Source organism: Equus asinus, chromosome 7 (genome assembly GCF_041296235.1).
Source record: "Equus asinus isolate D_3611 breed Donkey chromosome 7, EquAss-T2T_v2, whole genome shotgun sequence".
In the NCBI taxonomy this organism is placed as follows: Eukaryota; Metazoa; Chordata; class Mammalia; order Perissodactyla; family Equidae; genus Equus; species Equus asinus.
Window position 1 is genome coordinate 104,085,473 of NC_091796.1, and position 143,293 is coordinate 104,228,765.

Below are 143,293 nucleotides of genomic sequence, written 5' to 3' on the forward strand. Positions count from 1 at the left end.
CATCCGAACATCTTCTATTCTTTTAAAAGTTAACGTTATCTCACACACAGTTTTCCTACTGTCACCCAAGCCTTCAAGCCCTCACTCTAGAAGGACGTACCTATTCCATAATGAACAAACTCTTCTTCACTCTTCCATTCCCTTCACGTTGAGCACGGGGCTGCTTCCAAAATTTTACTATCATGTGAATCATTCCCTGAAGTGTTTCTCCTCACGAATAACACACAGTGTGTCTTCTTTCTCTGTGGCTACCAAGAAGCTTAGACTCCAATTTATGATTTCAGTGTAGCAATGTATAGCCTGCTGCTCCAGGCTCTATTTTTACAGAGGTGTATACATTTCACTCCATCTTCTCATCTCTCTGGTCCTGATGTTTTATTACCTATTTATATTTTATTATGTTTCCTATTGGCCTCCTCAGAGCCTTGTGGAATGAGGAAGGTTGCAAATCATTAATAAAAAATTTAATGAAATGCTAAGTGACCATCTATAGGCATATGGCTTTTCCTTTCTCTAGGAATTGCTAACTAGTATATTTAGCATAATTTCTGAGAACGACATGACCAGATCCAATAGCCAGAATATCATTAGGGTCCTTAATGTACACTACCTAGAGCTTTCCAAAGGTGAAAAAGAGAACTTGGTAGAAACATGATATAGGTAACAAAACTGAAGCCTCAATTACCCCTCCAAACACAGCTGAAATGGCCAGGTGGTGCTGAGTGCCGAAGATGGCTGGGAGCCTGGGGGCGTCACCTATCGTCTACTCCTTAACTCTTTGGTTGGGCACAAGTGCTTCCACACTATCCCGTAGGACATGGAGTAGATGCTTGGTACAACCTTGTTGATGGAAGGGAAAAGAAAGGCTGGGAAGAAAGAAGAGAGAAGTAGCCGCCATCTTTGACCCTCAGTAGCTCCTTGCTTTGCTGGAAGGCTGGCCTCCTCTTTGGAAACCATAGCCTGTGGTCCATGAGGGACATGCCAGCATCACTGTCCTTTCTTGGGACTTGGACGGGGAAAGTGACTACCCATTTCCTCTAGACAGGACATCCTGGAATGTGTCCTAAATTGGACATTTCTTATTTTAAAAGATTTTGACCATAAAAGATCACAGAAACACAACTATATGCTCATTATGGCCTGTGAGGAATAGACCTTAGTAACACAGCGTGGGGAGGCTGGTTTTCCTCATCTGTGAGAAAGGACATGAACACTTCCTCCAGCCTCCTGCTGGATCCTGTGCTCCCATCCAAAAGACTGAACCCTGATTGTCCATTCACCCTTTGTCTCTCCAGCTGATACAGACTCAATCTGGGGTATAGACTGCATCCTCAGGGCCTATGAGTGTGCGGCACTCTAGGCGCTCCAAGAGAGTTAAGGGAACAAATAACTGAATAGATGGATGGATGTTCTATCCTTCCTACTGAAAGGTAAACCCTTAAGGCAGGGGAGAGTCTTATTGATCTGTAACTTCCCAGTAGAGTTTGTGACATGGCATAGGCCTTTGATGAATGTTTATTAGATGAAAAAAACATGGATGGATGGATGGGTGGATGGATGGACAGATGCATGGATGCATAGATGGATGCATGGATGGATAGATAGATGGATGAATGGCTAAATGGCTGGATGGATGGATGAATTGATAAGTTAATGGATGGATGAATAAACTGATGAATGGATGGATGGGTAAATGGATGGATATACCATACTTTAGAGTTTGGGAGAGTGCTCCTATGTTAGATGGGGTTGTACTAAACGACTTAGGCTCCTCTCACTGACCACATTACCCTGTCCTACAGTCTTGTTTCCTGATGAATTTTTCCCACTGAACAAGGCACTCCTTGAGGGCAAAGACCAGACCCAAGATCGTGTGTGCCAAGGCCTGACATCCAGCTCAGTCTTTCTTTGGGAATTAAGTAGATTTCCAAGCGCAGCCTATTTTGACTTCTTTAGAGCATCTAGATGGTCTGTAACCAGAATCCTATAAACCTGTTTTGAAGGTCATGCAGGGCAGTCAATTAGTGACTAAGACCTCACCTGCACACAAGAAAGTCAGAATTTTCATCCTTTCTGGTTTGAAAGTACCTGAGCTTCATTATATATTTCATCATATTAACATTTTTTTAAAGTTCTATTCATCTAGTTTTATCTCCAAAGCAGAAGATGCTTTCTAGCTTTAACTGCTGGACCTACAGCTCGAGCGAGGTGTTCAGCAGCCTGCACCGATGCTCCAGTCATGCCTGGGAATACGTGGAAAATGTGGAGCCCCTGTGACCTGCAAGGTGGCTGAAGACTCCATCGTGACCAACAACAACATGAGATTTTCTGTTCTTGAGAACCCAGTGTCACCCTGATTTTTGTAATCTTAACAGGGGACATTTCTGACATTGACATTCCCATCAAATTTTGTGACTCTGTGCACGCACACCACTCTCATCAGGGCCCGAGTATCTGAAGGTAGAATAGGTCCTTCCAGATAACCTAGCTCTCCATTTTACAGATGGGGAAACTGAGGCCCAGAAAAGGGAGAGGACTGACCCAAGCTCACAGAGCTGCTGAGGGACAATGACAAGAACTGAACTGAGCCTCTCCTTTGACCCACTGGCAATCCCCAAATTTGGCCTTCTGATGAGGGCTGAGGGAAGACACAGGCTGTCAGTGTGAATGACAGGCATTCATGCGTGTTAACACACTCATCTCAAGCAATTTTTGGTACTCAGGCTAGGTGTTTGTTCCCCAACCCTAAGATGGAGAGTCTTCCCAAAATGAGCATGTCTGTGTCCAATCAGAAAGCAACTGAGCACTCCAATTCTGCTATTTACTGTTTTCTGGGCAGGAAAAAACACAAAGTCTGGGACTCTTGTGTTTTGAAGCCAGCTGGGGAAATATTTGGAGCCCAGCACCAAGGGAAAAGAAGAAAATTCCTGGAGGCCGGCCCGGTGGCGCAGCGGTTAAGTGCACACGTTCTGCTTTGGCGGCCCGGGGTTCACTGGTTCGGATCCCGGGTGCGGACATGGCACCGCTTGGCAAGCCATGCTGTGGCAGGCGTCCCACAAATAAAGTAGAGGAAGATGGGTATGGATGTTAGCTCAGGGCCAGTCTTCCTCAGCAAAAAGAGGAGGATTGGCAGCAGTTAGCTAGCTCAGGGCTAATCTTCCTCAAAATAAAAAAAAAGGAAGAAAATTCCTCCCTGGGAATTCTTATTCTTTAAGTCCCTGGAAAGCATAGCAGGTCCTCTCCTGAATGGCTACCAACTCCATTTTTGGTGCCGAAATTCAAATCCCACTTCTTTCCTTTGGTGGTTAGACGTGGCCTTAGGAGAATGGTGACTGTTTGGGGTGAAGACAGAACACAGAGGAACACACCGCCCTTGTTTCTCCTATCACCTCTGCGGGCAGAACCCACAAAGCATCTTAGCAAGCATGGCTTGATGATTTAATTTTTTGCAAAGCCTCCTTGCAAAGATTCTCAGGCTGCCTAGCTTGGACCTGGTTCACGGTTGATGGTGGATGAGTTTGCAGAAATTGGCTCGAGTGCAATGTTCTTTGTGACTTTAGGAGCAGGAAACATAAGCTAAGAGTGGTCAAGAGCCCAGTGGGTCTTTGGCCCTTTTTCTCTCAGGGATGGGCTCTGACTCGCACTTACAAGGAGGAAGCCAAAGGTTCCTTTGTGCCAGAGTGGCTGAAACCCAGCAGAACACTGCCTTCCTCCATCTCTGTCTTGTCTGCTGCTCCTGGCCCGGCACTGGGAAAAGCCAACCTAAAGGCTATTTCCTCCTGAAAGACCTTGCTTCCTTCTCTGGATCTATGAGATTAGCCCCAAAGAACGTTTCCTCAAATCTGTTGACATCTAACACAAGGGAAGGAGAGGTGGCCATCCTGTGTGATTTTGTTACAACTCACGATGGTCAGAGAGGCTCCCTGGTCCAAGGACCTCACTTCACGGATGGGCAACCCAAGAGGACTTGCCCAAGGGCACAGAGCCCTTCAGACGCGGTGGTTCTGATCCCTCGGTGCCTCACCCAACGACTCTCACAGGGTATTCAGGAAATGTCAGCTGAATTAAACTACACTCGAGTCTTGCCGTTACCAGACAAGTACTTTTACTTCTAAATCACTTATTCTCAAACTTGGCTGTATATAAGAATCACCTGCATCACTTTGAAAAATACTGATGCCCGGATCCCACCTCCAAAGATTCTGAAAGAGCTGGGACGGGGTGAGGCCTGGGCCCTGGGATTTTTAAAAGCTCCCAGGTGAGTCCAATCTGCAACCAGGACTGAGAACCCCTGTTCTAAATCACACTGCTTCCCAGGAGTAAATGAAGAGAATGACCGGTCTCTCGTGCCCTTATTTCCTGCCTTCTCAGATACGGGCGCAAGGGTTTGGGTCAGGTGGAAAATGGAGAAAGACCTTCAATTCACCCTTGGAAATAAGCTGTCCATCCCCCACCCTTAAGAGACACAGCAAAGGACAAGGTTTGGAGATCAAGTTAAATGTCCAATTTATTTTTATAACTTGAAACCAGAACAAACTTGGTTTTGAACAAGCGTACAAATGAAATGGCAGACACATGCTGAACTCAACATTGTGACATTAAGGGAAAAAAGAGGCCCAAAAATCTTGTACAGAGAATAAAAGGAACAATAAATATTTTACTAAGCCATATTGAAATGACCTCCTGTCATCTCAACATTTTATCCATAATAAAAAAAAAAGTGCCTGTTTTTTAAACGAGCACAAATACCAAGCAATAATAAATAGTTCCAAACTTGTAGTAAAGACAGAACTTCCAAGTAAACAACAAAAGCCCATACAATAAGTAATAGAAAAGGTAATAAAAATATTTCTCCTTGCCAGTACAAATGCAAACAACTGGAATCCATGTAACTTTGCTTTGCAGGGCTAAGATACAAAGAGCACCAAAGTCTCGGGTTTGCCTGTGTTCAACGAAACCTTCGACTGACTGTCACTGAGGGCTGGGATGAAAGGCTGACTTCCTTTTCACATTTTGCTTAGAGTAATTCAGCCTCCTCCTCTCCCCGTGAAAGACCCTCTAATGGCAAGTGGCAGGTTCCAATTTGGGGCAACTTTGAACAAAGTTGTGGCAGTGTGGAACCCGGCCTGAGGTCGGCTGGGTCACCCATGTGCGGGGGCCTCTCTCACTGGGTCATCTGCTTCAGTGTTGGCTTTTTAAACATGAAAGAGAAGCAAAATTCTCTTTTCTCTGCAGTCGACAGAGACACAATCTTTGTGCTTTAGGATGGCTTAGTCCTGGCGTTCTGGTGACTTTGTGGAAGCTGGTGAGAGCTGGCTCACTGTCGTAACCACAGGAGGACCACCTCGACAGCTCTCGAGTGCCTTAACAGGGCAGCCCAGGTCGAGCGGGTGGAAAACTATCTCAGCTTAATCTCTCACTCCCTCCCTCTTTCTTTTCACTTTGCAAAGACAAGTGGCAAGGAGGAAAGAGCGTGTTAAACAAAAAAGCTCCCAGAAGAAAGATTTCTGCATTTGGTAAAGAATTGCCCAAAAGGATGCTCGGTTATACTTTCATAACCTTAAATAATGGTATCTTATAGTTCCTGAAATAAAAAATGGCTTCCTGATATAGGTATTTTTTAAAAAATGTATTATTCCCTCATCCAAAAAACCACCACTTTATTATCTTAAAGCTACTTGGCTTTACAAAAAAAAAAAAGAAGAGCGGAGGGAGAAAGAGGGAGAAAGAAGTAAAAATGAAAACAAATAAAGAACCGACAGAAGCTGGAGGACAGAAAGGAGACGCAGAGGAAGGAGAGAGAGAGATGAAAAGGCACCGAATCCATCCCAGGGCCTAGGCATTCGGAAACTGACGGAATGTAAGTTTCGGAGAGAAAAGCAGCAAAGCAGGTAAGAAAGACAAGAGGCCAACACTCTCCATGGAATGAAAGGTTGTGGTTGTGATGGGAACTCCTTCCTGAAATGCGATTTGTGCCGGTCTCAGGAGCAGATCGCGTCACCTGTGCCTAGCTGATACGCCAGCTCCTTTTATTACATTTTTTGTTTAATGTTTTCTCAAGGACTAAAGAAAGCTCGGTTTGCATTTCTCTCTGCTCTTAAGGGTGGGAGCGGTGGCAGTGTTGACCGCCACAGTGGCGACAGCAGAGGAGGAAGAGGCTCTCTGGCTCTCTCTCCTCTACACCTGACATCTTACAGATGGCCTCTTAGAGACAGGGAGGACTCTGTGAAACGTTACTGACATCTTTACAAAAACAGATTCTTCCACTCAACACGAATAAAAGAATTTCCCATCTGGTCTGCTGGGGCCATACCAGGGAGCCTTGATGCAAGGTTCGGGGCATTCCAAGCGAAGCCCTCCTCCGACGGTCCTTTGTAGAGGCCAATTCCGACAAAAATATATACAACTAAAATGATTTGTGAACCAAAGCATTTAACTACTTCCTTTTGTTTCTCTTCCTCAAAGGTTGTCAAACAACCTTTTTTTCTCCTGTACAATAGGACTTAACATACAAATTTTTTTTTTGCAATATTTTATCCTGCCAAATTAAAAAAATATATTATGGCAGCCTGTTTGTTTTTGTTTTTTTTTTCTTTTTATTTCCAAATTCACTAACAAAAAGGTACATTAAATCCCTTTAAAAGGACAAGCTTACAGTTAAAAAATTACAAGCTCCAGTAAAAATACAGCAAGTGCCTACATCATATGAACCAACCAATATATCCATTCCAGAGGGAGGTGGGAAGAGAAAAATAAGTACAGGTCAGAAATGTGATTTTTTTTTTCTGCAAAGCAATAACAATATTAAGCACTTTTTTTCTACATACTTTTTCTACATGGTGTAGCAATCCCCTTTGAATCCCCAAATACAAGTTTCTATACATTTTTTTTGAAATAAAAATTCAACACCCAAGGCAGAAAAAAATTTACTAAAACTCCGACTTTACAGTTACTGTGACAAGAACAAATTTATAGACCCACCATTTAAATTTTACTGCAACATTTTCAAAAAGAAAAGGTTTTTTTTCTTGTTTTGTAAAATGCCCAGGCATTCTCGATTATTACAAATACTGGTCCACTTTTACAGTAATCAAGAAATTTTAATATATATAATATATACTAAAACCCCATCACCAAAAGAAAACAATATACACGCAGCCACTGTGGCATTTTTTTTATAACCTATTAAGCAACCTTTGAAAAAAAAATGATCGCTCCAACACACATACACACAATTTTTTTTAACCCTTGTATGTATCCAATACTGTAAACGTATTTTTAAGACAGAGTGCACTAAATTTAATTTTAGAAAAAATTAGCCGTTGTTCCTGAATTGTTTTGTTTTTCATTCAACAATATCAACTTGTAACTTGTGTCACTTGAGTTTAATTCAGCAGTAAATTGCCTCCACTCCATATCTAAGCAGCGTTGTCCCAGACAAAAGGGGCTGAGGATAATTCAGCTAATGGATGTCCACGGTTGTGCTGGGTTTATTTCTTCATTTGATTGGGTCTTATGGCATTTTCATGTCCTCTATCTTCAACCAGAATTTTTTAAAATTTATTTAAAGTAAATGTGGCTTTGTTTGTTGCTAAAGAATGTACTTTTCTTGTTTTACTTTTTAAAAAAGTCTTTTCGTGTCAAAAAAAAAAAGTTTTGCATTTGTCTCAAGAGACTCAAATAGGAAGATCAGTTTTCAAGGCACTCACATCAAATTGAATGGCAGTAGAAAAACTGTCCAATAAATTATTATTTTCTTTTGCTCTTTATAGTGCCAGTATTGTGAATGCCACGCTTAGCAACACTGACACTCAATCTCAGCCGTCCCTTACAGTTTAACCCACCTCTGGGCCAAAGAGAAGAATATGCTGCAATTTCTTGTTTAGAAGCCATTTAATTTAAATGCAAACAAAAGCTTTAAAGTGCGGGTCAACAGAATTCAAATGTCTAATCTTAACAGTCCAATGTTTAGTACCTTCCAACCTAATGGGATAGAAAAAAAATTGGGAAGTAGCTCTGGGCACCCTCAGATGGAACTCATCCCCCCTGCTTTTCCAGTAAAAGGGAACAGAAATTTGCAAGCTTCCCACCCCCTCCCTCACCCCCGCCCCGGTCCGTACAATGTCATCAGTGTGCATTAAATGAGAGACCACTCACTTCCCTTGATTCTCCATCAGGGCACTTGCCTGCTTGAGACATGATCAGCTATCATATGTATCACTTGTAGCAACATATGACTGGGGATTTCTGTGGTGGGGGTGATGAAGAGAGAGAGAGAAGCTGCCAAGCCAGAAGAAGCCTAAAGAACCCCGCTGGTTTCTGTGTCACTGCAGGCCATCACCATCTACCCCCAAAAAAGTACCCTCAGCCCACTGTATTTAGCCTCATCTACAGCAAATCACAAAGATGGCATCCCAGGGCACAGCAACATTCCAAGAAAAGGACAGTACCTGCTAGGAATGCACAATTTTAGAATGCTCTCGGGCCATGTCCAGGGGCAGCCCTCAAAAACTCCTGTTTCTCTGGCAGTGCTGAGTTTTTGGGGGGCCTCTCCCCCACCACTGAGAGTTTCCTCATATAATGTAAAGGTTGAAGTCAACACAGAAAAGGCCTCTGTTACTCAGGATATGGTCAGTGCTACACCTCCATTCCAATTCTGAAACAAAGTGCTACAACTTTAAAGATTGTTATCCGCTGTACACCCACCCTTACCCCCCCAAAAAAACCATGCATGCCACTTTTTATTTCAGGACCAAACAAAAAAGAAGGAATAAAAAAGTAAACAACTTTAAAAGTCATTTAAGTGTTGGCTTCTTCACAAGAAATTACACATGCTTAGCTTAAATTTCAAAAAAGCAGCGCCCTCCCCCCCAAATTATAATTTAAAAGATATGCTGCCCTCTACATTGCTCGGGAGTCATTGCTCAGGCTACTACTGGGTTTAAAAAAAAACAAAAAAAACTGAAGGGATGGATACCCAACAAAATCTTTTAAAGGAATTTAAACAGAAAGAATAATAATAAAAAGTACCTGCACATGCCAAAAAAATTACAAAACCCAATAAATACAGAAATTATTGCACAGTTAAAAGGCTCCACAATTTTTACTGCCTTAATCAACCCTCGGGTTTCCATAGGACTTCGCAGACACAGGTTAGGTTGGAGTGCTGCCTCCCCTGGGCCCCGGGGACACGCGGGGTGCTAAGTGGCGGTGACACGGAGGCAAGCGTCAGGTCAGCATTCTCTCGGTTGGCAACGGTTCCACTGTACAGGTGCGGGGTGCCCGGGCCCGCGCACGCACGCGGGCGCGCGCTTAGCTCCGCTCAGCCTGCTCGATTTTGACGTCGTTAGTCAGCAAGTGCTCGCCGTGCCACTTTTTCATGTGTTTCTCCAGGGTGCTGTAGACGCTGAAGGGCATCTGGCAGATGTCGCAGCGGTACACCTCCTTGCCGATCTGCCCGTGCGTCTTCATGTGGCGCGTGAGCTTGCTGCTCTGCGCGCACGCGTAGTTGCACAGCTCGCACTTGTAAGGCCGCTCGCCGGTGTGGCTCCGCCGGTGCACCGTCAGGTTGCTACAGTTCTTGAACACCTTGCCGCAGTACTCGCACGTGTCGCTGCGGCGGCCCTCCTTGGAGCTCGGCCGCCCGGGGCCCGGGCCGCCCAGGTGCGGCGTGCTGCCGCCACTGGCCGTGCCGCTGCGCCCCGACAGGCCGCCGTCCAGCAGGTCCCCGGGCGGCGTGGAGAAGCGCAGGCTGCCGTTCTCGGACGAGTGCTCGGACGACGTGGCGAAGGGCGACTGGCGCGCGTCCGTGAAGCCCAGGAAGGGGTCCTTCATGAAGTGCCGCGACGCCGCGTAGCCCACGAGCCACTGCGAGTACACGTTCTCGGACGGGATGAGCGCGGCGGGCGGCAGCTCCAGGTCCTTCTCCACCTTGATGCGCTTGGCCGCGCTGTTGAGCCCGGGGCTGGGCAGCGGCGCCGGCTTGCGCGGGAAGAGGCCCGGGAAGGGCTCGGCGCCCGGCGCGAAGCCCCCGCCGCGCCCGTTGACCGCGCCCCCCGGGCCCGCGTCCCCGCAGCCGCCCGCGTCGTCGTCGTCGCCCGCGTCGCCGCCGCCCGCCGCGCGCTTCAGGAAGGCGCCGCGCTTCTGCTTGTCGGCCAGCAGCTCGCCGTACTGCGGCAGCGCGCCCAGGCCCACGTTCTCCATCACCTTGCCCAGCACCAGCGCCTTCTCGTCGGCCAGCGCCTTGGCCGCGCCGCCCACGCCGCCCGCGCCCGGGACCCCGGGCACCCCGCCGCCGCCGTTCTCGCGGTTGCGGCTGAGCTCCGAGTCCATGCTGAAGCTCGACTCGGGCCGGCTCTCGTTCTCCAGCAGCAGCTCCTCTTCCTCCTCCTCCTCCTCCTCGTCCTCCTCCTCGGGCTCGTGGCCCAGCGACGGGTCGCTCTCGTGGTGGCGGAAGTCGCCGTCGGCCGCCTTGAGGCCCTCGCCGGCCAGCTCGCTGGTGCCGGGCTCCGGGGAGCTGGCGGCCGAGAGGCCGTCGTCCGAGCGGCCGGCCAGCGAGCCGGCCTTGTGCATGTGCGTCTTCATGTGGCGCTTGAGCTTGCTCGCCTGCGAGCACGCGTGGTCGCACAGCTGGCACTTGTAGGGCTTCTCGCCCGTGTGGCTGCGCCGGTGCACGATGAGATTGCTCTGGAACTTGAAGGTCTTGCCGCAGAACTCGCACGACTTGCTCTTGGCGGGCGGCTGCGGCGGCGGCGTGCCACCGGGGGGCATGGGCGGCAGCGGCGGCGTGCTCAGGAACGGGGACTTGGGGCTGGGCTGGAAGGGGTTCAGGAGCCGGTGCATAGGGTTCCCGCGGCCCGGCGACACGGGCGGCGGCGTGGAGCTGTTGCCCGCCAGCTCGCGGAGCCGCCGCGAGAAGTCCATGGCGGGTGAGTCGATGGCCATGGGGTTCAGGCGCATGACTCGGTCAAAGGCACTGGGGTGCTGGGCGACGAGCCCCATCTCCTCGGCACTGAGGCGGTGCGGGTCCAGGTGGTGGCGCGGCGGCGGGCTGAAGAGGGGCGGCGTGCCGGGCAGGCGGCCCTCGCCGAAGCCCGGGTGGTCCCGCAGGATGGGGCCCGTCATGCGCAGCAGGTTGAAGGGGTTGCTGTCGCCCAGGAAATTCATGAGCGGGGACTGGGCCACGGCCTCGGGCCCGAGCGGCGGCGGGATGGTGAGCCGCGGCGTGAGCGAGCTGCTGGCCGGCCCGGGCTCCAGGTAGATGCGGAAGCCGTGCGTGTTCTGCGCGTGCTGCAGCAGGAACCACGCGCTGTTGAAGGGCTGCTTGCATGTTGTGCAAATGTAGCTGGAAGGCTCATCTTTACCTGGGGAGACACACGGACAGAAAGGCAGAGAGAGCGTGAGAAGCGGACAGGGCGCACGCACCGCGGGGCCACTGACCTGGAGGCGGGCGGGCCGGGAGCGCATCCCAGGATCCAGGGTTCTGAAAGGCGGCTGCGGGGCCACTTCCGAGCAGGCCCACGCCTGCGACGCGGCAGACCCTCCGGCAGCGACTCCACGGGGCTGGAGGGCCGAAGAAGCCAGCTCTGTGGGCAGGCGGCCCCAGCAACGCCCAGATCAGCCACACACCCTCAGCACGTTGCTCCAACTCCGGAGGCCTCGGTTTGCTCCCCTAAAGAAAAGGGGTTCCTATCCCCGTTATATTAGAGGCCAAATGCGATCGCGTTTGTGAGAATGCCTGACTCCAACAATAGGACAGCTGGGACACCCGCAACCCTCTAAACCAAGGTTTGTCAACCAAGGCACCACTGACATTTAGACCCAGATAATTCTTGGGGGTGGGGGTGGCGCCCTGTGCATCATAGGATGTTCAGCAGCATTTCTGGCCCCTACCCACTAGAAGCTAGCGTCACTCCCTCCCAGTCCTGAGAACCAAAAATCTCTCAAGCGTTGCCAGATGTCCTGTCCCGGTCCCCTCCTACTCCTCCCCCCCCCGCCCCCACTCCGCCCCGGCCGGATGACGACGACGACACACGACTGCCCCTCCCCCTCCCCTTGAGAACCACTAATGGGCAACATTTGATCCAAGGAAGTTCTAAAAAACACGAGTCAAACCGAATCGCCTAGCAGACTTTTTTTTTTTTAAGAGAAATGGCTGATACCTCAGCATCATTTGGGATTTTGGTTATAGGAAATTCTAGGGTTTCATACACCAGCATCTATGCAGAAAGGACTGTCAAATTTGAACATGGATATGTAGGAGCAGAGGGCATTTAGCATGTTACGAAGATGACTACTGTGTGAGAGCTGCCCCCCTCCGGGCCACCATGGCCGCACACACACCCCCCTAACCATGTGTGGAATATGGGGAGACCCCGGGGGAGGCGCAGGGCAGGGGGCCACTGGGCTTCATGAAGCCCTTTGCCAGAATACTAACTGAAGGAAAGAACGTCACACGTGACAGGGCGGTCAGGATGAACAGCCACAAGTGTGGATTTGTTACAGAGTGGCTCTGGTGACATCAGAAACCATCTTAGTGGACACTGGTGGCACTGAGCCAAAACGTGACGGTCCCTGTCCATCATCGGGGCAGTCACAAAATGGAGGCTGAAGGTTTCATCCAGAACCTGTCTTGGGGCGCCCTCCTACAGCTGTGGGCGACGCTCATTGCTCTTCCAGTCTGAGCCTCTCCCCATGCTTTACATAAACGGGACAGGTGTGGGCAGGCCCTGCCTTCCACCATCAGCTTCGCCCACTGGCTGGGGAAGGAAAAGGGAAGAAGGCATCACAGCCTCGATCTTGAAAAACCTCTTTTGTTTTTTCCACACTTTGGTGTACCTGGAAGATTTCAACGCTGATAAAGGACAGTAGCCACCAACTCGCCGGAGAAGCCGAACGTGCAACGGCATTTCCGTACCCAGTCACAGTATGGCGACGGGAGAGGACGCGGGGGCAATCCCCCCATCCCAGCCTCTCCCCAGAAGACTTAAGGACTCCTGAAATCCTGGGCAGAGATTTATTTTCCACCCACGAATTATGTTTTGGGGGGGGCCTCACCCTTAGCAGTAAATACCAAATGCCCTGAGTTCTGTACAGGCGAGACTCGACACCTTCCAAGGGGCCATGCATGTGTGCGATGTCACAGAAAGGCGCTGTGTGTCTGGGGGCCAGGGCAGAGAGTCTTCCAGAACACAGAAGCAACTGGGCCAGAACACCCCCCCACCAGAAGCCAAGACAGGCTTCACGCATTTGGTGTTCCAGGGGGGTCCTCTCATTCTCGTCTCCTATTTTGTCTGCATGCGTGGTGGTGAGGTGTCCAGCGGGTAGGGGGAGGACAGAAAGAAACAAAGAATTTTGAAGTTCAGCCTCTCCTCGCTTTGAAAAACCCATCAAGGAGAGCTGAGGCGATTTTCTTTCTCCAGGGTATCTGGGTAATTTCCTTCTCCAGGGATGTCTGGGTGATGCTGCTGCCCACACTGGAGCCCCTGAGAATCTTTCCCACCCGGAAAACGGCAGGGAGGGCTCCCACAGCCCTGGGCGCCCTGTTTCTCACCATGGGAGCCCTGGGGCCACAGCGACACCCCAGCCTTCCCCCCCTGCTCCCCACTCAGCTGGCATAGAAAGCCCCAGCTTCTTTGGAGGCACTGTCTCCTGTCCTAGCTTATTAGTAACGTCCGTGGGGAACAGAACTCTGTACCTCAGACACCCTCTCAGGAGGGCTGGCCAGAAGCCACAGATGCCTCCTCAAACCCTTTTCTGGAGCAAGCCAAAATAAATAAGTAATAAATAAGTAGATGATAAATAAAAAACCTTTTCTGACACAAGCTAATAACACAAATGAAGTGCCACATCCCACAAGGTCATAGATCTTCCAATTAAAGAGTGTTTCTGTACCCTTCACCTCAGCTTCAGCCACTCTAATTAATGGATTTATGGCACACAGCTGTTCTGGTTCCTCATGTTTTTAAGTCGGATGGTCAGACCACCTCCCTTCCCCCAATCTGTTTTTTTCATCCTCTTCATTTCCTTGGGTATCTCCAGAGCACTTCTAGTCCCTTGTTTTGCCGACCGTACATTTTCTAGAAAGTTCTGTGGCCAGTGAGGAATGCAGATATCAGAAGAAAATGCAAGAACTCCCAGGCAGGCCAGGAGTGAAGACTGCTCTGCAGCTGAAATGGCCGATTAAAACATTTTTTTTTTTAAATCTCAAAATGGCAGCCGCCAGGAAGCGTGTAGCTACCTGTTCTAAAGAGCTCAGGTGTTGCCACTTCTTGTTTTAGAAAAAAAGGAAAAAAAGACACTTCTAAAACTCTAACTTGGACCAGCCTGGGGAGGAAGTTACCTGTCCTTCAGGTGGGGAAGGGCTATGTGTATCCATCAAGTCAGATTTCAGGGCCCACTGGTCAGGCCAGGGGAAGGCCTTTCTTTTTGTTTCCCAGACTTCCCTCCGCGCGCAGGCAGGATTCATTGCGGGCGACGGTCTTCCCGGGATCTGACAGCTTCTGATTTTTAAAAAATCTCTCAGCCCCCAAAGGCCCTCCCTAGACAACTCTCTTTTCACTCCCCACACCCATCTTTAAAAAAAAAACAAAAGTTCATTTCCATATTACCACTTCACGGTTATCTGTTGCTTAAAAGTAGCCTTGAGCACTTGGGGCTGCTCACTTTCAAGAACCGAACAATGTCAGAAAGTCTTTGAAGAGCCACTCGGAACATTTTTCTATTCAAAAATTCGCTAAATATTTTAAACTCGCCCCTTGCGCAGTCACCGAAGGCTCGTTTTTAAATGCGTTGGAAGACCCTCGGCGAGCGAGCTGCTTCCAACTCAGGGCTGGCTCTCTCCCCTTCCTGGGACCAGAGGTTTCCTCCCCGTCACCTTCTCCTGGAGCTCAGGGCCACCTGCCCAGACGTGAGCTGGAGGCCTGCGAGGGGACAACTTTGCCAGTGGCCCGCAGAGGATCCACTTCCCGCCACACCACTACTGCGGCTGCTAAGGTTCTGACGGATACATTGATGCCTAGATTATTTTGAAGCTGCTGACCCAGCAACCTCAAACCTGGCCTACAGACCTAGAAATGTCAGGTGCACTTCGATCGCAAAATCAGGCTTGCGACTCAGAACGTGGGCCCGTGTCTTTCCTTGCTTGCTTCCTTTCTCAGACGCTTAGTATCAGCTGGCAGAAACCCACACTGGATCTCCTTTGCCTACTGGCTCCAAAGGGAGCCTCTCATGTTTTTCTCAAATGCAGAAGATTCCCTGTGATCCTTGGGTTACAAGATCCCAGGATGGTGGGGCGGGTTCACAACTCTGCTTTGACATTCCCAGCAAAGTGAAGTCGATCAAGTCACTTAACCTCTCCGAGCCCCGATTTCCTCATCAGCAGAATGGGAATAATATTCCTGCCACCCAGGAGGGCTGGGGGGACCACATGAGATCCTGCATGTGGACACACCGGATAAAAGCACACGTCACTGTGCAGACGTTGCCGATGGGCTTTATATGACTCGGTTTTTTATTATCCATCCGTGTATCTGGCTGTGGATGTTTCAAGGATGCCTTTCTGTGTGACTCTGGCAGTAATAAAACCCTGGAGGAATTTTAATACAGCCTGCCTAATGCACTAGAGGTTCCAGGGAAGTAGAAACTTGCAAACGTTGAGAAAACATCATTTTTTATTGTGACGCTTGGGAACCAACATGCTACTGGACTCCTGCAATGAAATGTTGCTCGTCTTCTGCTATTAGATGGTGTTTTTGGGGTTTTTTTTTTAATGAGCACTTAAATAATTGGTCCTCCTTATTATGCCGGTTACTCTAATAATACCAATAAAGGTATCAGTGATGTTTAATAAAAAATGCACCTTTAATTGAGTTATTATTCAATGAAAAGGCCATAATTGAGAGCGCTAGTTTAACAGGTCTCCTCCTAAAGCTGCGTGATACCAAATGGAAGGGCATTCCTGCCGGGAGAGAGCTAGCGGTTCATTGCTGCTCAGAAGGGAGCAGCAAGGAGACCCCACCTCCCCGCTCAACAGGACCTAGGGTGATATTCTCCCCGGGCTGTTCTCTAAAAGCTAGAGGCCAAAATGAGAGTCCTCACACTTGGAAGCTAAAGTAAGAACCGGGTGTTGGCTTCACATGGCACTCTACAGTTTGCAGAGCACTTTACAGTTGGCTTGGCATTTTCATATGCATTAGTGGGTTTCATTGTTACTCACACGGCCTCTGAGGGAGGCCAGGTAAGGACCACATCCCTGCCAGCATGTGATGAAGCTGGAGCTCATGAAGCCAAATCCCACAGCCACGCGCGGAAGGCGACCCCCAGGCTCCCAGCTGACTCCCCGGCACACAGCACCACCTGAGGGATCCATCCTTCTCTTTATTCTTGTTGGGGCCTGTTTCACAATGAAAACAGCCAAGAAAGAGGTTCTCCTGCCACACTGTGTGTCTCCTCCCAGTGAAGGGCATCAGTTACCCTTTGATGGAACCCAATCAGGTCCCCCATGGGCCTGGCCCCTGGAGGGAAGCCGTTTCACAGAGCGAGTGAGCCCACTGGGGACAACACATCACTCAGCACCTGGTGACGGGGTCTTGAGATGCCAGGCAGCTGGATCCAGGGGCAGGAAGCTGGATCCCGGGTCCCCTGGGGTATGTCCCTTCCTGTCTCTGGACTTCAAGGTGCCCAGTGCCCCAGGGGAGAGCTGACCTCCCTGGCCAACCACCCAGTGCTCCTCCAGAACCTCTGACCGCTAATGATGCTGTGTCCACAGTCCCAAAATGATGCTAATTATCTCGATTAACCCTTAGACGTGTATTAGTTTAAAAACTGTCTCCCCTTTCATGATCTCAGAAAGAAAGTGTCAACTGGCCACCTCGGGGGGGGGGGGGAGGGGGGGGTCTTTGCAAGTTTCGTGTTTCTATTATTTCTGAGCTCGGTCATCTAGGAATTCTATAACCCTCCCTGCTTGTTCTGAGCATTCTACCAGAACTCAGCCTCTCCCAGAGAGAAGGCAGAGCCAGAGAATAAAAGCAGCAGCAACAATAAGCCATTATTAAATCCTTCCAGGAGCCGGCCCACAGCTAAGCGGAATTGACCTCAGGGGAGGCTCCCAACAAGCCCCGGGGAAGACGCATCATCAGCACCGGGTTACAGATGAGGAAACTGAGGGGTGGAAGAGATGATGCGGTCCGCTCGAGGCCACACAGCTGGCTGTGCTCTTGAGCCCTTTACTGACTGATAAAAGCCTGGTCCAAAGAGAAAAGTGCACAGACCTGGGGCCCCCCAAGCCAAGGGAGCCTGGGGAGGGGACGGGGTAGCCCATGCACTAACTCAAATGTGGAGATGGATTGCTTCTGGCTAGAATTGCAATAACTCAGTGAGATCATGCTGATTATCTCAGGGAAAAGGAACAGATGCGCTTTGTTGGGTGTTGGTGCTGGTGGTGGTTGCGGGGGGCAGAGAACGCAGTGGTGCTGGTACTCCTTATAAATGGTCTCCTGGGTGATGAGGTGCTGAGCCAGCCTCTTCTAATAGAGCCCATGCACCTCCACCCATGCCTGTGGCAGACATTGCCAGTCCATCCCCGCACTCTCTCTCCAGACCCAGAATCCTCTTTAACCCTGTGCTCCAGGCAGCCATTGCCATACACTGTGGCTCTAAGAGGCCTCTTTGATGTCCCTGCATCCCAGTGTGCTTCAGCCCAGTAAATGGGGGACCAGGAGAGACAGCGCTGGATAGACTCGGGAGCAGTTTACATCCTGCTGAGAGCGATGACCACCCTTGTCCTTCATTCGTTAACCACAAGCAGGAGCTGGGCATCCTTTATCCCCTCGGTCCTCTGCTAGCAGCTAAGGAAACAGCTTGCTCTCGGTAGACGGGAACATCTAACAAGCCTCTCAATTATTTAAGGAAAAGTATCAGTATCCCTTGGGAGAAGTTCAGGGTGCTGGGGGAGAGAAGGCAAGGGCTGAGCTGAATTTGGGGGTTCAGAACCCACATGGTGTGACCTCTCACCTGTATCTCCCCACTTAGTGCTCACAATCACTCTGTGCCCCGTGACCATTTACAGGAGCAATAAAGGAGGCTTGGAGAGCTGACGGAAATTGCTCAAGGCCACATTATTGGCCTGGAGTTATTCATTTAAAATTCATCACCTGGGCTGGATTCCAAGCTCCCTGAGGACAGGGACCCAGCCGGTCTTGTCCACTGCTGTGACTGGCTGCCGGCACTTAATGCATCTGGGCTTCAGAACTGTCGGTGGCCTGGGTGAGTGCTGTGTTCTGTCTGTCTGCTTCCCTGTGGTCGGCGTCGCTGAGGTCATCACCACCAGGACAAGGGTGTCTGCCCAGGTCTGGGTGAACCCGTCTGGCTCTACAATCTGCCCTCCAGGCCGGACCGCCTCCGGAGCTGGGCTCGGTTCAGCAACAAACGGCCCCACTTCCCAGGCGCGCCGGCCAGAGGCCCCACCCAGCACACCCACGCCCTCGCCAGCTGCATTCCAACCGCCTGGGCAGGCCGGGATCCGGGTGACTCCGAACAGAACCGAGACACTGCGCCCCCCGCCCCGCCCACCTGCAAGCTGCCGTCTGCAGAGGGGGCAAGCAGGCCAGCGAGCCCCCCAAATCACAGAGCTGATGACCCCTGCTGCCCTGGGGGAAGCTCCAGGCACTCAGCCTGCGGGATCTGGCCGAACTCACTGCCCACCCACGCCCTGGCCACTCACCCTCCCTGTCCTCTCCTTGGGGCCGCGAATTTTCACACCTCCATCTCTAGCACGGCCTTCCGGGGCCTGGAATTCCTGCCTTTCCTTCTCTACCTGCAAAACCCCTTTTCAGACACAGTCCAAGGAGAGGCCCCCTCTGTCCTCCCCCAGCATTTGGGGAACGCTGATGGATACTGACCACCATACATGTGGTCATCATTTGCCCTCGACTTTGGTGTGTGTTCAACGTGCAAACAACCTACACGTGCCAAGGTTGGATTTGTGCTCTCAGATGGATGCTCACAGTGACTTTGGAGTGGGTTTTAATTCAGATTTTTCATAAAAAGGAAACTAAGTCTCATCTTAGATCATTGAGGGGCCCAAGGGCACACAGCTCATGGGTCACAGAGCCCAGAGTCATACCCTGGTCTAAGCCCAGGGCCGGTGCTGAGCTGGACACACACCTGGTTGCCTCCCCCCTCCACAGGGATGACAGACTCTGCCCTAACTGGCTCTGAGGAGGGGCCCCAACCAGCCATGTCAAATCCTCCCACCTGCCCCATGAACACCCCCGTGCGGGCCAGCGCCGGCAAGCTGCAGGCTTTGAGCAGGAAATGCCACAGGTACCTCCGCCGAGAATAAAGGGGCCTCACACTGAGAAAACCTCGCTCGGCCTCAAAGTGTCCGGGGACAGTCCAACTACCCCATTTGTGTCCGGGCAGCAGAGGTAAAGTTTGTGCTTCAGAGGCCTGGAGTCACCTCCGGCTGGAAGAAAGGACCTCTGGCCTTCACCACAGCCTTAGCCGAGAGCCCCAGCATTCCCCTGGACAGCTAGGTGTGCACAGAACACCGGTGCATCTTGCTTCAAGCAAAAGAGGCATTCCTAGGAAGTTACTGAGCCCAATGAAATCCAATCTTGTCCCGATTGCTCTGGGGACACGCAATTCTCATTCATTCCTTCCCTCCCTCATCCATCCAGTCACCATGTACCAGGTGCTGGCCACAGGAGGGACCACTCAGAGGAGCAGGTCATGACCCCTCCCCTCCAGAAGGCCGCAGGTCAAGGTTGGGGAGTGAGAGTGGGTTAAGCTGTGCACACAAAGGACTCTAAGGCAGAGCAGAAGCTGCTGAGTGACTTTGAGCGCCTCGGAGGAGGCAGGCAGGAAGCAGTGCACGGACATGAGTTCCAGCCCGACACGGGGAGAATCAGACGGGCCCAGAGCAAGGAGGGAAAGGCGTGCAGGGTGGGGGGCACTGCAGGAGCACACTCAGGGGGCCTGGGCTGCACCAAAGAGAAAGTCGTTCTGTTGCTACAGAATGAGGCAGGTGAGGAGAAATGGGAGGTGCAGCTGGAGAGGCAAATATCTATGGAGAATCCCACAGGGCCCCTGCTGGTTCTGTCCTCACTCACCCACACTCGCCATCCAACCCCGGGGTTAAATACTGAATGGTAAGAAGATGCCCCACCCTCGGGTGTCCTTATTCTTCTCCTAAGAAAGCCAGGAAGTGCAACAAGACAAGACCCAAGGTCGCACTACGTCTGGTGCCCCAGAAACTGTGCTGTTATAGCAAAAGGGGAAGCGATCTTCTCAACACCACGTATTCACCCGCTCCTTGCCCCCTTCCTTCCTTTACTCCACAAATGCACAAAGTGTCTGCTCTGAGCCTGGCCCTGTGCTGAGCGGAGGAACACAGAAATGAGCGTCTGCCGTCAGGGAGCCTGCAGTCTAGTGCAAGAGGCTAAAGATTCCACAAACACCTAGTAAGGGTTCAGGCCGCTGGTCACTAATAAAGGGTGTGACACACAGCTTAGGACCCAGAGGAGGGAGACACCAACAGCCTGGGAGGATCAGGAAGACTACTCCTCCTCCAAGAGCCTGGAGCTGAGTTCAGAAGGCAGAATGAGTCTGTCGTGCAGAGAAAGGGTGCGCCTGGCAGAGAACACTGCAGGCTCAAAGGCAAGAGGTGGGACCCTAGATTCACAGAGGGGAGGAACTGGAGGCAGAACTGAGAAGGGGCTTAGGGATCAGTCTGAGGAGGCTCTGACAACATGCAGGCAAACTTAGCTGGATAGCGATCAAATTCCACTGCTCTAAATTCCATCACAGTGAAAACTTTCATATTAAAAAAAAAAAATGAAGATTTTTAAGCCCACACTCAAGGCCTACCTGAGTCACGAACTGTTCGGTATAACAAAATCTCAGTACAACAAAAGGATGTAGGTGAACCCCTCGGAGAGCTTTGTTTCAGACCAGATCCACCCTTCCCAAACTATGAAATCACAAGCTATAAAGAAATAAAACCAGGGGGCGACTGACAATCCAGGCTATGAGGATCACGACCCTACAAAGTGGCTTCTAAATCACCCTCTCCAGCAGGAATTCAATTATTACATCAAGCCTTTCATCTGAACACCCTAGGCCTGTGGAGCCACCTTCAGGAATAGGGCAGTCCAGGCTCTCAGTGGAACAGGGAAGTATTGAAACTGAACTACAGCTGCAGTGTAGTGCACCATGCACCCCAGATTTCCCGAAACGGTCTCGATTTCAACTGCTCGATTCTGTGGTCAGACCAGGTGTGCAGTTCAGGCTCAGGAAACAGCCACCAGCCCTGAAACAAAGCGACATCACTGACCGCGGGGGCATTTCGGGGCGGGGTGAGAATAGTGGTGTTTGCGAGTAAGATGGAAGAGCCGGAGGCAGGACACACAGAGTCATTTTATATGTGCCAACTCATTTATGGCATTCTCAAAAAACTACGGCACCGTCCTCAAGATCATCTTTCTAGAGCTTCCTTCCTTTGCATTAGGCACTCACATCCGCTGGGAATAATGTCTTCCCCAAAACAGATGAATGCATCGTCGGGTTCCCTTGAGATCTGCTCTGGAGACTTCTCTGAAAAGGGACCACCCTTTTCCAGGGGGTTCTGGTGGGCTGACAGAGGAACTGTTTTGGAGGTTTTGTTCCCTTCACCCAATCCCCCCAAATATGAGGTTCTCGGAAAGGATCCTAGAACGCTGGGGACAGGAATTTAGCCAAGTACATGAAGGGGCAGCAACGAGCAAACCATCCTCATCACTTAACGGAAAAATAAAGAGTGAATTAAGAAATAGGCAAGAAAAGCAAAAAGAGGGCTGCCAGTGCGTGCCAGCCGCGGCGTGTGCACACGTGTGCACACCTCACAAGTATCTCACACACACGTTCCCGCTGAGCCCCCTCCCAAGCCCGCGGGAGGGCCAGCCCCCCTCCTGACGAGACACAGGAAGTCTCCTTTCTCCATATTTCAACTTTCTTCACGAGGCAGGCCTCCATCCTCCCTTTCCTTAAATCCACGAAAATCGGCCACATTCCACCCCAAGAAGTATGGCAGGGGCGGTAAATCTCGTTTTAATGGAGTGTACGTTTAGCTCCGAGGAGATAATTGACGTTACGGAGAGCCTGAACGCCGAGTTATACAGGTTAGCTAATGCAGAGGGGACTCATTACCCACACCCTGCAAACAAGTAGTAATATATGTATATTGTTCTGAGTGGCGTTACAGCCAAAGTGTTCCGGTCCGCGGGGATTGATAAAGCACAAGGAAACAGCAGACATGCAATTGTAAATTTGTCTCATTTGTCTCTGAAGTTAAAGGTTATTCCCTTGTTCTGAATTTGTAATAAAAACATGCTAGCCCAAGGTTTGTGGAGAATGTTTGAATATTTAAATTGTGTATAATGATAGGCAATTATAGGGTAAAAACTGGACCTCATGAATGGGAGAGCGCAGTCTGGATCGCCAAGTGTCTTCCCACTGATGGCTCATTTATCTTTAAAGCGTTGCACAAGCAGACGCCCCCCCACCCACAAAAGGCTGCAGGGACCATGACCAGGCCCCCACGCCACTAACCAGTAACCAACCGAGCTTGGGTTTGCCTGGGTGCATGCGTTCTTTTCCTTTTCCCTTTCATTTTTTAGTTTTGTTTTCTTAAATATGCATAGTACATCTCTCCAACCGAGAGCTGAGACTGAGGCCAGGGCCCCTCAAGGGCAGCCCCCTACACACCGTCCTTCCCCTCTGGTCAGTGTTTCTGTGTGCTGGGGAGAGGAGGCCAGGCACCAGCAGGGGCCTGGGGGCAGAGGGTGAATTTCCTCTGCCCCTCAATGGGGTGCCCTTTTCCCCAGCGCCCTCCCCGAGGAGGGCAGGAAGGCTGGCCGGGAGCTCCAGCTGTGCCGCGCCCGCCCGGGTGGCACCACAGCTCCCTGGCTGGAGCCGAGGTGCGCGGCTGGCCCCATCCAGGTTAACCAACTGCAGTGTTAGAGTAACTCCAGCCAGCTTGTCACCGAGCACAAAAGTCATCAGCGAGTGAATGTTCTTTTCTGCACCACAATTAAGACGAATCAATACGACGTGCCACAAATGGTATTTTACTCTCAATAAGAACTCGAGCTGAGTTTATTCAGAATATTTTAGCGCTTCCCCGGGGGATTTTGGGCCGACGCAGATGGCAAATAAAGTACTCAGCCTAAGGCTACAGCACATTATGGTAATTCTAATGTCAGATGTACTTTAATATACAGCTCTATTTAATCACCCCATTATTTCACATTTCCATATGAAAAACCGGCGGCACTTCTACAGTGCTCTGCCTGCCTCTGCCACGGTGCCAGCTCCCTCCGACCCGCCAGCAGCCAAGCCGGGGAGGTGGTCATCCTCTCCAGGCACGGCTGATGGTGCCCAAGGATCCAGTTGCCCCGATGCGTGGCCGGGCAGCCTGGCATGGTTAGAAAACCAGAGGCTTTGGAGATGTGATAAGCACCCCGGAAGTGATGGGAAAGAGCAACCTGGCGCCCCCACCCCACAGACACAGGTTCACACAAAAATGCAGGGGGGTGTGTGTACACGCACACACCAAGTGGGGGGTGGGAATCACACCCATACTCACAATACAGCCCCTCTCCAAACCCCAGCAGCCCCAGCATGGTGGCTGGGTAGCCGAGAGGCTAGATCTGGCCATGGCACTGGGTCAGGCAAGATGTGGCTCCTGCCCGTGGCCCACAGAGGCCGTGCCAGCTGGTTCTCATGGCACTGTCCACCCACTCCACGAGAGCAGAGGAAAGCAGCAGTGACACCAAGGGCAGGAGGAAATGTGTTGGGGGGCCACAGAGGCGTGCTGGTGACAAAGGAGGTGGCGACAGCACGAGGTGAAGCAAGGCATGAAGGGGGAGGGCAGCTGCGGCCCACGCTGACCGGACAATCTGCAGCCAGGCGGCCCCCAGGACGGTGCTGCGGGGTTTGCACTGGAGAACCTGAAGCCGAGAAGCCCAGGCCCCAGGGGAGGTGGAGTCCTGTGAACTCCAAATGGTTCTAGCACCTCAAGGCTGGCGCAGCCGGCCAGCTGGCCGAGAGAAGCCAGCGGAAGCACGGGTTTTGGCTGAGCCCAGAAAATCACTCTCACGCTGTCACACACACAGTTGGCCACATGGTGATCCTAGGCAGCCCAGCACCAAACCTGCCAGCCACCCAATTCTAGACTTCTTAAAGATGGCTCTGCTGATGGGTGAAATGACACCTGGCCCCTGGCGCTATTGGGTACCCCAGGAAGGAGTCAACATTTAAAGCCACAGAACACAATTCTTGTAAATGACTACAGCGTATGTCATCAAAATGAGGGGCTTGCCTCCGAGCAGGCCAGGTCCAATTCTCTACGAGAAGGAGGGAGATAAGAGATAGAGAGGGAGGAAAGGAGGAAAGAAGGGCAATGAAATTGAGAAAGTCGTAGCGTACATCGCCAAAAACACTGGCAAATTCCTCAAAATCGTCCATTCACCATTATTAGTCACCTAATTCTAGCATAGTTGTCTTATAAGCTTAGCATGGGAAAGTTTTTAGAGAAAAACCGCTTGATTATTGAAGATACAGCCTCCGGCCTGCCTGGCCGTTCCAACTCCTGCAGGTGCGACTATGACAGACAGCTCACTACCCCACATCAACCACAGCGGGGTTGCCCCTCAAACGAGGATTATCCTGTGACTTCTTTTTAAAATACACTTTGGGGGTAAAATTCAACAGTGGAAATTGAATCTCAACGTCCACGGCCTTTGATCCCACCTTATTATTATTGGATATTTGTAAACCTAAAAATAGATACTCATATTCTCCAGGTTTTTTTCTGGTTGTAAGTTTGGGGGGAAAAAAGGGTAGACCAGTGGTTCTCTGCTGAGGACTGTTTTGCCTTCCTCGGGGACTTCTGGCAATGTTTTGAGACGCGTTTGATGGCCACGACCGAGGGCAGGGGGTCGCTACTGGCATCTAGTGGGTGGAGAAGGGATGCTGTTCAACATCCTGCAGCAAAGAGCGATCCAGCCCCCAGCGTCAGCGATGCCAGGGCTGCACAATCCTGCCCACCCTTCAATCTAAGGACTGGCTTTCCTGTAGGCCCTGCAGCTGAAGCCAGCAAAACAGACTGTCTGCTAGAGAACAGCGGGGAACAGAGGGGAAGGCGCAGAGCGAGGAGGGGAGGAGACTGAGCGTGGGGAGAAACTCCGAGAGAGGAGGAGGGGCCCACAGCATTTACTTTTGGCAATAAACGGGACTTGTGGAATCCCAGTCAATTTCATCATTCTAGAAATCCTCTGAATTCCAGAGTTGCCTGGAGCTGCGGATCGGGGGCTCCTAGGGAGCCCCGTGCCTCGTAAAGGGGAATGCCAGCCTGAACAGGCAGAGGGGGCAGGGGCATTAAGTGTGTCAAGCATCCCCTTCCCCCAGCCCAACGCCAAAAGCTGGTCCTCGAGACGACCCACGGCCTCCCTCCAGAACCGGGCTGGCCCCCCCGTGCAGGGATGTCAGGCTGCCCTAGATTCAGCTGCTCAGATGTGAGCCTTGCAACAGCGGCTGCAGGAGATTAAAACCCAAATATACTTCCTGAAGTCAAAGAGATAAAAATACAATTTCTGCTGCGTCCGCCACTCTCACGCTGCCGCAATACTAATGCGAGGGGGGGGAGGGGGGCGGGGAGGATGACCACGCAAGCTTAAATACCTTTTTTTTAAAAAAAAAAAACACGATCCAGAGAGATTACATAAAAAGTACAATTAAGGACCGCTCAGAATCCCGAGGCCTTGGAGAACGCGCTGCCTGTGGAATATTTTTAGAACAATCACTGGAGTGGTTCTTCGCAGTTGTAGAAACACTCCCCGCTGGAAAGTCAGTTTTTCCCCTCTCTGCAGCAGCGAGCGGGCTCCGCTGGACGGCCGCGCGTGTTTTGCTTGGCGGCGGCGCACACGCCGGCTCGGCAGCTCTGCCCGGAGCGCGCGCACTCGGGGACCGGGCGCCGCAGGCAGCAGCGCTCCAGCGCCCCAGCCACGCTTCCCTAATAACAGCCTGGGAACCGCAAAACCCCCTGAACCCAGCCCTGCAGATGGGGAACAGAGCCCGGCTTTCGGGGGCCTCTCGCCACAAGACGGATGGCGCTTTCCATAAAGCGGTTGAAAGGTGGAAAATAAAAGGATGCCAGTGCGTTCTGGGGACGGTGGCGTGCCACCTTTCACCTCGCCCTCTGCCACATACACACACACCCCGGCCCACACCCGGCTGGCTCCTCCTTCCCTCCTGCGCCTCCGCAGGTACCAGGTCGCCTCCAGGACTGGCTAAGGTTTGGATGGGAAGGGACCCACCCGGGGACTGCAGAGCCACACAGGGGCAGACTCCTGGGCCTGACAGATCTGCTTCTCCTGCTTCCTAGCCTTGGCTGAGCATGAATGAGTGAACCCACGCTGAGCTCCAGTTCCCTTACCCACAAATGGGGTTAACACCTGTACTGAGGATCCAGAGCATCATGGAAAGAAGCTTGGCTCTGGTCAGTGCCCAACAGAGGAAGCGATGTACTGGTAAGAGTGAGAATGAGTGAATGAATGAGTGGATGAGTGAATTAATGAATGAGTGTGTGAACGAACGAATGAATGAATGACAGCAGGATGGGGCTAGGAGGGACAAAGAAGAGACAGATCACGCAGGAGCCCACCCTTCTCCTCACTGATCACGGTCCCGCCCTCCTCATCAGGGGAGTCATCACTCAGAAAAGGGACTTCCAGGTACGATTCCCGCCCCTCCCTGGCATCAAGAAATGCAGTTATTTCAGCCTCTTGGAACTGGCTTATCACCACTGTCTCTGCTTCACACGTTCCTCTTTCTTTCTCTCTGTGTTGTTTACAAAGGTTTCATTATGTTTTCAACTAATCAGAAAGGCCCCGCTAATACACAATTAACATGTGATTATAAAAAAAAAAATTAAAATAGCTTCCAGAAGAAGGAAATGTAATTAAGTAGAGAACGCTTTTTCAGTAAGTGCTTGCTTTAACCCATTGTCAGAACGCAGTCTACGCTCGTCCACAGTGCCTGGAACAGATGCCAAGGGCAGAATGTTAACAGCAAGTAAGAAAAGGACATTATTTTCTGGGGGAATAATAACCATCAACTTGCCACAACACGGGGGAGAACTCCGATTCCGGCTGCAGAGGGGTGACCTGCCCCCGATCCTCTTACCACGCCGCTCTGTAAAAATGCTGCCCTTCTAAAAAAAACAAAGTAAATGACTAAACTCAAGCCTAAGATAATACTGTAACTGACTGGAGAACAATTGGCCAACACACACGTCTCTAAACTGGAGAGACCATGATGGCCCCACTTTGTAATCAAGTCTGGGATCACCTGGTTTCAGATCCTTTCGGCCAAATCTCAGAGAGGATCTGTCTTTAAAAACCCCAAACATAAAATGGCTTTTCAACCTCATGTTCAAGAAGCAAGCTGACGAATCGAAGGATTCTGTCATTTCCCCTGCTCCCTGCAGCACCCCAGATCAATTCTTCATGCCAAGGAGATGCACCCATTTTATGGGCCCCAATGCTTGTCAACGTGAATGAAGGCACTGTGATTTTGATGGTTTCTGCCAATCGACATGGCCCCACAGCACCTTGCCAATTCAAGGAGTTCCCAAGGAAATGGTAGTTCTGCAGGAAACATTTGTGTCTCCACACACGAAGAATCTGGTCTTCACCATAATTCTCCCAGACATGATGGAGAAGAAACACGATTGGGAAGCTCAGGGCTCCTGTCGTCCCTCCTCCAACCTGAGTGCCAAGCAAATGCTCCCGGCCCCAGACAGTCCCCACAGAGGAGGCAACAGTCAGTGAATGGCCAAAACCCCAGTCGGCCTGCACTGGCTCAGAAAACACACCAGAGTCTGATGGGATGGGCCCGCCAAGGAGCTGGGCCCCTGGACGGACGTCCCAGAGAGGGGCAGGGCCCAAGGCCTGGCAGGCACGGCTGTCCCATGTGCCTTGAGCAATAGACGCCACGCCAGCCTCGGTGGTTACGAGGAGGGTGCTTGACTTCTCTGAATCCGTCATTCAGTGTGACATTCCTCGTCCATAAAACAGGCCTGAGGGGAAGCGAATTTCTGTCTTACGGGGAGAAAACCGAGATTCAAAGAGCTCCCACAGCTGGCCCGAGGTCCTGTGGGAAGTGAAGGAGCCGAGACCCCAGACCTGGACGATTAGGCTCAAGAGCCCGTCTTTGTACCCACAGAGCCACCTGCCCTCCATGGCAGCAATCCCCAGGAAGCCGACGGGCCCGTACCACGGACAGCGGGCCAGCAGGCTCTCACCTCATCCTTATGGCAACCCCATGAGGTGCGAGGTACGTACTTTCACTGCAGCTCACGGATGCAACCTGAGCCTGAGGACACACTCACGTCCGCCTAAGGCGACCCAAAGGGTAAAATGAAGGGCAGGAGGCAAGCAAGGTCATCCAGCCCTTTCCACAGCACCAGATGGGGAAACTGAGGCTGCCCAGCCTGGAGAAAGGACGTCCGAAGGTCGCACATGTGTTGAGGGAGCCGAGCCCTGGTTCCTAACCTGGCCATCTGAGTCCCCTCGCCAAACCCACCTCAGGAACTAACAAGGCTGGTCCACTCTGACCCAGGGCTCCTTCTGGAAGAAAAGGAAGAGAAGCCACCAGTGGCCAGTGGCTCCCCCGACATTTCCCATGCCTCCTTCGTGTGGCTCCTCCAGAAGCCCCATTTCAAAAATGAGACCAGAACGCAAATGGCACAGCCATGGCCTACAATTCGGTCGGCGTCCTGTCCTTGCTCCACCCCATCCCATACACTTTGAGACCTGAGACACAGCACCCCAAAAACAATGGCCTGCATGTCTCAGCATCTCCAGATGGAGAATCCAAGGTTCAGAGAGGTAAAGCAACCTGCCTGAGGCCACACAGCTGAAACTCATCCTGGGACCTGCAGCCCAGCCCAGGTAGTGCTCAAAACTGAATGTAAATAAGTTCCCATGTGATAGCACCCCGCCCCCAGGGACCACAGGCCTCTCCAGAATGGGAGCCTTGTCCCATCCATCTCGGTGTGCCACACCACGAGGCACTGTCTGACACATAGTAGGTGCCCTACCAACACCTGCTGGACTGAAACGCGCCCCTGGCGCCTGCCGCCCGGAAGAGCCGTTAAAATTGTGCAGTCAGTGCCTGCCCCACGCGTCTGCACGGCGCAGCAAGAACTGACAATCCTTCCTAGATAAATATCTGGAAAGAAGTCGGGAAACAATTAAAACTAGAAGCTAATAAATGATGAAGCAGCCCAGGAGCCAAGTCCTGGCCCATTTCCCAGTCTTCATTCATGCATCAAGAAAACCCCAGTGGTCCGAGGCTCCGAGAGGGCAGCTGGGCAGTGGGGCTGTCCGGCGTAATATAAATGGGAATTAGATAGGATCGAATGTACTCATTGCATTCCCAACAGCAGACACTATCTCCCGACTCCCCCTCCCGTGTCGCCCCAGCCAAGCCCCCTTCTCGGGAACTCTTGACAGATGATCTGGTAACCAGGCAACCAGGCGGAGGAAGGGTTCCAAAGTTCCTCCACAGGAGCACGGACGGCTGTGTTCTGCTCGGGGTGGCTACTGGGACACAGCCCCGTGACACCTTCTTCTGGACCTTAAAAAAATGGGGCTGGGGTGCTGGGTGTTCCCCCTTCCCCTCCCAAGCCAGGCGGGCAGCCAGCTTCGCAGGGGGACAGCTCCATGTCCTCTCCCACAACAACCATGCCTATCACTGGGCGTGCGACACCAGGTCCCAGCCACAGCCTTTCCAAAGAGGCTTTCGCCCATCCCCCTTGGCCGGTCGCCATCTGCAGCTGTTTTGACAAATGCTCCCAAGATTCCAGGGGACCAAAGCCTCAGAGGGTCCAGCGGGTCAGCTGCACTTTGGGGGAGTATGTGCCTCCAGTCAAAGAGAATGCCCTGTATCCATGGGAGTGGGAGAAATGAGAAGTGGGTCTCGGGGTTCTTGACCGATGAAACGGAAGCTGCGTGCGGCGAGCATGTGCCCCCATCCGCTCTGAAAATCAGATGCTTTTGAGGCCGTACTAGCCAGCTCGAAAGCCGAGCTCTGTCATTGGCCATTTGGCATAAGAGGTCTTTTGACATCCAAGCTTACACCAGATGCTCAGTGGTGAGGTGGGTGTGTGATTGTCACCCTGATCATGGTAACAGTGACGCTTGTGGCTGGAGGGAGAGAAGGAACGTTTACCAAGCGCCTACTATGTGCTAGGAACTTGGCCCGAAGGTTTCGCATACACAACCTCGTGACATTTATTCTCACACCTGGGAGTCCACCTGGACCCCAGATCCAGAGCCAGAAGCCAGTTGCGTGTCTTTCTGCCTCCCTACCCTGTGCCCTTCTTAGGGTACATGACACAGCCTTTTGCTAACAGTCCTCTCATTTTGGGGCACTGGATAGGATGACAGTTGGTGGAGGCAGTTGGACGCAATGAGCAGATGAGTGAGAAGAGGCCCACAGGCAGATGAGCCCATCTGCAGAGGGCCCAGCGTGCCAGGCACCACCCCAGGCCTAAGGAACCCCCGGGCCCTTCTACCCAACCGGCTGAAGTCGGTGGGCAAAGGAGGGCCCACACACTCCGAATTCAGGACAGAGCTGTCTTTTCCTTTCTTTCTCTCCAATAACCATAGTGCACTTAGTAAAGAAAATGAGTGAAGTTGGAAAATTGAAAATTGGAAAGAGAATAATGTTTTTTCCAGGAGGCAAGCTCCCAGGAGGTTCCTGTGGGTATGAGAGGGTGAGCGAGGGGCACTTGGGGAGGAAATGAAGACCTGGTTGGGGGGAGGGGGGATTTCATTCAAGTATCTAATAAGGTTCTTCTGACAACACCAAGATACACACACTGCACACTTGCCTTCTACCTGCTTGCATAGAATACGATTCTTTCTAATGTCTCTATCTGAATGGAAATGACCACAGCTAGAGACTGGCTGGACAGCAGGAATGGAGGAGATGCAGCGACCGGGGCCATCAACTCAACCAATGTCCTCACCAAGTGCCCCACTTCTGGACCATGCACCCCCAGCCCCAGAGGAGGAGAGCCTCTGACTCTCAATTTGGAGCCACAAGCAGGGGAAGGAAATCATGCCAGTAAAGAGAAGACACCTCCTAAACGCACAGGGAGACTGGGCTCTCCGCGTTGGGAAGCCATCCATCACCGCCGGCTGACGCGGGGTTTTCAGCTGTATCCCCCTGCTACAGCTAAGGGCTGAACGGTTTTCTGGGAAGCAGAAGGAGGAGCTAATGAAACCACAAGCTTGGCAGAGCCCGAGGCAGGGTGCCCAGCTAGAAACTTCTCTTTCCAATCAGAAGCCACCACAACTTCTGAAATCAATGTTACTGCATCTTCAAATTTTTAAAGGAACACTTCCTTCTTAGAAAACTTTAGATCCAGACCAGGATACGGAAGAAAATGCAGACCACCAAAGCAACTCCTGTCAAAATTTTGGTGTTTCTTTTCTGTCACTTTCCAACAGACTCAGACACACATGCACATCTACCAATTGAGCTCTTACGGCATACCGTTTTGGTTTGTGCTTTTTTCTCTTGATACTACATTGGGAGCATTTTCCCACATCACCAGAAACAGTGAAATCATAATCTTTCATTGATATGTGACATTCCATCCTACATCTGGGACACTGTCCGTTTAACCATTCTCCTCCTATTGGGATCTACTTGCTTCCCAAACTTTCCACTCTCACAAGGACACCGCAAGGTGTGTGCCCACGTTTTATGCCTGTCCCCAGTTAGTCTTCAGGATGGTGTCCCAGAAGTAGAATTCCTGGGCCCAAGGGCATGAAGGATCTCTCTCTGTACAAGTCACCCTAGTGTCCCATCGAGGGGGCACCAGGATACTGTGTCACCTCATCCTGAGTCAGCACACGCCAAGAAAGCTTTCCATTTGATCAATAATTTTGGAAAAACCTTCCCCAGCGCGGCTGGCAGGCATGCAGCTCGGCTGGTCCCTGCCAGGCTGGCACCTACTGCGTCTGGACAGCCATCTCCCCTGGTGCTCCCCGGAAGCATGACCAGCCTCCCAGCACCACCTCTGTCAGACTCCCCGGATGCCACCTCCCTCCCCACGGAAAGATGCTGTGCAGGGGCCACTGTCCACAAACAATCATTTTTAAAAAAACAAACAGAAAGAGCACGTCGCCAATACTTTTGCGAGATAGTCGTCCGCTTCCTGAAAATGCGAGATAGTGAATAAAAATGTTCATTACAGAATTATTCACTTTCCTCCCCGATTCACGTCCTGGTAATTACCGTGACCAGCCTAATAAAAACTGCTACAAACCGAAGGTCAACTGGCAGTTAGAAGTGTTCATTTTCATTTCAATGTATTCATCTCTGGCTCCTAATGGCCTCATTTTCTCCCATGCTCCTTAATAAATACCACTGAATTACAGGTTAAATAGCTAAATTAAATTATTGCAATTACAGCGTGCAGAGCCCTGAATCTGGGTTTACCTCTCCCAGTTCAATTAGAGGCGAAGTTTCAACAGCCGCGGAATTCTGATTGCTGTCAATATTCTCGATTGCTGAGAATCCGCACGGATGCCCGGATATTTGGTGACGGGGGTTTTTTTCACCCCTGCTCGTTGCTGAGGGGCTGACTAGAGCACTCTGAACGGAAACAAAATCACATTATCAAAAGTGGTTTTTGGAAAGCGACCACAAGGCATAATTGATTCTTTTCGACTGAAAAGGGAAAAGACTTAGCAGGGTTCTGGCGAAATGCTCTGTGTGTGCTTATGCGTGCATGCATTTGTGTGTGTGTGTGTGCATGCGGGTGTGTGTGGACACAAACGGAAAACCCCCATCTTCTGAAGGGGAAAAGTACATTTCAATAAACCCAGATCCTCTCTCCTTCATGCCACCGGCCCACAACTATTTCACGGGTCCACATTAAAGATCTTCTTCATTATTTAAATATATTTGAACGCTTGTTGCTATTGCTTCACCGCAGGATTAATTACCCGGCGTCCCTTGTAAGACAGAGTGTCTTAATAATACGGAGCGCCTAGGAAGGAAAAAAACCTCGCCTGTTCTGTTTCCCCAAATCCTAAGATGTGAGAGTCTATTTCTTGTGAAAGAGCTCCCCCTTACTTCTCCATCCCTCTGCTTCCAAAGGCACCAAATTCCACCACTGACGGGGACTCGCTTGTCTTTTGCAACAATCTTATAAACTCACAGCACGGGCGAGCGGTGAAACCCCATCAGGCCCACCCGTGAGTGTTAGAAATCGGGGATGCTGCAGGGGTCCACATCATGGAGAAGAGAGCCCGTCGCTTCTCTGGCCCCCAAGTCCAGCCCTGGTCAGACTTGAGGGGAGGGTCCATTCTACCCCGGTGGGCAGGGGAGGGGGCCCGGCTGAAATCCCATTTGGAGCTTTGTCTTTCCTGCTCCGAAAGTCCACAGCTGAGCCGGTGCCAAGCACAGAAAGGCTGGTACCCACGAGCCGGAGCCAGTGGACTCGGCGGTGACTGAGGTCCTGGGCACATCAGCCATCAGGGAGGGCAAGGGGTCTGTGCTGTGCAGTCCCCTCGGGAGCCTACATCTGGAAGCCCTCCAACCAGGACAGGCCTCCTTCTGGGGGCCTGGACGCCACATCTGTTCCCCAAAGAGGTGGGGGAATCTCAGCCTGGGCCCAGGGAAGTACCATGCCCATGACACTCGGGAGTGGGCAGCTGTGTTCACATCACATGGCCCTCACCTCCAGCCAGGGTCACAGCCAGGGCCCTGGACTCTCCTGCAAATGCCTGCTCTAGGGCCTGGGCCACAGCCTGCCAGGGTCACACGCTCCTGGCACAGGGCAGGAGGCTGGCACGGCCACTCCCGGGCCAACCCAGAACAGAATCAGAATCAGGCAATCCCGGACTGGGAGCTCCTCGAGGACAGGGCCCGCATGCAGTTGCCCTCCGGGGCCCTCCCCAGGCCTGGCACAGAGCGGCTCTTGGTCGATATAGCTGAGCCAAACTGAACGTGAGGCAGCTGGCCAGTGGGAGCCTGGCCCCCCATTCACGCCAGCTGCCTCAGGGAGCCCTCGGGCCTTTCCCTCGCAGACCAGACTCTGCTGACACTGGGAAGTGGGCCCGGCCAGGCCCCGTGTAGTGAGGAGAGGCTGGGCATCGGAGCACGCCAGAGAGTGGACACACATCACCCCAACTTTCCAGGCCTCCAGCGTTTTCCTAAGGGCAGGATGAAAGCTGCAGAGCATTGCACTTCCCCAGGAGAAGTGGCCAGTGGCCCGTGGAAATATTTCTACAGAGGAAAAAGCAGCTCGAGCCAGGGATTTCTGTCCCTGAAGGCCAAACCAAGACTCATTTCAAGAAAGCCTGAAAAACAAATTGACCATCAGCGGCTTCAAACTGATCAGTAGTTGAAATGCTGTCACACACAGTCAACACAAAATACTGGGGGCTTGTTCGATGAAGGGGACACAAATAGTGATAGAGCAACCCCACCATGTACTAGGTGTGCTCACATCCAGACCCTTATTTAAGCCTTGCGGCAACCTCACGAGACATCATCATCATCATCATCATCATCAGCCCTCTGGGGTGCTTCCTCCAGTTTATAGATAAGAACCTAAGGTTCAGAGAGGTGAAGCGACTTATCCAAGGTCACACAGCTGGGAGCCCTCAGTCTCCCATTACAGGGTTGCCCCCTGGGGAAAGCCCCCTCAAACCTGTCACCTGTGCTTACCTTGATCTGCTGCCAGCGGCCTGCTCCACCTTCCCGGCACCCTCTCCTAGGCACCCTGACATGGAGCCCTCGCTAGCTACTCACAGGTCCCAGAGGCGTCTTCTCCCTCACACTCCCTTCGCACCGGCGTCCCCTCTGCCCCACATGGCCCCACATCCTCCACGCCCATTGGGGAATGTCTTTATCTCTTTCACGTCCCAGTCAGACCCCCTTCTAGAGCGCCCAGCCTCCCTCGGCTGTCCCTGGATGCATCGCACTGGTCCCTGGCTCTCGACCTGGTGTCCTCCAGGGCCTGCACCCCTTGTCTCTTGGTGCCTGGGACGGCACTGGGCTCCAAGGCTCCTCAAGCACTTCCCCAGCAGGAATGCGCCCACAGCACCGGTCAGACGCTCCGGCCTCTTTACAGGAAACCGCAGTCACTTGTTCTTTCTTGTGAAACCTTTGTACCTGCTGGGAGCCCAGGAGGATCCTCTTACCGTCCAACCCAGGAGGAGAAACAGACACTGCCCCCTCCGCTCACCAAGTCAGCTGGCATTTTGATCAGAGAAGGGGCTGGGTAGCAATTTGGTGATGAGCTGGAAACGTGCCTTGGAGCAGCAGAGGAAGGCCCTGCAGCCCCTGCCGAAGCCGGGTCTCAGTCTGCTCCGGCTAGGAGGAGACACCGTCGACCGGGGGCTGATAATACAACATTTATTTCTCACAGTTGCAGAGGCTGAAAGTCCAGGATCAAGGATCCCGGAAATTCGGTGTCTGGTGAGAGCCTGCTTCCTAGTTCACAGACGGTCGACTTCTTGCTGGGTTCTCACGTGGCAGAAGGGGCCAGGGAGCTCTCTGGGGTCTCCTTTATGAGGGCACTAATCCTCATGACGGCTCCCTAAGGCCCCGTCTCCTAACACCATCACCTAGGGAGTTAAGACTGAACATCTGAATTTGGGGGGGACGCAAATATTCAGACCATAGCACCATGTGACAACTCAAGGGGTGGAGCTAAGGACCCACAGGGCCTGAGGGAAAGCAGCAGCCCCCTCCCCCAGGCCCCCCCTGGCCCAGGCAGGGCCCACACCCTTCTAGAGCCCTTGGGAGACAGGAGAGGCTGCTTCTTATCCATTGGAGCGCATGTCCCACAGCCCTCGTGGCTGCAGGGCAATGTGACCTCCCGGCCCCTGCCTCGCTCAGGCCAGCTCACGATGGGGACAGCGAGACAGCTGGGTGGGACAAGCCTGGGGTCTAATGCAGCTGCAGCCCTGCTCAGCAATCCAAACAAAACCCTTTGCTTCTCTGGGCCTGGGTCTCTGGTCGGGGAGGGAGTCAGGCCAGACAGCTCGCCGCCCTCCACCCAGGATCCAGGGCCTCCCAGCCCAAGCGCTCTGGGGAAGGGGCGGCCACTGTCACGGAGATTTGCACCAGGTCCCCTCGGCCCCGTCCTCGGCCATTCAATACGCAGAGCCACTTGGACAGAGTAAATGACAGCTGCCTTCTCCAAGCCCCCAGCATGCCCAGGCACCAGGTTACCTCAGCTTCTGCCCGCTTCCCGGAGGGGGAAACTGAGGCTGGGAGACGGGAAGCAGATTTTCCCAGCCACAGAGCAGGAAGGCAGCGGCCACTCCACTGTCCACCAGCCTGGTCTCGTGCCCTGCGGCCTCGGGGGGCAGAACAGGCCTCGATGGCAAGCACCAAATAGAGGGTCCCCGCCAGCTCAGGACCATGCCCCTACCGTCAAGGGCGGATCAAACAAACATCCTCAGGATACAGAGATGCTGCCCCGATGAAAAGACCTCACTGGACCACGGAGACCTTTCAAGTAGCAGGGACGCTGAGCTGCGTGTCCGGGACGGACAGAGCAGAGTGCTGTATCCGTGGCTTTAATTTGTTAAAGGTGGGTCCACAGTGGGTTCTTCATGTGCTCGTTCATAGAACAAGCACCTACCATGTGCCAGCGCTGTGGGCATCCTGGCAAGGTCCCCTGCCTTCAAGGAGCTCATGCATTCACTCGTTCACTCCTTCATTCATTCACTCATCCTTTGTTCTTTCAGTTCACGAATGGGTCTACCATGTGGGTCTTCTGTGCCACGCTCTGTGCTGGGTGAGGGGACGCAATTATGTAACCCTCCACACACACCTGAGGGCATCATTACAGCCCAGCGCAGCAGGAAGCAACCACCTCTGCCTCTTGGGGCCTAATAAATCCCTTTGCAGCACCCCCATGCCAGCCCCCCCCCCAACTTCAAGCCCCCAGTGGACATCGCAGAGAGGTCCCGGGTGCTGAGCGAAGGCTTCCTCCTCGTGGTCTTGTGGCCACTCCCCTGCCCTGGACTTCCAGGCTCTGCCCAGAGGGACAGTCACTGTCCTGGGCAGTTGTTGCAGGGGACCAGCCATGTCCCAGGGTCTGAAGTGAAGGCGTCTCTGTCCCAGGCGTGGGCACAGAGGCTGAGGCACCTGTGAACCCCCACTGGCCTCCCCTGAGCACCCTGAGCTCCTCCTGTCTGCAGTGACCAAAGGCATTTCACCCGACAGCACGGGGCCGGGGGGGCGTTGGCCTGGGGTAGGGAGGACTCAGGACTTTCTTCCCCCGGCCCCAGCATTTCACCCCAACATGCACACACAGATAGGCAGGAGGGGGTCTCAGCAACCCCTCCCCCAGGCACTGCTCCACAGAAGTCCTGCGCACTCCCAACAGACAGTCACCGAGCGCATCCTCAGTGCAGGGCCAGTGCTGCGCAGCTGGGAGCTGGGCACAGACACGTGCCCGACAAGAGTCTAGAACCTTCTCCTTCGCCCGTAACTTCCCTCTTTCCCCGCACCCAGGCGGAGCGGGAGCTTGAGCCTAAGAGGTGGAAGGAATATTTCAGACAAACAGAGCACCAGATCGGAGTTCCATCCTCAGATCCGTGGAGGTCATCTGAAGGACGTGCCTTGCTCAAAAATATGAAAAACCTAAGGACATTCGTGAACTTATCCACAACAAGGCCACATAGGCAAAGTAAAACACAGTTGCTCGGCTTCAGTGGGGCCTAAATTAAATCCACTTGGTGTGATACCACCATCAGTGCCACTGCCTCACTGAGGGGTACCTGGGAGGGGACGGGTGGGCCAGGTCCCAGATCACCTGTGGTCACCTTTAAAGGGAGGAGGAAAGGATCGTTACTCAATGGAAACGTGATCTTCCACAGCAGCAGGAAGGAGGGATGAAAATGAAACAGGTCCCTGGAGGGATGGTAGGACCATCCTGGGCAGTGGAGAGAGAATTCTGGGATTGGTAGAGACAGTGCCTCTATTCTTGTCCATTGCTTCATGGTGGTGTGGCCAGACCCTAAAAATGGGTGTCCAGGGACAACCTAACTAAGACACTGGGGCCAGCTGGGCCTGCAGTAAACTCCCGTTCACTCTGGTGCCCTCATCCATGTTTTATACAGTTTGGGAAAATTCAAGGATTTTCCCAAAGGCTGCACTGCCCACCTCTGACAGTTGTCAGCTAAATGCAGCCATAGTCCAGGGCGCCGGCCACACCAGCATCTAAGGAAAGGGGAACCTGGGGGCCCGGCACCTCCTGTGAGCCAGGCCCCGCCCGGCATGCTTTTCTGACCTCCACCTTCCAGAGGAGGGAAACAAAGTCAAACGCACATCTCTGCGGTGCTCGCCCCTTGCCCAGCCTTTGTGGAATGAGGTCAGGTGTAAATAAAGCAACAAAGTGAAAGTACATGGTAATGAGCTGAATTCACAGAAATTTCTTATTCCCATAATTTGCCTCCAACAATTAAAAGAAAATGTCAGCACAACTGTCTGTTACCCTAAGTAGTTCATTTCTTAACCATCGCGGAGCCACAAAGCCAGCCCCCAGGTCTTCCTGCAATACCTTTCCTTTGCAGAACAAGTTGATGAAGAAAGAACAAGGCAGCCCTTTACAGTGAGGCCTCACAGGAGGGGAGCCTGCAGGCTGAGGCTTTGGGGAGGGGACACCAAGCTGGCGAAGGTCATCTGGCCAAAGCTGGGGCCAGGGGTCCCCTTGAGTAGATTTTCTCTCTCTCCAGGGACAGAGGCAGAATGAGGCCTGGGGGGTGCAGAATGAGAGGACCAGACCCTCCACTTCATGCGTGGTCTCAACCTTTACCAGGGTCCAGCTGCATTTTTGTGTGCTGAGGCCATAGTGATGTGTCAGGGTGATATTCACTATTCCTCATCTCAAAGATCCACAAACTCGGCCAGGGACTGGCCGCCTGTTTTTGTAAATAAAGTTTTATTGAAACCACAGCCACACCCATTCGGTAAGCACTGTCCATGGATGCTCTTGGTCTGCAATGGCAGAACTGAGTAGTTGCAATAGAGACTACTGGGCCCACAGAGCCTAAAATATTTACTCTCTGGACCTTCATCTTAGACACAGGCCCTATCTTATCTAAAAACCATGGGAGGAAGTCTTCCAGGCTTGAGATTGATGCATAAATCTCTCCATCCTGAACTATTATGCTTTCTTTCATAAGCAAATCAAAATTTACCATGTTTCTCTTTTCGCCTAGGCTACCAGGAAGCTCAGAGCTAAATTCTGTGCTCCACTGCAGTGCAGGTTACTGGAACAACCTTTCCCATCCCCTCATTGTATTCACTATCATTTTAATGCTTCTGTTACTGGTTGACTTAAAGTAAGAGACTTCAAATTCCCTTATTATTATAGTAGCTATGGTACAAATAATAAAGAAAGAAAAAGAGCACAACGATAGGATGACACTCCAGCTCAGGGGTCCCTCTGCCTCATGATAAGCTTTTGCAGACCCTGCTCTCAGAATTCGCCTGGGCAAGGGCCCCCTATTCCTTCCTCTCCAGTCTAAACTCCCTCCAGCTGAGTCCTCTGGACTGGGGATTCCTGCATGCAGCTGGGCAACCTTCAGGCACTCACTCTGGCTACTTCCAGTGCCCTACCTACTGCTGGTGGGCAAGAGGGCTCCAAAGATGCCCCTCACTCACTCAGACTCTCCTGGGCGCCAAGGCCTGCGCTGGGCGCTGAGGCCCCGAGACAGATGTGTAAAGCACAACCCGTGCCCTGGGGGACCTCCCGGTCCACAGGAGAAGGATGCACCACGATGGGCTCAGCCCAGGGCTGTGTGCTGAGGGCCACCTCAGGGAGCTCCTCCTGGAGATGCACAGACAGCTGGCTCTTTGAGAGTAAACAAGATCCCGGCTGCCGGGAGACACCAGGGGCTTGCTGGGCTGAGTGTGGGCAGGCCCAAGGGCAGAGGTACCCAGGGCCCCACAAGGAGCCAGGAGGCCAAGCTCAGCTGCCCGACAACAACAACCAGCCCTGAGCGACGGGGTTCTGGCCGAGCAGGGTCCCACAGCTCCACCTGGAAATGAGCCGCAGAGGAGCCGGTGACCCTGAGCGAGTTACCAAGCCTCCGTCTGCACCTCCCAACATGGCAGCAGCAGCCTTGGGAGGACCCAAGAGGACAGGTGCGCCAGGCCCGGCACACAGCGGTATTTTGTAAATGGAAGCTGCGACAGGTGGCCTGGCTAGGGTGGTGGGGCTCAAGGGGCAGCCCTGGGAGAAGAGTCCAGAAGGCCCCCGAGGCCGCGAAGGCAGCAGGGAGGAGCTTCCTCTCCCGTGGGGTCCCTGAGAGCCCAGGCATTTCACAGTACGTTCTGAAGGATCTTGTCCCTCGTTATTCTGAGCAGAGCAGTCTGAACTTGAGCTCTCCCGGGCCTGCATCCCTTCCCTGCTACGGAAAAGCCAAGGGTGTCAGCCCAGGCCTCAGCCACTGGCCCTGGGACTTCCCTGAGCCCTGGGTTCCAGGTGAGGACCAGGGATCTGCGTCCCCAGGGCTGCCACCGGCTAATCGCCACACTGTTTACTCAGAGTTGATCAGCAGTTGCTGCCACCGGCTGTTGGCAGGCTCTCCTGTTTGCACCCAGCCTTCCCGAGGTGTCCTGAAGCGCAGAAGGAAAGGGCCACTCCTTCACGCTGTAGACGGGCAGACCAACCCAAGCAAGACCAAGTGCGGCATTGCGTTTAACAAGAGCAAGGGGGCTTTCAAGTTCCCTGTGGCTCCAGACTTCACGATTCCGGTTAATAAGGCCCGTCTGAGAAGCGACTCGCCCAGCTGCCTCCACTCTGTCCAGGGAGACCCAGGGCAGAGACCCTCCCCAGAATCCGGCTGGGCCCCTTTTTGGAGGCAGTCTTGCCCAAGGCACAATGGGGCAGTGTGAGGTGTCAGGAGAATCAGCCTGGTACCCCCCCGTCCATCCCCCAGACATCATCAGGCCCCTTCAGTGGGCTGGGCAGGATGCTCATGTCAGAGATACAGAGGTCAGGAGACAGGGTCCCTGCCTCAGCCAAGGTCCAGGCTAAAGGGGGCAGGCAGACAGACACATACACTGCAGCCTGGGCAAGGAAGGAGGGAGCGGCTCCACGCTGGGAGTCAGGACACATCCCTAGGGGTGGGCAGGCCAGAGCACGGGGACAGCAGAGGGGGCTCTGACAAGCCGCGCAGGAGGGAGGCAGGGTGCTTCACACCACAGCTGGAGAGAGGAAAAGAAGGACAGGGGTCTCAGAGACCTGGGTACAGTGCTCCTCTGTGCCGCTCTACAGCTATGCCATCCTGCAGGACAGCCTTGACCTTTCTGAGCCTCAGCTTCCTCTGTAAGAGGACAGTGGCCATCCCGCCTCGGGGAGCCGTCACGAGGAGTCAGGAGGTAAAGGGGGAAGACCAGGTCCACGGGGTGGCGGGGAGGGCAAGCTCCCACCCCAATCTCTCTCAGCTCACATTCCTACCGGACCCAACACTCCACTTCTTGTTGATCAAAACACGCAGCTTCCACTGACATCAGCAGGGATTCTCAGGTGACCGGAGAGCAGGCCGTGGCCCTAGGGTGGAAACCCATGGAGACCACAGAGGCCACGTGACGGAACAAGCCAAGCCCCAGGCCAGGACGAGGTCAGTGCGCAGGCTCCCCAGCCCAGAGATGCAAGGGACCAGAGAGCTGCCTGTGGCACCCGGGACAAGCAAGGAAGAGAAGCAGGGGCCACAGTCCCACGCTCACCCTTCACAGCTCACAGTGGGATCTACAAGATGCCAGAAGACACACGTCCCTGGGGAGCCTGGGTCGGGGAACCTCAGCTTCAGGCTGGGCCAGGGCCCACCACTACGCCAGGCAGCCAAGCCAGAGGAAACCTGGGAGGGGGAGTCTGGGGCAGGACCCCATAGAGCGATGCTCGGATGCGAGGTGAGATCTGGGGGTCGAACTGGCCGGGTCAACCATCCTCTCTGCCTGTTTCTAAGTCTGTGACCTCAGGCTAGAGCATCACCTTCTCTGCATCTCAACTGCAAAACTTTGCAAATGCGGCCTGTCCCAGAAGGTCAGGCTGACCCCAGTACACACTAGCCCTCCGAGGGTCAGCCATCATCTTACAACTGCCACCCTTAAGCCAAGGCCTCCCAACTCATTCCCCTCAGTGGTCCAATGACCAGAAAGATCCACAAGCCCCCAGACGCTCTCCTCAAGGGCTGAGGAAAGGGTGTCACGTGGTGTCCCCTCTCCTACCATTTCCTCCAAGGAAAGTCATGCCAGGATGGAAATGAAATTTCAACTTCCGGGCCAACATAATTGATTAGTGGTGCCTGCCTCGTCCATCAATTTGAAGTGTCCAGGCCAGGGCCCAGAGGGAAGAGGTGCCATGATGGACTGGTTATGTCTGCCACAGGTGTAGGAGGGAACAATGGAGGTGCACACGCTACACCCACGGTCAGAACCTAACACATCTCTAGACAACAGCATCCCATTCCTTCTAGGAGAAAGAAACAAAAATAGAACAAGGATTGTGGAAAATAGGAAAGCTGGGACAGCTAGTCGAAAAGAATGACCAAAACAAGGGAGGGGAGGAAAAAGCGATGCCTAGAATTTCCATAAATCTCAGGGCTTTACCAGCGACAATAAACACAAGGCCACACGTTTGCCCGTCCATCTTGCCTGCAGATGTGTTTACTGCAAAGGTTTCCTCCAGGGAGGAATAACTGAGAACAGGTCTCTCTACCCAGCTAGCCAGCTCCCTGGCCCCAGCCCTTTGCTCTGGGTCTCAAACAGACTCCCAGAGGAGCCCAAGCAGCTCACGCCTGAGAACCAAGAAACCGACGTCCTGAGGCTTGAGTCCATGGCAGACTGTGGAGGCCACTTGAGAAAGAAAGACAGAGCCCAGGAAAACAGGGAGGGCAGCACAGGGCAGGGGCGCCAGGTGGCCCAAGCAGAGGGACTGAGGGCAGGGGCTTCCCACTGGGGACAAGGATGTCCCCAAGGCCAGACCCAGGCAAGCACTGCAGCCCCACAGAGCAGCTCACACTGGTCCAAGAGGGGTGACCTAGACACTCCCAAGCCTGGGGTCTCCACATCCAGGACAGGGGAGCCCGAGGTGGGAGCCAGCCCTCACCAGCGCCCCTCAGCTCAGTTGCACATGGCGCTGTGGACCCCCTGGGTCACCATTGTGGGGAAGACGCTTCCCGCTACCTACAATGACAACTACTATCATCCGAACATCAGTAAAAGGCCCCTTGCTGGGGCGTTCCACGTGGCAGGCCCTGTACTACATGGCAGGCACACACTGGCATCTAAACGACAGCATCATCTCCTTTCAGGAAGTGAGAAGCCCAGGCTCCAAGAGGGAGGTGGAGGGCCGAGGTCACCCAGTTAGGAAGAGACGGAGCCAGGGCAGACTGAGACCTGGCAGCTTCCCGACAGGGCTCTGTGCCCACCCAGCTCTGCCGCTGAAAGCGCCATCAGGGGGGCCAGTGCGCACCCAGGAGGGGAAGGGCCGGGGTCCTCAGGAGAGGTGCCATCACCTGGGGGCCATCTTGCACCTCGCTCCCTCCTGGTTCTGTGCACCTGTCACTGCTCCCTGGCCCTTCACAAAGCATCAGAGCAGGAGCCACGGAGCCTGGTCCTCAGGATGGACAAGCACTGTTCATGCATATACCTGCACGTGCATGCACATGACGTAGACACATGCCTGCAAACACGCACACACATGCACACACGCGCAGATACACTCTTACACGCACATGTATGCCCACACAGGCGCACACACATGCCTCCTTCCGACACTCGAGTCTGTTGCCCTCACTCCCAGGGAGACACGCGACCTCCTTAACATGATGTAGGGGTCCCACGGCTCTGCCATGCTGGCCTGGCTTCCCCCGAGAGGTTCTCTTCAAACTCCTCCCCACCCTCCAGAGCCCCCACTGCTGGTGCCTCTGTTCTAAACCCTTGTTTATTTTCCGGGAAATTTAATGAGAAAACAAACTCTGCTTTTCCAGTCTGTGTTTCGCATCGTCCACAGGGGCTTTTTCTTCTTGCTCATAAAAAAGAGGAAACTTTAACTTAACAGAAGTAAACGAACTTGAACCCCTGCCCACTCCCCCACACACACCCCAAAAAAGACGTGACGGTTCCAAACTCAGAAACCACGCTTTCTATCAGATTCCAAACCCAGAGGCTTCTCCCATCCTGGATGCCGACTTTCACCTGTTCTGATTCCCCACATCTCCTGTCTTTCTCGGACGCACCCCTAGGCACTCCTCCACCTACCACAGGATCCACCTGCGGGTGGGCGGGCTGGAGCATCTTGCTGAATAAAGAGAAACAAAAGCACAATGGACCCCTCAAAAGGCTAAATTTCCAAAACTCAGGTGGCGCACCCAAGACCAGAGAGACAGAACTCCGGGCTGGTCTGGCGGCCACATCTTGCGGAGCCTCAAGTCTCATGTTTCTTACATACGCAGAGCAGTAGCTTCCCCCGCCTGAGAGTAGTCTGCCCAGGGGACACGCCCTCCCTCCCTGCCCCCTGCAAGCTGCACCAGGGGCCAAAGGTCAGCTCACCTGTGGCCCAGGCCCCGTGAGAGGTGAGAGGTGTAGGAAAGGACAGCCACGCGGACTGACCCCACCTCACTGCGCTTGGCTCCCTCCTCGGCCTGTCTGGCTGCTTTCCCCCAAAGCAGGACGCACAGCCATCAAGTCTCTGGGTCTACCCACCCCCTCCAGTGACATCTCCCTGCCTTGGTCCCCAATTTGGTCATCGGAGGCTTCTGGGAAGGATACAGTAACTCCAAATCTACAGACCAGTTTCTTTGAGGGAGCAAAACCTAGCCCGTCTGCACACTCACCGGAGCAGGAAACCCACCAGAAAGAGGGGACCCCAGATTCCGTGCCAGGGCCAGGCACAGAGTGGGAAACCCACTCCACCCCACTCCCATCTGCTTCCAATTCACGCAAACAGACAGACATGGAACCTTTTCAACTGGACATTAATCATTCGCAGCAATTAGACACCCGAGACCTGGCCGAGGGGACCCGGTCAGCCCCAGGAACGAAGGACGCCCCGGAGCACCTGACGGCCTGCCTCTGCCAGCCTAGGTGTGCCGACACCCAGAAACTCAAGGCCCTGTGCGTGCTCCCTTCGCGGGGGCTGCATCAAAGCCCCAGCTGTAAGCAGACTGCACCGGGCTGCGATGCGAAACGCCTGGCGGATTATTCAGCAATAAGGTATAATTGAAAGGATTAACATGAATGCGATGTTTCCCTTCCAAAAATTCGAGGAACGCCAAAACGACTCTCATCTGGGCTGGTATGACTCATGTTTTTAATAGAGGAACTTAATTTTCACTTCTGAGGAATCTGGGCTCAGGGAAACATTGTCTAAGAAACACTCATTTTACTCCACCGACAACAAGTACCACCACCCTGAAAGTAAAAATAAAGGTCGCCCAGCCTGTCCTTTGTGGCTCAGAATCCACTGTGAGCCACAGGACAAGTCCTCCACCAGCCTGGACAGAGCATGAGGTCTCAGGGGACAGCGTGTGGTCTGAGGTCAACCAGGCAGGTCCTAACTCAGCAAGGTGGCCTGGGGCCAGTTCCTCCCCATCTTTGGGGCATGGCTCAGGGCTGTGCCCATTCAAAGAGCATATGGCAGTGCTGCACAGGGGCCCAGGCAGGGTGTGCTATGTGGCAGGACATGAGCCTGTCCACCAGCATGAAGGGCACAAAGGCACAGCTGGGCCGGGCATCTTCCTCCTGATCCCAGAAGGCTCCAGATGACGCAGCTCCTGGCGCCTGTGAGAGAGGGACAGCCTCCCCATCACAGGCCTATGGCGTCCTCCTCTCAGCAGAGCTGGCTCCTGGGAGACTGAGCCCCAGGACACTGACTCCTCCCTCTGTCCAGAGCCCAGTCCGCACATGGGCGGGGGTGAACGGAACCCAGGATCACAGGTCAGAACAACCTATCGCCACTGACCAGCTGCCTAGTTAGTGAAAGTAACGTTCCCCACCTCCGTGATGAGGCAGCACAGAACTTCCAGAAACACCTGTCCCTTCCCAGACCCCTCCCTCCTGGCACAGTCATGCCCACGTCCACATCCCTGTCCTGAGTCCCCACAGAGACCCTGCCTCCCGGGGACTTCCTGGCCCGCCCCACTCCACTCTGGATTCCGATGAGTGTCAAGTTTTATATAAAAACTGAACCCAGAATGAGCATCTGGGGTGCAGACCTCTTGCAGGCGGCAGTACCTGGCAAGCCGCTGTTTTTCTGTCTCTGTACCTTCCCGGCTATGTCTCCTTATTAACACAGCCCCCAGCAGGTCCCCAGTGCCCACAGGCTTCTGGCTGATGGTGGTTTCCTAAAGGGGAGGAGAGATCATGGGGGCCAAGAAGCAAGTGCTGGCTTGAGGCAGCGGCACCTGGGTACCACCATCATGCCACTGAAGAGCCCTGCGGGCGAGAATTTCCCTTCAAGCATCTTGGGATGAGGATGCTCCAAGATACCACCATTCCTTGGATGCTCATCGCCGCATCCTGGTGGCTCTGTCACCCGGCCGGCCGCCACAGCATGTCCCTTCTCCGTGCTGCACACCATTCACCAAGGCTTCCACAGGACCCTGCTGTGCCCAGGATGGCACCCACCACCCCCACCCCCCACCCCGCAAGGAGGAATAGATAGGCAGATCCCCTCCCCAACTTGTCCCCACCTCTGCTCCGGCCAAGGGAGAGGCACTCATTTCTAAGTTGCAGATAATGTCACCCACCATTCATCCAAATGTGTCACTAACATCCCATTAGGCTATAATTATTTTTTAATTAAAACTAAGAAAACTGGCATGCCTGTGCCGACTTTATGCATCTGTTATGGGTTAAAATAGCTTTTAAAAAATGTTTCGGAGACCGCAGTCTATTGTGGCCGCGGCCTCTGCCAAAGAAAACGCAAGCTTGCTTATTTTCTCCATGGGGCGCAACAGCGCCTGTGTGTGCCGGAACAGAATCGGCTGGCCGTGAAAAGAATTCTAAATAAAACACAAACATGGAATTTGGCAACGCCACAGAAGCGAGCTTAAGACTAATTCCAGCATGCGGACGGCTCTCACATAGTAAGTCTGGCTCCAGCATAAATGAAACCAGGCACTGTAAAATACCAAGCAAGTTGGAGTCTCGACTTAAAGGGACAGAACGCTGGTTCCAGGTATAAAAGCTTATTAAGCCAGCTCGCACTGGCTCCATAAATCCATAGGTTATGAGCTGTTTGCTTTCAGCCAATCCCCTCCTTAAAGAGATGCATATTAAAAGAGAGAGAAAGAGAGAGAACAACAAATGAAAACCATCACTTTGCACTTGACTTTTAGTGTAGCGGTTCTGGAAATGCTGTGTTCATTATCGCAATTAGAAGAGAAAGACGATCTGAGACCTCAAACACACACGAACCCAAAAGGGAGGTGGGCAGATGAAGGAGGGGGCGGAACAAGGCAAGGCAGCACGCCCAGGCCCTCGGAAGCATGGAAACAGCCCCGGAAACCAGACACGTCAGGAGGCGGGACCGGCCACGTGGGAAAGAGCCACATGGAGGCTGGAATACCTCCACCCAGGGACACGGCAAGGATAATGATTGTGATAATAATAATTATAGTTATAACAACAAGAAAAATATTACAGGAATACCTGCTCCTCTTCGCCACCTTTCACATAGCAGCTGCCGCAGAAGGCAGGATAGGGTAACAGTGACAGCTTTTAAGGTGTAATAAAGCAGTAAGGGCTCTGAAGTCAGACTGCCTCGGTTTCCACATCTGTAAAATGGGGATAACAGCAGTGCCTTCCTCACAGAGCTGGAGTGATGGGTGTTGAGCATGAAGCCCACAGTGAACGTTTAGCAAAGCACCCCATTATCCCTGCTGCCCGTCCCACTAAGTCACTGCCATCCCCATTTTACAGAAGAGGAAACTGAGGCTCCTAAAGGCGAGGTCACTCGCCAAGGTCAAAGACCTCATAAATGCCAGAGCGGGAATCTGAACCTGGCCGTCCGACTCCAAAGCCGGCGCTCCCCCCACACACACTCCTGGGTGGGTCACACATGGGACCGGCCACGTTTTCCAGGGCTGTGGACTGTGGGCTCCTGCTGAGGTTGGAGCGGGCTGGGGGACACGGTCTCCCCCAGAAGATACTGAGAAGGCGGATTCATGCCCAGAGAGAGGCTCAGCCTCCGAGGCCTCAGCAGGCCCCAGTGCTGAAATGCGATCACACACACCGCAAGCCAGGAAGAATTACAACGTTCGGGGAGGAAAAATAATCAAAAGTGCCTCCACCATAAACGCCTGGCATCAGGCAGCGGGGGTGACCCGCTCTGTGCTGAGAGTTCCCCCACGCCACCACACACGTGTGCATGCACACAAGCACATGTATACACATATATCCTACACACGGATACTCACATACAGACCCACACATACATACATTACATACACACACACGCATATGCTCATACCCACATGCCCACTCACATAGACACAGACACCCTCACATACACACACACACGTAGACACATATGTACACACACACGAATATGCACATACACACTTGTGCACACACACATAAATGCACAAACACACAGGGCCTTTCATTATGGGGTCTGTGCCAGGCCCAAGGACTCTGGCAGAAGCAATGGGAAAACCAGGGAGAAAATTACATGAGGCAATGTTTGGCTCCAAATGAAAAAGCCATGGAATGTTTCCCTCCAGCCTTGGTTATTTCTTGTAGGTCTGCTCAGACCTGGATCATCACGAGATGGTGGGTCAGGACAGCCTCACCAAGGGGGAACCCCAGCTCCTCCTGGCTCCCCAAGCTGAATGAGCTACAGTCCTCCCAGTGCTACCAGCCACCTGACTAGGTATGGCCGGGATGTCCCAGGCGGCCAGCACCCGGGAAGTCACAGTCAGGCTGCTCATGGACTATCCTCCCTTCAGCCAGATGCTCAGCAGAATACAGAATGGGGCCCAGGACTGGGCTCCTGACCTCTGACCCCATCCCGCACCCCCACCCCATCCCCGATCTGGAGCCTGACTTGGTGACATCACACTCCAGTGGGCTCCGAGCTGCTCTTCCTGAAAAGATGCACAACATCTTAGAAGATGCAGACTAAAAATACTCCTGGCTTCTCAGAGCTGGTTTACAAAAATAATTATATTTTCTTTAAAAAAAAAAATAGATTATAGGCAAGTACGTGTCCAGCTATTTTTAGCTCCTATTCAACTCTGCTAATTTTTTCTCATAATAATCATTGCAGACTTTTTAAAAAGCACCCCCTTCTCTGTTAATAACTGTGTTCTGACGTGGCACGGGGGCAGGATTAGGGAGGGCCATACGTCCTTCCATAAACCATGGGGGTCTGAGCGCCGCCCAGAGGGGGCAGCATCTGCGAATCATCGAATGCCCTGGGGAAGAACATGTGGACAGCATCTCCAGGTTCACCCGGCACACGTGGGGAGGACCCGCATGTGCCTGAACCTGTCCCAGACCGTGGAGTTCACACAGGACACCAAACTGGGGTTCCTGCCCTGGAGGGGCCTACAATCCAGCGAGGTGTATGTCGTGGGTTGAATGGTGGTCCCCGAAATGAAATGTCGGTAACCAAATCCCTAAATGTGTGAAGGTGACCTTATTTGGAATGACGATTGTCCTTTTAATGTTAATTGTTCAGGAGAGGAGAAGACAGGCCCCCAGGAGGGGCCATGTGACCACGGACCAGAGACAGGAGGGATGAGGCCACAAGCCAAGGAACACCTGGAGACACCAGAAGCCAGAAGGGGCAGGACTAGATTCTCCCTGAGCCTTCAGAGGGAGCGCAGCCCGCCAACACCTGGAGTTTGGACTCACGGCCTCCAGATCCGTGAGATGATAAATTTCTGTTGTTTGAAGCCACGCAACCTGTGGTCATTTGCTATGGCAGCTCTAGGTAACGAACACAGGGCAACAGAGAGAAATCACAGCCCCACACAATAATCCTCACTCAGCCCCACGATTGTGTCCACTATCAACAAAGGCCCGGTGGCCACTGGTCAGAGCAGCAGCCCCAGGAAGTCGCTCTTTGGTCCAACTCAGGATGGCCCTCTCTAATCCCTCCCAGCCCAGCATGGAAGCAAGGCCGGCACGATGATCCTAGGAGACAGGCAGACCCCAAGAGGCCGAGAGAGGGGCAGGCCGGGCCCCAGGACACCAGCTCCACCTGGCTCCCTCTACATACAGTACATGGCTCTTTCTGCTAAACCGAACCCAAATCAACACCCTGAGGACACAGCAGAAAGGAAAGTGGAAATTGTCCACGTGCAGAATTTTCTTCCCCAAACTCTCAAGCTAGCGAAACGTTTAGCTGACTGCTAAAAACCAGCCAGCCTGGGAGAAGGGCCGTAGTGGGGAAGCATTTAAAGAGAACCAGGTTAGAGACCCTCAGAGGACATGTACTGAAGAAACTGGCCCGTGATCAGGGCGACGGGCACCGAGCCTGGAGTCAGCGGGAGCTGGATCCACTCCAGACTCCCAGGTTTATTAACCACACAACTTGGGCCAGTTGTTGTCCACATCCCTGAGACGCGGGGTCCTTAACTATAAACTCCAACGGGCAGGGGAGGATGTGAGAAACTGGGACCCCTGAACGCTGCTGGTTGGAAAGTAAAATGGTGTGGTCACCATGGGAAACAGGTGGGCAATTCCTCACTAAGGTTAACATAGAGTTACCATATGATCCAGCAACTCCAGTTCTGGGTATAAACCCAAAGAACTGAAAGCAGGGACTCAAACCATTATGTGTACACCCAGGTTCACAGCAGCGTTATTCACAATAGCCCAAAGGCGGACACAACCAAGCGTCCATTGCTAGATGAATGATGGACAAGATGTGGTCCATCCACACAACGGAGTATTACTCGGCCTTGAACAGGAGGACAACTCTGACAAAGGCCACCACGTGGACGAACCTTGAGGATATTATGTTAAATGAAATGTCAGTCACAAAAGGACACACACTGTATGATTCCACTTCTGTGAGATGCCCAGAGTAGTCAGACTCATAGAGACAGAGCAGAATGGAGGAGGCCAGGGGCTGGGGCAGGAGGGGACGGGGAGTTAGTGTTCAATGGGGACAGAGTTTCTGTTTGAGACGACAAAGAAGTTCTCGAGATGGATGGTGGTGATGGTAGCACGACAATGTGAATGTATTTAATGCCACGGAACCGTCCACCTAAAAAAGGTTAAAACGGTAAATTTTATGCTTTGTATAGTTTACCACATTAAGAAAAGAAATTCAACAGACATATTCTCGTCCTACTGTGAGAAAGAATCAGTGGAGACGATGCGTACAGAGCCCATGCACACAGTGGGCCCTCAAGCAATGGTTCCTTTTACTAATAAACCAAGAAGGAAATGAGATGCCTGTTAATAAAACACAAGGAGATTCGAGACGAGGGAGCTGGCATGAGGAAGGACTGGCTAAATACAGCTCCAAGGAATGACTCGTGCGCCCGTGGGCCTCATCCCACCAGCCATTCTTCACCTCTTATTAACAAAGGCAATAATTAAAAATGTCTGGATTTATGAAAAGATTCCAACCGCCCCTGCCTCTGCAGCTAGCGACTCCGTTTTCGCATTAACCTCCTTCGAGAAGTCCCAAGCCCTCTGATCCTTTCCTCTGAAATCATAAAATACAAGCGTTCTTATTATCCAGGGCTCGCGCCAGCCCTGTGGCAGCTCGGTGATTCATGAGCTCGCTCTTCTCCCTCGGCTGCTCCCACTCACACCTGCCAGGTGGAAGGCCAGTGGGAGGGCAGCCTGGGGGCCAGAAAGCAAGGAGAGGAGCAGTCTGTGGCACCCAGGCCCAAGGAGACCAGGGTTCAAATCCCACCTCTGCCATTTACCAGCTGTGCAGTTTCGGGCAAGTCACATCACCTCTCTGGTCTCAGTCTCCTCACTTGTGAACTACAGAATAGGTTACCTTCCTAAGAGAGAGGTGGCCGGGAAGCTTAAAGGTCTCGGAAGGCCCCTGCCAAGGGCCTGACGCACAGTGGGGGCACAGAAATGGTGACCTGACCATGACCTGGTGGCCCCATTGCTGAGTGTAAGAAAGACCCTGATGGGAGAGGAAACCACGGTTGATGCTTCTTCCCTCACTGACCACACACCGTGGTCACATGCCACCCCCCGGCTGCTGGTTCTTATTAAATAACGCCCAAGGAGGGGACTGAAGCGAGTGGCAGGCTGCAATTCCCCTCAGGTGTCATGCCTGGTGGCGGAACCCCACACAGAGGGACCCCTGCCCACCACGGATTTCTTCCCACTGCTTTTTGGATTAAATTGGCCAGCCTTGATTATGTTTGGATAAACTATATTTCATGGTTTCGACTATTTGGGTTTGATTGTGAAATATGCACAGCACACAGCCCCTCCACCCCACCCGGCCCTTGGGTTTGAAAAGTCAAGTACATTTTCTTCCCTCCACCGAAAAAAACGACCGAGAACACCTCAAGCCTTAAGAAGGACAAAAGTCGGTTTTCCTCCACGAAGAGAAATTGCTTTTAGGGGACTGTGTGTAAAAATGAGAAGCTATGAACAGCTTTCTCTGTGTTTCTTCTGCTTCCTCTCAAGGATGTGAACCCGGCCTTCTGTGGGGCTTCATGGTCCACCAGCGTTCCCTGAGGACCTGGCGGGCCAGCACCACTCGGGGCACTGGGAAGAGCGAGACCGGGACATAAGCTGACCGGGTACAGGCGGGAGTGAGGCCAGTTGCCGAGTCCCTGACTCCCAGCCAGACCCCAGAAATCCAATTTGAGGGCAATGTGATGAGAAAGTCTTTCCCCATGCCCCAGGCTGCTTCTTCAACGTCAAAACTTCTCTCTGGTGATCTGAAGGTCGGTTAATCTGTGTCCCCATAAGCCGCTAACTTGGACTCCTCGGGGGCCAGTGAGGGCCAGAGGAGGCTCGCTGGGTCAGCACGACCCCTCCGGGAAGACACCCACATCCACATCTGTCACTGACCCATGCATTCAAAGAAGCTTGTCCCCACCTCTGGCCTCGCCTTCCCCATCGGGAGACCCTGGCACATCTCCAGGTGCCCCCAGCTCCCACAAGCGCAGCCCTTTCCCTTTCCTTAAGCAGAGAAGGGCATCACGGGGTGTACATTTCACCCTCACTGTGCAGCCTCCCCACTGTGAGCTCCTCTAGGGCAAGAAGCCCACCGAGCTCATGTCTGGACCCCAGCACCTAGCAGAGAATCAGGCATCAGCATGGCTAGCGAATGGAGGAAGCACGAGGAGACCCTCCCAGGATGATGAGCAAATGTGGTCTGGTTTCCCACGGTGAACTGCATTTCTGTTGCCTGCATTGGAGCCACCACTGCAGCCCAATGAGAAGCAGGATGGGAGAGCCACGAGCTCGACTTCAGGGCCAGTCACACCCGAGCCTCAATTTCAGTTCTGCTGCCTGTGTGCTGTTTGACTCCGGGTGTGTTGTTGGGCCTCTCTGAGCTCCAGTATCCTCATGAGCAAAAGGAGGGGGCTGCCTCTCTAAGGGGTGTTATGAGGATACGGTGCCTGAGCAAAGTGTACAAAGTGCCTAGGACAGTGCTGGCACATAGTAGGTCCTTTAGACTACAGCAGCAAGTCATAGGAGCAGTGATGGCAGTCAGTGGGCCTTCCTCCTCTTTCAGTCACACTAAGAAAATCTCCCAGGCAGGAGGTTTTCAAAGAGATAGAGGCCAAGTCACCATCGCGACACAGGGTACTTGAGGCTTTTCACGAGCCCGGCTTCCTCCTTCCACCCCATACACTACACCTCTGTTTGCTTCCCCACATGCTGGTGATGGGCTATGGCCACCCCAAGATGGCAGCCAATCAGCGTAGCTTCCAACACAGGGATGATGAGTGGGGACTTCTAGTGTCCCCATTACACAGGTGAAGAAACTGGGGCTTGGAGAGAGGAAGTGGTTGGCCCTAGGTCACACATTCACATCCACGCTCCTTAAGAACAAGGACCGACATGGTCCCATCTCTGGAGCTTCCCACAATGCCTGCAGCTCTTCCTGTAATAAGTGTCCATAATGTCATTTACTTTCAGACACAAATTCATGCCCCAGAGCCCCAGGAAGAGATGGGGTGGCCTGCAATCAAAGCACAACCACAGAAAGTCTCCCACCTGGGACGCACAGAGGCGTGTCCAACCACAGACGGCAAAACTGAGGGTCCTAGAGACTCAACGTGCGGGGATCCTCAAAGCAAAAACTCTATCTGCTGCCAAATCGAACCGCGCATTTCATGTCGCCTCAGCTAGATGAATCTTCTTTGCCAGTTTTCAATTTGAACTCAGGAGGGGCAGTATGGTCTAGTGGGCAGAGCCTGAGGGACGCAGTCTGAGTGAGCTCTGCTACACACATCTCCTGGCCTCTGCCTCAGTTTTTCCACCTAGATAATGAAGGGGTTAGATGAGATGACCTCTTGGGACCCCTCGATCCTCGATGACTGAAGATTAACCCGAGCCTTGAGGTCACGCAAGGTGAACCCACTTCTGGACCTCTCTTGCTCCACGTGCAGGGCGTCCAGCCACTTTCAGATTCCCTTTAAAGCTGCAGAACGTGGCCGCCTTGCTCCAAGAGCTCTGATGTCGGTGGCCAGTGCTGGTTCCTCACATCCACTAACTGCTTTAAAGCCTGCAACCAGCGCTGCATTAAAAATTAATTACACATGGTATTTTATTGCCAGTGCATAATGTAATGAGCACCAGCTGTGCTAAACAGCCAAACTCCTTTTTAAGACAGCTATAAAAAAAAAAAGAAAGACAGAAAGAAAACTGCACTTCCAAATGCCCCTCCTGTCAGAGCAGAAAAAGAGCAACATCTTGTACGGATTTGAACAGAATTCTTTGATTTAGCTCTCCCTTCAGAACGTCTGAAGGGCCGGCTCAGAGAGTGAAATGGAATCTGGCGCGGCTGCAGCGGTCTCTGCTCCGGGACGTTGCTGGGACCCCTTTTATCTAAGGACAGTCACGCGGGTAGGTACCCCTGCCCCCCACTAGGCAGCACTGCGCCCCCTCTTCTGGCGCCTGCTCCCCAGCTCCTTCGGACCCCTTGGTGCTGGAGGAGATGTGACTTTCCTGAAGTCCACCCACACCCTGTGCCCTCGGCCACTCCACCAGCCTGGAGCGTCGGCTTCTTCCGTCCGGAGGGCCTTGTACCTCTCCCTGGCTTCTCCTGGCACTTCCTCCAGTTACAGAAGGAGGCGTCTGGGTTCTAAATGCAGGTGGGCGAGGGGAGCCTCTGCAACTGTGTGATCCCAAGAAGCAGGCAGACACCAGAGTAGAACCCATGGAACCAGCTGGCAGGAGTTGCCAATGGGCTGGCAACGCTGGACCACCAGCCCCACTGGGGAGGCAGACATCGCAAGGTGTGCAGATGACTTTAAATTTTTAGTAACTACAGTGAGCCACCCCCATGGACACTGGGACCTGGTTAGCCCAGAAAGACCCTACAACAAACGCACCTTTGCAAAGGGGATCGCAAGAGCATGTCTCAAACCTTCCCCCGACGGAGCCCTTCTGTCCGCACACGCTGGCCCCCACTCTCTTCTCTTCTTCCCACCCCCGTACTCACCCCTCCCTCCAGTCTCAGTGGAGGCTCTCACGCCCTACTGTGCGCCTCTGGACCCCCTGCACCAGTCGAGGCGGTGCGCCAGCCGGGGCCTGGCAGGCGCTGCCATCTCGGTCCGGATCGCCCTTTGGCTTCCCATTGATCCTCCGGTGTTAATCAAACCCAGTTCAGAATGGAGCTACAGCTCGCTTCTTGTTCTGCTATGAAATGTGCAAAGCACAGACCATATCATTAACATAAAACTTCCAGAAATAAGGCCACTTTCCAGACAGACTGTATTAATTGCATCAAGCTTCCACAGCTCGGGTGGTCTAATCGACGGTGTCCCATTGGACGGCTCTGGTTATAAAAACCGACACAAAATGAACACTGGGATATAATTGAAGGAGGGGAAAACGATAGATTCTACTGTTAAACCTACTATTTACTTACAGGTATTCTTTTATCTTAACTGTCCCTTTAACCCATGCCAAGAAACCCCAGACTAGTTAAATAACACAGCAAGCACCATTGCAGGAGAAAAGTAAATTGAATTTAACTTTACAAGATTGCCCTGTGATTTCGGCATATACTAATGACTACAACTGACTCTTTCTATTAAATCCGAACTCTTCCACCTTCCTGAGCTGGGACCCCGTGTGCTCTTGGGTGGGACCTTGAACTTCACCAAGCACATGTATTAATCACTGTGGCTGATGACCATTTGCAGCTTTTAAATATGCAATGAAGTTTCTCGGTTCCCTTTCCACCTCCCAGGGCTGGTACATGATCTGAGCCAGCCAAGAGGCTAAATGCCTTTAAGAATGGAGACCGAGGATCCGCTTGAAGTCAGATTCCATACGACGCCGGACACGTAACAAGGTGATCTTGTGAAACCCCTTCTGCTCCCGCATGAATCATAGCTCCTGAAGGGCTTGCTCAGCATGAGGCATTATTCTCAGCACCTGGCGTCCAAGGCCTCATTCGATCCTCAAAACAATCCTCCGAAGCATGTACTATGGTTCCCCCCATTTTATAGGTGGGGAAACTGAGGAAGAGGGAAGAAAAGGACTCGTCCAAGGTCACATGGCCACCCAGGACAGAGCGGCCTTCGCTCCAGCAGCGTGATCCACTCTAATGACTGCCTCGCAATTATGGAAACCTCAGAATTGGGATGGGTGTGGGGGGGCCAAAGTCCAATGGTTTTTAAACTGTTCTCTGAACACCCCATGCCCGACCTGGGATCCCAGCCAAGCCCCATGCCCAGCCATCCATAGCATCTCAGTAATTGAAAAGATCAACAGGATCTGTTTCAGAGATCAATATGAGGAGCCTTGTTTCTAAATGTTACATATATATCAGATATATATGTGTGTGTGTGTGTATGTGTGTATGAATATATATTTTTTACAGAAGGGGAAACTGAGGCCCAGAGCGGGGGAATGACTTATTAAAGGTCACCAGCCAGTTGGGAGTAAGGGCCAGGACGACAGCCTGAGGCTCTTGACTCCATAGGCGCCTTGGAGAAATTCCTACGTGGAACTTCTCAGGGAAGACACTTCAGTTTCCAGGAATGCCCAGACTCAAAGCCCCTCATCATTTCAGCAGAGTCAAAAAGCAACAGGGACCCCAAGTCCCTCCTCCCGCCGTGACCATCAGAAGGTCCGGGGTTGGGGTCCTGGGAGGCGGGGCTGTTTGGGACACCACCAGCCCGCGAGGTCCACAAACACACGTACCTGTGCGGTTTTCTCCCCCCATAAAATCACATCCATCTATAAATAACTGCGAACGCTTTCACGGGCATGCAATTAACCTGTGCGAAACACGGTTACACCGGGGTTTTCCGTATTAATTTGAAGAGGTGGGTTCGGTGCATCCTGATCGGAAAAGGGACAGTACAGGGTAAGGACGGCAGCCCCTTTCCATGTTTATAGCAGACTGCTTCTTCCTAACGGGTTACTGGGAATTTAATGACTCCATTCCAACTGCTAATTAAACAGGCACTAAAAACACTTAAGCAAACAGCCCAGTGCCAGGGACAGAAGCCACAAAGGGACAAAAACCACTGGAATAGGATATTTTCAGGTATTGAAATTGATCAGAAAATATGGCGGCGCAGGCTAATTAACGGGAACCAAAGCCAACGATGAAAGGGAAAGGTGCTGGAAATCCAGGTAGCACGCTGGAGGCTGAGAGCAGGCCCCTGAGGAGGGTCTGGAGGAGAAGTCCCGGGGACCGCAGGAACAGATACCACCCCACCCCACTGCCCTCCCCAGCCCTGCCATCAAATGTAGGGGCTGCTCACAGGCGCTGAGCCCTCGCAGCATCAAGTTCTAGAATGCAACAAGGCCCCTAAACCAGCTGAACCAACGCCCAAGATGAAGCAGGTGCTGGATGACCGCCCCGGATCAAATCCCACCTCTGCTCTTCGGTCCCTTTTGAAGCATCCTCTCTGCAGGTCCCCATTCCCGCTCCTCGCCACCGCCCCCCACCAGGCTGCAGGCTGCAGGAGGACAGGGAGCCGCCGTGCCTGCCTCCGCCTTGGTTTGCACCGTGCATGTGAAGCGGGTGCCCAAGAAATGGTTTTTAGTGGAAAAATGAATGAATGAATGAGTCAACGAATGAAACTGCACTGTGAGTCCTCAATGTCTCTGAGCCTCACTTTCTCATCTGTAAAGTGGGGAGAGTAAACCTACCTCCGAAGGCTGCTGTGAGGATGAAGTTCAAGAATGCACAGAAATGCCAAGTGCGAGGCAGCCCACAGTAGGCCCTATGAGGTCCCCACCAGGAAGTGGGCGGCACTGTGGCTGAGAGCGGGTGTGTGAGGACACAGGGCTGCTGAGCCGACGCGATAGGAACGTCCCCCCGCGTGTAGGCAGAGGCGTGCGGCTCAGCGGGAAGAGGGCTGGCCTTGTCAGAGGCATCCTGATGACAAATCCCAGTTCTGCAGTCTTGGCTGGGCCACTCACCCTCCCCGAGCCTTTACTTCCCCATCTGCAAAATGGGGGTGTAACAGCTCCCATTTAGCCCGGCGGCTTCTGAGGAGAGCCAGAGCCCACAGAGGGTTAAGCCATCTCCCTCTGCCAGGAAGATCATGTTTCCACAGCGCAGAACTTGACCGAGTCCAGTCATAAACACTCAGGCTGATCTTTGATAGTGCGGCCCCCCGAGTGGCTGCAGCACTAATTACAGGAAGCCATGAGAGCAGGGCAGCCGCCCAGACGGAGCAGGCATCCCTCAGTCAGCCAGCAGGGATCACCTACAGAGCCGGGACGTGAGCCCCAATCCCCCTGGGCACTGGGCCGGCCTGGGGCAGGCAGCCGGCTTCTTTCCAGGTGGTGCCAACTCCTGCCCCGGCAATTTCAGTCTTTGCTTTGTACATTCGAGGCATAAGCCCAGTACCTATGATGTCACCATCTGTCCTAGTGGGGGTGCTGAAGGCTGCAGGGCAGGCCACCCCACCAGCAGGAAGGCCGGGGGGGCTCCTGACTCTGGAGCTGGGGCTGCCTGTGGCCCTGTGCAGAACTGTGGCCCTAACAGGGACCATCCCTTGGGACAGCTTCAATTAAAAGCAAAGCCTGCCCAATAAAAAGTTTCCTTTCACCACCCAAGTAAAGAGAAAGCGTGGTGACCAAGCTGGGACAAGCTGAATCTGCCCGGCTCTGCACCCACCCTCTCTTTTCCTGGCCCCTACCTGGAAATCAGACCACAGGGCACTCACCGCCGCCTGTGTCTGCGTCAGCATCCCGGCTCCTGTGGCCTCAGTGCATTTCGCACCGGGCCCTGCTGAGATACTGGGCAGGAGAGGCTGAGATGGGAGGCCCCTGCCTGCAAATTCCAGGAACCCCAGGCGAGAGCAGGAGTTTGGGTTTTGTTTGGGGACAGAGGAGGGACATAAGGGAGGACAGGCTGTGTCACTGCACTGCCCGTGTCTGCCCATCTGTATAATGGGCAGCCACACCCGACCCGGAACCAGGAGCACAGCAGGCACGCAGCCCCACGGCTAGGCACACGGCCTCGCCCCCTGCCCCTACCCCGACACACCCACCACAAGGTTTCACTCCCACCCAGAGCTGCAGCTCAAAAGCTCCTTTAGAGTGACTTTTTTTCCTCAAAGTTAATGGGCAACACATTCTCACAAAGAGAAACTCAGCATCTTGGATGGCTCCAGCAGTGCACACAGACAACCAAGGAATCTCTTAGCCGTGTCTTCGGGGTGGGGGGTGGTGGCTAGGGCGGGGTGAGGGGGTGGCAGTGGCGAGGACAGAAGGAAACCTCAGATGTTAAGTGTTATCCAATTCAGCTTTAGCTAAAAAGCCCGAAGAGATGAAATTTGGGGGCTGGGGGAACGCATCCTGGGAGTGAGACTCAGAATGGGCGGAGGCGTGGGGGCACCTCTGGACTGACGGGGACCTGGGCACTGGTGTCCAGTTCTGTTGACATCTTTCACCACTTCCCCCGGCGCCCCCCAAAAATGCCTTTTGGGGTGGGGGTTACACGTCCTCCCTGGGTCCCCACCTTACCCCAGCCCACCTGGGAGAGGCAGCCGCCAGCTCTGCCCAGGGCACACCCACCATCCCCGGGAGCCCACCCCCCACCGCGGCCGTCTGTTACCTGACAACTGACACTGGCATCCAAAGGGAGCCTCCGTCTGACCCTCACCCTGAGTCCCGTCACCCGAGACAGGGCGCGCGCTGCAGCACGGCAGGGGGAAGCAGGGCGGCAGAGCGCCCAGGGTGCGCAGAGGTGAAGTAATCACGGATGTGTGAGGGTGGGAGGAGGAGGCAGCTATGGGGGCCATCGCTGGCAGCTGGGCAGGCCTGCACGGCCCTGGAGAAAAAACAATAGAAAAGACTGGTCAGTCGGACCCTGGACTGTACAAGGGGCTCAGGGTGCAGAACAGGGGCCCGGGGCAGAGGCTGCAGGCCACCCTTCCAGGGTGGAAGGCCCAGGGGTGCCAGGCCCTGCAGGGAATGCAACCCAAGCACAGACAGGGACCGGGGTGAGGGAAGTGGGCAGGAGCCTGAGGGGGTCCTACTTCCACAGCTGCCAGGTGGGGCTGTCTTGGGGCCAGACTCCCGTCCCTGGGGGGCCTAATGCAGGGGGCTGGGGCAAACAGGGGCTGTCAGGGGACGCGTTCCCACGAAGGCCTCCCCAAGGGGGGTTTTCTGGAGTGATCTGGAGTGGGCTCCATTTGGGGATTTGTTCCCAAATATCTGGACCACCCCCCTCTGGAAGAGCCGAGAAACCCCCAACCATCACTGTCTGCTACATCAGGCTGGGATGTCTGCACAGGCCCCGGACACCTCCACGTCCAATCGCCAAGCACTGGTTAACCTCCGGCCTGGCTGACGGCCAGCTGGTGCCACTCTCCAGCCCACAGTCCACCTCGGCAACCTGAGCACCGAGCACGCAGCACCCAAGCCCCACGGCCTTTCAGAAGGCTCTGAACAACACTCCCTCCCCCAAGAAAATCATGGCACCCTCTGGGCGCCTCCCCAGGTCTGACAGCCACGATACAGGGCCAGGGGCCTGCCTGGCCTCCGCCCAGCCCCACGGCTCGCCTCGGCTCCCCGGCAAGGCCTGCGTTTGATTTGGCCGTTTATCTTAAATGGCTAAGAGACCACCAGGGCAAAACATTTATGTGAAGCCCTTGCCAAAACCACAAGTGAAGAAGCCCAAATTCCCTGAGTAAATAATTGAGCGGGGAAGCATCGGAGACAAAAGGAAAACATCAACAAGATGACGGGCAGCTGGGCCCCGGGCCGGCTCTGCCAGGGAGGCCACCCGACGCCGCCCATCAACCCACACAGGTCTGCAGGGGAGGGATCTGCCCACTCAGGACCCCCACGCGGGATTCCCCCATCCACTGAGAGCCAGGAGCCTGTCAGTCTTCATCCAGAGTGAGTTTTCCAGCATGCCCATTGCACAGACCAGGAAACTGACGACGCGACCACAGAGGGCTGCAGACAGCAGCAGCCAGTTCCACCAAAACCCCGCCTGCGGGGCCCCAGAACCAGGGTTCCTTCTCTGTGCCCTTGCCTCTCCCAAACATGTGTTATCCAGGGTTGGGGGCATCGGCACATTTGGGGAAGACCTGCAAATGTCCTGCCAAGAGGCCAAAGCTAATAGCAACACCACTGGGGCCCCTCTGGGCCAACGAAGACCCCCTACCAGGCTAAGCCCAGAGCCTGTGGCATTTCTGGGCCTCAGAAGGGCGTGGCCAAGGACCCCGTGAGCAGTTCCAGCCACTGACGATGGGCAGAAGGCAACGCTCCAGACTCAGTACAGGCCCGCAAGGAAGGTCAGCACGTGAGGTCCCTGTCACCTGCCTCTTCCTGGAAGCCTGCCCTGGCCAGTCCTTGCCTGAAACCCCCCAGCACTGGACACTGCCCACTTGACCCTGTGCACACGCCAGCCCTGCCTTCAGACCACTTCAGAGCGGAAGGCTCCAGATCATCCTAACTGTGCCAGTGGCTTTGTGCTGAGTGCCTATGGGAGGGAGCCGGGCACAGTTCACCACAAACACTGTGCTCGGCAGGGAAGACCATCCCCACTCTACAGGGGGAACTGAGGCTAGGGAGGCCTGGGACTTCAACCAAACTGTGTGCCCAAAGCCTGGACATGCCCTGCTTCCCTCTGGGGCTGCAGCCTAGGCAGAGGGACCACGGTGCCCCAGGATCCTGAGAGGAAGGGCCGTGCAGGGTCGGGGGGAGCCTGAGGGTCCTTGGACTCAGTCAGGCACTGGAAGCTGCAAAAGACCAAATCGGGTCCCCAGGTTCTGGGTGAGGCCCAGACACAGCTGCCATCATGTACCAAGGCTGAAAAAGCCAGCAGGAGGACCAGGGCCTAGAAAGGGTTGTCCCGAGCTGGAAGGGAACAGAACCTCACTCCTCTCCTTCTGGAAAGGCCAGGCTTGGGCCACAGTCTGTCAAGCAAAGTTATCCCCTAACTCCAGTAGGGGTGGGGGGCCAGGCCGCCCCCTGGAGGGGCTTCCATGTGCCTCAGTAGGAACTGTGACCTGCCTGAAGTCCGCCTGCTCCAGGGGCCGGCTCAATAGAGGCAGGGGTGGAGGCAGCAAGGGGGAGGGGCTTCCAGTCCAAAGCTGCCTGCAGAGGCCCCTCAGGGTGCTCTCAGAGAACCCTCCGCCCTAGGGAGCACCCCCTGTCCCCTGCAGCAGCTTAAACCCAGAGCTCCGCCCAAGAGTGGACCTCCAGGACAACTCTTCCAAAACTGGTGCAAAAGCCGAAGGTAGTGAAAGAAGCCACCTACTGTGTGATTCCACGTGAGGAAGTGTCCAGAAGAGGCAAACCCAGAGGACGAGCACACAGACTAGTGGCTGCCAGGGGCTGGGGGACAAGGGGTGAGGGCTGATGGGGACGGGGTTTTTTTAGGGGTGATAAAAAGGTTCTGGCATTAGGTAGTGGTGATGGCTGCACAACATTGTGAATATACTCAAAACCGTTAACTGGACACCTTAAAAATGGTTAAAATGGTGGGGGCAGCCCAGTGGCGCACAGGTAAAGTTCACACGTTCTGCTTCGGTGGCCTGGGGTCCTGGTTCGGATCCCGGGTGTGGACATGGCACCAATCGTTAAGCCATGCTGTGGTAGGCATCCCACATATAAAGTAGAGGAAGATGGGCATGGATGTCAGCTCAGGGCCAGTCTTCCTCAGCAAAAAGAAGAGGATTGGCAGCAGATGTTAGTTCAGGGCTGATCTTCCTCAAAAAAAACAAAAATTAAAAAATAAAAATTAAAAAAAAGGTTAAAATCGTGAATTTTACATTATGTGTATCTTATCACATTTTTTTTTGAAAAAGCCCAAAGTGAAGGCTATCCCAGGCCGCCTCTCAGCCCTTGCTCCTCCTCAAGAAAGGGGTGTCCATCTTCCAAAGTGCAGCCAGGGAATCCAGACCACACCTGACAGACCAGCTGAGGCTCTGTGACAAGAAACTGACATACAGGAAGTCCGGAGCTCAGACGCAGTCTTGCAGCCAGAGGCCTGGGTTCGAATTTTTCCTCCGCCACTTCCTGGCCGCGTGACCTGAGTGAGTCAATTTCTCAGAGCCTCACCTTTAAAGGAAGATCAGGACAAGCCTGGCTTCTAGTAAACACCCAATGAGGGGTCACCGTCATTCATTTACTTTCCATTCTGGAACTTCTATTCCCTGTGGGTGCTCCCCAGGGCATCGCAGCCTGACAGGGAACGTCTGTCAGGGGCTCTGAGCTCGGGAAGCCACCCTACAAAGTCCCACAGGGCACTCCTTTAAAAATGCTTTCTTTTGAGGTCTAGGCAGGTTCCCCTCTGGAATCGGAACAGACATATATGCACCGAGGTATGTGGCAGTGGGACTCCAAGACGCCATCTCAGCTTTATGCGGGATCCAGGTAGCTTAAAAAGAAAACCCTGGCTGGCTTGATTCCTTATCGTGGAAATTCACTTTCATTAGGGAAAAAGAAATAAACAATAAATACACAGATCATCTCACTTAAGCCCAGGACCCTTCCCAAAAGGCAGGTAATATGACTCCCCTCGCACAAACAAGGAAACTGAGGCTCCGTGCCCAGGACCATGTGGCTCATAGGGGTCAGAATCTCGCTCTATGCGTCTCGTACAAAGAGGTACAAAAAAGTGCAAAAATAAGACCACTAAAATGTTTCTTAAGCTCCAGATCAGGGGATAAGGTAATTTTTAATGCATGGGTTCCGAGGGGGTCTGTAACCTGTCTCTCTTCTGGCGGGGCCCTGCAGATGTGTCTGCTCCATTCCACACACATGCGCACTAGCCGGCGAACACGCCCACACCAACCGGCGTATAAACACAAAAACGCGCCTGGAAAAGCCCCAGCCTGGTTTTGAGGGGAACACAAGCCTCTCCCGACGCTGGATCCTCGGGCGTCCCCTCCCACATGGGAGGGTTACAGACTCCTAGCTAGAGACAGGAGCCCCCAAACACACCCAGCAAGAGATGTATATTTTTCTCCCTACTGGTGTCTTTCAATTGATACATTTTTTTAAGCCAAGAACTCCTACTGATAGTGCAAAAATGAGTCATAGATCAAGGAGGGAGACAGACAGGGAGTGAGAGCCTGTGAGCGAGGGCCACTGGCAAGGAATTCTGACAATCCCCGCGCCCCCTCCCCCCATGCCAAGACATTAATTCTCACAAGTCGGAGAAAATTACTATGCATGAATGCAAAAAGCATGATCAGGAGTAATTAACATGGCTTCATATGCAAATTTTATTAATGCAGAAGTACAAAGTCATTATGCAAATGAAACTTACGTCAACTCTCTTGACAAATATTCATCTCTGAGGCTCAAGTTTCTCCCTTTTTATTTATTTATTTAATTTTTTCTCTCCCCCCGCCCTTTTTATTTTTTCCCTGGGTTGTTGTTTTTTTTTTTTTGAAGGGGGGCAGGTAGCGCTGGTGGCCAGCTTTGGCGGCCGCGAGCCACGAGACTGTTTGACAAGTTTGCAAAGTTGTTTTTCAAGCAGAGAAATTTATTCTTGCATTGTTGATTTTTTTTTTTTTTTTGGTTGTTGGCAGGTACAAGACAGCTCATAGGAGAAGAGGAAAAAATAAAAATAAAAAAAATAAAAAAGCTCTGGGCAGCAGGCAGCCAATCAAAACGCCAGAGCCTGTAATGAGGGCGATTGATGGCTGTTTGGCTTTTACTGCGGGGTAATGAACTAGAATCCAGTCTGAGGGGGGGGGAAAATATGAATATTCATGAGACTGTGCTCCTGCCTTTGATGATTAAAGAAATTTTTAATATTCAAATAAGCGCTTGCCAAGTGATTAACAAAGAACATGCACGCAGAAATATGGAAATGGGAGCCGGGAAAGATTTGAGATGAGAACAGACTGCAGGAGAGGCAGCCCCAAATTTCATAAACAAGATAGGCAGATAACCCAATTCGCATGCGGGCAAATAAAAACATTTCTTTCGGATCGCTTAAATATTTTGCCAGCTACTTTGTCTTAAGGATGATAAAAATGCTATGTATTAAGGGGGGGGCATGGAGAGAGAGAGAGAGAAAGAGAGAGAAATGCATTGCTCACATTTAAGAATCATTATCCAGATTCTAGCCCACCTCCCCCCACCCCGACGGGAAATCAGGATGCTTTTTCCGGCTTGCTAGAGAGAGAAGATGGAGGGAAGCCAGCTCAGCCTTGAAACCCCAATGCTTGAGGATCAGGCCTGACTGTTTGGGGCTCCAAGTGGCGGTGAGGAGGGCCTGGGTCGGCACATACACAGGGCGTGGTCATTGTGGCTTCTAGGCTGGTCCAGAGGCCCAAAGACCTGGGGACTGTGACTGCTGGGGTGGGGGTATGATTCTTGGGGTCCCCGGCCTGGAGAGCTCCGTGCCTCCTCTGCACTCAGGCCCTGGTCAAAACACATAAAGAAGGTGGTCATCGGGAAAGAAGGGGGAGCATCTTGAGACGGTGAAAGGACTTAGACTTCCGCATGGGGCCTGGCCTGCGCATCTTCAAAGCCAACCACACGGGGACCAGCTGCCACGGAGGGAAGAGGTCCCCCGATCCCGCAGGCTTCATTAGCTGTCGGCTAGGGCCGCGTGCTCATATTTTCACAGCTCCACCATGGCTTCACGTTGAAGCACATAATAACAGTATTAGCTGGTAAAATGATCCTGCAGTTAAAATGCATCTAATTAGCAGCCGATGACATCCATTTTGGCAATTTCCTATCGGAAAGAAGTGAACTGCTACCTTAAATGAGACAGGCAGTGGGTACTCACCCAACAAGACCTAGACTTCCCATCATTTGTCTCTCTCTCTCTGTCTCTCCGTTTTTTGGGGGGAGGGGGATAGGCAGGAGGGAGTGGCTGAGACAGCAGGAATAAAGAAGAAGAATTCTAAGGAGACTTCTTTGTTAAATTTCAGAGCTACACGGGTCTTGGGGGGAGGGGCGTACTCAAAAAATAAATTCCTTCACTCCACAGGTATTATTTCATGTCTTTTTCTTAGTGTTTAATTACTAAGATCTAGGAACCAGCAAAGACTAGAACTTGTTTTTCATTTCATTATAAAAATATATGTAATGATAAAACAAAGCAGAAAGGGAATCCAAGTCTTTAAGAGAACGCCGTAAGTCCCCATGAAACCCTGCAACCCAGGACGGGTCCCCAAGGCAGGCGCAGAGAGCGAGCAGGGGTGCGGTGCGGCTCGGCTCATGACACCAGAGCGTTTGCGGGACCTAGAAATTCTCTGCGGGGAGTTGGGACTCCCTAAGTCCCACTTCCCACTTCTGGATTCTCATTCTAAGCCAGGCAAGTCTGAGCGCCCATCACAGATCTTAGGGTCCCTTGCTAGGTTTGAGTTTTGGGGTGCCTGTGTTAAGTGCCCTTTAAAAGAGGAGCAAGAAAAGGGGAAATGAGGTCTCCCAGGGGTTTGCACAACTGTGTTTAGGGAGTTTCTTCAGGGTCATTACACGGGAGACATAAAACACAGCTCCAATCCATGTCCGGCCTTTCCTGGAGCTGACTGCTAAAAGCAGCAGCCCTTTCAGGCGGGTGCGAGGGTGGGGATTCCCAGGCAGGTGAAAGAGCCTGCTTGGCTTCCCTCATCACCTCCTGGGCCTGGCTGGACTCAGAGAGGACCACTGCGGGGCACCGGGCAGCAGGGACGAGGGGCGGTGAGAGGTGGGCTTCCCAGGAGCTCCAACTCTGGGCTTGAGACTGGCTCTACTGCCCCATCCCCGGTGACCATCCAGGGAGCCCCACAGGCCACCCACAGCCTTGTGTGGACACCAGGCCACCTTCCCACGCCTTCTCGAGAAGGCTTAGCCACACAGAGGAGGCAAGAAGCACATCCCTTCTGGCCCCCTGTGCCAAGCCGCCTTTCTCCTCGCGCCTCCCTCCTCGCACACTCCTGAGATCCATCACGGTGAATCACTGCTCCAACTATTTTTGCTCCCCAGCATGCTGCACACTTAATGCATCCTCGAAAAGGGAGAGGCGAGGCAGAGAAACAACCGTGCCCCCCAACAACGCTACCAAAACCTGTTTTCCTCTTCCACCAGGCCTTGGAAACGGAACATCCTCCCCGGCAGCTGCGTCTTGCAATTAGAAGCAGACATGAAGGCACACCCCTTCGCCAGGTCCAAAAGCACCTGTTTCAATGGCTGCCAACCCCAATTTCCTCAAGATGCAAGCAGATGAAATACTCCAGGGCAACAGAACCCCTTTCTGCACCCTGAGCCAAAGATCGGCGAGGTTACGACACCAATTCCAAAACCTACTATGGCCCTTCCAGAAGGCCCAGGGAGGCGGCAGAGGACATTTCAGGCTGCTGGGGAGGAAAGATGTGTCTGAACCATATTCTGTTAACTATTCAGGGTAAGGTGGAGGGAGCTGACCAACTGCTCAGGGCCGACCATCCCAACCCCTAATGGGCATCTTCAGGGGAAAACACAAAACTTCGACTCTTTTTTTGCTCCTCTCTCAGGGAAATCTCTGGAGCTCTCAGAATTGCTGGAATGCAAATAAACACAACCACTTGTCCTCCAGCTGGGACGTGGTGGCCTATGCACCATGGCTTCCGGGTGCACACAACAGATATGAGTCCTCTGGGGTGACCTCAGCAGGCAGGGTCCACCAAACTAGGGCCCACAATCCTGGAATGGGCAGGCCTGGGGACAAGAGAAGGTGAAACCATGTGTTTCACTAGCTAGAAAATTGTGTGCATGCACATCTACTATACAGAGATTATACATATACGCACACACACATACACACGCACAAATATCAACAACGTGCACACGTGGAAATGTCTGCATGCATGTCCCGGAATGTACAGAGACTAAGTACAAACTGGAGTTGACAGATTCTCTGAATCTCACTAGCAAAAACAGCTGGCCAATACCTAGTGGAGAAATTCCCCCTTTGTCCCCTGATTCAAGCCTTCTGATTTAAGCTGGGTAGCTGCTTCAATCTTTAGCAGTTTCTGCCCTAAAATATAACATATCCAAGATGCGCCAGTAATTTTCTCTTAGGTTGCATCAGGAGTCACAAACAGTATCTTACAGATACCTTCACAGAGCACCCCTGGATGAAAAGCGCCATCTGTAAGCCGAAGTGAAGGGCTGGCTAAGTCACTTGGATTCCAAGTATGAAGAACTTGGGACTTGAGGTCAGGACCTGTGGCCCTTTCCCAGATGGAACTTAGTGGCCAGACTCCAATGAGCAGCTTGGCCAGGCATCCCTTAGACAGGTCCTCATGGACGCTCCCCATGGGTGCGTTAGTTTAGAGCTGGGGCAGGACCACAGTCAAGACAGAAGTCACACGTCACCTGAGGGAAACAAACTGGGAGATGACTCTTGAATTGGGTGCCTACAGTGAGTTTTAAACTACCAACACATTCTTCTTTCCCCAGCATCTACTATGCCTGACATCTGAGGAATGATCTAGAAACACCGGATCCTGACACTTGTTAAAAATCTGGTCCTCTATAGGCCATGTTTAAAAACTGATGAGTTGAGGAAGTTGTTGGGGTTCACAGGTCCCACAAACTCCAGCACTGGCTTTGGCTCCCCGGCCATGCCCAGAGGGCACAAGGAAATAGACAGAAGGGGGAAGTCCAAACTTGGAGAGTCCCAGAGAATTAAGAATGGAGGTGATGCAGCACAGCCCATCAAAAGAACATCAAGCAAACGGAGCGCCCAGCAAGGAGGTCATTTGGATGACTCAGGCCCCGGGAGCAGCCAGGTTGAGAGAGGCTGAAACCCCAGGTGCAGATGGAGCTGTGGATTTGAGGAATGCAGGCATCATCAACCTGAAGATCAGACCGTAAAATTCTACCTGGGCAGTAAGGGAAGGTCCCTTATTTTAGATGGAATAGAAACTTAACTTGGTTCGTAAACGGTAAAAAAAGAAAAAAAAAAATCAAATTGTAAAAAGGGACCCTGCTAAAGTTTAAATACGTTTTTTGCTTTTAGTTGCCTTTATTAGAGTTATGTGCAATTGATTTCTACTACTGTAATAAAAAAATCCAGCTCTCCCTGGATTTGGTTGTTGATTGAATCTTTTTTTTCTTTTCACCTCTTTTTACCTTTTACTAATGGACATATAGAATATTAAGGCTCTATGCTTCGCATCACAGAAGAACAAATCTTTCTGTGGCCTCTTTATGTGTCTATGCCAAGTCTGAAATGTCACTGACTAAAACACGGAACAGGCCTGCAATTACTTTCAACAAAGTAGTTCCTGGAACTGAGCTTTCTGTATGTAGATGGCATTTAATATACATATTGTGAGCCTTCCATTCAGCCCAGGTAGCATTTGATGCTGGAAATCACAAATTTTCTTCTAAGGCAGCAGTCTGACAGCCGCCTCCTTACATGTTTTTTGACGTGAAACCCATTTTCATCTCCTAACACACCCACAGTGAGGTACGGTGTGTGCACAACAAAATTTGTAAAAATTAACACTTCGCGGGATTAATTTAATAAAAGATTGTTAGCACATTAACACTGGTAACAGTGCTCCTTGCGATTCAATCTAGCCTCGTTCCTGACGCCGCTGTAACAGGGGCTTACGTTCAACTGAGGTTTATACCGCTGTTTAATGTAATTAAAGAAACCGGGAGCACGGTCCTCAATGGAAAGAGCATTTCTATTGCAGAGTATTCCCCTTAGAAACGGGGGGAACTCAGAGCACAAGGACTTTGATTTTGTTGCAGTGGTTTTTTTTCCTTGGCTGTCTTTGAGACAGAGCTGATGTCCTGGACCTCAGGCTGCCTTCACCGCGGACGCCCTGCAAAGGTTCCCTCGTAAGACGAACCCAGCCCCCCGCCAGAAGCACCCAAGGCTGATTTGCCATCTATTTATTTCTGATACTGTTAAAAAAATTTTTTTCTCTTAATCTGCAGTCTACGTTCAGCTGTACTTCTCTGCCCAGCAAACAACACCCCATCGTGAAAATGACTTTTCAGACATCCCCGAACAACACCGTGGAGCAGAACGCAGAGGCAAGGAGGCCTCCGCGGCTGTTCTTCTCTATAAACAATGATAACGCGTCTGGGATCCCAACACACTTCAAACCCCTCGGACTAGAATCTCACTGGAACCTCAGAGGAGAAACCAGCAAGCACTGTTCAGCAGGCTTCCGAAATTAAACAGACACCAAACCAACCAGAAAAAAGAAAAAAAGAAAAAAAAAAACCTTTGCACAGCATCATCCAAGATGGCAGAGACAAATAAGTCTCGGGCTGACAGGAAGGGAGCCTGACTCAAGTTCTCCAGCCCGAAGCAGCCTCTACTCCATCTGATGGCCGCCTCCTGCCCTCGGAGCCCCCAAGATTAGCCGGAAGTGAGACCTGTCTCTTAAACCTGCCGGCTGCATGTCCCTGTGCTGTTGGGGTGACTGCTGGGGTTTTTTTTCTTCCCTAAGTGCATTTTAATACCCTTATTCTACATCCCAATTTCTTTGGTTTAAAAAAAAAATCAGTGTCACTAAAAAAAACGTCACTGTTTTGCAAAATCCAGCAGCTTCCTTGGCAGCGAGAAAGGCTGGCTGGCATTATCCCCTCGTTTGACAAAACTACTATTTCTGGGCATGTACTCAAAAACAGGTAGGAAGCAAATGCTGAGAAATAAGGAAGTAAAAACAGCCAACAGATTTTTCACTACCAAGAACACCAAGCGTAAACATGATTTATTTAGCTGTGTTTAACGTGTCTGTCCTCCGCGCAACCAGGAGCCCACTTGGGTGGAAGGAGGGGTTGGGAGGAAAGAGGAAAGGGGGAGCAGAGAGGACAGTGGGGACAGAGAGGGGAGAGCTCTGGACGAGGACTTCTGGAACTGTTCCATTCAGAGATTTAGGAGAACAGGAATCTTCTGCCCCAAAATATATGCATGTGTCACAAAAAGGTTGTACTGATCTGCCGGTTAATTAACGAGCTGCCACTAACAAAAGATGGAAGACCCAGTTCAGACAAACAATATTTACATGGGCGTTGCTCGATCTTGCCCACTCTCCTTCCTCTTCTGCTAACCATGTGGGCTGGGTGCAGGGACAGGCACAGGAGGCCCCTCAGGTTGCAGGGTTTGGAGCTCCCAAGTCCAGACATAGGGGATCGGGGGGAACCTCACTGCCTTCCCGGCCCATGCTCGCATGCCCACGTGGAATTGACTGAGCTCTGTATTCAATTAAGGAGCACCAGACAGCTGCTGGCTCCATGCCTGCATCAGTGCAGGCTACGGGGGATCTGCCGTGCCCACCCCTGCCCCGTTCCAAGGCCACGGAGCTGGGGTTCCATCAAGTGCCCATTTGAGAAGACAGAGTCCCACACTCTCCAAGCCTGAGGTCTTAGCCCTGCCGGAGTGAACTGACCAAATTCATAAAGAAAGCATCCGTATTTTCTAACTAGCAAGACTAAACCAGAGGTTTTAGGCTCTGCCAGAGGTGATTCCTATTAAAAATCTAATTCAGTTCACTCAGCACTGGCTGGGAAAAAAAAGGGCCAAACCTCTTTGAAAGAAAAACAACAACAAAAAAGTCAGATGAAACCCCAACAGTACACTTGGGGCCTCCTATTTCCCCAGCAAAGGTACCATTTCAGGGCAGCCAGCTGTGTGCTCGGTGGGCACAAATGCCAATTTTTGTTAGCTTCCAGAGGCTTTAGCTAAAGCTAAAGGAGTTCTCCTCACCAGTGTGCACTGAGTTCCCTCCTCACCTGCACCTAGCAAGAGTGTGCACTTAAAGGCGGCCTGCTGTATGCCTTCCTCCCCAACCCAAGTCTGTACTCTGTCTGCCCAACACCTGTCCTGGGGCCAGACACCAAATGTGGGGAGAGAGACCTTTTCTGGGGGATTCAGGTCAAGGGCAACAGCAAACCCTCTCTGTGTAAGGATTCGGAATCACATGACAGTCCCCACCAATAACAAGGAGCTGGGGGGGGCGGTAGTCCCCTGAAATGAATGGGATTGGGGGGGAGGTGTTTCCTACTGGTATTAGGTTACTAAATTGAAATTTTAAATCCTCCCTCTTACACTCCCCGCCAAATCCCTTAATTTTTCCCCCTTGCATTGAAAATGACAGGCTGCACAAGCAGCCATTGGATTCCTTTCCCTTTTGCAAATTAGTCACCCTGCCCCCGTGGACTGAACAGTAACAGTCTACACTTTTATGATGTCTTTGAAATCAGCAATTACCTCACTTCTAAGGAATGGTTTGTTTTCCTACCTGGACGGCGGCAGGAGCGTCAACAACTGGATCTCCCCATTCTATAGATGAAGAAACTAAGAGATGGACCGGTTGCCCTGGGCTGTGGAGGTACAAACGCATTTGAGACTGTGCCACTGCGTGCCAACATCTCCACTCTGGTGCTCCCACACTGACGTGGCCCCTAGCACTCCAGCAGTGACAAGTATTGATCAAAAGTCGAACCAGGGCTCAGGTGCTGCACAGGAGACCATGCTTCTAGAAAATCCTTTAAGAAAATCTAGGTTTCTCAGAGAGAAACTGAAGATGTTTCACGGCACCTCCCAGGGAGGCCTTTCCACCATCCCTTTGGCTACCAATCCCACTGCTATTTCAACACGATCTAGCTGACAAAACCCCTACCCCCACCCCGTTCTCAAGCAAATCTCCCACACATGGCTCCCGAACAAAGCCAGGCAAGTCACCTGTGCCCTGCGGACTCGTCCCACGGCTCAGAGCAACACACCACATGGCAGACCACCTGCCACCGGGACACAGAAAGGAATGTGCCCTCCGGAGGAACCAGCGCACCCAGGGGCTCTCTTCAAGGAGCATTCTGCCCCAAGCCTTAACCTAAAACCAGAGGGAGAAATCACCCTTAATTTTTATCACTATTGAGTAGTCAAAATAAAGAAAACAGATAACTTGGCCTCCTCCTCCGTGTAACAGCCATTCAGTCAGCCAACCACATGTTAACTGTCTTTCAAGCAAAACATGGACAATTACCTCCACACACACCTTGTGTCCAAAAACCCTAAAACAGCCATCCCTCTAAAGGAACGGCAGAGATCTGGGACGGGGCCCTTCGAACACACACACATAATTAGTGTTTCATCTCTCTTTCTATAAAGGAATCCGGTAACATAAATATTAATCAAACAGGAAAATCTGCCCTTTCAGTCCTGGCCCATTATGAGTGCTGGATTGTAATCTTTAGCCGTATTTACAGATTTTCAAAGGCAGATTCTATCTTGTTAGAACTGTTATAAATGGACACCTGAGAAATCGACGTGCAAGTTCAGGCAGATAGGAAACCCTTCCTGTCCAGGACTGGCAGCAGCTTTGAGCTCCCGAGCCTGAATTGGCTGCCTTTTCCGTAGGCCTTTCGAAAAAATTAATTGACAAACACCTTCAGATTCCTCCAGCAGAAAACCTCACGGCTCAAAGTTCAGGAGGGCTAAATCTGAAATTTTTTAAGATCAACTCTTACTCAAATGCCATGAAGGCATTGTTTACAAAATACTTCAGCTTTTCAGAGCACAGAAAGTGCAAGATTCTGTTATGATTTGGGTCAGCCCAAATCATAAATATATATTTATATAGATTTTTTTTTAATTACCTTGACTCTTGTTACAGCAAATATATTCTGTTTGGTTTAGACCCATTTCTGAATAATGGAAAATAGAGACATGGTCCCAACTCTAGCCTAGAAAAGCTGTCACAGCGAAGGTAAACTTTTAATCTTCCATAGGCAAACAGCATACATTTTTACTTCCGGAGTTACAGCTTTGGGAAGCTGAACATTTTCTTGAGAGCTTTGCGATAAATACGTTGGGCGTCCAACCACTGCTTTTCTGGGTCTTTAAGGATCTGCTGGAGTGGCTTAAACAATTGGAGGCCAATTTTTAAGAAGCAAAAATAAAGAGCGACTCTAGCAAGGTGACCATTTGCATACAAATTCTCTGCGAGGGGGTTATTGTAAGAGAAGTTGGGGCTGGAGGAAGGGCTGACATTAATTCCCTGTAATTCCACGAGGCTTTATGTCCCACTCTACTGGAGGGTTCCATTCCCACACAATTGGGAAAGCACTTTTGTTCTTGAGTGTTTTAAAATCCCAGCCCTAGGAATTCCGTCTAGCAAAGCAGGCTCCCTCTCCTCCCCGAGAGAAGAAAAAAAAAGCTCCAAAGAAAACCACTTCGGGACAGGACTGCTTGCCCTGGATGAACACAAAATGCACAAGGGGGCTCTTTGAGGCTCATTCTAACTGGGCCTCACCCAGATCCAGAGACCTCAGCTCTGTCGGGCCAAGGTGGGCTGAAGAGGGCGGCGCGACCCATGGAGGCGAGGGGAGAGGGGATCCCCGGGCGCCCCCGGGACCCGGGACAAACGTCCAGAAAAGAATGCCACCCTAGCGAGGCACCCCGCCCCTCGCGCGCGGCAGTTTCGGCGAAGGGGGTCACTGGCAGGAGTTTTCGGGGGTCCTGAAATGCAATTCCCCATGCCCGGGAAGGTCACCAGACCCGGCGCGCGCCCAGGAACCGACGAGGGGGCGGCGGGTGGAGGAGGGGCGGTCCCGGGCGCACAAAAGAGCCCCTGGCCGGCGGGCTCCCCGCCCTTGACCTTGGGTCTCCGCCTCCATCCATCTCCGCCGGCTGCCGGGGAAAGGGGCTGGCCCCGGGCCAGGGGCGAACTCGCCGAGCGGCTGCGGAGCTGGGGGCCGACAGGGGGCCGCTGGAGGGCGGGGAGAAGGGGCTTGGAAAAAAAGACTCAAGGAGAAAACCTGCATTCCAACTTCCCCTGCTCGGGGAGCCAGGTCCCGGGGCGGCTCCGATTCACTGCACGCCTCTCGCCCCGCAAAGCAAAAGTTGCACGGATGCACGAAGGAAGCCCCCTCCCCTTGGCTAACCCTACGACTCGCCCGCCGCCCGCCCTCCTCGGACCCGAGCCGAAAAGGGGAGGGGAGCTGTCACCGGAGGAAGAAAGGAGCGCGCCTTGCCGGCGAGGCCAGACGCGGGCAGGGTCAGCTGCGCCTCCACCCGCCCCTCGCCGCCCTGCTCGGGCAGCTGGCCCATTAAGCCCCCGAATTATGCATGGGCCTGGAGCCCCCTCGGCCCTCCCGCCCCAGGAAGACACAATCAACGTGCGCGGCGGGCTCGGGTCCCGGAGAGCAGGAAGGAGGTGGCCGATGGTCACACAGCCGCGCGCCCAGGGCGCAGGCTGGAGAGGCCGCGGGAAATCGGCGAGGCCGGCTGTCTGGCGGGGACCAGGGGCGCCCAAAGGCCCCGGAGCAGCCCTCAGAGGCCCAGGCGGGACCGAGGCCGGCAGGGGGAGGGGCACAGACCTCAGGGGAGGCCCCGGCGCAATCACGAAGTTGCCAGAGTGTCCACGCCATTAACCGTGCGGGGTCGGGAAGTGCTTGTTACCCCCGAGACCCCGCCTGAGCTCTGCACCACCCGCCTCAATAAAGGCCATTGTGTGCCTAGGCTTGGCAGTGAGGGGAGACTAATGGACCCCAATCTTGGAGCCCCTCGGGGGGCGGGGCCTGAAGTCCCCGCCGGCGTGGCAGGAGGAGCTCGATCCCTGCTCCTTCCCATGGAGGAGGGGATGATTTGCTGGGACCGGCACCGCCGCGGGGAGGGAAGGGGCCCAGTCGGGAGGAGGGGTCGCTGGAGATCTCAAGAAGGGGCAAGACGAGTCTTGCAAGTTGCAACCGTCGGGGTGCACGGGAAGTTGCATTCGTGGCGAGGCAGGTGGCGCCTGCTTTCTTGGGAGCGGGAGAAGAGGTTCAGGCGCTGAGAAGGGAGGATTTTGATGTCCCTCTCCCCACCCCGCCCCTACAGTCCTAGGACGCGCCAACCACCCAGGCCCCAAAGCGCTCTCCCAGCCTCGCAGCCCGCAGCCCGCCGTTTTCAGTGTCCCGGACCACCGCGCTCCGGAGAGCTCGGCCCCCACACCGAAATGTGGACCTTGTTTGCTGTCCTGAGCACCGTCTGTTTCTGGAAATGAGTTCTCTCTCTCTTCCCCCTTCTCCCCAAAGAAAAGGCCAGGTCATGAAAATTACATACTTCTCTTTCCCAGCGAATAAAGTCGCCTCATTTGCAGAGAAAGTTTTACAAGCCAATGATGTCAGTGATGCAGGGAGAAGACCACACTGTTTAGGTTTCTTAATTGGCTGGCTTTGAACTCTCGGTGGGAGGGGGAAACAATCCGCTCTTGCTCCCTCCGAGAACTTAGTTTTGTGGGGTCTGCCGACCTCAACCATTTGAGCCAGTTGCTGGGGCGGGAAGAGGTCATCAAAGGTTTGCCCTGTTTTCTCCTTAACTGAGAAAAGGCACCGCTGCTATCACCCTGAGCCCAGGACAGGCAGTCCCTGGCCCCAAGCCCCAAGGGAGGACCCCCAAAACCCAGTAGGGGGGCTACACTATCCAGGAGGCATGTTCTGGCCCCAAAGCCTTTGAAACCAAGCTGGTGCTTTCTCTACTACTGTCAATGACCCCTTGGGTACCTGAAGTGAGGAAAGCGGATATGTTTTTTTCTGGACACTCCCGGGTTGTATAGATGTCCTCGCTCACCCTCCACAGTCCTCATTCACAGGCCAGACACTGGGGCGGCCAAGGCCCAGGGTTCTGTGTATGTGGGTTCCTGGCGGGGGTTGGGGGCTGACCCACACACCTGTTCGCACCTTTGAGTGTGGGTTTATCTGCCAGCATCTAAGGCCGCGTCCACACCTGTAACCTGCAGGACATGGCAGCTGCCAGGTCCTCAGCCCCAGGGCGGTCAACAGCCCTGACCAAACGCTGCCTTGGCTCAGAGAACTAGCTGTTCTGTCCTGGGCTGGAGGGTTGACCCTGCCCCTGGCAGTGCGTCTGAATAGCTGCCTTCTCCTCTCCACCCAGGAGTGGGGGTTCTGACTTCTCACCTCCTACGAAAGGCCATTTTGTTGCTATTTTTCCACCCAAAGGAGCATGGGGTCCTAGTTTCGAGGCTGTGTGAGCAGCAGCAGGCAGCGCTTGGCAGACTTGCCCCTCATCAAGGTCCAGCCTCTCCCTCTGGGGCCTCCCCTCCCTCTCCCACCCCCAGCACAGACTCCCCCCTCCCTAGCCACCCAGGGACCCTCCAGATCAAAACCAGCAGACCAGCAGGAGGGCCCTAAGGAAATCCACTTAAGAACAAAACGAAGCCTATGAACCTTGCCTTCTCCACAAAGGACCCCCCTCCCCGGGCTCCAGCTGGGGGCCACCAAGTCCCGAGGACACTCTGCCACCTGCAGCTCCCTCCTGGGCTCAGTTCGGGCAAGGCCTACACCCCTGCCCCCTTAGGTCACTGGCCACCACCTGGCAGCGCCTAGGCCAGAGTGGGTCCAGGTTTTATGGGGCCTGAGGTTTATAGAATTTGGGGGGCTGTCTTACCAAAAAAGACACATACCAAACCACATCCGCAGCGCTAGGGGCAGTGCCTGAAAAAGGCCTGGCCCCTCGGGGCTCTGAGCCCACACGCGGTCGACCTCACAGTGACTGCCCCAATCCTCCCGGAAGAATCTTCACGGCCCGGAGCACAGTGCTCCGGTTTATCCTTTATGATACTAGTTTTCATTTTCAGCCACCAATTTCTTCAAAGAAAACTTACTTCCTAAGCCCAATATGTAACAACTGAGCAAAGTCTGGGCCCCCGGTGGGAAGGGGATTTAGGTGGGAAGCTGGACCCCCGACCCCCTGCCAGGGTCTTGCAGCTGTCGGAAACCACTGGTAGCTCCTTCTTCTCCTATTTCAGCTCAGGAGGCTCAGGGCCAGAGAGGGGGAGGGTCTGCTCAAGGTCACACAGCATGTCAGCCACAAGGCAAGGATGCCACCCCAGGTATTGGGCCAGAGTCCTCCATGTCTGCCCCTCGCACCCTGCATCCAGCAGGCCCACCTGCCCGTTCCCACCCAACTGAGTCGGTGTCAGCTCCTAACAAGATGGGTTTTATGCAGACGGCAGTTGACTCGCAACCCACAGACGTGGGTGGGACAGGTGGAGGCCCACTATCCTGGTTCGTCCACCCCACACTAGTCCCCAGCCCCATCACGGAAATCACTCATCGCCAGCTGGTTGCAGAAGGCGCCAGTGCCAGCCACGGTTAGAGAACCGCACGATCCCACGGGACTGGGCTTCTTGGAGGCGACCCGAGGAAGACCAAATGCCACCCTGTGAAGGTCACTGGCTGGAAGTCAGGAGCCTGGTTTCTGGGCACAACCATGCCGCTGATCGCTGAGTGACTGTGCAAGGCGCTTAACCTCTCTCTGACTTGGTTTCCTCATCTACAAAATGAAAGTAACATCTGATTTACCGCCTTCGTGGGGCGGAGACACTGGATGGGAACGTAGGATGAAATACGACCACAGGCAGCACCGCCTCGCCACAGGAAAGAGCCTGACTGCCGGAGTTTACACCCGCTGGACCCCTGCTCACCCGCTGTGTGACCTTGGGCAAGTGACTTAATGTCTCTGTGCTTCAGTTTCCTCTTCTGGAAAGCGGGGGTGAACTAGCAGCTACCCCCTGGAGCTGTTAGGAGGATTAAGTCAGTTAATATTTGTCAAGCCCTTCCAACAGTGACGGGCACATGGTCAGCTCTAAGAAGTATGTGTTCAAGTAAAAGTCCAAAGACGAAAAACCCAATCTTGTTTCCTCAGTAAAAAGATGAACCCAAGGGCCCAGGGGTGACAGCCAGGCCACCTTGTTTATATAGTTGCTGACATGGAGCCCACTCCTAACAGGTTCTACAGCTGGCGCTTATGCTTTGGTCAAGAATGAAAATTAGAAAAAAAAAAAAAAAAAAGCTGTCAAATGCCTAATAAAAATCTTAAGTCAACTGCTAACTATTTACTGTCAAATAAAAAAGCCTAATAATAATAACAATAACGGAGGCTGAATGTGGGTTAGGTTCTCCCCTCCGAGCCCAGCGCCCTTGCCTCTCACTCTTCCCTTCCTCTTTCCTGAATCGCTGCTGGAAGCCGCGAAGCACCTACATAAATTGCAGATAATAAGGCCCCAAACCTACAAAGGACAAAACAAATGCCCTGTCGCTGACCAGCATTTTTTGTCTTTTTTTTTAATTGGATAAAACTTTCAACTACAGCTCGATGCCCCAGCCACATCTTGTAGCCGCCGACCTGCCTCCTGCAGGGTAGGGCAGTTCACACAGCGCCTGCCGCCTCCCTGGGAGGCCCCAGGACAGGAGTGGCTCACCTGCATTTGCAGGTGGGAAGATGGGACCCGGCAAGGGGGAGTGGCCTGCCTGAAGCCACAGGGCTGGGCAGCCTGGTGTGGCAGAAGGTCACCCATCCCGACTCAAGATCACTGGGGTCTGGACGCAGCCTGCCAGTCAGTCACCAGTTACATAAGCTAAGACAAATCCCTTAACAGGTAAGAGCGGGAAGGTTGGTAACCAGACCCCTAGAGCCCAGGCCAGGTGGCCAGAGCCCCCTCGGGGCACCATAGTGGCTCTATTACTAACAAGGGCTAACGGTCCACAGGGACCTAGCATGTCGTCAAAATCAAACCTTGTACCAAGCCTGAAAGACAGGAAAAATTATCTCTATTTTACAGGAAAGCAAGACTTGGAGAGGTGAAACACTGGCTGAAGGTCAGACAAGTCGCTGGCAAAACCAAAATTCCACCCCAAGCCCGTCTGAATTCACGTTACTGCTTTCTTTCCCGCCACCCGCCTCTCCCAAAACTTCACCAGGAAGCAGAGGCAACTATATCAGAATGCCACAGACCAGAGGCCAAGTCTCCGGGGGCCCTCAGGCTCCTGGCCGTATCAGCAAGGGTCACTCCCGGGGCCAGCTTCAAAGACTACCTTGCATGGGGTCTCCAGGCAGTGTCCACCACCAGTGGCTCCGCTGGCCAGACAGAGTTAGAATACCTCCCTCTAAAAGCCTCCATATGCTGTGCTATCTGAGGCAGCCAGGCAGACCGAGGTCTGACTCCACTATGCTGTGTGACCTTGGGCAAGTTCCTCAACCTCTCTGAGCCCCAGCTCAAAGTGGGGTTAGAGGATCTGTTTCAAGCTTGACATCTATTTCAAGGTGAGACAACCAGCTAGCACAGCGCAGGTTCCCAAGTGGCCTCCCTTCTTCCCCTCCCCCCGCCAGCCCTGCCCAAGCTGGGGCTCGGCCCTGCAATGCTCAGCGCCCCAGCCCGAGCCCAGGGCCATGTCCCTCAGACAGAACCGTCCACTATTCCTCGGTGCAGACAGAACCCATAATTAGCTGTCACGATTTAAGAATAAAAAAAGATAATCCACGCCACAACACACGCGGATTTAACTAATCTTAATTTGGAGGGAAAATAACAACTCTAAATATATCGAACGCAAGTTCTTTAAGACAACCTGCAAGAGGAGTTTATCTCCAGTTTCCAGCACACGCCAAGTTATTAACTTCCTCCCACTGGCCAAGCTAATATTCGTTTTTCCACATTGATTTTATTTATTTTTCAAAGTCTGAAACGAAGATTCTCAGAGCAGCATGCAAATCCTCCGACTGATCAGAAGCCCTTTTCTTCAACAATTCTGCCCAGCAAAGGGTCCCTGGGGCCCCAAAGCAAACCCCCTGTCTGTGCCCTGCCTGCTACGCGACCCCCACCCGCGCCCCCTAGCGCATCCTTGGCCCTTCCGGCTCCAGATGCTGCTGTTCCAGATGCAGACAGCCGTGCGGAGCGGGCGGGGCCATCACAGCAGAAAACTGCCTGCCACCTCCGGGCCCAAGGGGATCTGCCACCTCCTGTCACCCGCTGCCTGTCTCTTGCATTTCTCCCGAAAACTGACATTTGGGGTTTGGGGGGAGGAGGAGGAAAAGGCAAAAAGCAAGCTGATGACTGACAGCTGATGGCTCATTCCTCCCGTTGTGACTTCACTGGGTTATGGAAGGGGCGATCACATGCAGGAACCAATCACCTGTGATCAACAGTCTTCCCTCCAGTGGCTGGAAAATGGGGATTCTAAGGCGGAAACGGCTGAGAGAGAGATCCAAGATTGGTTTTCAAGATTTTCACAGAAAAGCCAGCACCTCGTGCTGCCAAATGGAGTCCACAAGTCCTGAGCCTGGCTTTCCAGGAGCTTCTGCTGCTCAGCCGTCCACCTCGGCGGGAGCCTGTGCTAGGAGGATGCTTTCAAACTCAGCCTAACACTGAAAAGTAGGTGCAGACGAGGAAACTGAGGCCCAGAAAAGCAAAGTGGCTTGCCTGGGTGAGCGGTGGAATTCAACCCCAGCCGCCTGATGCCAAAGCCCGTGCAGCTTGGACCCCCAGACCTCTCCCCAGGACCATCCGCCATCAGAGCTGTCGCCATATGACAGCAATGTGACCAAAGATAGGGGGCATGCCTGACAGTCGTTCGGTCGTAGTTTCTGATGGTGGGATTCTCAGAACGCACTGAAAGGTTTTCCCCAATTCCAGGAAGATCTACGTTCACGACTCTACCAGGAGATGACGGACGGAGCCCGGGAAAGCCGGGGGCCTGCGAGGGAACGGGGAGGCGCTCATGTCTGCAGCACGTGCACCGGGCATGTGGCGCTCAAAGATCACAATTAGTGTCAGGTTCCCAGATGAGCAAACTGCAGCTCAGAAAGTCAAGTCACACAGCTCGAGGCTGGCAGGCAGCAGGGCGGGGCGCAGACTTGGGCTGGGTCCTTTCCCACAGCAGCACGAGCTCCCCCCACCCCTACCCCGGGGCAGGCCGCAAACCCCAGACACCTCTGAGCCCCCTTGCTCCTCGGCCCTCCTCAAGACACCCAGATCACAGCTCAAGGGCTCATGCTCTTACAGACCCTGGAGCCCCTCGCATCTTTCCTCCCAGAGTTTACCACTCCTGTCTCAAGACAGATGGTCCCCGAGCTCCATCAGGACCCTCCACAGAGGCAGGCAGAATGCAGTAGGAAGGGATCTCAAGAAATGTAAAGGACTCCCATATGGGCGGATGTATATCAGAGGCCGATGCCGCCCCTGAGTCAGAGCTCCAGGCCCAAGCCCGTACCTCTCACCATCTCCACCGCCCTGGCCCCAGATGGGTCTCCGACGCAAGCCCCACACACCTCCTCTGCCCACAACAGACGCTCAGGGAGCAGGGCCCGGACTCCACCACACACATCCAGGGCAAGGCTGCCCCTGCTCACACGCTGGCCATGTCCCCCACACAGGACAGAGCAGCAGCCCTGATGGGCATCCTCCCACCGTGCTCCCGCCCCCTGGGGCCTCTGTCACCTCGAAGGCCCGATGGGGATGCTCAGGGGCAGAGGAAGGGCAATAGGTACCCGGTTGCTGATGAATGAATGAATGAGTGCCCTCCAGGGGACAAAGCTCCAGAAACTTCCTCCTTCTACTCTCCTACTTCTCTATCATCAAAAAAAGCAGGAATAGCAACTACTCCTTTTATATCCGTCTCCAGAATCACTGTCCCAAGGAAGGGGCCCATCCAGGGCCCAACCTGGTGCGATGACTGATAGAATTCTAACTCCGTTCTCACCCTGGGGACGCCCTTAAGGGTGGAAGGGACCCCACATATATGCAGACCAGCCCTGCCCATCCATCTTTGGAGCCCGCCTCTAGAAGCACCTGGCACCAGGAGGACAATACACAGATTGCTAGTTCCAGGAAAAGCTGGACCCTCACGGCCACTGCGGGCACCTCACCCCGGACAGCCAAGCCAGAGGCAAAGTCCCAAGAATTAACAGCCACCTGCTCGCGAGCCACGGACCAGGGCCAGCGCTGGGGACAGCCGCGGGGCATGGAAGGGCTGGAGCACACGGCCACGGCCAGGAGGCAGGAATGGAGAGGCCCGGGTGAGGCCACGGTGCCCGGGCATGGGCAGCAGCTGTGCGGATTTCCGGAAGCCCGGGCGGGCAAGTGCCCGTGATTCCTCGTCCCCCTCTTAAAATATAAAGACTCAATTATCTTCGAGCAGCTTGCTTTACACATGAATTGACACATTTATTTTACAATAAATAACTGAAAGTTATCTGTGTTTCCTTTACTGTTAATCTACACAGAGAAATAATAAACAGGGCTTGTCTGCAAAATGCAACTACGGCCGTCCTCAGAATTCAATTAAGCTAAAATAATTAATGCTCCCACCGTATTAAATTACTTTATACATTTGAGCTACTGAAGTTTTATTCTTTAATCTTGCCTTTTTATTAAATGAAAAAAAAAAATAAAGAAAAGTTGGTGCCAAAGTAGGGAGGGAAAAAGGGAAAAGAGGGACAAGGGAGGACAGAGCAGGATGCGCTGTTAAAACGGAGTGACCGTCTTCAGCTGACACAGCACGGAGACTGTTTTTTGCCTTTGATTAAAATAACATTTTAAATGCTTTGACCAGACACATCTCTTTAGACTTCTAAGGGGTTATTTTACATATTTATTCGAGAATGAAGAAATGCATTCGTCCTCTTGCTGAACAGAAAAAGCCAAAAATATCTTTCGTCACACATAAAATAAAAATCCCGTAGGCTGCTGCAGTATTACAACCCGAAAAGAGGGGGGCCGGGGGGGCAGGATGAGGACAAAGCCGCCTTGGAGATCACTTGGCCTTTTATGAAATCATATTTAGCCGCTTTCTTAGACAAACCTATGCTCCAGGATCTGCAGCCTCTCGTTGGGAAATACCTTCCACGTGAAAAGAGGATTCGGATGGGTCTTTGGGGAAAGCAGAAAGCCTTTCCACTGAAACAGAAATAGAGGGCTGCGGCTCACCGGTAGAAGCCACCCCTGAAAGGTCCCTGTGCACTGATGACAGGTGTTGATACTGCTGGTGAAAAACATCCCTCAACTGTCGGACAAAGAAAAGGAAGGGTGGAGACCCCAACTACACACACACAAGGGACCGGTGCCTTTCTCGTCTGATGGCTCCGACTCTACCGAAGGAAACGCCACTCAGATCCGCCCGGCACCCCCGGAAACCAGGGGGTACACGACAGTGGCCTGGACATGCCGGACATCCTGCTCAATGCCATCGGCATCTCAGGAGTGGGAGAGATTTCACGCCAGGACACACATCAGGGGACATGGCCTGTAGGCGAGTCTGGTTCACTGGGGTCTCCCCAGGCCCCGGCATGTGCCTGCAGGAATGCTTACCACCAGTCTCTCCACAAGAGAGAGATCTCATTTATCCCACTTTACAGATGGGTAAAGTGAGACCCAAGGCTACAGAGCTGCCACCTGGCTGCCACCGACCGAGCAGCCGGGGTCGCTGCCTTACCCTGACTGCCTCCTGGGTGACGGGGAGTCTCTGCCCACGCCCATACATCTCACCATGGGAGTGGGGTGCCCTGGCTATACCAGGATCACCCTCCAAGGAGCACCCGAAGCCTCAGTCCCTCCAGGATCCCTGCTAGGTTCCACGACCAAAACACGGTGGAGACAGATCCACCCATTCTCCGATCCAGACACCTACTTGCACACTGCAGTGCCAGAGGGACCCCCGAGAGGAAAGTCCCACTGGCAAAGCATTTATGGAAGCCCTGCTCATGGAACCCTCATGCCAGGCCCGCCAGTATTATCACTTCCTGTTGACAGATGGGGAAACTGAGGCTTGGACCCATGTAGTGGCTTGTCTAAAGTCAACCAGCAGGATTCGAACCCCCACCTGCACATACTCTGACACCCATCTTGCTACAGGACAGGTGCCACTTCCAGGGCAGGCCGACCAGGGCTCACCTTTCCCCTCCCCTCCCAGCCTCCTGGGCTCAGGACGAACCAGAAGCAAACACTCGGGTTTGCATGGGGCACGGGCTCCCTGGAAGAGGCTCTGACATGCCATGGCCGTGGCTCGGAGACAGGGACTTGATGCAAACTCACCATGGTGAGCAGAGCTGGCTGGAGGACACAAGCCCCAGACCTGTTCTTCAGGTGGTAAAAACCAGCCGTCCAGGGGGCCAGCCAAGTGGACGTGCCAGAGGGCATGTCCAGCCTCCCGCAGCACTGTGAGCTCTCAGAAGCCCTTCCCCAGACCCACCGTAGGATCAGGCAGCATCAGAGGGGCCTCTGAGATCAAAGGGTCCTTTCTTTCCAGATGGGAAACTGAGTCCAGAGAGGGGAGGGGAGACAATGAGTGCTCCCGACCGTGAGCGCCCACCAGGTACTGCCCACATGCAACGCCTCATTAAGCCTCACAACAACCCTAATAAAACGGGTTTCATCAGCTCCATTTCACAGATGGGGAAACTGACCTGCCCAAGTCGGGACAAACAGAATCCAAGCCCAGACCATCGGGCTCCAAAGCCGGAGATTAAGCCAAGAACCCCAGCAAAGGGAGGGCCAACCTTCTTCCGAATTTCCATTCTGTACTCCTGGCCACCTATGCATTAGGCCCCATGACAGAGCAAAGCAGCCATCGGCCCATCGGGCCTCCATGAGCCCCAGGCCTGTCTCCTCCTGAGGGTCACCTGGATAGTGAGCCCCCGGAAAGGGGGAGCCCCAGCTGGTGGCCCAGAGGCCGTCCCGGTAGCCCCGGGCCCTCCCCGCACCAATGCCCTCAGAAGGAGGGCGAGCCCCCCAACACAGCAAGGGGTGAAGGCGGGCGTGGGACCAGGAGGCGGCTTCGGCAGCGGCCAGGCGAGTGCCACATTCCATACCTGCAATGTTCTCCTGCTTGGGGCAGATGCCTTTTGTGGGCGACAGCAGGTGGTCGTCTTCGTCGGGGGTGACCTGAATTCCGATCTCCACCGGCTCGGACACTTTCCTGAGCTCGGAGCGTGAGGAGGGCGGCGGGCTGCCCTTGTCCAGGCCTTTGTCATAGCAGGCACCCAGGCTGCCGCCACACTGCTTCTTCTTGTGCTCTATAAAAACCAGGATGTCCCCCAGGGGGAAGTTCATCTGACACTGTCCACAGGTGAGCAGGTCAGGGTCGGGGCCACCCACCAACAGCCCCAGGCCGCTGGGCTCCTCTATTTCCAGACCCTCGTCCTCTTCGAGGATGGCAGCCTCCACATGGTCGGCCTCTGCTGGAGAGAGAAGGGAGAAAGGGGGGCAGAGAAGACAGAGATGGACTTAGGCAATCACAAGACCCATCGTTCGTTCCATCCCTTCCCCACCGAGAGGCAGGCCCCCTCCGCTGCGGGATGCTAGAGTTTATCAAGTCCTCCCCACAACTCCAGGAGGCAGCGGGTTTGCCAACCCGTGGGTGACACATGGGCAAACTGAGGCTCCAGGAGCCACACTGTGGCTCTCAGAGGTTGTTGGTTACTGCTTTCTAGTTTATTCTCTGCCAATTTCCCCCCCAACACAGCACAGGAACACAACACATGTCCACATGCACATACACACATCCTGGTCTCACAAGAGACTCAGCCCTCGCGGACCTGGCTCTCTCCGCTCGAGACGTGTCTCTCAAACTTGGCAACGTCTGAGAATCACCTGGGAGCTTGGAAAACCCCTGACGCCCAGGCAGCACCCCAGACCAGTTATGCTGCGATCCAAACATCAGGTTGTTGTTGTTTGTTCTAAGACTCCCCAGGTGATTCCAATGGGCAGCCAAGGCTGAGAACCGCGGGCCAGAGCCGCCTCACCCTGCCTGGGCTGCATCGGCCCCTCCCGTCCCTCCCACCTCTCATTCATGTCCTCCCCATTCATGTGGGGCCTGCTTGCATTCCTCGACCTGAGACCTGGCTGCACACCAGACAAGAGAACAGAAACCCAGACGGGAGTCAGAGGGCCATCCTGACAAGAGAAAGACAGAGAAAGAAGCCCATGTGCTCACAAAGCAACAAGTGAGTGTCGGTTCAAAAAGACATATCGAAGGAAGAGACAATGCAGGAGAAGGGACGAGGCTGCGGGTCGGTAGGCTCACTGAAAGAGGAAGCTGGCTTTCCTGCCAAACGCCCTGCTCCCGCTCAGCCTTCCACGGCCTCCCAGACTTCCCAGCCCTCATCAACTCCCCACTGTCCTTTTTTGTTAGTTGGTTCTATTTTCACTCCCAGAAAAAGAAAACAAACAAAAAAATTCTTCAGACTCTAAAAACTATTTTTTGGCAGATGACAAACCACACTTTCAATGGGCTGTACATTTTCTTTAGCACCCAGTATATTTCCCTTCTTTCTTTTTTTTTTTTTTTTGGTAGGGGGCATGGGACCCAAATAGTTTGAAGCTAATAAATGCCTCAAAAAGCAGCAACCCCCTCAGGGGAACACTGGAAGACGCAGAGGCCGAAAGTGTCATAAAGAAAGGAAGTGGACAATGAGGTTGCATATGCCCTCGGGTCTGAGCAAATTCGGGTTGGAATTTTTTGAGAGCAAACGTCAGTAGTTGTGTAGACGTCCCAGTGGCAGGGTCTTCAGAGAAGCCAAGGGGCAGCCAGAGGTCTACACCCCGAGGAGGCAGGTAAATTTTAAGTTATATGGTATTTAGTAAGGGATAATGAAAACCACAGAAGACCAGAGAGAAGGACTGGAAGGCAGGAAAACACATTCCGTGGCAGTGAAGTTATTGACGGGCCAGAGCCAAAGAACAGATAATTTAAGGAAAAAATTCTGTGGCATCTTCCATCCTACACATAAATCACTGTTCTGTGTTTTCTGAACACAAGCTTCTTCAGGGCCTGGGAGAGTCCATGTGTGAGGCTGTTTCTAGAAGCGATGGTATATGATAGAGCACACGTATGAACGACACGTGTATAGGTCCACATGTAGGTAGTGCTGGAGGGGAGGTTACCACGTAAGATCCCGCTTGTGGCTACAGAAAAGCAGACCGAGCCGTCAATGGCTTATATGGAGACACACGTCACAAGTGTGGTGGCACTAAAGACCCCGCAGATGGGGGAATCCTAAATCTGTTGTCTACATCCTTCTAACAAAAGGTAAGCGAAACTTTTCACAAAGCCGGCCCCAGAAACCATTAATTACACTTTAAAAGGAAATCAGACTTTACTTAAAAAGGAGTTTGAAGACAATGCTACATAATTAATTTACCAATTTATTTCGTGAAAAGATGCTTTGCTATGGTTAAAATGTAATCACAGCCCTCCCGCAGAATGGTGCAGAACCAGGGGGAACCAGATTCCTGCGAACGGTTTGTCAGAATGTAAAAGGTAATTATTCGGGGCCTCTCTTCCCTTTAATGATCTAACATTGAGCAATACTGTTTATATTGAAAAGCTCGCACCTTTAATTACCAATTACATATACATAATTTCAGAGCCAAAGGAGAGAGCTGTGAAAACAGTTCTTTAGAAATATAAGGATGTATTGTGCGCCATTTCTAGAGAAGGAACTCTAATAAATGGGAGGAGGATGTCAAAATATTGTTTTGTTAAAAAAAAGAGAGAGAGAGAGAGACACACAAAGGAAATGAGCTGAAAAGCAAAAAAAGGACAAAATGAAATTGAGAATTCAAATGAAATGGGCGAGTTCTGCGGTGGGGAGGGTGGCGGTCCCTGGTACCATTTTAAATGCCACTCCTGAGCAGGCCTGGCACCCGGCTGCGTCAACAAGGGCGTTTGATAAAAATAAATGACAACAGCTAATCCTTCCACATTCCCAACTTGATCATCCTTTCTGAGGGTGAGGAGGTGTTTTCTGTCTTTTAGTTTCATCTTTGGTTTCCTTTTTTGGTTTGGTTTTGCTTTTCATTAACTTTTTCGGCCGCGTCCGGCCCATCCGCTCTCCTGGGTGGCAGCTCTAGGAAGCGTGACTATGTCCTCTCCAAGAGGAGATTTTAAGCTCCATAATTTCAAATTCATTTTCTAACGCAAGAGAAAACCAGACTAATTTAAAAATTAGCAAAGGTCGCCCACACCAGCTCGCAAGCACGCCCCCCTCCCCCTTCCGTCTTTTGCTAAGGACTCTGTCCCAGCACTTTTTTCCTTTTCTTCTTCTTCTTTTTTTTTTTTTTTTGGTAACATCTGGTATTCTTTCCTTTATTTGGCAGTCTCTGCCTTTTCACTTTCCTCGTGCAGCCAGCCCTGTGAGGCCCTAATTGAGTTTGAAAGTAGCCAAAGCCGTTCCCCGCGCTGCAGCTCACATCGCTGCCTCCAGTCCCCTCGCAGCCAACCAACCTGGGCAGCCAGGCCCGGCCGGCGTCCCGCAGACAGCTCTGAACTCGCATCTCCACCTCCCAGACCCAGGATCCAGCCCACTGACTCTAAGGGAGTCTAGGAGCTAAACAAACAAACAAACAAAATCTTCCCCTCCCACTTTCAGTGTTGAAAGTAAAACTCGAGATGACAGAGGGGGTTCACCCAACTCCAAGAATGGGATTTCCTCTCCCCACCCCCTGGGGTGTGGGGCTCTGGGCTTTGGCTGGCTGCGTGAGCTCCTTCCCAGGAAGGTGGCAATGTCACCCACAACGTTCAGGCAGCAGAGTCACCCCAAACCCCCAAACTGTCAAACTTCTGGGTCAGAGCAGGTGGACTAAGACAGCTTGCTGAGGCTAAAAGCTCACGCTCAGGGCCTTCAGAGGCACCCCCAAAGACGGGCTGTGGTTTCATTTCCGCTGGCAGGCGGATACCGAGCTGGGCGTGTGGGGTGCATGTGTGTGTGTGTGTCCCTTCTTAGAACTGTATCAATAATGGAAGAAATAAAAGGAGAAGGAGCCACTGGCTGAGCTCAGAGAAGGGTCAGGAGAGGTTGTGCCGGGCCCTTCTAGAACCCTCCCTTCTCTTGCCTGTGAGCGCACGGAGCCTCACAGCCCTGCACAGCCTCAGAGAACCAGGCCTCTGCCGTGACAGGCAGAGTGGTCCCAACTGCCACCCAGAGACGAGAAAGCACCAGAAAAAGAAAAGACACATAAAAACAAAAGCAGCCTTTCTGATTCCCAGCCCCTCAGGCTGCCTTGTCCGGCAAACTCAGGCCTTAAAAAACGAAGGCAAAGATGAGGTTTTCCTCTGTGATGATCTCTGCTTTCGTGCAAAGCTCCCCAAGTGTCAGGCAGCCTGGACAATATTGCTGCTCTCACTGTCATGAGCCGAATGAAGGAGGACTTCTAAAATGTTTGACTCATCAAGAGGAAAAATGAATGGATGCGGCAGGCAAGTTGTTCAAACGTCAGAGAGCGGATCGGGGTGGGTTTGGAAAAGTAAAATCCTCAAGTGCACGGACAAGTATATATTTACACACACACAGAGTTAATTTTCTTTTACAACAAAACCACATTTTATTTACAAGCCTGGGCCTCCTCCCAGCTGGTAAACGCATTTAGAAGCAATGAAATCAGGGTTCACAAATAATAATGGACGTTGTTGTTAAGTAGACAGGGAAGCACTTGATCCTAAGACAAACTCCCCCCAACCATGCCTAGCTCAGCCAGGAAGGAATTTGGGGCAGAAGACAGGAATGGAAAGACGTCGTTAACACCGGTCCGGCCAAGCAGCCCACACCACCCCCAGCAGCTGCAAAGGCTTAGCAGGGCCTTACCTGGCCACTGATTCCCCCCAAACAGGGTTCCAAGGGCCTCGCCCGCCCTGGTCCATCTCTAACAAGTGCCCTTGCACCTGCCCTTCGGGGAATTCCAGCCCAGGGGCAGGCCGCCTGCTGTCCCCAGAGCTCAGCCCCGTGTGCACTGCTGCACACCCAGCACACGGGCCTGTGCCCCCTTACTCTGCATTGACTCAAATCCAAACCTCTATCTTTAATGGCTAAGCCACAGACCGGGAGAAACATATGCAGAATTATTGTTACAGTGATGGGTGGCGGGGGTGGGCGGTAGGGGAAGGATGTTGGGGGAGGGGTGCCAGGCTCTTAAAATCGTGTGCCACCAACGTCACAGCCGCCATCATGATGTGTACGTGTGTTTACAAGAAATGTTCAGCATCCATGCGCCTGAGCTCTGCATCCGACTGGAGACTTTACACCTGCTTCCTACGAAGCCAGAGCCTCTGCCAGCAAGCCCATGCTCACCAATAACCCGCGAAGGGAGCTTTTCTTTCTCCTCCCCCGGAACATTCAGGGAGGGGCTGAGGCTCGAAGGGAGCTTTTCTTTCTCCTCCCCCGGAACATTCAGGGAGGGGCTGAGGCTCCAGGCCACACCGAAACGCCACCAACAAGCACACTCGATGGAGCACAACACTTTCTGAGCTGCCATCAATTTTTAATTTATTGGATCCAAGAGAAAATAACAACCATGGGGAGGAGGGGAGGGAGAGGGTGGGTAGGAGAGAGAAGGAATCAATTCTTGGTGGAGAAAATAATCTATGACTAGGTGACGCTTAAAGGCACGAGGAGAGGTTTTATGAAGTTCTCCGAACAGAGGGAATAATGAAGTGCCCAGCAGAGGAGAGAGAAGAGGGGAGCATCAGCCCAGCCAGGCACGCACTAGGAGGAACGTCCTCACAGGGCCACCAAGAGTTAGGACTGTCCTAGGGTGGGGGCCACAAGGCGAGTCCCAGCCTCGTCTGCCCACCGAATGCCTACAGCCAGCAAGGGAGGGCACAGCCAGGCCGGGTCCAAGGCAGGTCACATCATACAGATGAACTCTCTTCCACGGGGCCACCTGCCCTCTGGGGAGGTCTGAGGAGTCCAGCCTGTTCCAGGTGTCTCAGCACTGGTGGCCCAGGCCCTACACCTCCCTGAGACTCTCCAGAGGCCCCCCTCCCTGCTGCCATCAAATCAGCTGGAGGGACTGGGGCACACGGGGACCACCACCCCATAGGGGGCCCTGTCTCCTCCATGCCTATCACAGCACATGCCTCAAAATGAAATCTGCAAGATTTCTGACATCTGGGCAGAAGACGGAGAGAAGACTGCCAGTGTACCAACTTATCTGCAAGGTGGGTTTCCCTCCCGTGAAAATGACCAGGGGTCTGGCCCACAGGGCCCTCAGGCGAAGGCCTGGGCCTGGCCTGCATTCCAGGAAGCCAGGGATTCCTGATCCCAGAAAAGGTTTCAGCTGCAGGAAGAACCTGCGTCACACAGCCCCCAGACTGTACATGGGGCATTCCAAGGACGTGAGCAGGGCCCCCATATACACACATTGCCCTACACACCCCCAGCCCAGTTTCGGGATACTTCGGCATATTAAAAACAGCTCCCTAAAAAATATCCTACCTTGCTCTAAAGATTTGGTCCAACCTGCCCCACTCCCTCCACTGCATCCACCTCTCCAGAACCCCAAAAACCGAGCTCAGGAAGCCGGGTCTCACACACTCAAGCAGAAAAAAAGACCAAATGAATAAGGAAAGTGGCATTCAGGTGTATTCATGACCCTGCCCATTACTAAAAGGTCACTAAGAAAAAGTCCAGTCCACAATACCAAAGAATGGAATGACCTATGTTTTGATAAATAAAATAGTTCTTTACAGGAAGGAAAAAAAGAAGATTTACCACTATAGAAATCCTTCTCAACACATTCAGAAGATTGTATAAAACTGCCAATGCCTTAAATCTTCAGAGCCACAACAGGGCTCGTCATGATGCGATATAAAAGCATTCTTTGTGGCCAAATGAAGAGATTTGTTTTATTTAATGCTACGCTTTTTCAAAGGTGCTAAGCAGGAGAAAAGAAGGACGCTCCATACAGGACGCAGCCTGTGAGCCTTTAGCTGGAGGACATTCTCTGAGGCTGACAGCAAAACAACAAAAGGGCAGAAGCTGCTTTCAACGTCTCATTTCCAAGGTAGAAATTTAAACATGACTCCCCCCCCCCCTCCTTTTTTTTTTTTTTTAATCTTAGCAGCTCTTCCATTTCTGAGGCACATGTTAATCACAATAACATTGGCATTCAACTTTCCTGAGTCATTTTTGCGTGGTGTTTTAGTGGAGAACTCACCAGAACATTTACAAATGTGCTTGCATTTCGGCAGCTCAGTGGAAGGGGTCCTAAGAAAGTTGTGTGAAACAGAGGATTTTTTTTTTTTTTTTACTTTGAAGTTAGTTAATTTTGTGCAGTCTGGGATTTCATTCTAGTAAAATAGCTCGGGCTGGCTAATTCCACACCCAAGCGGATTATCAGCTGCCTCGGAAAAAGAAATAAAGAATGAATTTCCTGAATTTCAGCAACGACACAAAAGACTTGCATATGTCAAAATGCCGGACAAAAGTCTCCGAAAAGGCAGCACCATTAATCAAACCTCAATCTGATGTCACTTTTGCCAGTAAAAAACGATGCTGCTCCCCCTTCCACCCCCTCACCGGCTCACGCAGAAGACGCAAGAAGTGTGCCCCTCTGCTTTCATGTTAGCTCCAAATAGCCCGGCTTTTTATACAAGCCCCGGGAAAACAACTCCTCCAGGGAGGCAGTCAACAAACGGCTTTGCTTGGGGAGGGGCAGAGAAGCTGCGAAGAGAAGTGAGTAGATCCCACTGACGTTTGGCTCCCTGGGAAGGAAGGAAGATTTGTGGGAGTGGGGAGCAGAGCGGGGAGGACAGAACACACAGGACCCCAGGCCCGATCTGTGAGTAAATAAACTGTGCTGGGAAGTGACAAAGCCATCCTCAGAGCCGCTGGATGACACAGACATTCATTCCCGGCATTCTTCGGCGCCCTCTGCCCATTAAAAAATATGTCCGCGTGCCTACAGCTAACACCACCTTCAGAGAAGGATGCTAGGCTGGCATCAATAACTTGACCAGGCAGTGCAGGGCACTGTCCCCAAAGAGCATTTATTTTTCCTTGTCCTCCCAGATGTGACACTAGCATTAAAGTGAGAATCCAAAGTCCTTGGAGAGTTTCAGCTAAAAGTAAGACCTAATCAGACAGCCTGAGGGTCCTTCCTTAAGCCATAAGAGATGCAGGAAACAATCCCCAAAGGTCAAGAACCCCATCTTTCCCCTCCCCCATATATATAGTTTTTTAAGCATTGTCATATCTGCTGTCTGCGTTTAGTTACAGCTTATGAGACTCCCCCAAGTTCCAAGGGAAACGACTGGGGCTTTGTAAAGTGGATTTTTTTCAACAGTTTTCTGCAGGCCAGAGGCCACTGCCCAGCCCAAGGCTGCGAGGTGACATGTCTGAGTTGTCAAACGAGCTCGCTGCCGCGATCTGCTTACAACGGGCTCAATTCAAACATTAAATCAAGTAGAGAAATCATCAGATAAATTGCTGGCCCTCTGTGCTGGAGAGTGAAAGCTCTTTCTGCAGCCGATGACAGCGCTGGGCTTTTGTCTGACCTAATTTATTTCTCTTTCAGGTTAGAATAAAGCACTCTTTCCTGTCACAGGGTAACCTCCTCAGCCCATATATTGAACTGGAGCATTAAGACTCAGGGCGAACCATACTGTCTGCAGATTTCTTGAACTTGGAGAGGACGACATTACAGATCCAGAAATCCCGTGACCAAAAGCACACATATTCCCCAGCACTGAATCACACGTGTCGGGGAGAAAAAGCCTCACTAGAAGCCATCCATGTGGGGCACTGTTTGGGATGACGAAGATTAGCCATGCTGGGTCTCGTAAGCATGTAGTCCTTCCAAACAAACTTTTACATGTTATTCGAGTTGGCGTTTTATATCTTTGGGGAGTGGTGCTATTTCTCTCAGTACAGTGGGAACATTATCTAATAAATGGAACCGAGGATCCAAGTGTTATAAAATCTGAGGTCAAGGGATTTCCATTCATCAAGATGTTTTTAGGTACCTGATTCCCAAATGCAGCGATTCCCAGCTGTTCCCTGGGTCTGTGACAGGCAGCCCAGAAACGGCCAAAATGAGGTACACTCCTCCTTGACCCTCTTGCCCCATCACGAATGCCTCCACTGCCCAACGGAATTTTCAAAAAGTCAAGACCACAGACCAATCGGGGAAAACACTTCCATTCAAAACGAACAATTTTAATTGCTCAAAAAAAACAAGAAAAAGAAAAATGCCCCCGTCTACCTAACGAGGGCTCGTGAATCAATGTCCATAGCTTGAAAACAGATTTCTCAAACTTATATTCTCATTTGGCTCCACTCGAATCTCTGCAGGAAAATCAATATTACAACTTCACACTTAAGACATTTTGCAGCAACGTAAACTGATGCGGCGCTGATGGAAGCCCGCTCCCGGCCCATTGTAGGGAAGCGCCAAGCCATGACACGGGCACCGGGCTCCCCCTAGCTGCCAAATGGCGCCAGGCACAGCTCGGCGTCTCAGCCTTGCCATCAAGCAAAAGCCAATTCAACTGAAAGTTTATTTTGGAAAGTATTTTATCACAACAAGCAACAGAGAATGCAAAGCGATCGAGAAAGGAGATGCAAAGGAAAAAGGGAAGGCTGGTGCAAACCATGTTCTAAGCTAAAAGACACTGCCAAGAGCTCGATTCTGATAAGGAGCTAGAAACTGGTACATCCTAGGGTCGGACGGAAACTGATATCTGTAAATGGACTCTTTTGCACGCTTCTCTCTCACCTGAGACATCATGCTAATTATTGTCAAATGCACCCAAAGTTGGCCTTCCCTTCCATCAATAAGACCCATTTAGTCCCTCGCAATGGTCAGCAAAGAGTCACACCCAACCCTCTGCCCTCAGCCTCCCTCCACGTTCCTAAGGCCAGATTTACCAAAACAACTGCATTCACTCCAGCATTTGAGAAATGACTCGTTTTCCGTTACGAAATATTTTGAAGGCCACACAAAATCTGCAGAAGCCAAAGCACAAGAAGATAGCAACCTCCCCCCACCCCACAAAAAAAAAAAAGAAATATGCATATGTACATCATATTCCGGGAGGGAAAGAATAGCCTTTAAAAATATTAGAGGTTGTTAAAATATGCTCCCGGCTGTTTTCTCTCAGGTGTGAATTACCAATGAATGAAATCAGCCTGGCATAACACCTTTGATGAACACATTTTTATTCTCCCGTGGAATCAGAGCAGCTGACTTATAGCACACTTCTAATGACAGGGGGTCCCCTTCTGTGCAGAAGGGAGACAAACTTCCCCCGACCAACCACCAAAAAGAAAGAGGGGCCCAGGTCTTAAGAAATTTATCGGAGGCCCAATTTTGAAAGACATGTGGACCACTGGAGATAGGCTATCCTCTGGGGAGTGAAGATAATGGTGAGCACAGCTGCCTTCAAAACACACAGCTACAGCAAAACCTAATTTAAAAGGCAACCATGGAATTAACACAGCCTAACTTCCGCGTCAAATCTTGGGTCTCTAGTTTTGCAAGATCGTGAATTCACCAGGAAAATTACTGATCTTCCAAGGAAACCTGTTGGTGGGCTGTTGAAAAATCCCGTTCACTGAGGTTGTGTGATTTACCATGGACATCCTAGCTTCTCCGGAGAGCCCCACAGCTCTCTGGTGGACTAGAGTGCGTTTCCTTCCTCGCTCACCGCACAGCCGGCTCACGGCCCTTTCCCTCTGCCTGGTCACTCGCGTCCCGTCTTCTTCCTCTCTTCACAACGTCACTGTGTTGTTTTGTGTTTGTGTTTATTAATAGCTGTGTCTGTCCTCCGGTTTTAAAAGCCATATCTATCTGGGTCAAACATTTTGAAACAAAGCAGAAGCCCAGGTTTCCATCCCCAGCTGTCTCTCACACTGGCTTTCGTACTCACTCCTCTTCTCACTGGCCCTGCCTGTAAATTTAACTAGCTCATTATGGAGCCCTTCTCCGCGCCCCCCCACCACCCACCAAGATTATCGATGCTATTTGTGCGCTCTTCAGGTTTCCCAGACCATTAGTTATCCTAAGTTGCATCATCCCTAAAGAACCAAGAGCTGCTACTCCACAGGCCGGCGGGCTGCCACCCAACTGAAGATGCACCACGTTTTAGGTGTTTCCTTTCACATTGAAAATCTAAAATGTGAACCTCGGGTCGGGGCTGTGACAGCACCCATTTCGCTGGCCAGGGCTCCAGAGCACCCTAAACCCACGCCTCCTGCATCACTGCAGAGAGGTACTTCCACAGGCCGTGCAGCCTAAATTGCATCCAGTTCTTGCCCTTCCTCTGCCTGCGCTCCCACCTCCCGGGTGACACAGGGCAGACAGAAAAGCCAGCTGCTTTTTGATAATAAATAGCCTCGTCTGAAAACTGGTTGGATCACTCTCCCCGCTTAAACCCTGCACATGCCCGGGGCTCCGGGTTCCCCTGAAAGGCAGGTGGGATATCCTCTGCCCCCTTGTCTCCTTCTCCCCACCTCTCTTGTCCTTTGCCTCTCTCTTCCCTCCCCGCCACCGCTCCAGTGTCAGCCGGCTGTCCCCAGCACCGCTCAAGCAAGGAGTAAGGCTGAGAGATCTGGGACAAATGAAGGATGGAAGGATGTTGCACCAGGCACCCTTCGCCCCCCACACCCAGCTGCCACCAGTCCTTCTGGCCAGGGCTTTCTCTTGATGTCCCAGGAATGCCAGAAGAGGAGAGAGCATAAGAAAGCAAACCTACCTGCTTTTTGCCCCTTACACACAACTGCAAACACTCCTGGCTCTTTTGGCTGCCACCAGCTTGGCAATGCACCCAGGACAACTCCCCCTTCCCCGACCCCCCCAACTTTCCCCCTCCTCAAAAACAACCCTCGCAATTATATAGAGGTTATGTGGGGCAAATTGCCTCCTGAAGAAATCAGGCGTCCCCAAGTATAGACATTCAAACAACACTCCACCATCTAAAGGGGGGTAGGTGGGATGTAAGATAAGCAATTCCTACAGCTTGGTAAAGGACGAAATGTCAACTGGCGAAAAGGACCTTGATCAACCCAGGCTCAAATCTGGTTGCAAAATATTTTGTTTTAAATGCAACCAGAGAGTCTTCCCTGATGTTACAACGATGAAAAATAAAAAAGAAGTCCTCCTCCCTCCCTCCAAAAAGGCATCCCTCTCCCAAGGCGGATCCCACTTTAACATCTATTCCCCTCCGCAAAAAATAATAATAAGCCCACAAATTCTTACTAATGTATCTGCTGTAACAAAGGAGAGATGGCAGCAGCAATTGCTCCGAGCAGATGGCTCCTACGCTGGGTTTTCAGGGGAGGGGAGAACCCCTTTATATATTTATTTATTTATTTAAATTTTTTAAAATATAACATAAATATTCGGCTCTCGGCCGCCCCGCAGCCAGTCCTCGGCGGCGGCTGGGCGCGCAGCCCTCTCCAGCGCCGCGCGGGGAGCCCGGCCCAAGCCCGACGAGGCGCTCGGAGGACTGCAGGAACACAACCTGACCGCGGTCTCGATGGCACCCAGAGGATGTTTTATTTCTATTGCAATAAAAAGAAAAAAGAAAAAAAAGCAACAGCGACCCAGGCACCGCAAGAGAAAGGACCGCGGGGAAGGGTTCGCGCGCCGCGAAGCAGCGGCCCCACGGGCTGCGGCGGGCGGGGAGCCCTGGGAGCCGACCTTCCCCGGCAACTGCGCGGGCACCCGAGGCGAGCTTCCCTGCACACACCGTACCTGAGCAGCTCTCGCTCGCTTTTTCCCTTTTCTAAATAAACCCAACCGGGGCGCTGGAAGCTGCTGCGTCTCTGCCCCGCTGCCTGACTTTGCCCGCCCTGCCACTTGCTTGAAATCCACGCGATTTCAGCCGGTGGATTTCCACTGCGACCTGCCTTGTTTATTTAGATAGGGAAGATGAAAGATAACTGAGATAGAAAGATGGGTAAGAGATTGATAGGTCTCTCTCCTTTTTTCTTTGCCTTTCTCTTTTTTTTTTTTTTTTTTTTTTTTTACTATTTTACAAGCACTTCTCTCAGCACTTCTAGCTGACAACCCTTTTTTTTTTCCCCCGTGGCGAGGATTTTTCACCAGCTCCCAATCCCCCCACCTTTTTTTGGAGTGGGGGAAAGAAGACAAGATCATCCCAGGAGACAGACGGAGGTGGGGAAATGGGGGGTGGGGGGGGAGCATGAGCCCGGCAAACAGCCGCGCAGCTGGATTCTTTTGCAAATAGCAAGAGGAGGGGAGAGAAAGGCGGCTACGGAATCCCAGGACCGGCGTGGCCGGCGCCCTGCCCGGCCGGGTGCAGCGACCGGGGACTCGAAGCCGGCGGCCGCCCTCAGCCCCGCATCGCCCCCAGCCCAGAGCGCGCCCCGCTCTCCTCCGCCCGCGCCGTCAGCGCGGACCCACGCGCTCGCCAACTTTTCCCCACTTCCCGGCTTCCCCCTCCCCCTCCGCTCCCCCAGCCCCCTCCCCCTCCTCTCCAAACCCCGCCACCAGCGCCGCCGCCGCCACACACGCCGCTCGGAGGGGCGAGCGTCCAGCCGGGCTCCGCGCGCACACACACACCTCCTCCAGCCTGCGCGCCCCCTCCCCGGCCGGGAGCCCGCTCCGCAGGCCCCCGAGCCCGAGGCGCATCTGACTGCGCAGCACCCCGACTCCCCGGGCTGCAAAGAAACTTTCCTATTGCCCCCCGCCCCCCACCATGCTCTGGGCCGACGCTGCTGCCTCTGCGAGCCCGCGGGCGGCCCCGGCGCCGGGCCCGGTTGCGCCCGGCTCGGCGTCCCCAGCCCCGGGCGCCCGGAGCCCCATCCTCCGGCCCCTCGCGCGCACGCCGCAGACACTTACGGGTGATGAGCTCCCTCTGGGACAAGTGCTGCGGGTTGCCCTGTTTGCGGCGGGACATTGCCCCGGCATCTATTCTGGCATCGCCCGGAGAGCTGCACTGATCGGGGGAACCGGGGGAGGGGGGTCCAGCCGCCGCCGCCGCTGCCGCTGCCGCTGCCGCCGCCGCCGCCGCGCCTCCTCCTCTGCCCGGGTTGGTGTTTTGGTTTTTTTTCCCTTCCTCTCTTGCCCTCTCTTCCTTCTCCTCTTCTTCTTTATTTTGCTCTTTCTTCTATGCTGTTTTTTGTTTTGTTTGCAAAAAGGAAAATAGAAGACAAAAAAGAAAAGAAAAACCTCTCGATCTAAAATAGAAGAGGCAAAAAAAAAAAAAATGCTGTTGCTTGCCGCGGAGTGGCCGGTTTCTTGAAAAATATATTCTTCTGAAGGAAAAAAATCGCTTACACTTCTTCAAACTGCTCGGCCTCCTGGACTTCCAAATGTCTTCTTGAACTTAAACCGGATTTTGCACCGGCTGCTGACACTTTCTTTCAGGGTCTGGTAGGTGGAAAGCGCACTTCTACCAGGAGGGGGGGAAAAGAAAAAAAAAATGCAAACAAATAAAGAAGAAAAAGAAAAGAAAACTTGAGGACTTGTCTCGTACCCCCTCACCCCGCCCCCTCCAAAAACCCAAAGCAATGTAAAACTGCCTCGGTTCGGTTGTTTCTGGGTTTTCTGCGGGCTGCCTGTTTTTTTTCTCGGAGACTGACCCTTCCGAGGCTCTGGGGGGACTCCAGGAGCGGCTCCTTCCCAGTTCACCTGGCAGGCTGGCGCCGGCCGGAGAGACTGCCGGGTCCCCGCGAGCGCTCCCCAGCGCTCCCCTGGCGCCGCGGGCCCGGGGGGAGCGGGGCTGAGGGGCGGCTCGCCCAGTGCGCCTGGGTCGGTGCGGGCGCGGACTGGGAGCTATAGATTGCAACGTGAAGATGGCGGAGTCCGGGTTCTCTGGGAGCTCTCGGTCTCTCTATGGCTGGGGCTGCCTCTGTACAATGGGATAAAATTCAAGTTCAAGTGCGGACGTGACGTTTAATCTGCACTAGAGACAAAAAGACCCAGAGAGTCGGAGCACTGGGGGCGACTAGCGGTGGCTTTTTAACATTGTACCCTGTAAGAGAACAAGAAAGCACACACACAGACACAGAGCCACACTCGCGCGCGCGCGCGCGCACACACACACACACTCGCCAGTGCGCACACCCGCAGTCCAGGCCAGCCACACGTGCAACCAGCGTTTTTGTGCGCTCCTCATCTCGTGCACCGGCACCGCCAAGGGGGGGGACACGGTGGGCAGGATATTTCTAAATAAAAGAAAATCTTCTTCATCCCTCCTCCCCTCCCGGGAGTAGGACCCCTGAGAAGGGGGGGCGGAGTGCAGTGTGCGTGGAAGTAAGCTGAATCAACGCAAGTCTCCACCCACCCATGGAAAGCTCTTTTGGACTCGGGGTGGGGCGGGGGTTGAATAGGGTTGGGGTCGACGTGGGGACTGGAGGAGATGGTCAACCGCTTCATCTCCCTAGAAAAGCAGCTTGGTTTTTACTTTTGTTTTATTGGGGGGTCGGGCTTAAACTTCCAAAAAGTATCTTCATATAAATCCCGATATTACAAACTCTGGAAGAGCGAAGTGGACAAAATAAAAGACAGAAAGAGGAGAGAATTAAGACCACATTGTGGGGAGGGGGAACATGAGACCTTGTTTGAGTCCCATTCCGGAAGGAATGTTCACTGGAATCTGAGCTCCCTCCATCTCACCCCATTAACTCTTGGGGGGGTCAAACCCGGGCCCCACCCCCTAACGCCAGAGTCGGCGGGAAGAGGTTGGGTAAGGGGGCAGGGGCGCTCCACGTGGGAGAGGGACTTGTATGTGCTGACCCAGAAGTAGGCGGGGCCGGTTCTCTGAAGGTCCTCCTGTGGGTGACCCCCTCAGGTCCCCCAGCTCCCTCCCGCCCCCTGACAATTACCGCAACCTGAAACTAACGCCCCCCACCCAGCGCTCCTCCGCCCGGGGCAGGACTTGAAATCGCCCGTCAGACTGGGAAGGACACAGCTGCCTCGTCAGCCGTTTGGTCTCCAGCCGGCGAGGACAAGAGGAGTTGTGGGGGCCTGTCCGTGGCCCGGGGACAAGGCCACTCCTCCCCCACCCCTAGCCCCGTCCCTCCCCAGGCCGCGGCCACCTTCGTCTATTGATGATCTGACCTCCGGGGCTGGACGCGCCACGCGGCTGGACCCCTCTCCCTTCTCAGGGTTTCTCTGATCTGGGCCGGGAAGCGGCCAGGGCGGGTCGGGGCCTGGCTCAGGGCTGGGCTTCACGGGCGAGCCCAGCTGCACCCACCCCACCCCGCCCCCAGGCCCGGCTCTGGCGGCTTCACCAGAGCGACTGGCGGGGCCGTGACGCCTCCAGGCGCGCCGCCTCCTTCGGGGCCTTTTCCTTGGGGCACGTGGGGCTTCCGATCGCCCCCAAGGTCTAGGGTGGGGCGAATGTACCAACAACTTAACAGAGCGCAGCGCCCATTAGCGAGGACAGAGAGCTCCCCGCCCAAACCACCCCCCGAAAAAGAATCACAATAAAATGTGCCCCAGCACGCAGTTTCGTGGACTGGGCGGCAGGGTCGGCTGCCCAGTGAGCGGAGACCGGGCGGTGGAAGGCGGGGCGGGGGCAAGCTGGTGCTGCCGCTCCCCACCACCATCCGGGACTGCACGCGGCTGCCCACTACTCCTAACCCACACCCCACCTCCACGTGGTCCAAAGTCTAGAAGCGCCTCCCTCTCCTCCCATCTCGCCTCACCGCGAAAATCTTTCCAGGAAAGTGGCCTAAGAAAAAAATGCCCACACGCACCTTTAATAAACTTAAGAAAACCATAAACCGGTCATCCCAACCCGCCCAGATTCTTAAATTTGGGAGAGCTGTTAGCGCTCTCTTTCCGAGAACTGGCGGCGTGAACTCCAGAGAGGGTTAGCGTTTTGCCCAAGGTCACACAGCGCAAGGGGGCAGGTCTGGACTCGGATGGCCACGGCGCGCCTGCAGCCCAGTGTCGCCTGCGCTCCCGCACCCGAAATCCCGACGCACGACCCTTGTCCTCGGGGACGGGGGGGCTGATTACAAGGAAGGGGGACCGGTCTATGGCTGCGGGGAACGGGGCAGCCTCCTTCAAGAAAGGGGGCCCTCCGCGGAGTGCGCGGGGCGCTCAGGGGCCCGGGCTGCAGCTGCCAAGCCCCGCGCGCTCGCGCGGCCGAGTCTGGGGAGGGGGCCCCCCGCCCCACCCCCAGCAGGAAGTCGCGGGCAGGGGGCGGCGCGGGCCGCGACTGACCCGGGGAGCACTTCCTCATTGGCCCCGCGCTGCCCCGACGGCGGGAAAGGGCCGCGCGGGCGGGCCGGCGCAGGGCCGGACACGCCGCCGCCCGCCGGCGCGCTCCACCTCGCGGCGGCCGGGGAGAGGCTGCCCTGGCCCTGCCCAGCCCGGCGCTGGCCCCTTGGCCCTCCTCCTCCTCCTCTCCCCGGAGGCGGCCGGGCGCAGGCAGCGAGCGATCCCAGCTGCCGCTCCAGTCTCCTTTTTTTCCCTCTGCCCGTCTGGCACGGGCATCATTAGCGTCGAAAGCTGTTAATGTCTGGTCTCACAGCTCCCCCTTTAGTCTTGCTGCGCTCCCTGTCTCGCGTTCCAAGCCGGATCAATAGCCGCTTCTCCGCCGACCTTGACCTCGGCCTCGACCCCGCCCGGCTCGGGCAGTTGGCCCACACGACTGTTTCCCCGCTCTCTGGAGGCCCAGACAACAGGCGGGCGGGGCGGGAGGGGATGGCGGAGCTCGGGCCACGGCCCGGTCCCTACCCCTTCCTCAGGACCCCAGGCAAACAGGGGACCCAGGAGTCTGCAGAGAAGGTCACTGCGCGCACCACCACCCCACCCCTGCATCTACCAAGTCTTTGTTTAGAATAAAAGTCACTCCCATCCCCAAAAGAGGGGGGGGGCGGGGGGAGAGTGCTTAACAGATGAAATTATAAAAGGAAAAACAGTACAAACACAAATGTGGTCCTGAGTAATGTTACAATACTTCAGACTCATTTCTCCAGCACCTGCTGCGGGCCTACTGTGTGCTCCACCCAGGCCTCCGGCATTGTGTCGGCTGGAATCAGATGGAAAGAAAAGGCACATTTTCTGCACTATCTTAAAAAAAAAAAAAAAAAAAGATGTCAAAAAGCTTTTTGAACTCACAAATATTTCCCTGTTTTTCTTTTTCTAGCTTCACAGTGCATTCCAGCAAACAATCCCCCGTGTTCTCAGTCACTTTACATTTCTTTATAAAGGAATAGTTCAGAAATCATAAATCATTTCATCAAATCAGAGTGCGTTTTTATGGCCCTTCTCTGGGGCTCTGAGTCCCGTGTGTGCTTCATGTAACATGCCATGCACAGGGAGCAGGTTAAACCATTTGACCCCCCCTACCCAGGCTTCCTGTTTAAAATTCTTTGAAGGATCCTCAATACTTAACTCTTAGCTGAGGTGGGGCTCTATTCGCGATTCTACAATGTTATCGTTGCCTTCTGAGCTGTTATATTTTATATTACGTCTTTACAAAAATTTGGAAAGAATCAAGATAAGTAGTGTCAGCAGAAATGAGAACTCCCAATGTTTCTGCCAAAAGAAAATCGACTTTTCTTTTGTTGTTGGTGGTGGTGGTTTTTTTTTTTTTTTTTAACGTGGATTCACCTTCTGAAATGTAGTCAAATAACTCTGTAGCAATATACAAACCCAAAAGCACATCGTACCGAATTACTTCCAGTTTCATCTCTGGTGCTTAAAAAAAGATCCATGCAAAGAGAAGGCGAATCTGTGTATTCACAGGTGTAGGCACGCTCAGAGGCAAACTGTGTCTGCTAATTTCTATTCCTCAGGATCTATAAACACTATTGACTGTGAAGATGAGGATAAAGGAAATGCATCGATCTGATCGCTGGATTGACTTGTTTTAACTTTCGAAGAAACCGCAATGGAGGTATAAAGCATGTCATATTTATGTGCATATTAATAAGGCTCCCAAGACGGTCCTTATCTCCTTCCTACAGTTCTAGAATCTCTAGGAGCTATCAAATCCAGAAGCAGAAAAAGACAAAAGAGGCCTTTTGGGCTTCCTGGCATATCTTCTAAAATTATTTTATATCATTTCTGAAAATTACAGCAAATTTCTAAGTGCCATAAGCGCTCAATTCAGACTCTGCTGGATTTAGAGGAGCTTTTTGCATTGTCACCTTATGGCAGAGACAGGACCGCAAAACTTGCCTTCCAACAATCGTGTGGTTGATTCTCTCCATGTCCTGAATTTAGCAACGTTGCTTTCATTAAAGCAGGATGACATTTGCACCTTATTTGTTTCTGCAGTAATATTTGGGCTTGATACAGTAGTAGATTTCCAACGGTTGCTTAACTACGTGAGGCACAGGCAAGCTCTAGAAAAACGAAGGGACGTCATTGCCTGCTGTCTTTAGAGCTGCAGCCTGCAAGGGGTTAAACCAAAGTCCCTGTTCCTGATTCATGTATTATTTTCCTTAAAAAATACTTAGCCAGCTCTCCGTATATGAGAAAGACTCACACCCACATCGACTGTTCCTCGCTGTGTCCCTGTCATCAGAAATGATGTTGAATGGCTCGGTACTAGGGGATCTGGAACTATTTCTACCACTTTCTCACCTCATTTGGAATTTTCTTGCCTTGCTAATTTTAATTCTGTAGTTGAGTCATCAATTCAAATTTGGTGGGGACTGGCATCACCCAGTTGGTCGACTTGGGAGAAATATTGTTCACCAAGACAGGCAGACTCCGCCAGATCCGACCCGCCACACGCACAGAGATCAGAGTGGCTGTGGGGAGGGAGAGCGTGTGTGCATGTGTACAAAAGGGCCTCTGCCATTTTCCCTCTGGTCCCTGAGTCTCCAAATCGTATGACTGAAAGTGCAAAACACACACACACGAGCACACACACACCCCGGTTTGAATTCGGTGGTCTAGAGACCATCAATCTACCCTATTTAGACCACAGGCGAGGAAGAGAAAGAGAGTTAAAATGGTTCATTTGGGGAAAGAACTGGGATGCAGAAGGGAATTTTCAGTTCCGACTCTGGCTGTCAGCCGCCGGTCGGAACTGGCGCTGCAGTGAGGTGTCTGCAGATAGGAAGTGGGGAGGGGCCGGGATGGAGGCAATAATGATCACCTTCCTAACAAGGGTTTTTATGAGGCTGTGAGGATTAATTAGTTTGTATCCTTAAGCAGTTTGAGAAAGAGGAAGTTTCAGTAAATGCTAAGCTGGTGTTGTAGACAAGGCTGACTCAGTTGCAAGCTCTGCCCCCACCCCCAAGCCTGGGCTCTGAAAACTCCTGTCTGTGCTGTGATGCTCCACAAAGAAAGTGGTGGAAAGGGAAGGAGGGGGAAGTATCGGCTTGGGGAAGAAAAGAGAGGGAGAGAGAAGCATAGTCAGGCTAGCATCCCTCTGAAAGACAGGCTAATGAGAAGGCTGCGCTTACCGAAAAATAAAAATACAAACCAGCCAACACCTTTTCCACATATGCCTTCCAGAGCTAGAAAAGAAAAGCGGATCTGGGATATCTCAGCTGCTGTTTTGTGGTTTTAGAAACAGCCACGTATGCTTTCGAATGAGTTAACAAAGGTAGTCTGTATCCTAGAAAACACTTACGTGGCATTCCCTCTTTTTAATAGAGAAAGGTTAAGGTTGCAAGGCGACAAACACAGAAGTTTCTCCAACACAGTGTTTGAACCGCACGTGCCTTATTGGAGATGGAATAATATACCTATAGTACGTGGAAATTATAAAAGTTATTCCATTGTGCGCATACTAAAACATTGCATCTGCTTGAAGACACACTTTCGGCTCAATTTACAAGGCAGACAATTTGCTACAACAAAAGATAATTAATGCTACCCAGGGAAAACCGAGACACTGAATTGCTGTGCATTCTGGTGTTAGTTTAATCTGAGTCCTTTAAAAAAATGATTTCACTGTGATTTTAAGCCTTTGGGATCGTTGAAACAACAATGGCTTCTAAAATATGGATGTGGCAATAACATTCCCCATTTGAACTTGTGACAAAGCCCCTCTGCCTCTCTCTTTCTCTCTCTCTCTCCCACACGTGTCCTGAAATGGAACAGTGGACAGGAGAAAGACACCCATCTCTGACTGTCTCGGATGGTCTGCCATCTAAATACAGGGCAGATTTATGGGGGATTTTTTAACCTCCGAATTTGGACCTCTGGATTCAAACGAGTAGATTCATCAGCTGTTGGGATTCAGCACAGGCATCTGCAGTTTCATTATTTGTATCTGCTTAACAGGAACAATTAGAGAACCGAAGAGTGAGGACGCCTGTTTGGGGACCGTTTCGGTATTGTACCCAGACCACACATTCCGGCTGGGAAGGAACACAGTAATGTATAAAGCATTAGCGGCTTTAACACTCCGCGTTGTGTTTGGGGAATCGAATTGTCGATGTTTCTGGCAAGAACTCATACTCCAACTGAAATCTATCAAACACCTTAATTAGCTCCTGGTACCTCAATGTGCCCAACCCGGAGGCGAGTCAAAAAGGATGAGAAGGAAAGCGGAGGAGCTACACAGAGGTGGCAGGGGTCCCCCCTGGGTACCCCCGAGGGCCCTGTGGCCTCACTTTCCAGACCAGGATGCACAGGCCACGATGGGAAGTCTGACAAGCCTTGAGTCTCACCGCGGCAGCCACCGGGGACACGAGCGAGGGTGTCTGGATGGTTTGACGGGTGTTGGCTGACGGGATGGGAAAAGGCCACAGTGACACAAAGCTGCTGCCGACGGTAACTGGAGTCTTTTCCTCAGCCAACCGTTCCACCTGGACCTCAGTGCAAATTATTGTTTTCAATTACCACCTGTGTATTCCTTCCCATGCAACTTATTGATGTAAAATTACAGCTACACCGGTATAAATAAGTTATGCTACAGTTGTAAAATGGAAGAAATTTTGTTGTAGCAATTATGTTCAGCAAGATGACAAAATAAATTTCCAGAGCTGTGCCTGCAGTAACCTGGGGAATTCAAACCTCATAATTTCCATTCATTTCAGATAATTTGGAGTAATTTCTATACGTAATAACTTTGTAATGAAAAACACAGCGGTGCTGAAGTGATTTCGCTCCGTTTTTTCCTCCTATGGTATACATGGCACAAAATAAATGATAAAAATAATATTTCCTTTTTATATGTGTGTGTGTTGAGTAATTCCTTCAGTAAAAAATCATAAACTAATACCCGGACTAAATCTCTGTCCACAAAATGAAAAATAAATTGAGTTAAAGAAAGTGGGGAAGTATGAAAGGCTTAGGATGTTTTATTGTGAGTTTATTGAATTGTCCTATTCTCGTGCTCCTTCTGATCTCCAAGGGTTACAGTTCCCAAGTAAGGGGCAAACGCAGGCGAGCCCCCTGCACTCCCGGGAGGGGGGTGCAGGGCGACCCACGGAGCTAGAATATTCATGCCAGGTGGCGATTTCTCCCCAGAAACTGGTAGGAGACGCGGTCTCCTCCGGAGATGAGCTGGGCCGTTCTAAGTTGCTGCTTCCCATCAAGGTTTTTAACGGCAACTTTCGCTGAGACTGGAAATGACCTATTAGGCTGGGCAGTGGTCACATAGGTCGGTCCTCCTTTAATTAAAGACTTGGCGAGGTGGCGCTATGTTCCCTCGCTGCACCGGCGCCCTGCCCGACCTCTGACGGTGACACCCGCCACTGATGTACACAGCCCCCAAACGCCCGGCGTAATCCAGCGGAAGCTCCCACTGAGTTGTTAGAGGTGACAAGGATTACAGCAGCTGCATTAGCTCCCAGCACCGTGCAATTAGCCTCAGCCGCCGCCACAGTGCCCGTCAAGGGTTTCCCCTAAATGAAAAACGGAGGCTGGGTCTGCGTGAGGCCTCTGGCCCCTGAATCATGCCTGCCAGGACTGCCGGCCGGGCCAATCGTCAGCCCCCTCCCTGCCAGCCATGAGGGCCGCCTGCTGCCTCCAGCTGGAGCTTCTCCCCCTGTCCTGCAAAATCCTGCCACTGCGTGCAGCCAGGAGCTGAGGCCTGGAGTCTCAGGCTGTGCAGAAGGCACCCGTTGGCTGGGCGTCCAGGGAGAGGGCGTTCGTTTCTCGGGCCCTGTGATCTCCCTTGTCAACCAGGGCTTCTGAACACCTGTGGGCTGATTGTCTAAACAGTGTAAGTGGCCTGTGTAAAGTGCCCAGGCCAGTCTCTGGCACACAGTGGTCACTTCTTAGCATCGCTGTGACTCGTTCTTTCAACGACACACATCGATGGGATGCCTGCTATGTGCCAAGCACAGTGTGGGGTGCTGGGGCCCAAAGATGGCAGTATGTGTAATGGTTAGTACCCAGGTTCCTCATTCAGACAAACCCGAATTTGCCACACCACCCCTGCTCCGAGGAGCACTCAAGGCAAAGCAGAAGTCAGTGACACACTTACAGGACTATAGTAGTTATAACACAGCCCACCAGAGGCTCTCCTGCCCCAAGTGCTATGGGAGCAAAAGACTAGGGGGCAGGGGTCCTGGCCACAGATCATAGAACTCTTCCAAGACCCTCCAGGCCAGCCAGGTCCAAGAGAGAAGGTCGGATGACACTGTTAGGCAGTTTATCTTATCTCATCTTCGGGAGAGAAGGACCTTCCTCCCCAGGAAGCCGAGGCCGGTCGCTAAGAGGCAGGGCCAGAATCAACCCCAGCTTTGTCTCTGGGTACAACCACTACACCGGTCTCCGCCTGGATTCGATTTCCAGCTATCCCGCAGGGCATCAGCGGGCAGCTGGAGACACCAGTGGAGGTGGAATTAGGGCGGCAAAGACAAAGTCAGTGCGGAGTCAGGACACAGAGGAAGAAAGAGAAAATTAAAAGAGAAACAAGGTCTAAAATGAGGTTAGAAGAGATTTTTTTTTTCTTCATTTGAGAGAGCAAAATCTAGGAAAGCATGAGCACGGCTCCTAAATCAAATAATTGAGACAGAGAGAAATGGGATGAAGGAGGAAGGATAAAGAGCATCTGGAGATGCTGGGTCTCAGAGAGGACCGAACAGAAGACATGGGCTTGTGCAGTGAGAGGGACCGGGGTAGACGGAAGGGTCTGCCGGTTAAATTGTAGAACAGACAAATAGCTAGCATTGATACAGAGAGTTACAGAGGACAATGCCCTTTCACTTCCCTGGCTTGATTGTGCCCTTCCAGCAACCTTGTGTGGGCCATGCAGGGCAGGGCACAAACAGCTCGGCTCACACCTCCAGGACACTTGGGCCCGAGTCCCTGCTGTGCCCACTGTTAGCTGGGAGACCTCATGCAAACTGCTTCCTTTCTCAGCGTCCCACGTCCTCCTCTATTACGTCCAAGACTGTTGTGAGGATTACATCAGATCATCTAGCACTGGGTCTGGCACGTAGTAGGCATTTAATGAGTTACATATACTGTTATTACGGAGGCCTTATGCTGGGTTCCAGAAGAGACTCACGTCCAACCCAATCTGTGGCTTACCCTGCAGCACTTCATTTCAGGAGTGAAAAGAGCAATTCTCCCCAGATTTCATCCGTGAGCATATTCAACCAGTATTGATGAAGCACCGACTATGCGCCAGGGACTGGGCTAATCTCTGGGAAAGCCCAGAGGAAAACATCATAGTCATTATCCATGACTGGGTTCCAGCACATCACAGGGCTCTGAGCTCCTCAGAGCAGACAGCAGGGGTCTGACTTTTCTCCTCTGCCTGTGGTGGACACATAGTAGGTTATCAAGGAATGAGCTAACTAGACCTCAATACAAGAGCTAATGCCAAGCCAGCCCAGTGGCTGGGTGGTTAAGTTCACACACTCTGCTTTGGCAGCCCAGGATTTGCTGGTTCGGATCCCCAGCCACCGACCTCCGCACCCACCGCTCATGAAGCCACGCTGTGGCAGCATCCCACAGAGAAGAACTAGAATGACCTACAACCAGGATATACAGCTGTGTACAAGGGCTTTGGGGAGAAAAAAATAAGAGGAAGATTGGCAACAGATGTTAGCTCAGGGCCAATCTTCCTCACCAAAAAAACCCAAAAAACAAAAACATGTCTTTAAAAGAGAAAGAGCTAATGCATCTGCAAACTGGCATGGGGGTCCTGAAAAAGCCGAGCCCCCAGAACAAAAGCAGGAAGAAGCCCGTTGGGATGTGAGCAGGCGTCATCTCAGAGATGGGGCCCAGAGGGTCATCTTCCATTTCTTTCTTCTCTTAGTCTCCGAATACACCGGAGTCAGTATTTATCACTTTTATAATCATCCCCTCAAAATTAAAAAAAAAATAGCAGTCGTACTTCGGGGGGGCAGAATAAGCAGACCACCTAGGGAAAAAAGTGGAAGGAGAGACAGAAATGACGGCCACTGTTGTGTTAGGATTATGGGATTAAAGGAGCTTTTTAAAGAACTTTATTTTCCAAGCCTCCTAAAATGTCATCAGACTTGCCATGCGTGTTTTATAGTTTTGTAAGAGAATCAAGAGAGCCATCACGGGGCTGTGAAGCGCTCTATGGGGGCATCTGGCCTCCAGAGGTGATGGAGGGAGGACACTGGCCTGGCATGAGACCGTCCTGAGTCAGAGGGACTGCAGGACGAGCTTGGACGGGACCCTTTTGAAGAGGTGCCTTGTTTTTTCCCTTCGTCCCCTTCTGTTTGGGGATCTCTGTCCCCTGAAACCGCACGCCGAGGCAAGACTCTCTAATGTCCGCAGGGGCTGGTTATACATGCCACCTCTCGCCACCCGCCGGGGACGCGGAGGGCGCCCCGTTCTCCCTGGAGGAACTGAGTCTTCCCGCCGCGGCCTCGGCCCCGGGAAGCCGCCTCGCTGGGCTCTGCTCTGGGTGCATGCTGGCGGTGGGGTACTTTTAGACACTCACGATGAAGAATGTCCTCTTGAAGCTTCCCCCTCCTTCCCACCTTCTGTCATCCGGGGAGATAATTCATTTATGCAGCTTTCACAGAAGAATGACATTTTCAACTTTTTTAGCAGAATAAATTTATAAGGTAAATTAGGGGGTGGGAGCCCTAGTGTCCTCGGCAGATTCGAACTGGTAATTACAGAGGGCCTAATTATGTGTTCACCACGGAGCCTTCTGGAACAGGGAAGGCGACAGGATGCCTCTATTCTACCTACAGAGGACATTCTCCCTGTATCTTCACAGCCAGCGTTTGAGGCGCTTTCGCTCCCAGCCCTGAGCGGTCGTGGGCAAGTGCTCTCATGAGCATCACCCACGCCCTGGTGCCTGCAGAGACAATGCCGACCCCGGTCAGGGCGCCCAAATTCTCTCCAGCAGCCGAGAGGGCAAATATTTTTCAGATCAGGGGTCCTGGCTTAGATAAAATAACAGTAAAAAAAAAAAAAAAAAAAAAGACAGTTTTTTTAAAAGAAATCTTCCTCTGACACATCTTCCCCAAATTCCTCCTAGAGTTCTGGGTCTTCATCTACTAGTCCGGGGTATCAAAGTTATCATTGTGACGGGCGTCTGCCCAGCTTGGCTGGGAGTTCCTTGGGGGCAGAGATACTGTCCTTTCCTTCTCCGTCTCATCAGAACTCAGCATGGGGATGGGCCTCAGTGTAGTCAGTGAATGAATGAACGGCCAGCAAAAGTGCTCAATGGCCTTTAGACGAGAAAGACCCTGGGCCTCAGCAAAGTGGTGAATTGGGTGAAAACCACGCCTTTCTCACGCGTCACCGTGCACCACGATGCCTGGGGACAGGAGCACATTTTAAATGCAAAGTGCTCCTCTCTCTGGCCAGCCCTCCCTCACCTACCAGTACCCTCTCTGCTCCCCAGGCATCTGATCATTCACTTGATAGTTCTCAGTTGTGCATTGAGTTGTGTCCCCTGAAAATATATGGAAGTTCTAATCCCTGTGTCTGTGAACATAAACTTATTTGGAAGCAGAGTCTTTGCAGATGTAATAAGTTAAGGTGACTTTATACTATATTAGCATGAAAACTTAATCTAGTATGACTTGAATCCTTATAAGAAAAAGACACAGAGAGAAACACAGGGAAGAAGACCATATGTCCGCAGAGACAAAGATTCGACCAATGCAGCTGCAAGGAATGCCAAGGATGCCCAGCAGCCACCAGAAGCTAGAAGGGGCACGGAAGCACCCTCACCTACAGCCTTCAGAGGAGCAGGCCCTGCCGCGCTCCTTGACCTCAGACTTCTGGCCTCCAGAAGTGGAAGACAATAAATATCTGTTGTTTTAAGCCCCGCAGTTTGTGATTCTTTTGTTACAGCGGCCCTAGGAAACTAACACCTGCTCCTGCCACGTGCCAGGCCCTGAGCAAGGCTCAGGGGAGCAGAGCTGGACCTGCCCTCTGGGGCTCAGAGGCCACGGGCCGTTCCTGCAAGGCAGTAAAACACTGAGAAGTCGCCCAGGCCTTTCACATTTGCGAAGAGAATGTTGGCAAGAACTGCTGGCCCTCCTTGTCACCCTAAAAAGGAGCCATAATGACTGGATCACAAGTCTCTGGAGGCCAGGATGACGGCAGGTTCATCCTCCCATTCTGAACCCCCACTTGCACACCCCACACCAACCTCTCGTCCTCTCTGGCTGCTTTGCACACACTTCTAACTCCAATTACAGCAACAGAAGGTGAGGAGAAGCAACAGGCCAGCGGAGGAAACAGCGGGGGGCTGGGGAGCCTTTCCAGCAGCCCTCAGACCACATCCCCCAAGTGAGCACTTCTCAGCATCGATGGAGGGTCGACTCCAGAATCAGCCAGCACCCCTCCGACACTCTTCAGCCACTGGAGGTGTCAGCTTGGTGTGTGGTTAGGTTTCATTTTCGTTTTGGGGTTTACTAAACAGAGAATAAAAACAAGAGACAACAAAGGACCGGCTGCTTTGTCGTCGTGGTAGCAGGTGACCACGCAGTGCTGTCAGAGATGGAGCTGGACAAGAGACGGATCTCTTGAGTTTTTACTGAAAACCCTTTTGGGTGTAACAGAGTGAAGAAGCACTGCTCTCCACCCCCTCCCCCGAAATCACTCAGGCAAATGAGACGAGCCCTGCTCCTGCCCGTGGAAGGTCAGAGAGAAACCCCACATACCCTTCTACGATGACGGCTCAGGCCTGGGGCAGAACCGGCTCTGGATGGCTCCGCCACCTTCGGTCCCGTGCATGCAGCTGCAGGGAGGCGAATGAGGAATTCACACCTCTGAGACGTGCTGGGTTCACGCCCAAACACAGGCGTCTGCAACTTTGACCAAAAGCGCGCACGTACGGCAAGTGGCTGTAACTGAGCTGCTGCAAGGACTGTCTCTCTGTGAGACTGAGCCTCCAGAGGGAGCAGAGTCATGGGGCTGGGGTTCCAGATGAGGACTGACACCATCTGTGTCCCTACTACGTGCCAGGCACTGGCTGGACATTTTACATCCACTCTTCCGACACGCCCACCGTGTCAGTTAGATGTCGGAGTCCCTTTTCACGGGAGGGTAGACCAGGACATGCAGCTTGCCCAGGGCTCCTCAGCCAGTTGCGGCAGAGTTAGGACCCAAAGTCTGCTTTTCCAGCAGTGTGGGTACCATTCATTTCTACATCCTCACTTTAGTCAGGACGAGCCAGGCTGTGCTACAGTAACAAACTCATCTCCAACTCTAAGAGGCTGACACCAGAGAGTGTACGGTTTCACTGATGTCCTATGTTTTGCCTGCTGGCAGCCGTCCTGCCCCTCCGGGGCCACAGCAGAAGAGGGAGATGGAAGAGTCACATTGGATCTTGAGGTCTCAGCTCAGAAGTGACATGTGACACGCATCACTTCTACTTGCAGCCCAGTGGCCAGAGCTAGTCACGTGACTCAACCTGCAAGGGAGGCTGGGGAAATGTGGACCAGCACCAGGAATATTGGAGGGCTGTGCCTGTCAGCCAGCATGTCCAGAAACAGCACGTGCTCAGACACCGGGTCTTGACTAAAGGAGAAAATGGGCCTTAATTAGAAATTTCTTCACCAGTCCATGTGGGGAGCAGCCGTGTGTCTCCACGACATGCCTGATTTGTTACATAACTGTACTTAGGATTCTTATTCTGAGCCCTTGAGAACTTTTTCCTATCCTGTGATGTTTACTGACACTGTTTCTTTAACCATCTCTCCCTGCGCTTGCCCCCATCACATGAAGAAGGCTGGCCCTTCAGGTTAGGACAGGGGTCTTCATCCAGGACACTTTATTACTCATTGTGCAACTTGCCATCAGAAGCAAAAAATCCTGCAGAATTTGGAGGTGACCTGTCCGCTCCTCGGAAAACCAGGCTCGCAGATGGAGCCCCTCCAGTCCAGAAACGTGTCCATTTGACATGCCAATCAAAAGAGACTTTTGAACTCTGGAAGGTGTGAGGCAGGTGTGTGGGATAATGTAAAACACCCAGGTTTCACTTCGAAACCCTCAAAATAGTGTTTGATGGATGGATTTAGAACAGAGTACTTTTAAGCTGGGAGGAACCGAGAACTGATGCCGTCCACCTACCTGAGGAGGGAGTCTGAGGCCAGGGGAGAGGCGCACGCCCAGGAGCACCTGAGCCCGAGGGTGTGCCTTGGGGCCCCTGACTCCCAGGCCCATGGTTGTGGCCCCAAACATTCCCCAAAATCCTTTTCAGTCTGTCAATCAACAAATGAGAAGCCATAAGACTTTGTCTCCATGAGGCCTGACAAAGACTTAGACAAGGCCCATGGCTCCCCGTCACCTAGGACAACACAGGGTGACAAGGAAATGGCAGGCATGGTGGGACTGTTCAATCTTCAGGGAAGGGAGGGGCAACTCGGGACCTCTCTTCTTCCATGCCATTCTGTTCCCAGTCTCCTCGGATCTTTGCCATGAGAGCTCCTGCATGTGCCACGTGTGCCCTGCACAAGGCCAGCTTTCACTTCGGACAAGGTGAGTCCCTTCAGGAAGGCCACTGGGTCCTCAGGAAATCAGGGACATAGGAAGGAAGGGGGCGTCCAGGCAGGGAAGAGCGCCATCCAGTTCCACATGGAAGCCGCATTGACGCCATGGGGATCCTGGTGGGAGGGGGCCTCTCCCAGGGCCTTGCCTGGCTGGCACACAGACCCCCCCCAGAGGAGGGTCTCTGCTGTTCTTACTACCTGCAAAGGCCGGTGAGGTGGAGGATGAGAGTAGCTGGGTAGAGACCAAAGCGAATTTAAATCAGAGCTCTGAAACTGCCTTGCAGTGTGACCTTGGGCAAGGTCCTCCAGCCCTGAGCCTCGGTTTGCTCCTGTGTAAAGCGGGAGACACAGCGGGACCTCTGAACACTCACCGAGGCGAGGCAGGTGAAAGGACCAGGCTGAGCCCCTGGGCACAGAGGGCGCCTGATGCACGTAAATGGAACCCAGGTAAATGACCACTGCAAGCAGAATGAAGGAAGTTCTGAGGAAACGAAGATGGAGCATGTCGCACAAAAACAAAGGCCAGATAACTCTGACTAGGCAGATCATAGAAGGTTTCCCGGAAATGGAGGCCCCTCCACTTCCCTTTCAAGGCTGAGCCTGGCATCACTTCCTCCAGGAAGATTTCCCTGACTGCTCAGCTGGGTCAGGCCCCTCTGCAGGTCTCCCACCAGCCCCCGGGCTTCATCCATCACAGTGCAGCTCTCACTGGCTATCGACCCCTGCAGATCCATCCGTGGCTGCTGCTGAACTGAGTGGGGGCAGGGATGGTGTCTCCTTCACCTCTGATTCTCCCGGGTGCCACACGAATGACAAGTCCTGGGCATGGAGTAAATGGCTGTAATTAAAACATGTCGGCTGCCCACCTGGTAGTGTAGCAGTTAAGTTTGCGTGCTCAGCTTCAGTAGCCAAGGATTAATGGGTTTGGATCCCAGGCACCGACCTATACACTACTCATCAAGCCATGCTGTGGTGGCATCCCACATATAAAGTAGAGGGAGATTGGCATAGATGTTAGCTCAGGGCCAATCTTCCTCACCAAAAAAAAAGAAGAAAAAAAGCTGAGATTTTCCCACATCTCTCCTACCCACCCCCCAACCCCACTCACTTCTCCAAGAAGAGCAGATTCTTGAAAGGTATTGTCTACACTCACTCAGTTGAATTACTCTCTTCCCATTCCCTCCTGAAGCCACCCGATCAGCCTTGGCTCTCCAGCTCCACTCAACTGCTTTTGTCAAAGTGACCAGTGGCCTCCATGTTTTCAAGTCCAGCAGTCAGCACTCAGTCTTGGCTGCACCAGACCCAGCAGCCTAGAGGCCAGCTGACCACTCCCTCCTCTCCAGGGGGCCCTGAGGAGACCACATACTCCTGTTTTTGCCTCCCACCTCACCAGTCAGCAATCTCTTTGTTCTCTCCTCATCTCTCAGCGTCCCGTACATAGGATGGCCCCAGGGCTCATCGCTTGGACCTCTTCTCAATTTACACTCACCGCCTTGGTGACATCAACCTCTTAAGTGGCCTTAATTGCTACCTGCATGCCAGCAACTCCCAGATTTGTGTTCCCGTGCCCTGAACTCTGCTTCCACATAGCCAGCCTCCTCACTGGGGGCCTAATGGGCACCTCACTCTTCAGTTCTCCGAAACCGAATTCAGAATTTCCTCCCCAAACCTGCCTCTCCACAATAGTCCCCAACTCGTAAATGGTCACTGTTCAGGCCAAAACCTTCAGAGTCTTCCCTGACCTTTCTCTTCCTCCCACACCTGAAATCCAGTCCATCACTACACCCTATAGATTCTGCCTTGAAAGTCTCTCCAGACATGACTGGTTCTCACCACTTCCACTGCCACCTCCCTGGACAAGGAGCCTCCTATCTGGTCTTTCTGCTTCCATCCTTGAGTCTGTTCTCAATAGTCAGTCTGTCCTATCAAAACATAAGTCAGATCACAACACTGTTCTGCTCAAAACCTTCAATCACTCAGAGTCAAAGCCGAAGACCCCTCCATCATTCTCTGTCTCACTCTGTCTCTCCTGCCCTCTACTGGCCTGCTTATTGTTCTCCAACACACCAGGCAGGTGCAGGCCCCAGGGCCTTTGCACCTCCTGTTTCCTCTCTCTGCTAGACCCTTCCTGCAGATACCTGCCTCCTCCCCTCCTTCAGGTCTCTGCTCATCTATTGCCTTCTCAGTGAGGCTCTTCTGTACCAGCCTATCTTACGTGAAAACACTAGTGACTTAGATGAAAAGTACCAATTCTTTGGAAAACACAACTAATCAAAAGTGATATAAGAAGAAACAGAAAATCCTAACAGTCGTGTCTGTTAAAGATTGAATCTGTAATTTAAAACCTATCTCCCCTCCTACCTCTTCCCCCACCTCTACCCCACAAACAAAACAAAACGAAACAAAAATCTTAGACCCAGGTGACTTCACTGGTGAATTCTTCCATATATTTAAGGAAGAAAGGATATCAGTCTACACAAACTCTTGTAGGAATAGAGAAAGAGGGAGCCCTTCCCAACTCCTCTGTGAGGACAAATAACACTGATCTCAAAACCTGACAAGGATATTACAGGAAAAGGAAATTACAGACCTTTGTCCCTTCTGAACACAGATGTGAAAATCCTAAACAAACTATTAGAAAATGTAACCCTACGATATGTTAAAAGGATAGTTCATCCTGGCCAAGCAGGGTTTTTTCTAGCAAAGTGTGGTTGATTCAGCGATTGACGGACTGATGCAGGGGGGTCTAGGGGTATAGTATTAAGTGAGACAGCGCAAGAGTATCTATAGTGCATTACATTTGGTGTAAGAGAAAAGGAGAAACATCTGCTTTTTTGAACGAAAAGAAACAAGAAAGATAAACTGGGAGTAGTGAGGCCGGTTACGGTCTCAGTTTGCTGTGCTGTCATAACAAAGGACCAGAGACCAGGTGCTGAAATCTATGCCCTCGCAGGCTGGAGGCTGCAAGTCTGAGGTCAAGGTGTCGGCAGGGTCGGTTTCCTCTGAGGCCTCGATCGTTGGCCTCCAGATGTCGGCTTCCCTCTGCGCCTGCGTCCTGGTCTCCTCTTCAAAAGGGACGCCAGTCACACTGGACTAGGGCCCAGCCGTATGACCTCGTTTTACATCAATCTCCTCTGCAAAGACACTGTCTCCAAATACAGCCCCTTCTGAGGTACGGGGGCGGGGGTAGTTAGGGCTTCAACATACAGATGTGGGGGAACGCAGTTCAGTTCATAACACTTACCTACAGGGCTTGGGGGTAAATGGGGTGGCCAGAATGGAGGGGATGGGAGATGGTGGAATAACACTTTTCTGACTCTAATATTCTGTATAATTCTGACCACATTAATGTTCCACCTATTCAAAAAAGAAAAGAAAATCAACAGGAAGGGGGAGGGGCCTCACGTTGGAATACAGACAGAATCTAGTGCTCTATTTCAAACAAATAGCATAACTATAGCGAAAGGGGAGAATTCAGTAACATTTGATCACAGCATTTGCGTTACATGCCCCCAGACAAGGGAAAAAAAAGAACTTTAAACAAATATCGAATCCTAATTAGCAGGCTTCCTTTTGGCAGAGGAATGGGTTAGCAACTCTGAAACTGCTCTCTGCACGTTCTAGGATGGGACAAACAGCTGAATATATTGTTGACAATGGGAGCCAAATTTTTCACTGTCAAGAAAGGAGTTACAAATACGGAAAGAGAGGAAGAGAAAATGGACCGTGAGGCGTAGTTTGGAATTGGAGCTATTAGTGTGAACTCATAGGTTTTAATATATATAGCTAGCTAGATATAGAAATAAATACAAATTGTGTGGATATGTATATGAGTGTGTGTGTGTGTGTGTGTGTGCAAAATTTCCCAGCTCTGTCTGCTCACAGAGCTGAGTAGCAATGAGCATTTGTATAGAAAAGACCTTGGTTTATAAATACCATTCTCCACTAAAAGGAATCAATGGCTGATTCCAGGGCTGGGGCGGAGAAAGTACAAAATGATCTTGGAACATCTTCTTGTGGCAAAAAGTAAGGAAGTATTCAAGAAAAATGATGGAGGCATGTCAAAGGCACAAGAATCAGATTGAAGGGGCTTCTGTGGGGCCAATCTGGGACAATACAATCGTCAAAATAAATAATGACAACAAATGATTATAACCCACAAAATAAAGTAGGGATCTACGAGTCGATACTGACTCATAAATAAATGAATAAATGAGAAGAAAAGCTCTTCCTTCCAGCAGAAAGCCAACTGATAAAAGTAGAAGGAATTACGTAATTAGAAAATCACCATTTGGCAGTAGTAAGAAAAAGAAAAATCATCAGTGGATGCTGAAACTGGTGGATAAAACTTTGAGAAACAACAGAATATTTACATAGTGTCAAAGTGTCTCCCCACATGATACTTTTTAATTACGGAAGGTAAAATAGTAACTACTGGAGAAACCTGGCAGATGCCATCTTAACCAAAGGATCAAAGTTAACGCTGCCAGCAGGAGGACCAATCGACGGCGCGTGCCTCAATACGATGAACTGAGAAGGACACATCGCTTCCGTGCTATTCCTGCCAAAAGCACCTCACCTGAATCTAAACACGAGGAACCATCAACAAACCCACTCTACAAAATAACGACCCTGTGCTCTTCAAAAGCAACAGCCTCATGAAAGCGGAGACGGAAGAGGGATGACAAATGAGTACAACAGATGACCTGGAGTTTTCTTCTAGTATAAAGGACTCCATTCAGGACGAGAGATGTGAACGAGAACTGTAGTTTCAATAATAGTTTTGTATTTTGCACCAATATTAGTTTCCTGATTTTGATGATTGAGCTGTGCTTATGTAAGAGAAATCCTTATTTCTAGGAGATAAAGACCCTGAAATATTTGCAGGTAAAGTGTCATCATATCTACAACTTATTCTTAAATAGTTCAGGAGAGATAGAAAAGAAAGAGAGTTAGAAACAGAGATAGAGGTGGAAAGAGAGAGAGGGAGAGGCAGTAAATGTAGGGAAATATTAGTATTTGGGGAGTCTGGATGAAGAGATTCTGGAAAGTATTTGTACTGTTCTTACAACTTTTCTGTAAATCTGAAATTATGTCCAATAATCAGTCAATGAATGCAGTAAATTGCAGCACCATTCCTGGCACCTCGTAGCTCGTCTTCTGTATTGGCATATCAATATAGCGCATTTTACTTATGTTGTTCATTGTCTCTCTTCACTTACCAGAATATAAGCTCTGTGAAAGAGCCAGATCAATTTTGTTCACTGTTGTGTCCCCAATAACTAGAACAGTGACTGCCACCGAATTTTAATAATAAATATTTGTTAAATAACTGTTTGGCGCCTAGTTGTGTTTAATATTTATTTGTTGAGTGAATTATTGGTAAAAAAAATGAATGTTAAGCTGGACCTGTAAAATGAGGTCCTCTCTTGCTAAGGGCATCTCTCAGGTGAGGGCCTCAAAGCTAGTATTTGAGGACAAGCCTTAGGGGGGAGGTCCCGATAGAGAATTTCCCCTCCCAGCTTGTCCCTGGAACCGGCTTTCTTGTGCTGTTAATTCAGCCTGGTTCTGATGAGTCTATTCCCGCCTCCAACAGGAATGAGGCAGCTATTGGCGCGACCTGAAGAGAAATGCCCAAGACCTGGGTCTCTTTAGTCCCCAAAGGTGAAATGGAAAGAAACTTTCCAGTAGCCACTGGAACCCATCAAGACCCAGGACTATGAGTCAAAACTCCCTAAATATTATCTCTGAGTGTGCTCAGTGGTTTTCCTCAGAGGAAGGGCAAAGCAAGACCCGGGAATGCCTGATTTATAACACAAGTTTGAGAACAACTTGAGAAGAAGCAAAGGGACCCAACGAAGTTAAGATAGCAGAGAAAATACTTGTTCCCTCATCTCTCTCTCTCTCTCTCTTCCCTCCCTCCCAGCACAGCTGGAATCAGTTGTGATGCTTTGGCAATTCCGATCAATGTATCATCATCATTCCTACCCCTTGTTTCAAGCAGAAGTTCTCAGACTTGTAGGATGATGAAAATCTTCTGGGGTACTGATTCAACAGGTCTGAGGCAGAGCCCAGGGATGTGTATTTTTAACAAGGTAAAGGGTCAGGATCCAAACCGAGGAATCTGGCTCATAGCAGTCCTCACCCGCTATGCTATGCTCTTCTGATTCTCTGACAGTCATAAAAGTACGCAAATAGTCATTACAAAGATGCCCATTGCAGGATTTTTAGTATCACAAAAGACTGGAAATTAACTAAATTTTTACCAATAGAAGTGTGATTAAAATTATGAGGTAGTGGAATTCTGCTTTTGGTTAGGATGGAATAGCTTTCAGGAGACCAGTGTGCCTGTTAAGAACAAGTAGAAAATCCAGATAATTTTTTTTTTAATTTTAAGGTATTAGGGCCACAGACCGGGCCACAAAGCAATTCCCCCAAAATTTGAAAAGACTGAAATCATTCAAAGTCTGTTCTGGGACCTTGGTTGCATTAGCCAGAAATCAATAACAAGAGGAAAACCAAAAAAATCTCCAAATATTTGGAAATGAAGCAAAATGCTTCTAATAACCTCTTGGTCAAGAATAAATCAAAATAAAAATTATAAAATATTTTGAATGAAATCATAATAAAAATGCAACATATAAAAACGTGACGTAGAAATAAAGCAGTGATGAAAGGGAAATATACAGCCTGACAAACAGATGTTACAAAAGAAGAAAGGATAAAAGACAAAAATAGGAAATAATAGATAAAAAAGAGAACAAAAATGAATGAAAAAGAAACAAACACGTAGTAAAGAAAATCAGCAAAGACGAAAATTGTTCATTTGAAAGAGATGACTAAAATTGATAGACATTCAGAAAAATCAATCAAGAAACAGAGAGAGAATGGATTACCAATTTAAAAATGAAAAGTGGACATTGCTACAGGATTAAGTACTCGTTATGAACAACTGTTTTCCAGAGTGTTTGAACATTTAGATGAAATGTCTGAAGTCCTAAAAATATGCAATTTTTCAAAACTGACACAAAGAACTTAGAAATGTAGCTAGCATATAAATATCTTAGAATTATTTTGTAATTTGAAATCTTCTCAAAAGTAAGTGTCCAGGCATGTACTGTTTTCCTGGTGAATTCTTTTAAGAAATTAGGATTTTAAGCAAATTGAATCAAGTGATTTATAAAAAGGATAATATGTCATGACTGTATATGATTTATTTCCAAAATGCAAGGATGGTTTAATAGTTGAAAATCAACCAATTTGATTCACTACATTCTCATAAGATGCAGAAAAATTATATTATCATTTGATAAAAATTCAGCATCACTTCCTAATTTAAAAAAAAATCTTAGGAAACACAGAAAAGAAATGAACTTCCATACTCTGATAAAGAGCATATAAGAAAAATCCACAGTTTTCATCATCATTATCCTTTCCCCTTAATACAGAAAAGAAGACAAGGATTCTGCTCTTACCATTTATATCAACATTGTTCTGAAGATCCTAGACAATGCAATAAAGAATGAAAAAGAAATAAAGGATATAACAATTGGGAAAAAATGAAATAAAACTGTCATTTTCTCAGACAACACAACAGCATATGTGAAAAATCCAAATAATCCACAGATGAACTATTAAAATTAATAAGTGAAATTAGTAAGATGCTAGCTCAATATAAAAAAGTCATTCTTATTTCTATGTAACAGCAGCAAACCAGCAGAAAATAAAACTTTGAAAATGATACCACTTAGACTTCTGGCTTTTTTTTTTTTTTTGAGGAAGATTAGCCCTGAGCTAACATCTGCCACCAATCCTCCTCTTTTTGCTGAGGAAGACTGGCCCTGAGCTAACATCTGTGCCCATCTTCCCCTATTTTATATGTGGGACGCCTGCCACAGCATGGCTTGCCTAGCAGAGCCATGTCTGCACCCAGGATCCGAACCGGCGAACCACAGGCCGCTGAAGCAGAATGTGTGAACTTAACCGCTGCGCCACCAGGCTGGCTGGCCCAGACTTCTGGCTTATTGTAATGGGAGAATAAATTGCTTGGGCAAAACTCATAAAGATAACAATTGTACAATCTAGATAAAATTTATTAAAAGAAAAACCATTTGAAAACATTGTAAAGCAATCAAAAGAAGGCAGCAACTAGAGGAGACTTTTGTCATTAAAGATGGCCACTGCAACGGGAAAGAATTGCAAATATGTGGATATTTCCCCTGAGGTGGCTGAGAGTGACCTCCAATCCTCACAAATCCTATGGCAGAAAACTTCAGACTTACAGGCTAAGAAGAACGAGGAGACAGCTCAGGGCTAGTGGAGTAGCTGGAAATTTATTGGGGGTGGGGGCAGATCCTGGAAGCAAGAGAGCAACGGAAGGAACAAGACCCAAAAATCTGAGAGTAAACTCTGCCCAAACCCCTGGCTGGTGGCTAAATTGTACATGTGTAGAGGAGAAGCCAGGGAGCCCAGTGAAAAAGCAGAAATCAGAGAAAAGTCTACCTTTTGACAGAACTGCCCTGGAGAAGATCTGCAAGTTTGCTGCATTTTTGACTAAGGGCATTTCCCGCGTGCAGAGCTCAAGCAGCAGACAGTTGAATCCTCACTGACTTTAAAGATCAGAGCTCAAGTCGGGTAGAAGAGCTAGAATTTAAACCAGAAACCATAAGAACAAGAAAATTAGAGAAATTGGGGCTGGCCCGGTGGTGCAGCAGTTAAGTGCGCATATTCCACTTCAGTGGCCCGGGTTTCACTGGTTTGGATGCCGGGTGCAGACATGGCACAGTTTGGCAAGCCATCCTGTGGCAAGCATCCCACATATAAAGTAAAGGAAGATGGGCACGGATGTTAGCTCAGGGCCAGTCTTCCTCAGCAAAAAGAGGAGGATTGGCTGCACGTGTTAGCTCTTCTTCAAAAAAAAAGAAGAGAAAGTCAGAGAAAGAGTGAATGCCAAAATGTGGGTATAAACTCTGTCCAAATCCTTCACTAGCCACCAAACTATGCTGGGGCAGGGATACCGCAAGCTAAAAATACAGCAGCTAGAAGTTGAAAAACTGAGGATAAGAGAGGTGTTTGAAGATTGGGTCCTGGCAAATTAATGGCTTGCTAGAACAGAGAACCAACAGTTCTTAGAAGAACATAGCAGAATCCAGAATAGCTACAATGTACTGTCTACAATGTCTGGTTTTCAATAAAAAAAAAAAAGCTCTGGGCATGCAAATAAATAGGAAAATGTGACACGTACTGAGGAAAAAGAGCAGCCAATAGAAACTGACTCCAAACGGGCATAGAAGTTGCGTTAGCAAAGTAAGATTTCAGAGTAGCTGCTATAAATGTTTAAGAGAAATAAAAGCAAATGTGGCATTTTAAAAGATTAACCAAAAAAGGGTTTTAACAAGTAAAAAATAAGAAATTTTAAGAGAAAACAAAACTATTAAAAAGTCAAATGAATATTGTGTTAATGAAAAGTACATAACTGAAATTAAAAGCAAAAAATTTACTATATGTGCTTAACGACAGGTTGGAGATGGCAGAAAGAAAAATGTACGTAAATTTGAAAATCAATGAATAGAAATTATCCTGTCCAAAGCAGAGAGAAAAAAGACTGAAGGAAAAAGAACACCAGAGAGCTATTGGAAAATATCAAGAAGTCTGAGATAACATATAATTGGAGTTCAGAAGGGAAGCAGAGCGAGAAAAGATCTGAAAAATAATAGTCTAAAAGTTTCTGTATTTGGTGAAAAATGTTAAGGTACAAACGGAGAAGCTAAACAAATCCTGAGTAGGATAAATACAAAGAAAACGACACCTGAGCACCCCAGGATCAAAAGGCAGAAAGGTAAGCTAGAAATTCTTGAAAGCAGTCACGAAAAATGGCACATTACATAGAAAGGGAAAAGAATAATATTGAGTCAATAATAATGTTGACTTCTCATCAGAAACATTGAAGACTAGAATGTATTGAAATTACATATTCAAAGGACACCAAGAAAAAGAAAACTGTCAACCAAAAGCCAGTCTTTGAAAAATGAAAGCCAAATAGAGACAAAAAATGAGATCATTAGTCCCATACTACAAGAAATGCCAAAGGAAGCTGGAGGGAAATGACACCCGATGGTTGTGTGGGTCTAAAGGAAAGAAGACAGGGCACCAGAAAGGGCAAATATGTGGATAAATTTTAAAATATTTTTTTTCCTGACTAAATGTCTTTAAAAGGCATATGATTGTTTAAAGCAAAGCTTATAGCACTGTATTATTGGGTTTATAATGAATATAGATATAATATACATGACGATAGCATTAAATGAAACCACTGTTGCAAGTTTCCTACGTTTTATCCGAAGGATTTCAATACAAAATCTAAGTAGACAAATATAAGTCAATAACAGATAAGTACATAATAAGTAGATAAATTCTAAGTAGATAAATAGTAGTAAAGATGCCTATTGTAATCTCTAAAACAACCATTAAAAAAATAATTCCAGGGGCCGGCCCGGGGACGCAGCGGTGAAATTCGCACGTTCCGCTTCGGCAGCCCGGGGTTCGCTGGTTCGGATCCCCGGTGCAGACATGGCACCGCTTGGCAAGCCATGCTGTGGTAGGCATCCCACATATAAAGTAGAGGAAGATGGGCATGGATGTTAGTTCAGGGCCAGTCTTCCTCAGCAAAAAGAGGAGGATTGGCAGCAGATGTTAGCTCAGGACTGATCTTCCTCAAAAAAAACAAAACAAAACATATTTTTTAAGTAATTGATAAAACAACTAGAGAAAAATCAATAAGGATGTGGTAGATTTGACAATAGTATCAAGCACATTAGTTGATATTTATGGGAGAGGACACTCAACATCTGTAGTCTACAAATTCTTTTCTAGTGGATATGGAATGTTTTCCAAGATAGACCATATACTGGGCCTTAAACTAATCCTCAATCGATTTCAAAAAGTTGAAATCTTACAGAGTATATGCTCTGGCTAAATGGAATTAAATTAGTTATCAGTAACAGCGAGATGCCTAGAAAAGCCCTCGGTATTTGGAAATTATACAACACAGTTCTGAATAACCCATGGGTCAAAAAAGAAATTGCAATCAAAATAGAAAATATTTTGAACTGAATGGTAGTAAAGATACAATCTATGAAAATGTGTGAGATACAGATAAAGGGATGCTAAGAGAGAAAATTATAGTTTTAAGTGCGTATTGTAGAAAACAAAGGCCTAAAATCTGTGCTGTAAACTATGGGATTAAGAAGCTTAAAAAAAAAGAAGATCAATAAAAATAATAAAGAGCAGAAATCAATGAAATAAAAAGCTAACAAAGAAAAAAAGTAAAACTAAAAATTGGTTCTTTGAAAAGATCAATAAAATTAATAAATCTAAGCTAGAGTAATCAAGAATGTAATCATCAGTCTCAGGAATGAAAGAGGGGACACTCCCACAGACATTAAGAAGATAACAAGCAGTATTGTGCTGGTAAACCAGCTCTCTCTGGCAGGGGGAACACACATGGTTTGATCTGTACGGTTTGCCAATTTCCGTGTTGTAAATACCACCACCATGGCTGCTTTCAAGCTATCTGTGTGACGTCCCTGAATGCAACATTGGGAAATGTTCACAATCGACTTCCAGTGAGCCTTTAAGAGCTGGCCCCAGACATCTATATCCCTCACAAAAACAGACATAAAGATTCTTAGCAAAATGCCGTAAATAACTTTATGCCAATAAGTTCAACAACTGAGTGAAATAAATTAAATTTGTAATTTAAAACCCTCTCACAAAAAACCGATGCCCAGGCAAATACAACTCCACTGCTGATTTCTATCAGGGTTCTGAGGAATAAATAATACCAGGCCTCCACAAACTCTTCCAGAAAATAGAGACGGAAGAAATACTTCCTAATTAATTTGCTGAGGCCCTGATGCCAAAATCAAAGACATTACTAGAAAAGAAGCTATAAACCAAGTCCCTTATAAAAATACACAAGATTCTTTTTCGTTTTTCTTTTTTCTTTTCTTTTTTTCATCTGAGTCCATATAGTTTACGTCATTGTGAGATTTCAGTTGTGCATTATTTCTTGTCCGTCACCATACATGTGCTCCCCTTCACCCCCTGTGCTCACCCCCCACCCCCCTTCCCCTGGTAACCGCTTAACTGTTTTCTTTGTCCATGTGCTTGTGAGTGGAATTATCTAGTGTTTGTCTTTCTCAGTCTGGCTTATTTCGCTTAGCATAATTCCCTCCAGTTCCCTCCATGTTGTTGCAAATGGGATGATTCTGTCTTTTTTTCTGGCTGCGTAGTATTCCATTGTATATATACCAAATCTTCCTTATCCAGTCATCAGTCAATGGGCACTTGGGTTGCTTCCATGTCTTGGCTATTGTGAATAATGCTGCAATGAACATAGGGGTCTATATGTTACTTTGGATTGTTGATTTCAAGTTGTTTGGGTAGATACTCAGTAATGGGATAGCTGGGTCCTATGGTATTTCTATTTTTAGTTTTTTGAGGAATCTCCATACTGTTTTCCATAGTGGCTGCACCAGTTTGCATTCCCGCCAGCAGTCTATGAGGGATCCTTTTTTTCCACACCCTCTCCAACATTTGTTATTTTTAGTCTTAGTGATTATAGTCATTTTAACAGGCATAAGGTGGTATCTTAGTGTAGTTTTCATTTGCATTTCCCTGATGATTAGTGATCACAATATTCTTAATAAATATTAACAAATCAAATCTAGCACTATATTAAAATGATAATACATCATAGCCAGGTAGGGTTTATTCCAGAAATGAAAAGTTGGTATAAGATTTGAAAATCAATCAACTGAATGCTCCCCCCAGGGTTAGGAACGAGGCAAGAACGCTGACTAAAACTGACTATACGCATACTTTCTCATCCACTCCACAACAGGATCACGAACAACAAGCACCAAAAGATAGGTTAAAGATTGCAGATAGCTGCATTTTTCATTATGGCCCCAAACTGGAAACAACCCAGATATTTATCAATAGTGGGATGGATACATAAATTGTGGTGTGGTCATAGTATGAAATACTATAGATCAGTGAGAAAAAAAGATGAACCACGGATATATGCAACAATGTGGATGAATCTGAAGCCAGATACAACACCTACATATTGGATGAGTCCGTTTATATAAAGCTCAAAAAACAAGCAAAGTAAGCCATGGTGACAGAAGTCAGGATAGGGGTCACATCTGAGGGAAAACAGTGATTGCGTGGGGATAGGAGGGAGCTTCTAGGGGGCTGGTAATTTTCTATATCTTAATACGTGTGGTGGTTACGCAAATGGGTTGGCTTTCAAGAATTCCATTAATTTACACAATTACGGTCTGTGTATGTTTTTCTATGTATGTTGTTCTTCAATTTTTTTAATCACCTAAAAATTATGGTGCATGTACACTATAAAAAGCCATGTAACCATTTTTTTAATGAGGTAACTTTCCCTGTATGTACTAATTTAAAAATCTCCTCAAGACACCTTAAGAGAAATTTTTTTTAAAAAATCACATAGCATGACATTAAATTCTAGAATGATCTATTTATTATACATTAAGTCTGTGTGTGTATACACAAACATTTTAGATAGATGGATAGATAGAGAGATATTAAATTGATAGTTTTGAATGAAGTACAAAGACATAATAAATTTGAAATTCACAAGTGAGTGCCCCAACCAAGATGAAAATTTTCAAAGGAAATATCTAAGGCAGTGCTGTATGCTGGGGTATCAAGTGTGGGCTCATGAGAGTAATCCATCCTATGTGCAAGCAATTGTCTAGAGATAATTTTAAAACGATAACAAAACTAACTAAAAGTTGATCTGCTTTTTATTAACACCACGCATTGGCCATTCTAAATAATGCTGGTAATAAAATACTCCTTCTGGAAAAAAATCTTTTGTTAGTCTAAGTTCTAAATAAATGCTGCTATTACACTTGAGTTTTAATAATATGTAGGCAAGTTTCCAATTAGCACATTTTTATTACTTACCCTTTATTGAATATTGTATCCTAGGGAAGTTAATTCAAAGAACTTCCAGTTAGATGGTTCGTACCCAATACACATGGACTCAGTTGCAAGTGTTCATGTGGAAAGTGAGTTCATAACAGTTGGGAATCATTCAAGCTTACAAACTGAGAGGTGTAGTATTTTTGTTTGATAAGTGCAAATTTTAGTTTATAAATAAAATATTTTACAGAATTTAAATAGTCACGCGTTGCTTATTGATGGGGATATATTCTAAGAAATCCATCGTTAGGTGATTTTGTCATTGTGTGAAAATCGGGGAGTGCACTTACACAAACCTAGATGGTACAGCCTGCTACACGCCTAGGCCTCAGGGTGCTAGTCTTACGGGACCACCATCACGTAGGCGGTCCATCATTGACTGAAACGTCATTATGCAGCACGACAGTACGTTTAACAATGATATTTCTCTTTTAATTGTTGTTTTAGAACTAAGCAATAATCAAAGAAACAATGATTATTCATCATTATTGTATGATCATTACTGAAAAGAATTTGATATATTGAGAGGAAAAGTGTTAAAAATCATCTGCTGTAGGTACGCTACTTCCTAGACACAAGGACACTGTAAGGATTCAACTAGAAAATGTATACGAAGCTCGTGGCATGGAGCCTCGCGTGTAGTAGATGTTCCGTGCGTGGTGCTTTTGTTAGCGACATTCATAAGCGATTGGTCCCCTGTCCACCTTCCTCACCCCTCATCCCTCTGTTCCCAGACTTCGTCTGAGAAGTTGGGATTCTAACTGAGATCAAAGTTCCAACTACGTGCCAAGCCCTGTGATCAGCGTTTTATATGCATTATCTAATTTATTTCTCACAAAAACCCCATGAGCACTATTTATCCCTAATATATAACAAAACTACAGAGTTGAAGTAATTTTCTCAGACTTACTCAGCTAATAAATGATCAAACCTACGTTTCTCTGATATTAATCATGCACTCTTTCTATATACCCATCCTGTAACTTGTGTTCACCATTATCATCATCATCATCATCGTCATCATCATCATCCTCGCTACCATTTGTCAGAACCTACTCAATATGCACATACCAGGTGCTCCCATATGCTGCTGGATATACTCAACAGAAAACCATTTTTGCTCACATTTCACCTTTTTCTCAGTTCTTCGTTCCTTCCTGCACCTCAGACCTTCTATCTGGGATCATTTCCCATCTGCTTAAAGTGTATTCCTTAGAATTCCTTTAGTGAGGGCTTATTGGTGGAAATTTTTCTGGTTTTGTTTCTCCAAAAATGACCATACTTAATTTCCATCATTAAAAGATATTTTCACTGGGTATAAAATTCCAGGCTGACCATTACTTTTTCTCAGCTCATTTAAGATACCTTTCCTCTGTCTTCTGGCTCCTAGTGTTTCCATTGAGAAGTCAAATATCAGCCTGTCCCTCCTTTACGTATAATTTATCTTTTCTCTCCTGCTTATAAAAGCTTTTCTTTGTTTTTGGTGCCCTGCAGTTCCACTGTGTTGTGTTTTCCTTTTAATGTAATTTGCTTGGAATTTATTGGACTTCTGAGGATTGTTCTTTCCTCAGTTCTGGAAAGTTCTTAGCCATTCTCCCTTCCCATTACAGCTTTGCCCCCTCCTCTCCCTCCCTTCATTCCTCTCCTTCTCTCTTCTTTTCTCCTCTCCTTTCCTTCTTCAGTTGCAATTAGACTACATTTGAACTCCACACTCTATCTTTTAGGTCTCTTAACCTCCTGTCCATATTTTCCATATCTTTGTCTCTTTGGGTTGATTATCAATAATTTCTGGGGCAGCCCCAGTGGCACAGTAGTTGTGTACACACAGTCTGCTTTGGTGGCCCAGGGTTCGCCGGTTCAGATCCTGGGTGTGGACATGGCACCACTTGGCTAGCCATGCTGTGGTAGGCATCCCACATATAAAGTAGAGGAAGATGGGCATGGATGTTAGCTCAGGGCCAGTCTTCCTCAGCAAAAAGAGGAGGATTGGCAGCAGATGTTAGCTCAGGGCTGATCTTCCACAAAAAAAATATAATAATAATTTCTTTATTTCTATTTTCAAATTAACCAATTCTCTCTTAAGCTTTGTCTAAAACGCTATTAAATCCATCCACTGAGGATTTTTTTTTAAGGTTTTTGGTGAGGAAGATTGGCCCCAAGCTAAGATCTGTGCCAATCTTTCTCTATTCTGTATTTGAGACACCACCACAGCATGGCTTGATGAGTGGTATGTATGTCTGCACCCGGGATCTGAACCTGCAAACCCCAGGCTGCTGAAGTGAAGTGTGTGAACTCAACCACTATGCCATCAGGCCAGCCCCTATCCATTGAGTTTTTAACTCCAATTATTATATATTTTTACATTTCTAGGCATTCATTTTCTAATCTACTTGCTTTCTACTCATTGTAAACCTACTCATTTCTTAAATATATTAAATGTATTTTGTATCCTTCATATAATTCTAATATCTGAAGTTTTTGAAAGGCTGATTGTGCAGTATCTGATTCCTCCCCCCACCCCCACACTCTTTCCCTCCCTCTCTCTGTTTCCTTGTGTGTCTAGTGATTTTTAAATCACAGCTGCTAGTTTTCCATGGAAGTTCACCTGTGGAAAGTTTTTAAAGCCTGGGATGAAGGTGACTTCCTCCCGAGAGAATGTGTGTTTGCTTCCGTTAGGTACCTGAGATGCAGAAATTCCTGGGCCTCTGTTTTCCTCACTTCAAAATGGGCCACTATTCCTGCACCTCAGGGCTATTAGAAGGGGCAAATGAGCTAACAGTTTTGAGAATAAGCAGCAAACCAATGTTTCTGTCATGAGAAACCAGGGTCAAACACCTCAGGGGGGCTGGTCCCATGGTCTAGCAGTTAAGTTCTGCACATTCCACTTCAGTGGCCCAGGTTTGTGGGTTCAGATCCTTGGTGCAGACATACACCACTCCTTAGCCATGCTGTGGCAGTGACCCACATACAAAATAAAGGAATATTGGCACAGATGTTAGCTCAAAAACAAAAACATCTCTGAAAGCAGTGGGGACACACATGGAGGCTCACAATCCAGGACTCTGAGTGAATCCTGCTCAAAAAAAAGACATTTTTTTGGTGCCACACAAACCCTGTGCACTGCCCACTTGACCCCCAGCATCTTTGTGCCATGAGACTCCATTCCCTACAAGCAAAGAGCCGGGGGAACACAGGCTTCAGAGACGAGGTGACATATGAGCCAGGCCTTGGAGGGGGCTTCAGATGGGGTGAGGGAGAGACTGGGGGAGAGCATTCCAAGCAGAGCCAACAGCAGGAATGAATGCACAGAGGCCCGCAAAGGCAGGACGAGGGCAGGGAACGAGGAGAGGGATGGGTGAGGCCAGACCTGGATGGTCGCTGCCTCTACTCGACTGCCAGCCTGAGTACTTCCCACTCTATTCTCAGGCCTTGGGAAGCCCTGGCAGGTTTGTGAGCAGGAGAGTGACACAATCAAGCAAACTGAGGCTGAAACCACGTCTGCTTCACTCATCAATTTATGCCCAACACCTGGCACATCGCGGGCGCTCCACAAACATTTGATGAGCGGACGAACGAATGAACCGATGTTTGAACGACTGAATGAATGAAGTCTATTGGCCTGGCCTCTTTAAATTGAGGCCATATAATAAGTCTTTGCTAGTTTAGTTTGCATTGGCAGCTACCTATTTAGGTGGAACATTAAATAACTTCAGGAACCATTTCCAAGCACACATTCAGTGGTTCCCTGGGGGACCCAGGCTGTCGCTGGCTACTCACTGGCAGTCCCAGAATTCGCTTCTTGTCCTTGAAGAGCTTCATTCCCAGGCAAGTCCTTGGACATCCAACAACCTTCCTGACAAGTCCTGTCTGGCTGTTGTCTTTTTCAGTCCAGCACAGCTCCCAGTTAGGTGTTTTGGGAACAGATCCCAACCCCTGGCCACAGGGACGAGCTCACAACCCAGGAAGAGCCTGCTGTCACCGAGACTGGTCCAGATTTGGTGGTGGGATGCAAGGTGGCCAGGAGGGTCCTTCCCCAGAATGTGTTCTGGAAGGAACTGATGGAGAAGTGTCATCTCTGCCCTCGAGTCACTAAGCTGGAAGAATTGCCTGGGGACATAGGCTCCTCCCCAGTCTGCTCTGCACCCAGCATGTGGGTGGAACAGAGATTAGGAGATGGAGAGAATGAGAGAGAGCCAGGGGGTGGTCCAGGCCCCCGTCTCCAGGTGGCCTGAGGTCAGCTGGACCCTAGCCCTGGAGCGTGTTTTATCATAGGAGCCAATAAATCATACGCTCCCCCCTTAAGGCAACTGAAGGGGGAATTCTGTCATTTGCAATCAAACCGATTTCAATGAGTTCAGGAAACGCTTCACGGTATGTTACTTTGAAGATACCTGTTCCCGTGTTTATTTATTTATTCAGTCAATTGCAGACTAAACGCAGACGATCTTTCACCAGTTTCCTCGGGCAACAGGTAGAACTGTGCCGACATCACGCCCTCTGCCCTTCTCGCAGCCTCCATAACTGTCAGGTGGTCCGGCCGCAGGCGACAGGTGAGATGGTGGGAAAGTCGCCTCTGCATTGCCTGTGTGTGTGCGAGGACCTGAGCTTCTCCGGGTGGCTCTGGCTCTGAATCTCCACCATTTCCACCACCACACACACACGCACACATGCACACGCTCCACCTGGGCGGTGGCGGCTCACCCTGAGGAGATGCCTGGGCTCCACCAAAGTACGGACGGAGCCTGTTCTCTCCAGGTCCACCCAGCGCGCATCTTCATCAAGGTGAGCTTGTCATGTCTCCCCCTCCGGTAGCCCAAGCACTGAAACCCTCGTCTTCCAAGTGAAGACACCGAGGCTCAGAGAAGTTCAGAATATGCTCCAAATCACACAGCTACCAGCAGATAGAGCTGGAAACCGAGTCCAGGTTTCCCCATTTGCATCTAGGATATTTCTTCTGGAGACTGTGCGGTTCGTGGGTGAGGCCAAAGGGAGAAGAACTGGATGCAGGTGGCACCCATCTGCCACTTACTGCTGAGTGACCTAAGGTAATTACCCAACCTCTCTGAGCCCCAGTTTTCACCTCTTTAGAGCATGGGAAAGGGCTTGGTCCGTGCCCGGTGTATGTTAAATAACTATTACTATCTGTACATGATGGAGAACAGATCAGTGGGATTGGGGTTGAGGAAAGGGGGTGAGTAGGACCATAAATGGGCAGCCCAAGGTGGGTCCTCTGCATCTTGGCCGTGATGGTGGTCATATGAATCTACACGCGTGACAAAACGTCATAGGTTTAAACTCGAAACAGGCCCAAAAGACCAGCACGAGAAAAAATGGGTGAAATTCAAGCTAATGTTTCTAGTCGAGGTCATCATAGTGTGCCGATCAGTTTCCTGGTTTTGACAGTGCACTTAATGATGCCAGATCTCACCACCGGAGGAAGCTGGGTGACGGGTGAACGGGACCCCTCCACTATTTTTGCTGTTTCTTGTGAGTCTATAATTATTTAAAAACAAAAATTTAAAAACAAATAGACAGAAAAATGCTCCGAGATCCAAGAAGTGCCTGTGACTTGGTGTTGTGGGTCAGTCCTCGCTCCTCTGAAATTCCCGGAGTTGGTAGAGCTAGCAGCCAGCTAGATCTCGTCATTTAGATGCACTCATAACGAAGCATGTGTCTTTCTCTCAAGTTCGTTTCTAATTATCTTGATAACTATATTTCAATATAATCAGATTCCTTTGTAATCTTCTGGCTTTATTTTATGCCTCAAGAAACCATGGTTCCGAGAAGAAGGTCCTTGGACTTCCCCAGGTCCACCTGGCCTGGAGAGTGCAGTGCAGGCTGATTTAATGACACTCGAGGTCTCTGATTCCCAGACTCACTTGGAAGGAAAATATCTGTTCCAGGAGAAAAGGAAAGTTCCTCTCCCCCAGTGCCACCGGCCACCTCTGGGTGGGTGTTTACTCTGCCAGGTGGAGTCCGTCTGGGTCCACTCTGGGGCCGCATGGTGGCCTTTGAGACGGAGAACAATGCCACATTGTGGCCCTGGCTTCAGATGAAAGAGAAACTTGGCCCGATTGCCCAGGCAGGAGTGACTGTCCTCTTAATATTAATGCGAGGAGGGCGCGCCCCTTGCCCACACCCTCGCCACTTTCGCTGTTGCGGCCGTTGTGTCGAATGCGATGCCGCTTGCTGCCTTCTAATGGGTGGTCAAAGGCCAGCGCGCCGGGCACTTTTATTGTCAGCTCCCTCAGTAATCTTTAACCTCCCGCTGGCCAAAGGGCTGAAACCTAGAAAGACAAAACAAACATGGGTGGGGCCCCAGAGCCAGCGACTCAAGTGAAACAGGACTGGAAGGGGCAATGCACCCTCCACCTCCTGTGCCCTCCCAACACCCCAGGCCCACAAAGCTGGTCCGAATGCTGGGGGACAAATGCCTGAGACCCGTCCCCTGGGATGCCACCAACATCTCTCCCTGGCTGGTGGTGGGACGCAGGACTCTTGGGTAATGGCTGTTGGGTTGTCACTGCAGGTTCAGGGAAAGAGGGCAGGTGCCACACCAGCCATGCTCACCCCCAGCCTGTGAGTGAGACTGGCTCACAGAGCAAGGCATGCGTGCGCATCAGACAGGCTGAGGTGACCCAGTTCCACCATCCATCTGACCAGCCTCCTGGAGCCTCAGTTTCCTCACGGGTGAAAAGAGGACACTCACATCGCTCAGCGTCAGTACCAGCTGCTGCCACTTGCTGAGTATTTACCACCATCAAGGACATGCTTAGCTTCGATTCTCGAGACACCCGAGAAGAGGGCTTCGCTGCCCCCGTGTCGCAAAGAGGAAACTGGAGCGCAGACAGGTGGATTTGCCCAAGGGCGATGCCGAGATCTGAGCCCAGGTCTCCGTGATTCCGAAGCTTTCCTCTTTCCGCTCGGCTGCACGTGGAGAGGCTCTCAGCAAACAAGTACTGATCCCACTCACGGTGGCCATGAGGTAGGGGTCATGGCTCCATTCGGAGGATGAGGACATGAGGCTCAGCCCCCCTGCAAGTGACCAGCGGTTCCAGTTGAAACCTGACTCATTTGATTCCACTCTAACCAAGGAGGGCTGCCCGCATCCATTGGCAACTATGCTTGTCGCTGTCATGAGCAGGTTTAGACACAAAGCCAGGGCCTGAATCCATTTTAAGGTGCAAAGACAGAGACCCAGAAGTCCCTAATGATCCCTGGGGATGTGGGTGCGCCTGTCTCTGTCAGCAGCCTCGCTCTCAGATCAGAGCAGTTGTCACTGTGCAAAGGAAGGACATACAAGGAGATATGGATGGAATCCAAACCCCATCCTCGCCCGCAAGGGGCAGGGGCTGTGGACAGGGGGAAAACACACTTGAGGTGGCTAGGATGTTATTAGTCTGGATCAGATTCCTTAACCCCTTTTCTCCACAAAGCCGGGCAGCTCCGGATCACTGCTGTGCTGGCAGAATTCCCCCCCTCTCTGGCCATGCCGGGCTGGCGCCCCAGCCAAGCGCTCCCCAGCCCTGCTAATAAAGTTACCTTCTGTGCCTAGGGCAGAAGGTCAGGAGAAGCCAGCAGCAGTTCAGAGAAGGTTATGGTCTTGGGATCCGCACCAGGGTGGGGCGTGGCGAGGGAGAGAGATAAGAGTGGACAATAAAAGATAGGCAGAAGGAGACAGTGAGGGGGAGGTTGGCACAGGAGTGTGGCCCCCGGTGGTGCCATCTCTTTATGACCCATAAAGGGCACATAAACAGGCATCACTGACAGCCTTATCTCCCCCTCCGGATCTGTAAATGATCTTCCAGAGTCCACCACTGGCCTCAGAAACGACAGCTGTGCTGGCCACACCGCGGGAACCGAGCCATCGGGCAAAGGGAAGGCCAGGATGGAGGGGCTCCCCTTGGCTCTGCCCACAGCTGGGAAGGCCCTGGGCCGGTCAGACCCCCTCTCGGGGCCTCGGGGCCCATGGCTGCTGAGCATTAGGGCCCTAGATGTTTCCAGAGAGACTTGGGCAGCCTCCATTGCAGGTGACAGTTGAGGTGGGGTGAGGAGCTCACGCCCTTCGGATGGTGCAGGCTGTCAGGGGTCATCGTTTTTAGCATAAAATGCTGCTGGACCCCACCGCAAAGGGGATCTGACACCTACTATATGATAGGTGCTTTGTGCTTTTGGTGCATAACTTAGCAGCAGCCCATAGCATACAGTAGGTGCGTGATAAATGGTGAACATTGTCATTAGTCATCATAGTCCTTGCAACAGGCCTGTGAGACATGCCTTACTATCCAGGGCCTGTGGGAAAGCGCTGGGGAGGTCTCCGGTCTCGGGGACTCAATTGATCTATTCCCCCGCCCCCATAGTGCTCTGGAAACCATCATTACTGCATTTGCCACGAGGCCAAGGCCTGGTTTCCCACAGGTGGCTCCCAGCCAAGGGCTGAGCACAGCAGGGTCCTCACACCCACCCCAGAGGCCAGCGGGCATGGTGGCCTCAGGCCCCCTCTCTGGCGTCTTTCTGAAATAAGCAGGAATGTCATGGATATGGACATGGGCAGCCAGGCCCAGAGTCACTCGGAGGTCAGATGACTGTCTCTGCTGACCATTAACGTGCCACCCCCACCCACCCCGCAATCCCTTCTCTGCCCTTCTCTGTTCAGCTCTGTGGCCGGGATCTGACAGTGAGCACTTCCTGGGCAGCTTTGCCCTCTGACTTCCTGTCAGGTCCAGCCAATGGGAAGCCCCGGCTGGGGATGGAGGGCAGGTGGAGGGAGAGGCCGGGCTATTTCTTGGCTTTCTTAGCTTTGTCCTTGAATGGCTGCAGCTTGTGTCAGGCGCCCCCTCCCCGTCAAGCTGGGGCTCCCAGCTTCCCGCTGCTGCTGCCTCCCGGTGCAGCAATGTCCCTGTTGGTTCCTTTATCCCGGCTCACACCTCTGGAAAACATCCCAGCATTACTTTCCCTTCCTGCAACGGATTCTGCTTACTGCAGGCTGCTGGCTGGATGAGGACCAGAGCCTCCCTCGGGGAGACTGAGAGGCTGGCAGCAGCCCTGTTGCCCTCAACCATCACCCTAGGCAACAACAGGAGGTGACCTCCCCCGTCCCCCATCTGCCTGCCCATTTCTCTCTCCTGGTTGCTCATCTTCATGGGCAGTGGGCTGGCTGCCTTGCCCCAGCTGGCTTCTCTGGGGAGGGGAAAGAGAACAAGAGAGGCACATGGTGGCAGAGAAAAGGAGCAGAGTAAGCCCCATTCGGCAGGATGGGCTATGTGCTGTACCCAAAGGCCAAGAAGACACAGAGCAAGGTGTTGAAGTCTGAGCTCCTGCTCCTCCTCACCTGAGACAGCCACCTTGGAGAGGGGACACTGGCAGGCAGCCGGAGGCCATGGGATGACCTGCTGCCAGGGGCTGGCTGTGGGCTGGACAAGGTTGAACAGAGCCAGGTCTACCACACCAGGGAGCTGTGCCATGGGGTGGCCCCTGCATTCACCCCCCCCCCCCCATGAGAGGCAGTGTCTGGATGGGGCCAGCCACCCAGGGGATATGTGTCCCATCCAGCAGGAAGGGAGCCCTGCACTGGATGTGAGACTGGAGTTCTCAGCTGCACTGGATTTTTCCCAAGGGCCCAAGGGGTTAAAGCGGGCAGAGGTGATGTGACCTCGTCCAGATGGGGCCAGAGAGAGGAGAAAACCAAAGCCATTTGGAGTTTGGGCCCCACCCAGCCAGGACTGGTTGGTAGACGCATTACAGTCCTGTAAGGCCCAGGTCCCCCAGCTTCACGGAACAGGGTTTGAGAAACAGAAGAGAAAAGCATCCCAATTAAAGAAGCCGGAAATAAAGCAATGGCTGGACCCCCTCCGCCTGCCCCCAAGCCTCCCTCTCCTCTGGGCTCTGCCTCTTCTTAGGACACACGTCGTCGCATCCACTGCCTTGTGTTAATGCTGCGGCCCTAGAGGAGCAGACTTTACTGTCAGTGCTACCCACGCACGAATGCAGCAAGGCACCGGCAGATCACGCTCCTTTGCACCAGGTGTGGTCCTCAGTAAGGCAAGAACCGCATGCAGGCAAGAGGAGATTAAACTGCAGAGTCAGAAGACTTGGACATGGGGCAGCCCTCCACCCGTCTCCAATTTTTAAACATTTAGTGCACACCTACTATGTGTCAAACAGGGCAGAGTCCTTCTCCACATGTTATCTCACTTAATTCACACCAGAGTCCCCGTGCCTCCCTTCTCTGCGTGACTCTGCAGCTCTCTGAATCTCAGTTTCCTCGTCTACAAAATGAGCTCGTAATACCGACATGACTTGGACTGAGGACTAAAGGGATCAGTGTGCTTTGGAATGGCGTGTCTGTGAACATCTGACTCCCTGATGAGACGTGGGCCCTCTCAGGGCACAGACCTGCGCTGTTCATCTTGGCACCCTGGCTCCGTGGATAAAGTCTGACACGGGAGGGACCCCAGGAAGGGTTTGCTGGACAAATGAATACAGTTATTCTACTTTTTTTCTGGTTATTTTATTTTTTATAACAGTAATTTTTTTCCCAGTAGTTGCATTCAATATAGGATTATTACAATGTTTGGGTCGATTTGGGGTTTTTTGACACCATTGTTTTAAAAAATATCAAAACAGGAGCCTGTTTGCATTCCACACAGATCACTATGGAAACACAAAGTTTGGTAAAGACGGCCTCTTCCTTTCCTGACGAAAAGCTGACAAGGCCTGTCGCAGCCACTGGAGGGTGGGGCCCGAGCTAAAGGTCGTACGTGGCAATTAGGAGAAGGTCACTAGTCAATGCTTCCTGACAATAATGTTCCACTCTTTTTAATAAGTAATTTTGGGCCTGTGATTTTTAAATAAAAGATCAAAACAACATATAGGCAAGTTGCATTTTACGGAAACCTAAATTACAAGGATTTGCTGCAGCCTGACATGACTGGACGAATTCTCAGAGAATGAACAAAAGTGGAATTAAGGTGAAACCCCACCCACCCATTTTAAAGCTCATCAAGAAATTATTCAATTTTTTTAATGGGGAATAAAGAAATCACGCATTCAATGGGGAGCATGGCAGAGGGCACAGTAAACGGTGTTCCAGCTCCTGCCACAAGGGGGCGCCACCTTGCCGGTAAGCCCTAGTCCCGGCGCCCTGGTCACTTCGCCCTGCCGGAGGGAGGTCTGCGGACCCGGCGTCCGTGGACCCACCGCGCTGTGCAGTAGCTTCCACCGAGGTGGGTGCAAGGCCCACCCGGTGGGGGGGGGGGGACGGGGTCCAGGGGGGCCTCGCCCATGGTCTGGTTCATGGGCTGGGGAGGCAGATGGGCAGGAAATGGTCAGTCCCAGGAGCTTAGGTGGCTTCTCAGGGGCCCGGGGAGGTCCGGGAAGGCTTCCGGATGTGGCCCGTGGAACTGTCACACACGTCCTGCAGAGGAGAGCCCCTCCCCCAGCGCTGGGGCCCGGGGGATGGCAGAGGGGTGACCTTCCGGACTCAGAGCCTGGACCCACTGGCTGACCACACGGGCGGGCGGCCCGGCCAGGGCCTTTGCGGAGGAGGTGAGACAACACCCCCGAGCTGCTGAGCCTCCGGCTGGGTTCTCACCTCCGCCCACCCATGCGGCCCCTGCGTCCACTTCCTCCCCGGACTGTCCTCAGTCACCAAGGTCCTGACTGGTCACTGTCGTGCCCCCAGGAGGGCATCCAAGGGCGAGGACACATTTGCCCCGACCAGACACGCCAGAGGGCACCTAATTCAGGCACACCTCCCTGCTCCCCCGTCCCGGCGCAGGTGGAAGTCGCCATCCTGCTCACGTTCCAAGTACAGCGTGGCAGGCCCCAGGGAGCCCAGAGTCTCCCACGCTGGTGCCCAGGCCCCCGCCACCTCCTCAGGGGCTCCTGTCCTACTCTTGCCCCTGTTCTCAGCGCACAGGCCAGAGGACCCCAGGGTCAGCCAGCCAGGGACATCTGGCTCTTCTCAGCCGTCTGGATGCTGCAGCCGAGTGGCACTGCCACCAAACCACAGGCGTCGGCTGCCTGTGTGCTGTGCTCTCCCACTCTCGGGTGATCGACAGGTTGAAGGGCACAAGCCTGCCCCCAAGACCTGGGCACGCACCTGGCCACCTGGGGAGCATCCACACTCTGGGAGTCTGTACCCAGACACACCCTGGGCCGGCGCCTCAGAGGCTGGTCTGCCAGAGCTGTCCTTTCATGCATCCGGTTCATTCACCACTGGTTTATTGAGGGCCCTCACGTGCGCGTGCACACATGCACGCACAGATGTGTGCGCACACACTCTCACGTGCATTACACACACAGACACATGCGCGCACATTCTCACACACGTGTGTCCACAGACACACACTCGAACACTTGTCTGACACACACACACACACACCCCTCCTCCCCCAGGGGAACTGAGAGCCTCCCGGAAGAAGAGTCTGAAGGTTTTCCAGGCCCTTCCACGTGACGCGTCTGGAACCTCATTATCTCGTGCCCTCTCCTCTCGCTTCCCCTAGCCCAGCCCCTTCACCTCCCATTCCTGTGTCTCCCTGCACGATGAGGGCAGAGGCTGGTGTGACCCTGGTGCCCACGCAGCGCTGGGCTGTAGAGACCCCGGTCTGTCCCCGGAAGGCCACGGAGGGAACACACAGGAAGGCGAGGACAGGCTGCGGGGGAGGGGCGCGCGGTTCGGAAGGTGCCGGGGTTCCATATGCGCGCTCCTGGCCCCTCCCACCGCATCGCCTGGAGAACGAACTTTGGGTTTGGCAGCGACCCCAGGACTCCGCGTTTCTCTCTTCCTTCCAAGGCTCCAGGAGGCATCTTCCTGCCCGACGAAGTTTGAATCCTGGGGGCTCTGTGAAGGGGGCTCCCCTTCCCGAGGTGGCTCTCCCTCCCTGGCAGCCCCCGTTTCCTTCCTCAGTTCCCCGGGGAGAGGAAAGCTCCTAGAAAGAAGGTCTGGGAAGGGGCCAGCTGGCCTGAACCACGAGCCCCGGACCTGGCCTGGTCCTGGGAGGCGTGCCCCAGACGAGGGTACCACCAGCCGCTCTGTCCGCTGGTGTCCCAGCCCTCCTCCTCCTGGGACTGGCACCTGACCCTTGGCTCCTGACCCCCTCCTGTGGCTCATGCCAAGTCTGTACCCCTGGAATCTCCCGTCCCCTGTGGCTCTAACCCCGGCTGCTGACCTCAAAAACCACCTTGCTGGAGGGAAAAGAGTAGGCCACGAATCAGGACCTTGAGGTTTGAACTTGGCCTCTTATGTCTCCGTGGGACCTGGGCCTCCGT

General features: G+C 51.6%; 1 protein-coding gene across 7 annotated transcripts; it reads right to left on the reverse strand.

Moving 5' to 3' along the window:
• Positions 1-4,489: 4,489 nt before the first annotated feature.
• On the reverse strand, positions 4,490-114,273 carry BCL11B (BCL11 transcription factor B). 7 transcript variants are annotated; one of them, XM_070514287.1, is made up of 5 exons: positions 114,167-114,273; positions 100,020-100,572; positions 86,249-86,617; positions 60,305-60,520; positions 4,490-11,363 (listed from the first exon to the last, which is right to left on the reverse strand). In XM_070514287.1, the coding sequence occupies exons 2-5, from the start codon at positions 100,075-100,077 to the stop codon at positions 9,313-9,315; spliced, it is 2,694 nt and encodes an 897-aa protein (XP_070370388.1). In that variant the 5' UTR covers positions 100,078-100,572; positions 114,167-114,273; the 3' UTR covers positions 4,490-9,312. The 7 variants fall into 7 exon arrangements, with proteins under 7 accessions (XP_070370388.1, XP_070370387.1, XP_070370386.1 ...); XM_070514286.1 differs by lacking the exon at positions 114,167-114,273 and adding an exon at positions 102,243-102,343; XM_070514285.1 differs by lacking the exon at positions 114,167-114,273 and adding an exon at positions 100,763-101,116.
• Between the last annotated feature and the right edge of the window lie 29,020 nt (positions 114,274-143,293).

Coding starts and splice junctions, on each gene's coding strand:
- BCL11B (XM_070514287.1), bottom strand. CDS start 100,077: ATGTCCCGCCGCAAACAGGGCAACCCGCAGCACTTGTCCCAGAGGGAG. Junction 86,618..100,019: donor CCAGAGGGAGCTCATCACCC/GTAAGTGTCTGC, acceptor TTCTCTCTCCAG/CAGAGGCCGACCATGTGGAG. Junction 60,521..86,248: donor CAAGCAGGAGAACATTGCAG/GTATGGAATGTG, acceptor TTTTTTCTCCAG/GGCCGTGCAGGCCTGCCCAG.